The 144,179-nt window shown below is 38.0% G+C and overlaps 1 protein-coding gene across 9 annotated transcripts; it reads right to left on the bottom strand.

Annotated features, from left to right (window-relative positions):
• Positions 1-64,193: 64,193 nt before the first annotated feature.
• On the bottom strand, positions 64,194-138,848 carry SIM1 (SIM bHLH transcription factor 1). 9 transcript variants are annotated; one of them, XM_079148648.1, is made up of 12 exons: positions 138,787-138,848; positions 136,959-137,561; positions 127,408-127,490; positions 123,916-124,005; positions 123,229-123,337; positions 123,003-123,088; positions 122,108-122,307; positions 121,789-121,895; positions 120,757-120,904; positions 97,140-97,308; positions 72,434-72,833; positions 64,194-70,149 (listed from the first exon to the last, which is right to left on the bottom strand). In XM_079148648.1, the coding sequence occupies exons 2-12, from the start codon at positions 137,131-137,133 to the stop codon at positions 69,419-69,421; spliced, it is 2,298 nt and encodes a 765-aa protein (XP_079004774.1). In that variant the 5' UTR covers positions 137,134-137,561; positions 138,787-138,848; the 3' UTR covers positions 64,194-69,418. The 9 variants fall into 9 exon arrangements, with proteins under 9 accessions (XP_079004774.1, XP_079004773.1, XP_079004771.1 ...); XM_079148647.1 differs by lacking the exon at positions 138,787-138,848 and adding an exon at positions 138,208-138,603; XM_079148645.1 differs by lacking the exon at positions 138,787-138,848 and adding an exon at positions 138,270-138,603.
• Positions 138,849-144,179: the final 5,331 nt, after the last annotated feature.

The following is a 144,179-nucleotide window of genomic DNA, read 5'->3' as shown; positions in this document are numbered from 1 at the left end:
AGAAAGGAGAGGGGAAAGTAGTTAATATTTCAGTAAGAATGTATCTTTTGTAAATGTATGATTATACAAATGGTACGCCTCTACTTCATGTACAACCAGAGAAACAAGTTGTACCCCATTTGTTTACAATAAAAAATAAATAAATAAATAAAAATAAAAACAACAACAAAAAAGAATATCTTTTAGAGCAACCTTGTGCAGATATGGGAAAGCACTAACAACTCATATTTAAATTGGGCATATTTAGGGTTCTAAAAGGTGTGTGTTATGTTAATTTACACGGTTACTATATATTTGAAATACATTATAATTAAAAGTAAAAAATAGATTACATAAAGTCAGAATCTCAACCCTAAATATCCCTTATGGTAGCACGTGTTCCTAATGACCACAGTCCTGCCCCTCTAAATATTAGCATCCTCCATCACTCTTCCTGGAGAAAATTAACCAAGAACTTCCTCAATGTCCTGCCCCCACTTACATACCTACAAACTTATGGGTACCTTCATGCCTTTGTGTTTGCATCTTCCTGGCTTAGTAGAAAGGTGCTCTTTTTCAGTTTCATATAATTTTGTCCTTCTCAACTAGTGGGTTATTTCCTTCCATTACTATTCCATCTCAACTTTATCCTCATTAGCTTCATGTAAGTCCTTCATTCAATGCTGTATAAATACTGAATCACCCACTCCCCAGATAAATATTGAACCCCAAACATGCCCCAGCCCTCTGTTAGGCATTAACTCTTACTCTCTGATGACACTTCTCTTTTAGTCTTTAAAACAATGCCTAAGTCTTTTTTTTTTCTCTCTCCTTCTTTTAGCTAAGCCCAAAATACGTGTGAATTCACTATTTTCCCTAATATCCTCTGTAACCTATTGTCCTTTGACTTTTAAAATCTCTCTTGTCAAAGTTTTATGTGGATTTCCCATTTAATGAAATGGACAATTTTATATTGCCTCTTTTATCTTGACTTTTCTGGAATAGCTAACACTACAAACTTCTTGAGACTTCTGCCTCATGTGAGTGATGTTTTGACTTCCTGGATTTCCTCCTAGAACAGCCACTCCTTTCTCATACAAAAATACAGCATTTACTTCCTCAAGTACTGTTGCACATTTCACATTTTCTTTGAGAGACTCATTCACTCCAATAACTTCTAGGAATCTTTATATCATGATGATATTTAATCTCTGGATCCAATATCTTGTTCCTGAATTCTTTCCTCCTTATACTTCATACAGCTATTGAACATTTCCACTTAGGTAGCTGCCTCAAACCAACACATCCAGGACAGGATATTAACTCTGGTAACAACTATAATAACAGAGAAATTACCAAAGAAACAAAAAAAAGCAAAATAAAACCTACTATAAAATATCTAAGGCAGTAAGGATTTAAGGTGACACGTTCTTGAAGAGAAGGAAAGCACAATGGAGACAGTCAGCTGGTCGGCTTAATAAAGACTCTCAAATTTGGACTTCTCAGTGGTGATCGGTCTGTTCTTAAGTTGCGCCCCATAACATGGTCATACACAGCAGTCAACAATTGTAATTCAGTGCTACAAAGACAGACAGCCAGGGTTTGCAGAATCAAGATCCCACAGCAAGAGAACCACAGAGAACCATGAATAATGGTCAACTAAAATTTGAAATGTGTAAGGTGAGTCTAAGAAATGAAATGGAAAGCATCTAATAGGAGGCCAAAAAGCTAGGCAGATATTTATAACATGCTCATATTGTTGAGGGGACAAAAGTTGGAGTTCAGGAATGGTAAAAGAAAAATGGTCCTGGTGTTTTCAGAAACCTCTGAAAAAGCTCAATTATAAAAGTAAAGACAAACTGGAATAGTTCAACCTCAAGGCAATCCTCCCTTACTCTGTCATCCTGTCAGGGGAAATTTAAATCCTCTGTGAAGGAAGGTAATATCATCCAAATCCTCTAGTTTGTCATACATAATGTACATTAGTCAATAAAAAATTCCAAGTATGAGATGAGATTTTAGTGGTGCTTTTGTTTTTGTTTTTGGTACAAGGCATTGAACCCACCAGGGCTTTAACACTGAGCTACATCCCCAGCCCTTTTTTATTTGAGACAAGTTCTCACAAAGTTGCTGTTTTAGTCAGTTTCTTTTGCTGCCGTGACTAAAAGACCTGAACAGAACAATCAGGGAGGAGGAAAAGTTTATTTGAGGGCTCATGGTTTCCAAGTCTCGAGCCATAGACAGCTGGCTCCATTCCTTGAGGCTCAAGGTGAGGCTGAACATCATGAAGCAAGAGTGTGATGGAGAGAAGTGGCTCCCATGATGATCAGAAAGCAGAGACAGACTCCATTCACCAAATACAAACATATACTCCAAATCCACGCCCCCAATGCTGTACTTCCTCCAGTCATACCCCACCGGCCTTCAGTTGCCAATTAATTCCATCAGGTAATTAATCCAATGATTGGTTTAATGCTCTCATAATCCAATCATTTATCTTCCAAACCTTCTTGAATTATCTCAAATATGAACTTTTGGGGAACACCTCACATCCAAATCATAATATTCCACCCCTGGCCCCCAAAAGCTCATGACCATCTCACAATGCAAAATACATTTAGTCCATCTCCAAGAGTCCCCAGTCTCAAGAGTTCAAGTCCAAAGACTTCTCTGAGACTCAGGGCAAACTTACATCATGAGTTCCTATAAAAATCAAAAGCAATTTACCAGTATTCAATATATAAAAAATACAGAATAAACATTTCCATTCACAAATATAGGGGCTTAGAAAAAAAGGGATGGGACCAAAGCAAGACTGAAATCCAGCTGGGCAAACAAGTCTTGAAGCTCCCTGTCTGGCATCTGGGGCACATGGCATGGTAATATTTTGCCCAAAGGGCTGTGTGGCTCTGCCCCTGTGGTCTTGTTGGTTGCAGCCCAAGTGGCCTTTCTGTTGGATTGTCTCTGCTCAATTCCTGCAACTTCCCTAGGAAGATGTCCCACATTATTGGCATTTCTTAACCTCAGGGTTCTCCATTGCAGCTTTGGCTTCCTCCTCAAATCTCTATACCTTACCTTCTCAGTGGGTGCTCACAGGAATCAGACACTACTACACTTTTCCTGGCCTCCCTGGCCTTCCTTTGAAATCTTGGTGAAAATCCCCATGACCCCCTAACTCCATCTTCCTGCATTGCTGCAAAACCAGTACCATGTGGTTGATGCCAAGGTCTGCTGCCATCTGCAGCAGTAACCAAGCCTCCAGGGACCCTGGTTGCAACAACCCCTGAGTTTCTGGGTGGCTAAGCACATTGCAAAAAGCTTCCTAGGCCCCCTTGTGCAAGAATGGGGCCCCATTGGTCTCTTCTCATGAGAATTTTTACTTTTACTTCTTTGAGTCTGAGATGGGTGTGGTCTTGCCAGCTCCTGAGATGCCCTCAAGCCATCTTTCTTATTGTCTCTTGACAAGGTGTTTAACAATTCTTCTTTAGGGCCAGTAATGTCTTTTTTAACAACTATAACTTCCGTAGCCCCAATTTCATTCCCTCCTTTCAAATCCAAGTTTTTCAAATCTTTCTTCTCTGCTTTCTGCTCCTGATTATCACGATAAATTAGTCTAAAAGTTGCCATCAATATCCATGCCACCATCTGAATGCTATGCTGTCTGGAAATTTTTTCTGCCAGATTAATAACTCCATCAGGTTTAAAATGAGCCTTACAGAAATTCTTGGGACACAAGTAAAATGAAGACAACTTCCCAGCCTGAACATAACAAGAATGGCCTCTAATCCAAGTTTCAATAGTGTCCTCCTTTTCCTCTGGAGCCCCATTTTCACTGTTCATAGTCCTATTGGCATTCTGACCTTCTGAGCTCCCACCAGCATCACCCATTAATGTCCACTTACAGCAACCTAAAGCACTTCCAGCTTGCACTGCTACATGTCTCGTAATTTCTCCAACTAATCCTGAAAAGCTCCTAAAGCTTCTGAACCACATGGTCAGGTTAGTCACAGCAATGACCCCACCTTCGGTACCAATTTCTGTTTTTAGTCAGCTTTTTCACTGCTGTAACTAAATGACCCAACAACAGAAATGTAGAGAAGAAAATGTTTATTTGAAGCCTCACAGTTTCAGAGGTCCCCTGGCAGGCTCCATTCCTCATGGCTTGAGGTGAGGTTGACCATCTTGAGGAAGAGTATAGTGGAGGGAGGCAGCTCACATGATGATCAGAAATTAGAGAAAGACTCCACTGGCCAGATACAAAATATGTACCCCAAAGCCCACCTCCTCCAACCACACACTACCCACCTCCAGTTACCACTCAGTTAATTCCATCAGGGAATTAATTCACTGATTGGGTTTAGGCTCTCACAACCCAATTATATCTCCTCTGAACCTTCTTGCATAGTCTCAGACATGAGCTATGAGGGGACACCTCACATCCAAACCATAACATTTGCCAAGTTGGCCTCAAACTCAGGATCCTCCTGCCTCAGCCATGCACAGCTCTGGGATACAGGCCTTTGCTACTACACACAGCTCCAAGTATGAGGTTAAAGAGACACCAATAACTGAACCAAGAGAAAAAACAAGCAATAAAAGTACATGGAGAGGCAACACAGATATTAGAATTATACCATACATAAAAATAATTATGATTAATATTTCTAAGAAAAAATATGAACAGCTGGAATGCTCCACCAGAGTAGCAAATTTGTAATACAATAAAAGGGAATTAGTAAGAGCTGAAAAAGACAATATGAAAAGAATTCAGTGATGGTTTCTATAGAATAATAGACATGTTATGAGCAAGGAGCAATATACTGGTCAATTAAATAAATAAATCTGGGTACTCGGGGAAAAATGGATAAAAATGCACAAAAAAGTGAGAGGCACATGTGACATAAATACATCCATATAACTGGAGCTCCAAAAGGGAGATTGAAATAATAGGGAAAAGCCAATATTGTACTTGTTATAGTTTAGAAATGAGATGTTCCCCAAAAATTCATGTGTGAAGCAGCGCAAGAATTTTCAGAGGTGAAATATTTAGATTATGAGAGCTGTAACCTAATCAGTGGATTAATCCATTGACGTGGATTAGTGGGTGGTTACTGTAGGCAGGTGGGATGTGGTTGGAGGAGGTGGGTCACTGGCAACATGACTTTGAGGTTTATATTTTGTCCCCATTGAGCAGAGTTTCTCTCTCTCTCTCTCTCTCTCTCTCTCTCTCTCTCTCTGTCTCTTTCTCTCTGTCTCTCTCTCTCCCCCCCCCCTCTCTTTCTCTCTCTTGCTCTGTCTCCTCTCTCTCTCTCCTGTTGCTATGTCGAGTATTTTTTTTTTCCTCTGCCATGCCCTTCTGCCAGGATGTTCTGCCTCACCAAACCAACAGAGTCCGCCATTTATGGACTAAAACCTCAGAAACCATGAGCCAAAGTAAATTTTTCCTCCTCTACATCATTCCAGTCAGGTCTCTTGGTCACTGTGATGAAAAAACTGACTAAAACAGAAATATAACTGGATAAGAATTTATTCACAGATTTAAGAAGCTCCATGAACCCACATAGGATAAATATGAATAGTTACCTTTGGGAGATATTTAAGTAATTATTAAGGTTTGGATGTGAAATGTTCCCCCAAAATTCATGTGTTGATGATTTGGTCCCTGGTGCAGCAGTGTCCAAAGTTGGGGATTTTAAGAAATGATTGAATTGTGAATGCTCCAAACACATCAGTGGAATAGTCCATGTGATGGGTTAATAATTTGAAGAGACAGTGGAAAGTGGTGGAAACTGTAGTAGGAGGGGCTTAGTTGAAGGAAACAGTTTTCCTCTGCCCTTCCAACGTGATATTCTGCCTCCTCCCAGGCACAAAGCAATGTTGTCCATGACCTTGAACTGAAACCTCTGAAACAGTGAGTGAAAAATAAATTTCAAGTTATTTTTCTCAGCTATTTGTCACAATGTAGAAAAGCTAACAGTAATCTTTAGTCATCTCCCAAGTACCTTTAAAACCTATGTTCTCTTCTGTTGCCATTTCCTTTGCTTTAATTCAAGTTCCAATTATATCTTACCAGGATTACTACAATCCTGTGTAACCATCTTCTGACTCCAATCTTGGCCCACTGCATTAAATCTTTTACTACATGACTGGAGCAATCCCTCTAAATCGCAAAGCTAATTATGTCTCTCCTCTGCTTAAAATCTTAAAAGTTTAGATCCTTGGACAAAATGTTTGGTCCTTAGGATGGCATACAAGGCAGTTCATTTCACAGACCCTCTTTCTCCAGCTTCACCTCCTGTGCTCCAAAATCCCATGCTCCAGTCATGTGGTTTCCCACTCACACCCTGCTCTGTTTCTGCACCCTGTCGTTTCTTGGTCACATCAGGTTCTATGTCTCTGTACCCTCACATGTGCCATCCTCTTCCTGCAAAGCCCTCCACCCAACCCTTTCTCTGCCTAGATAACTTTACATACATCCTTTAAATTTTATGTAGGTCAAGAACTACCTTCTCCAGGAAGCCCTCCTTGCCTGCTCCCTCCTGCCATTCTCCCTCAAACTAAGGGAGGTAAGTGATCTTCTTTGAGCTTAGATTTGTCTCTGGTCTGGTCCTGCATATAAATATGTATGCCAATAGATCACACAAAAACAGCAAAAAATAGGCTTTTGGTAAATAAATGAATGAACAATTCATCTATGCATTCATGCCCCAATTATTTACCTGTGGTTTCTTTCTCGACTCTAAAGATACCACACAACTTATTTTTCCTGCAAATTTAAAACATACATGTAATTAAGAGAAAAATATTAAACAACTAAAACAATTTTTCAGAATTTTACAATTTTTCTCAAAAAATTCTGACATCATATGAACCAAATATAAAATGGAAATTGGATATGGAATAGATTCAAATTTCATGTCTATGGAGGTTAAGGCAGGACTCTGTAGGCACATGCCTGAATTCCAAGCAGCACTGTTCACTAACTGTGAAACAGTGAAAGTTACTTAACCTCTCTGTGTCTCAGTTTCTTCATCTGTACAGTTAAGTGTCTCAGTCTCATACGGTTGCTGTAGGGATTAAATGGATGATATATGTTACACACCATAGTGCCTAGAAAACTTTAAATGCATGCTCATTATCTAGTGGTAGCAACAATAGTTATCTGGGAAAGGTCTGTTTATAATATGGAAATATTCTCCATAAATTGTTTGACATAGTAAAATTTGTGGCTATAAAGCAAGGAAAAAGGAATTCCTCTATTGACACCTAACTCCCTGAAAAATCTCAATCTTTCAGTTCTTTTAAAGCATAACTCAGAAAGATATTCATGTGGAGAGCATTACATCGCTGTTACAGTAATTACGTAAAGCAAGCTAAGCTACAGAGTTCTCAAAAACTCTGATTTTTTTCGCTTTTTAAACTTTTTTCTTTTTAAGATATACATGGCAGTACAGTGCATGTGATATATATACATGGAGTAAAACTTATTCTAATTAGGATCTCATTCTTGCGATTGTACATGACACTAACTTTAGTTTCACAAAGGTAAGTTAAATTGTGGGTCTTTGTACCAAGTTTTCAAACACTTAAGTCAGTAAGTTGCTTCCTTAATAGTTTAGTATTAAATTCTTAGAAAAGAGAATTATTTTTTATTTAAAATTAAGACAATCTGAGGCGATCCAAGATGGCAGACTAGAGGGTGACTGCATTTCTAGTCGCTCCAGAACCCAGGATTCAAGAAGGGGAGGCATTGAGAGACTTGGACTAAAATAGATCCACGGTGTGAGTCTCTCCCACCCGGTGAAGCTCAGCCCAGGCGGCAGGCCCGGATCCGGGCGGCTTATGAGAGTAGGGCAGGGCAGCTAGAGTCTTCTCCAGGCAGTCCTGCGTACTCCGGCAGTGGGCTCTTCCCACAGGGCCAGATTCTCCAGCTTCTTGGAGCAGGCCCCCCAGTGAGAGCCTTTCTGCACAGAACCAGCTCCAAGTCCCTGAGCCAGTGTGCGTGAGCTCCGGCCTGCAGGTTGCGTCAGGGACCAGGACAGGGCAGCCAGGGACTTCCCCAAGCAGCTCAGCCCCCTCCGGTGGGAAACGCCTTTCCAGGCTAGCTTCTCGGAGCAGACCGCCCAGTGAGAGCCTTTCTACACAGAGCCAGCCACAAGTCCCCAAGCCAGCGGAGACCTCCAACCCGCAAGCAGCCTCTGGAACCAGGGCAGGACAGGGCAGCCAGAGACCTCTCCAGGTGGACCTGCACACCCCCACCCCCCGGCCACAGGCTTTTTCCACGGGGTGATCAAAGATGGCAGACTAGAGGGTGACTGCATCTCCAGTCACTCCAGAACACAGGATTCAAGAAGGGGAGGCATTGAGAGACTCAGACTAAAATAGAGCCACAGGGTGAGTCTCCCCCACCCCCACCCGGTGAAGCTCGGCCAGGGCAGCAGGTCCAGATTCGGGCGGCTTATTAGAGTAGGGCAGGGCAGCTAGAGTCTTCTCCAGGCAGCCACACGCACTCCAGTGGTGGGCTCCTACCACACGGCCAGCTTCTCAGAGCAGGACTCCCAGTGAGAGCTTTTCCACACAGAGCCAACTCCAAGCCCTGGAACAAGTAGCGGGCTAGGGGCAGCTTTCTTTGAAAGCATTATCAAGTTACTCCAAGACTTCAGGATACTGAAGGCTGGGAGGGGATACACTGGAAATCTATAGGGACACTATAAGCCAATAGAGGAAATCTGCAATATCACAGAGTCCCACTGACATCTGACCAATATGAGAAAACAAGGGAAGAAAATGTCCCAAACAAACCTAGATACTATATCAATAAAACCCAATTACAGCACAGCAGAAGAAATGTCAGAAAGGGAGTTCAGAATGTACATAATTAAAACAATCAGGGAAGCAAACGAGGAGATGAAAGAGCAAATGCAGGCATTAAATGATCGCACCAATCAACAGTTAAAAGAGCAAACACGGGAAGCAAGAGATCATTTCAATAAAGAGTTAGAGATACTGAAAAAAAATCCTTGAAATGAAGGAAACATTAAACCAAGTTAAAAACTCCATAGAAAGCATAACCAATAGGATAGAAAACCTGGAAGACAGAACCTCAGATATTAAAGACAAAATATTTAATCTTGAAAACCAAGTTGACCAAACAGAGAAGATGGTAAGAAATCATGAACAGAATATACAAGAATTATAGGATATCATGAAAAGGCCAAATTTAAGAATTATTGGGATTGAGGAAGGCTTAGAGAAACAAACCAAAGGAATGAACAATCTATTCAATGAAATACAATCAGAAAATTTCCCAAATCTTAAGAATGAAATGGAAAACCAAGTACAAGAGGCTTATAGGACTCCAAATACACAAAATTACAACAGACCCACACCAAGGCACATTATAATGAAAATACCTAATGTACAAAATAAAGACAGAATTTTAAAGGCCACGAGAGAAAAGAATCAAATTACATTCAGGGGAAAACCAATAAGGATATCAGCAGATTTTTCAATCCAGACCCTAAAAGCTAGAAGGGCCTGGAACAACATTTACCAAGCCCTGAAAGAAAATGGATGCCAACCAAGAATCTTAGACCCAGCAAAACTTACTTTCAGATTTGACGATGAAATAAGATCCTTCCGTGATAAACAAAAGCTAAAGGAATTTACAAAAAGAAAGCCAGCATTGCAGAACATTCTCAGCAAAATATTCCATGAGGAAGAGATGAAAAACAATGATGCAAATCAGCAACAGGAGGAACTAGCCTAAAGGAATAGCCAAATAAAGGAGAAACCAAATCATGTCAAAAAACAAAAATGAGTCAAATGACTGGGAATACAAATCATATCACAATAATAACCCTGAATGTTAATGGCCTGAACCCATCAATCAAAAGACATAGACTGGCAGATTGCATTAAAAAGAAAAATCCAACAATATGCTGCCTGCAAGAGACTCATCTCATAGAAAGAGATACCCATAGACTAAAGGTGAAAGGATGGGAAAAAACATACCATGCACACGGACACAGCAAAAAAGCTGGAGTATCCATCCTCATTTCAGATAATGTGGACGTCAAGCCAAAACTAGTCAGAAGGGATAAAGAAGAACATTGCATACTGCTTAAGGGAAGCATAAATCAGCAGGACATAACAATCATAAATATCTATGCCCCGAACATTGGCTCATTCATGTACGTCAAACAAATCCTTCTCAATTCCAGAAATCAAATAGATCACAACACAATAATACTAGGCGATTTTAACACCTCTCTCACTGCTGGATAGATCATCCAAAAAAAAAATTGAATAAAGAAACCATAGATCTCAATAACACAATCAACAATATAGACTTAACCGACTTATATAGAATATACCATCCAACAAAGAACGAATACACTTTCTTCTCAGCAGCACATGGATCCTTCTCTAAAATAGACCATGTTTTATGCCACAAAGCTACTGTTAGCAAATACAAGAAGAAAGAGATACTACCTTGTACTCTATCAGATCATAATGGATTGAAATTAGAAATAAATGACAGAATAAAAAACAGAAACTTCTCCATACTTGGAGATTAAATAATACACTATTATATGATGAATGGATAACAAAAGACATCAGGAGGAAAATTTAAAAACTCTTAAAGTAAATGAGAACAAAGACACATCATATCAAATTCTCTGGGACACTATGAAAGCAGTACTTAGAAGAAGATTTATTTCATGGGGCGAATTCAACAAAAGAAGTAGAAATCAACAAATAAACGACTTAGCACTATAGCTCAAAGCCCTAGAAAAAGAAGAGCAGACCAACACCAAAAGTAATAGAAGACAGGAAATAGTTAAAATCAGAGCCGAAAACAATGAAATTGAAACAAAAGAAACAATTAGAAAAATTAACAAAATAAATAGTTGGTTCTTTGAAAAAATGAACAAAATTGATAAACCCTTAGCCATACTAACAAAGAGAAAGAGAGAGAAAACTCAAATTATTAAAATTCGGAATGAACAAGGAAATATCACAACAGACACGAGTGAAATACAAAACATAATTAGAAGCTATTTTGAAAATCTATACTCCAACAAAACAGAAAACCTCGAAGACATCAACAAGTTTCTAGAGACATATGAATTACCTAAACTGAACGAGGAGGACATACACAACTTAAATAAATCATTTTCAAGCAATGAAATAGAAGAGGTCATCAAAAGCCTACCAACAAAGAAAAGTCTGGGACCAGATGGGTTCTCAGCAGAATTCTATAAAACCTTTAAAGAACAGCTCATTCCAATATTCCTCAAAGTATTCCATGAAATAGAAGAGGAGGGAACCCTCCCAAACTCATTCTATGAAGCCAATATCACCCTGATACCTAAACCAGACAGAGACACATCGAGGAACGGAAATTTCAGACCAATATCCTTAATGAACATCGATGCAAAAATTCTCAACAAAATTTTAGCAAATCGCATACAAAAATATATTAAAAAGATAGTGCACCACGATCAAGTGGGTTTTATCCCAAGAATGCAAGGTTGGTTCAACATCCGGAAATCAATAAATGTCATTCACCATATCAACAGACTAAAAGTTAAGAATCACATGATTATTTCAATAGATGCAGAAAAAGCATTCAATAAAATATAGCATCCCTTCATGCTCAAAACACTAGAAAAAATTGGGGTAGTGGGAATATTCCTTTACATTGTAAAGGCCATCTATGCTAAGCCCATGGCCAATATCATTCTACATGGTGAAAAACTGAAAGCATTCCACCTAAAAACTGGAACAAGGCAGGGATGCCCTCTTTCACCACTTCTATTCAACATCGTTCTTGAGACTCTAGCCAGAGCAATTAGACAAACCAAAGAAATTAAAGGGATACGAACAGGAAAAGAAGAACTCAAACTATCCCTGTTCACTGATGACATGATTATATATTTAGAGGAACCGGGAAATTCCACCAGAAAACTCTTAGAACTCATAAGTGAATTCAGTAAAGTAGCAGGTTACAAGATCAATGCTCATAAATCCAATGCATTTTTATACATAAGTGATGAATCCTCAGAGAAATTATGAAAACTACCCCATTCTCGATAGCATCGAAAAAAATAAAATACTTGGGAATCAATCTCACAAAAGAGGTGAAAGACCTCTACAATGAAAACTACAGAACACTAAAGAAAGAAATTAAAGAACACCTTAGAAGATGGAAAGATCTCCCATGTTCATGGATAGCAGAATTAATATTGTCAAAATGGTCATACTACCAAAAGTGCTATACAGATTCAATGCAATTCCAATTAAAATCCCAATGATGTACCTTACAGAAATAGAGCAAGCAACTATGAAATCCATCTGGAAGAATAAGAAACCCAGAATAGCTAAAGCAATCCTCAGTAGAAAGAGCGAAGCAGGGAGTATCGCAATACCAGATCTTCAACTCTATTACAAAGCAATAGCAACAAAACGGCATGGTATTGGTACCAAAATAGACAGGTAGATCAATGGTACTGAATAGAGGACATGGACACAAACCCAAATAAATACAATTTTCTCATACTAGACAAAGGGGCCAAAAACTTACAATGGAGAAAAGATAGCCTCTTCAACAAATGGTGCTGGGAAAACTGGAAATCCATATGCAACAGAATGAAATTAAACCCCTATCTCTCACCCTGCACAAAACTCAACTCAAAATGGATCAAGGACCTCAGAATCAGACCAGAAACCCTGCACCTCATAGAAGAAAAAGTAGGTCCAAATCTTCAACTTGTTGGCTTAGGATCAGACTTCCTTAACAGGATTCCCATAGCCCAAGAGATAAAAGCAAGAATCAACAACTGGGATAGATTCAAACTAAAAAGCTTTCTCTCAGCAAAGGAAACTATCAGTAATTTGAAGAGAGAGCCTACAGAGTGGGAGAATATCTTTGCCACTCATACTTCAGATAGAGCACTAATTTCCAGAATCTATAAAGAACTCAAAAACCTCTACACCAAGAATACAAATAATCCAATCGACAAATGGGCTAAGGAAATGAACAGACACTTCACAGAAGAAGATGTACAAGCAATCAATAAACATATGAAAAAATGTTCAACATCTCTAGTAATAAGAGAAATGCAAATTAAAACCACCCTAAGATTCCATCTCACCCCAATTAGAATGGCGATTATCAAGAACACAAGCAACAATAGGTGTTGGCGAGGATGTGGGGAAAAAGGTACACTCATACATTGCTGGTGGGGTTGCAAATTAATGCAGCCACTCTGGAAAGCAGTATGGAGATTCCTCAGAAAGCTTGGAATGGAACCACCATTTGACCCAGCTATCCCACTCCTTGGCCTATACCCAAAGGACTTAAAATCAGCATACTACAGAGATACAGCCACATCAATGTTCAAAGCTGCTCAATTCACCATAGCCAGATTGTGGAACCAACCTAGATGCCCTTCAGTTGATGAATGGATAAAGAAACTGTGGCATATATATACAATGGAATATTACTCCGCCATGAAGAATGATAAAATTATGGCATTTGCAGGCAAATGGATGAAATTGGAGGATATCATGCTAAATGAGATAAGCCAATCTTAAAAACCTAAAGGATGAATGATCTCGCTGATAAGCGGATGAGGACATAAAATGGGGGGTAGGAGGTGTTAGTGTTAGGATTAGGGATAAGGAGGGTGGTAAGAATGGAGGAAGGAAGGACTGTATAGAGGGAAAAGAGGGTTGGGAGGGGTTGGGGGGAGGGAAAAAATAACAGAATGAATCAAACAACATTGCCCTATGTAAATTTATGATTTTTAATTTAAAAAAAGAAAATAGAAACTTTAATAAAAAAAAAGAAAGACAATCTGAAAATGTTGCCCAAGAGTTTGACTCTTTGTGAGTCCAATCGTGATTTTACTTTAAAAATTAATTTTCAGGGTGCTTGATGAAAATGATCTGGAAATTAAATGAAAAACTTTCTCTCCCCAATAGTTTTCAAAGATGAAATACTTTTATTGTCATTTCCAATAATCAAAAAACTATACTTTCTAAGATTAGGAATAAATAATAGTAAAAATCTTGGTGCTGTAGTAACATCTTTGTTCTCATTTTGCACTAAGAATTGAACCCAGGGGTGCTCTATTACTGACTGTATCCCCAGCCTTTTATATTTTTTATTTTGAGACAGGGTTAGACTTTTGATCCGCCTGCTTTGATCTCATATGTGTGACTGGGATGTACAGTTGCACTTCAGTGTCTGACTATAGTGACTTTCTTATGGCAAATGGCCTCAATTTTCATTTAGGAGAAAAGATTTTAGAATCTCTGTCATGATATTTCTCTTTGATATATAAAAGCCACTGTGACATATGGTTCTGAGGGAAGCAGAAAGACTATAGCTTTCAACAAAAATGCACAGCAAAATGACTGAAAATTTGATCTGCTTATTATTTTCCAAGGGGTGCTTTATGAAGACAATATCAAAAAAATGAATACAAGATATATATAAATCTTGGACATTCTCATGATATTCATAAACTGAAAACAAATTTGTCATAGTCTGAGTAACAGTTTTACTGTACTTTCATTATCTAAAGGATCTAAAATTTTTCTGGTAATTATTTTTTGCATTTTGATTGAGACAGAAATTAGCTGAAATAATGGTTATCTTATTTTTAATTATTTTCAGTATAGGTATAATATAAAAGCATATCCTTTTTTCTGTTTTAATATTATTTAATGTAATGCCAGAAAAATCCCTTAAAAATTGAAATATTCAATTTGCCTAAAGTTTAGCTAAAATTTTTCTAACAATTGCTTCAAATGCTTTTTGTGACTAAACTGTTGTAACATCTTTTTGATACAAGTGAGAATTACATAATTCTGTCCCCTATTGCTAGCAGCAGACTATATCTTAGAAGTAAATTAATATTTATATAGCTCACATGTATATAGCTCTAATTGATGGATTAAAAGTTGTCATTTTTGGTACAAAAACTCTTATTTCAGTGTATGGAAAAATTAAATGGTATTCTTTCCAAATACTGAAGGTAAAATTATGAAATGGAGAAAGCAAAAAATAATAGACATAATTTAATTATGTCCAAATGAACATTTACAACTGTAAGAACTTTGATGTCCACAGAAGACCTATCATATTTCATACAAAGTCAGATCAGAATAAGTAGAATATATTAAAAATTCCAAATGAAACCATGTTAGTAAATAAAATCCTGCCTACTCAAAGAATAGTGATTGTAGGCAATTTCCACAGGCTTACATATGACAACTCACTTCCACCTGGCAGTGAGTTCCCAAACCAGATTGGCAACTGTGCCAATTATAACTGAAAGGTCTCAATACCATTTTTTCCTATACGAAGTCAACAGAAAAGTCACAAACTCCAAGTCAAACAAAACTGAACATCAAAGTATCCAGATATGAAACTTTATGGCTTAACAAGTGGCACAAAGTCAAACAACAAAAAATAATTTAAAAGACATTTTTAATCACATATAAAGTGCTCTTTAGCCTGCCCTAAGAGCGAAGTAACAAGGCTGTTTAGTTGCAAGCCTCTTTTTATGTGCTTAAATTCCTTTCATTCTAAACAGTTTATTATCTAAAAACAAAAGAAAAACTTTAAACACAGGAAAATATAAAGAACATGAAAATAGCATATAATTCCACCCAGCAGATTTATTTTAATCATCAACTTGATAAAGCAAAAATAGAACATGAATAGAAAATTCCAGCTGTTCGGGACATAAAATAAAAAAGTAAAACTTTCTCTCTTCCTCTCACCACCATCCACCCCAGTCTATACCAAAAATTGTTTAATGTTTTTTAATATTTTCATTTTAAAATACATGTTTAGATTTTATCTACATTTACATACATTTACCTATTCTTGTACAGACATTTTTATAATGTTCTTCCATTTTAAAACACATATGCAAATATTACCCACTTCTAATTGCTAGAATTCTGTTGTAGAAAACTATAAACATTATCTTTATGATTGTTTCATTACATTTTGTAAAATAACTTTTGTTTTGAAATAAATACATCAACTGTGTATTGTTTTATGTTGACTCAAGTCCCTGTAACTAATTCTAATGACTCATAATATGCAATAATCTAAACCTCCACAAAAAGCAAGGGGAAAGTGTTCATGTAATTCTAATAAAACTTCAAATAATATTTTTTAAAAATCTTTAAAGTGAAACAACTCAGAAAGAAAAAAATCTAAGCTAATTGTAGAATTTAAAATTTGTTTTGCAGACTAGGATAAATAATAAAACAAAATTTATTTTATAAACTACTACTTAAAGCAATCTAAAAAAACCTATCTTCATTCATCACTCTTAAGATTGAATATAAAAAGATACAGATTAGGCAAATGATATAATTTTTTTAAAAAATTGGTAGTCCTACATTAACATCTATTTTATATCATAACTATACAAGAAACTCTTTTTTTAAGTTCCATTTAAAAAAGTCTTTTTCTTGGTACCGGGAATTGAACCCAGGGGCACTTAACCACTGGGCCACATGCCCATCCCTTTTCTGTATTTTACTTAGAGACAGAGTGAGGCTGACTTTGAACTCCCAATCCTCCTGCCTCAGTCCTCAGAGTTGCTGGGATTATAGGCATTCACCACAACGACTGTCTAAAAGATTTTTCTGAAAGCCACTGAAATTAGAAATATGTCTTAATGCATTTTGAAATCTCAAATTAAATTTTTAACATCTGCTCACTTTATCTGAACATATTTTGAGTCTTTTAATGAAAATAATTCATTTTTCTATTCTTTAAGTCTTCAAAAAGATTTTAGTTCTGTTCATTGATGTGAATAAGAATCTCCTCCTTTATTTCAAAATATTCTAACCCAAAATAGGATTTTTATCAAAAACTAAAGTTTTAGTTAGAGGTAAAAATCATATTGCCATTTTAATTCTACAACACAATTCATGTCCTATGAGGAAAAAATATTCTCCAAGCCAATCTGCAACTTTTTTATTAATTCAGAGTTATTGATCAAGGCATCTCATAACCCTGTCACAAATTCTATCAATACCAGTAACACGACTCACAATAGAGTAAAAATCAAACTTCTAAATGGCACTCATGTTAAGAAACACTCCATGGGGGAAGTTAATTCAAATTGATCATCCAACGAATGAGGCAGCCTTCTGTCAGAGAATAGAAGAAATACCTGAAATTAAAATTTTTAAAAAATCATTGAAAATAGAAGCACTAAGTGCAGAGCAGTTGTGGGGAGCAGATCATGTACATTTGACCTCCATAGTGCAGAAGGATTTTGAAATTTCTTTCATGATTAGTGACGATTTGCACTATAATCAAAATATTTGAATACAAGTGCATTTGAAAGTGAAAACGCTTGTAAATGTGCTCCTCTTTCCTCTTTGGTAGCCATATCCAGCAGATCTGCTTTCTAGAACAAAGACGCTATGAGGGTCAAATTATCCCACCAACTCAACCCTTCCAAGACTCATTGACAATTATGAATTCTGACAACCTCTTATAATTAACATCATTGTTTGTAGTCAATGAAATTGATTGTATCACCAGCTTCAAAGCTCTACAAAAATAAGACCACAGGGTAGGGGGGCATTTAGAGGTGATTTCTCTTTTGCAACTTACAGAAGCAATAAAGAAATTTAGCAGAAGAAAGGAGATATTTAACAGTAAGTCAGGGGGCTTCTGTTTGAGGACAAATTGGATCTCTCTATGTTTTCAACAAATCCCACACTAGTTCTGGCTAATTACATGATAAAATATCTCCATTTTTGACCAGATCTCATGCAGATTCACCAGTGCACGTTAGCTAGTTGCATTCCTGAGCAACCTAGAGCTATTTACTCAGAATTTGCAATGAACTATGTTGTTATCAAATCCATGGTTTCTCTTGAGTAGAATTATGAATCGAGAGAAAATCTCTAACATCACAAACCAGCATTAACTAAATCTGAATATCTCTGTTAATTATAACAACACACAGGAACCCAGAAAAAAAGAGAATATTTTTTCCACTTGTACATTTACTTCCCCTCTCACCTCTATTTCCTCTTTAGGGAAATAAAAATCCTTCTCTTAGGTTTTAGAGTTGTTCTCTACATTCAGCCCTTAGCTTAATTCCTTCGCCTTTTCTCTTTTTTTTTTTTTTTTTTGTTCTGAGTGAAAAATTCCTCTGGAAAACGACATTTTCTGCCTGAATTGATAGCCCAAGCTTTTAATTCTAACATTTCAATACAGGGACTAAGGGAGATTATATATGTGTCTTGTGTTTCATGGACTTAGGGTTGTGATAATTTAGGTCTAGATTGCTGATAATATTGGGGCATTATACAATATATAGTCTGACAGTGGCCATAAAATGGACATTTGTTACTGCACTGTGCTTCGTGCTGCTTAATGGTGTCCACAAATATTTGCAAAACATAAAAAATACTGATATTTTAATGACGCAGTAGGATTACATCAAATAAAAAGCACTTTAGCTATAGCTGTATGACAACAGAATTTACTGCACAACAATGGCAACAGAATTTAAATGAAAAGTTCCGTGGAAAAGAATAGCCTGTTTTTTCGAAGCATATACGTGTGTGTGTGTTTTATTGCTGTGTTAAATTGATTCTGTGCAGTAAATGGCATCATTGCCTTTACATAGCATTTTGATAATTTCCAGATGGCTCATTATTTTATTTTACATTGGAAATTATTAACATAGAATCATTTTCCAAAGTTTCAAAATGTGGCATAGTTGCAAATCTCAATCAAGGTAAACATTATGACTGTGTGATGACCCTTTTTCATATAACATTTACAGACATATACTCTGTTAACTATATAAAATCACTGTGTGTCTCAAAATCACATTCCTGTTGGTGATGAGCCTCCTGAAGATAGCCACTGGTAAGCACATTATTTTATACACCACCACCTGTCCACTAATATCTCTTCCACCAAAGCTAAAACTTCAAACAAAATTTTCTTTTGTTCGTTATTCTCTTCCCCTTTAGAACTCTTGGCCTGAAAGGAATGTTGCCAAGGTGTCTGATTTCCCAGAATTCCACAGCCACATGCTATCATTTGATATTGAATCACAGTGTTTCTTCTGCCCACCCTGCTTGTGGTGATCCCCTTTCATTTCAGTGCACAGCCTGCATTGCCTTCCATTCTCCACACATCCTCCCCAAAGATCTTATGTTGCAGACTGCTTTGCCACAGGGCATGAAACCTGGCTGAGATCCAGAAGGACATTGTGAGTGATCCTGCTTTGCGTTTCATGCTAAGCAGGGCCGGTGAACCATGTTTAGGGAATGGCTCATCTAGTGAAAGCTGGACACACCATCACGCCTGAGAGTCTCCCATTTGGTGTGAAGTTGGATGCCATGTTGGTTTCTCAGTCTTCTGTTTCACAAAGCACTTGCTGCCAGTGATATCGATGTGATCATCTTTGCTAATAAAACTGAATTAATCCAGATAGTAATATTCATAGTTTCTAATATGCTTAACAATATCATTTGTACCATATTCACATTTTAAGTCATGAAAAATCATATCCTTCTGACAAACCTAAAGCATTCATTTAATTAGTATTTATTGAACCCCTTCTGCAACCTGTGAGAAGCATGAGGGTCAGAGAGTAAGAAACCCTATAAAACTTAATACTTTTCATTGCATTGCATCTATATTTTCTTCTTCAATGAGTCATTCTTGCTTTGGCATTATAGATCTGATTGAAGAACAGTTTTTAATTATGTCATCAGTGGAAACATTACAGTTTTAGATATGTACCAATATTATAGTATAACCTTAGGTTGGCAGAAAATACATCTAATTAAGCCATTTATTTTCTTGTTTACAGTGTAGTTTATTATAGTTAACTATAATATTGCAAAATATCCAAACAAAAAGAATCATACAGAAAAAAATGTTAATTCCTAGTTCACTGCCTCCCTTACCACCCACAAAACACATACAAATATTCATACACATATTTGCATGCCCACACATGCTTACTTACCTGCCTCCTACCAGCAATCTCAGTGGATAGTTTGTAGTGCATGTGATGCATTTATGTACATATATGTACGTATCACACTTATACTTCATGCCTTTTTTGTATAAATGGAAATTCTATTTTCACTTAAAAATATGCCTTAGAGATCTTGCCAAGCCAATATATATTAAGTTTTTCTCTTTCTTTTCAACAGCTGAATAGTATTCTTTACTATGATAGATCATATTGGATGTAACCCAGGTCCCTATTGATGTACCATGGCACCATTTTTCAGCTTGAAGGAATAGCACTTTATTGCCATTTTTTCTATTTTAAGGAATTTCTGCAGAAAAGCTAACACCATACATATGATCTCCATTTTCAATATGCTAGTCCTTTTCATTTGTAGTGTTTGAAATGTCTCAAAGCTCAATAAGAGAATTCTGGGTCTAATTCCCTCTGGAGTCTTCTCTGAAGTATTCATCACTTGTAACCATAAGTTTTAAGTTATGTATTTGGTAAGATCATAATTATTTCATATTTCACATATTTTTAAAACAATTAATCAGTTTATAGTATTATGAGCCCAGCACTGAAAAAAATATCTACTTGAGAAAAAAATGATAAAGTGACCTTGTAAGTCTTCATTTAGATGACTAAGAGAAGGACATGTCTCAAAAAACTGAGAATAATTGTGCAATGCATTATTCATTTGATTGAATTTTGAAAATCTGGTCCCAATAGGAACACGGGATGGATCAAGATTAAATCTGTGTGCTTTGATTATAGCTCTCAGAGACAACAAGATATATAACTTGTCCCCTCAAATTCTTTTTAGTAAAGCTATAAACAAATAAACAATGAAAAACTATACATCAGTGGGTAGTATTAATGGTATGCTTCCAAATAATTCACAGCAGCAATTTCATCTACACTGGAGGTTACTGATTGAACTTTGTCCCTTACCAGATACCATAAATTGCTCAAAATCAGTATATTTTGAAATCTTTCTTAGGTTGTGAGCTTTCTGATATTCCATTTGGTCAAAATATGTCTGCACACATGTAAGTGCAGGTGCTTTTTCAGAGAATGGGCTCACTGTTGCTTGTGTGAACATTTCTAAATTGAATTTCTCATATTTGTAATCTTGTGTTTCTCTTTGAAAGATTGCTAATTGAAACTATGTCCCCACATGTGTCTATACATTTTACCACATTTTGCATAAAGCAATAAGGTTAATTTCCATGGTATAGGAGATTGTCTTTGTGGATTTAAGACTGAGGAATAAGTCCCTGACCATCTATGAAGCACATTGGAGACCAAGGGTTTTGGGCATGATTATTGCTGGCTCAGGAATATTGGCTTTTTTTCTTAACCCCTGCTCAAGTTAGCCAATAGACTGACTTTGGACATAATCCAAATGTTATCCCAGCACAGCAAACCCTTTACAGAAATTGAAGGGAAGATCATTGTCCAAAAACTGTAAATATTCAATTCCATCCCCTTTGTTCCTGGGTTTAGGAGGTAAAAGACTGAGTCAATCTGAGAAGTGGCATTTTACATTTATTAACACAACCTCTATCAGCACAGTGAGAAAAGTAATCATTCAGCCTCAGTGTACTTTCTCAGGAATGTTTGCCTGCTTTTATAGACTAAATGCAGGCACTTTGCCTGGCTCTGGCTTTCTCGTGTAGCTCACAAGGCAGATTGCCGCCTGCCTTGTTGGCCCCATCTGAAAATGTCTGTGGATCTTTTCATTTCAAAAAAATCAAAATATCCATACTTTGTGATATTATCTTAAATGGTGAAGCCTAATGTCTTTTTATTTCCTCTTGAAAGAATGATTTCTCTTTGGCATCTTTGATTTCCCCTTATTTTTGTTATAATAACAGAAATTAAGTCTTAAGGTCTAGTTTTAACCTAAAAACTAAGTATAAAGATTATATCAAAATTAAATAACAAACCACATTGAAATACCAGTTCACACCCACTAGAATAGTTAAATTAAAAGACTGACAATACCAAGTGTTGACAAAGATGGAGAACAACTGGAACTCTTGCCCATGGCTGGTGGGAATGTAAATTGGTTCAGCCATTTTGGAAAACAGTTTGGCAATTTTCTACAAAGTTAAACATATGCTTTTAATATGATTCATCAATCCTCCTTTTGGGAATTTACCCAAGAGAACTGAAAATATACATCCACACAAAGATTATGTGAAAATATTTAGACCAGCTTTAGTAACAAACCCCCAAAACTAGAATCATCGTCCATGTTCAACATCAGAGGAACAATGAACAAACAAATTGTGGCATATATAGTCAATGGAATCCTTCTCAATAATATAAAGACAAAAACTACTGATACAACAACACAGGTAAATCTCAAAAGTATTATGCTAAACAAAAAGGTACAGACTACATGATTATATTTATATGAAATTCTAGCAAACTTAGCAAAACTGACATATGGAAAGCAGATTAGTGGTTCAATGGGTCCAGGTAGAGAGTGAATTGATGCTAAAGGATGGAAAAAATTGGGGGGAGCACCAAACACCTTTTATAGTTTGATCATGATGTGGTTACATGGATGTGTATGATTGTCAAGCATTATCAAATTTGTGAATTTTTAGATGTACTATACCTCCATGAAACTAATTTTAAGAAAACTAATTGGCACATATTTACAAAGAGAATTCCTAACACTGGAAAGGCGACCCTGAAATGAAAATACAAACAGCAATTCACCCTGCTGAAGAAATTATACATTGATAAAATTCAGGGAAAACAATCAGTTTCAAAGAAGTTTAAACTTTTGATTCAGTGTTCCTATTAATGGAAACATCCTAAGTACATTATGGGATCATTATAAAAAGTCATATGTAGAAAAATAAATGTTATTTACAGTAGTGGAAGAAAATATTTTGAAAGGAATTATCTTAATGCTTAACTATGAAAATTTTAATACATCAATTCACTAGAAATATTATTTAATGATTAAAAACCACTGTGAAGACTATGTAGCCAAAAATGCTCATTATGTAATGTTTAAGAATACAAAAATGAATCTATACACTATATACCTGAAAGATTTTGTTCATTGTGACCAGAATGGAAAGGGAAATGTGGAAAAAATGTCAGCAATTATCATGGGAACCTGTTTACTTACTTTTGATAATGTATTCATATTGTCTTAGAACAAATAACAAAGACATTCTAGATGACCCAGGAGTGCCTTCTTTGTATCCTAAAATCATGATAAGCTACTCTGGACACCGTGATGCTTCATACAGCCAGAATAGGGACTGATCAACAAGTGGACTTCAGGGTGCACTCTGTATATTCCGTGTGTGAGAGCATAAGTCATGCTTCTCTTCACCAGTCTGAAGGCTCAAGTTCATACCTGTTAACTTTCTCCTGCTTGCTGTTTCTTCTACTCTCTCCTTTAATCCTTTATGTCTTCATGCTGTTAGTCTTCTTTCGCTGGATAACAAATTTCAACAAATAAATCAGCATTAAAAAGGAAATCATTACCTATTTCTTGTCAGCTCCTGTGAGCCAGGAGTCAGGGAGTGGCTTAGATGGTTCTCTGCTCAGTCACATGAGGCAGCAGTCTAGGTGCACATGAGCCTGTGCTCCTTTTTGGAGCAGGGGATCCTCCTTTGAGTGTGTGCGGCTGTTGGTAGAGCTCGTGTCCTCACAGGTCTGCGACCCCTGCTTTCCTGCTAGCTTTATCCAGGCCACAGCCACTCCTAGAAGCTACCTTAGTTCCCACCTCTGTGTCTTTGTCACAGCCTTAAGATCAACAGGAGCACCTACCTCTACAGGAAGGGTCCAGTTCCTCTTTTAAAGCGTTCATCTCGATAAATTAGGTCCACAAAAGATAACCTACCTTTGTATTAGCTCAGTCAACTGATGGGATCCTTACATCTGAAAAATTCCTTTACCTTTGCCACTCAGTAACAGTCCTAAGAGTGACATCCCATCATACTCATAGGTTCTGTCTGCCCTCAAGGAGGGGAATACACAGGGCATGTGCACCACAGGGTGGGGAGCTTGGGTGCAATATTGGAAATAATTGATATTTATTATATTTACTTATTTATATATTACATTTACACATGACTTTTATTTGATACAGAAAAGAGAGAATTTCTATGGAGATTAAGCTAACTCCCTTATGTATTCATTACAAGTCCTGGAAGTTTGGCCTGAAACATACAAGAAGGCAAACCAATAAAGAGCAGGAAATGTTGTCCTTGCAGGAGTGGCTTACCTGCAGGCAGATGAGCCACTCACCTTCAGATGTAAACATAACCAGCCTCTAGAGAACTCAGAATCCCCTCTGTTCAAGTGATGTACTCCTAGGTTAAGATACCAATGATTAATACTAGCAGGAATCTCTCCTGCCCCTAGTCCGTGCCAGTGACAGACTGTGCTGGTAGATTCTTTCATTCTTTGTCCGGATGTGAGCTCAAATCAGCACAGCCCTTTGGAGATCTGCAACAATCAGTAAGAGTTGACACACAAAGTTAAACTTACCATTTCAGATTGAAGTAATAATTTTCAAAAAGTGTCAATTAAAAATCAAAGCACAAATTTGAATACCAGATATGGCAAAGCACTTAACAGAGCTTACACTTTAGTTGAGGAAAAATTTAAAATATCCATAATCTTTGTGGCTTACTTTTATCCAAAGTAACATTTATGGAGTCTCATGAGGAAACAACTATATTCCTTACAGTTTAGGTCACTAAGTTAATTTGACAGAAGAAAAGAGATGGGAGAAGTAGCATTGTTTCTTAGCTGTGAAGAGCATGTTTGAGATGTACTATAGGAAGACAGCTTTCCTATTTCTTATCCTTTACCTCTGGAGGGCACTTTAGAATTTCCAAAGTCAATTCATAGGTATAATCTCACTTAATTCTGGAAATAATGCTGCAATATAGGCACTATTATAATCTTCCCTTCAAGTTGGCAAGGTTGATGTAGGTCAATCAAGGTCACATAGATGGCCACATCACTTGCCCAACATGAGAGTGTTCTCAGCAGAGAAAGCTAGATTCAGTTCCTTCTAATTAAAACCACATATACTGTCTGCCAAAGAAAGCACAATAAAGTGCTTTAACAGAATTATTCTGGCTGTAAGTAACGGCCAACTAAAACTGGCTTTGAATAACAAAGTACCTCACATAACAAGAAGCCCAGGTTGTTGTATCAGTTATGTGATCAAGGACTCGGGTTCTTTCTATCCACTTGTTCTTCTATCCTGAACAATGGTTTCCTCCTAAAATTAGTTTCCCCTTGTGGTCAAAAGATGGCTGCCAATTAGAGGGCTATGCTTTCCCATTCTTGAGAAACAGAAGAAAAACTTCCTTATGTGTGTAATAGACTTTTCCTTCGGTCCTATTGGGCTTCTAGGGTCATGTGTCTACCTCTGATTCAGTAACAGTCACCATGAATGTTTCATACTGATGAATGCCTTAGTAATCAGGCTGTACCCACTAGACTCACTGGAATGGGTAGATGAGGTCAGCTTCCTGGGAGAACAGCTTTGAGAAGGGGAGGAAGAAAATCTGAGCAAAATATTTCTGGGAAAATAGATGTCAGCCTGGCAATCAAAGCTGTCAGCTTCACATGTAGCCTCTAAACACACCCAAACCTAGTCCCTTTCCCCCAGGCTTGTAGCTGTCCTTACATAGGCCCAGCTGGATCTTGGGCCTACCAATCTTGAGCATGGTGAACCATGCAACAGTAGAGTAGCAGCACCCGGAAGATTCAATGAAAGGCCCAGATACTTTGACTGTTCTGCTTAAAGTTTCAACAGCAACTCCTAGTAGAATCTGAGACCCCGTCTGTCACAGGGCCTTCCCATGGGATAGCCCTATGTACTACTTTCCTATAGCTGCTGTAACAAATTACTACAAATGAGTGGCTCAAAACTACACAAATTTGTTAACTTATATTTCTGGAGGTCAGAAGTCTAAACGAGTCCTCAAGGCTGTGGCAGGAGAGGATCTACTCCCCTGCCTTACCTGAAGGCTCTATCAGTCCCTGACTTATGCTTTCTTCCTTCTTCAAAGCATGTCACTCCAACTTCTTGTTCAGCTTTCATGTTCCCTTCTGTGTCTTTGACTCTCCTGACTCCTTGTGAAGGCCCTTATAAATATACTGGGCCACTCAGAGAATCCATAATAATCTTCCCATCTCAAAATCCTTGACATAAGACAGGAGGAAAAAAATCCCTTCACCATTGAGGTTTCAGAAACTGAGACATAGGCATCTTTGGGGAGGGGATATTCAGCCTACCCCACAATTCATTCTGCCAGAACCAGAGTCTATTCTGGGCCTAATACAAGGAATTCAGAAAAATATTCTCTGTGTCTAAAAGGACTGTTTCTCACCTCACTCCTTAGTTCTCCCATCACAAGTCCACATTTGAGACTAAACCACAGACTGAATTGTAAAATGAATCTTGTAGAAATGAGTGCAAGACCACCCTATATTACCCAGGACCAGGCTATTCTCCTCAGTAGACTACAAGTCCAGGATGAAGAAGTGACACTACACCACTGGTATACTTCATCACCACCACGGGGGTGGTGGGGTAGAGAAACCATAGAGCTGGGCCAGACAAGAGGTAGAGATATACACAGGAAAATTCACTGCCAGTGCTACCCTAGGTTTTACCTTCTGGAAGCATGTACAATCTGTGGAAAACAACCCATCAGACACATTTCACTCTGTGGCTCAAAGCCTAGTGTTAGTCTTTTCCCAAAACTTCGGAATTCACATGCCACACATGTTTTTGTTTTTCTTAATAGCATGAAACTCACTTTTTAAAAGTCAAATAAACTTGTTTTAAAGAAAGCTATACATTACACATTTTCAAAGAAAATATTTATGTATTTTTAAAAATCTTCATAACATTGCGAAAAGGAAAAATCAGTGCCATCAACAGAAAGTAACCATAAAATAAATATAATATTTAAATGTATTACTCATTAAATCATTAAATTCTAACTAGATGCCATGACCCATTAAGGTTCAGAGTGTAAGGTTTGATCTTCCTTTTTAATAAGTATTATTAGCAAAGTTAGAGGTACAGTAAAGACATTTCAGCACCAGATGGAAACTTTCCTTTTAGTATAACCAGAAAAATTGAAAAGGGAAAATTTTTCTCACAATGTGATTCTGTTTTATTTAATACCATCTTAAAGCACAACTAAACATCATCGTTGATACCACCAGTGTTAAGACTTCCACACTTTGGGAAACACCAGTTTTAGATATAAAACTGCCAAACCAATCTGTCTCTGAAAGAACACAGCAGGGGATGGGTCCTACTATGCTTGGATTTTATGTACCATATCATATTCATTCCACATAAACTACATAGCAGCACTAAGAAAGCAACTTGCCTTGGGTTACATAGCTACAAAGCAGCCCGACGGGGATTTAACTCTAGTCACTCTGACTCCAAAGTGTGGGCTTATTTCATGTCTGGATCATTGGAGAAGATCCAGATAATGAAAGAGCTGCTTCAGGCTTCGGACTAGAGTGGGTGTGTACACACACACACATGCATGCACACACACACTCAGGCTGTGAGACCTCAGGAACATATAAATCCTAATCTACACTTTCTTGCCTTAGAACAGTGATGTTTGACCTTAGCTACCCACTGGAAACACCTTGGAAGTATTAGGAACTCCCAAGGTGTGGCTACGCATCCCCTACGTGCTGTTAACAACTCCAATGTGCAGCTGAGGTTGAGAGCCACTGCCTCAGACTGTAGACTCATTGAGAGCCAGTGAGAAGGAAATGAGTTCTGTAGTCAGACAAACTAGTTCAAGTCCTGGCTGCCATATCTAAAAGAGAAATTATCTAAAGTCAGTGATTCTTATAGTACGGTGGGGTCCAGGATTGCCTTGAAACGTGTTAGAAATGCACATTCTCAGGCTCCTTCCCAGACCTGCAGAATCAAACTTCTGGGATCAGGACCCAGCAATCTGAGCTTCAGTAAGTCCTCCAGATGACTCCAATGAACTGAAATTTGAGAACACCTGTCTAACCCAGGTTTTCTTTCTGAACCTCAATGTCCTCACTTACAAAATTAAGGTCACACTCATTTCTGCTGCCTTGCTATATAGTTCTGCAAGATGATGTGAAAGAGTCAATTATAGAATATAGCAGATGCTTGATAAGTGCTTTTTGACCCAGAGAAGGATAGTTTTGAAGATATAATCCAAATAATGTAAGTGGTCCTGGAGCCCATCCTCTGGTGTATGCATTTAAATACAATTTCCATTTAATATCTTCAAAAAGTAGATTGGGCGAGGACAATATTGCACAATAAAACATCTTAAAAATCCTCCCTCTTCATCTTTTTCAGCCTCCATACAGAAAGCCTAGGGCCCATTCTCAAACCCTTTAACGTACCCCCTCTGCCATCCACATACCAACCCTGTATCCCTCCCTTTCTCATTTTCACTTCTTGGCATCTTGACTATGTGTTTTATCTTTTATAGAGTTCTGACTCTTTGCAGTGGAAATATATAGTCCTTTTCTACACCTGCTTGGACAGAGGATTTAGATTTAAATAAACCATTACATTATTTATCCTCAGCTATTAAGATGAGCAATGTGTTGATATATTTGACTGTCTTGAGATGATGGAGCTATTCATACTATCCAGATACTTACAGAATGTAAGCTTTCCAAAACTTAAGCACAAGTTTCTAAAAACATGAACACAGTCTTTCCAAAGATCAATTTTTCCTTTTTTATAATTTTTCCTTAATCAAGCTCTGAATATATATCTATTAACAATTCTTTAATATTGTACTAGTGTATTGCACTAGTTCACACTTTCCAAACCATTTTTACAAGAATAATTGCTTTGAGTTTTACCCTGGCAGGAAGAACAGTATCACCTGATGATACCTCATGAGCTGATTAAGATCCTGTAAGATACAGTGTGAAAGAATTATTGGTCAAGCAGGAAAACAGAACAGATAGAAAAGTACAGGGTAAGGACAGAGTTACAAGAACATGCAAAGGATGCAGCTGCCATCTTATCCTGGAAAATGTTCCATTCCTCCCTAAGGTCCAGTTCTTCAATCCTTTGGCAGCTTCCCAGGTTCCTTATGTTCCCATGGACCCTTAGAAAAACCCTACTATTGAGGTTCAGAACATATATTTGTTCTTTTTGCAACTTTAAAGATCCAACACACTAATTTTATGAAGTTAAATGTATTAATATTTCTCTGGATTCACCAGCAAAATCCAATCTTTATCCTCTTCTAATTGAGAGACAGTAAAAACAGATGAAATACTTCAGTATTGGGAGGAAATGACTTTATTTTCCAGAATAGAATTCTGTTGTCAATTACTGAAGAAGAGGAAAATCTTGAAACTAAAAAGGGAAAAGTACTTTAAATCGCCCCCTCTTCTTTGCCCTAATTAAATAAAATATGTGTCAGGAACAGAACCTTACAGTATTTGCATAAATGACCCACACACACAGTCTGTGCAATTTAACAGATTATTCAGTTACACATAGGTCACTTCAGACTGTCATTTGAAATGCATCATATTTTATTTACTAGTTATAATTATACCATAATGCTAACAAACACACTGGCCCAGAGGGTGCCTGTGGCATGCAAGAATTCTAGGGCCAGATACCAGGGTCAAAAAGATCCAGAAAGCAAGGCTTGATCTCCAGTGTCTTCCTGGGTGACTGTTTCTTTTCCAACACTAATGAAGTCATGTTAGAATGAGACAGTCAATTCCATTCTGTGAAATCACATTTCATATTAAGACTACCCTCATTTATTTTTGTCTCCTGAAGAGGAATAAATAAAATAAATTTAAAAATGAATAAGCAATAGATTTCTTCTTGTAAGCACAAATGTATACAGTCTACATATAAGTTTTTCTTCTGTTCCAGTGGATTGCATGTGTATTTGGAATGTTTGAAAATGAATCAGGAAGCAATGATGTTTTCTTTCTTGCCTTACAGAAAGAAAACCAGTCCTTATTGGTGCCAGTTTCCAATGGATAATTAATCTATACATGTTGTTGTCATTTAGTACATGGTCCAGCTCTGGAAGAACAAAGTTACTCTCTCTCTCTCTCTCTCTCTCTCTCTCTCTCTCTCTCTCTCTCTCTCTCTCTCTCTCTCTCTCTCCCCACTGCTCACAAACACACTCACACACACACACACAGTTACAAACATACTTTTTCTCTCTTCTGCCTGTTTCGTTCTCTTTCTCTCACCTGCAATGTAGTGAGCTCCTAAATGTCATCAATAGCAAACACAGTCTCTGTTTAAAAGATGATAATTCCATTATACCAAGATAGGAAATTCTTTCTTTCCCTCAACAACTGCATAAAAGTGGTGGGGATATTTGAAACAAGTGGCCCGGTATTTATTTCCAAATACCAATAGTATTACAGTCGCAACTAGATAAATACCACATGACCTCAGTGATAACAAACATTCTGCCATGGCCATAGATAGATCTGAGTTTACAAAGATTAAGGCAGACAACACTTAGAAACTTGGGCAAGCAAAGAAACTTGAGATGAGACTTCTGACCAACAGCGTCAAAAACAATGGGAAACCAAAAAGAAATGCAAACAAGTTTATTAGAAAGCTTTGTGAAAATAACTTGCAAAAATATATGTGTCAGTATTAAAGTATCTGGTGTGGATTTTGCCTCGGAAAATGCAAAATTTTGAAACTGGACCATTGAGACCAGACCTTTAAAAACTATGAAATTGTCAGCAATATTTGTGCTGGCAAAATTTCAGAGACATTGCCCCAAAACTTTAAAAGTTAAAAATACTCTCCTAAGGTAAAATGATTTCATTAATGTTAAAAATGCACCTTGAAGTTCCTTTATGATGCCATTCAGGGGGGCATGGTCCAACTGGTACTTTTTCTCTGCCCACACGCAAAGAGGCACAGCTATGTCTCCATGAATTTTCACTACTCTTACAGAAAGCTGAGACCTACCAGCACTGTCAGACCAGCTCAAGATAGATTAATTTTTGAATATGTGTGACCAGGAAATCTAAAATACTACTTTAACTCAAAATCTTGCCACATTTTGATTCACATTCAAGATTTACACAAAGTAAGATTTTCATTCTTCCAGCAAATGTTTTCTAAATCACCACCCTATGCCAGACTCAGTGCTGTGTACTGGAAGCTCAAAGATGTATAGGAGGCATTCAGTATTTGTTGTTATTCATTTGAATAACTAGGATGAAATGGGAGTAGGAGATGTACAGTTGTATTGTTGTCAAATATAATAATGACTCCCACTGGACTAATGAAATTAACTGTTAAAATTAACTGTTGCTGGGCATATAGCTCAGTGGCACAGCACTTGCCTAGTACGTGTGAAATCCTGGGCTCAATCCCTAGAACCTCAAAAAAGAAAAAGAAAACAGTGATCTAAAAATTAACTCTTGCAAAATTGAATAAAATTAAACAGATATTGGCACATAACTTGATTTTTGTGTGTATATAAATGTTTCTAACATATTCAAAAATTTTTATTCTCAACTAATTTATTCCTCCACAATTGTGTCCACAAATATTTTGCTGATGTAAGTTTCTGCAAGAATATTACCAATACATAAATAATTACATTTTTTGTTACCAGGGGAAGTAGTTTGGATATAACGTTAGGATTTACCTGTCTTCAGAGCCCAAAGAAAGAAGATTTCTACTGCCTTCACGGTTTGAAAGAAAGTGAAATAAGTTTTTTGTTCTCCAAAGCATTCTTTTTGTTTACAACACTATGCAATTTAAATTCACTTCCCAGAATATAAAATCAGATTATTTAAGAGGAGGGGAACATAGAAGAAAAAAAGACTGAAGGAAGCCATGTGTCATTAATTCAGTTATAAATTATTAGCTGAAAGCAGCTTCTCAGCATTTGTATTTGATGAACAAAAATTGATTGCTTCAAGGGCATTTCAATCCTTTTGATGTTCCCATCTTTTAGCCCACCACAAATCTGAATCCTTAACAGAATGATTATAGCATTATAGTAATCCTGAGAGCCAATACTAAAGGATTTGCAAGAGCAATGGAGATCAATAGTTTGAAAAAAGAATGTCTTTTTGAATTGACAGCGCTGTCTCGCCTGATCGTGAACCTGAACAAAATAAGTGGAGTCTAAGTACACAAGCCATCTCGAAGGCCGAGCGAAGCCGCTGCAATGAGCCGGTTCTCGGAAGGTTTGAATAGGCCTGAGCGCTGAATATTTCTAAAGGATTAAACCCAAACTAATGGCAACCCAAAGATATTTTGCAAACAATCAGTCTTCCCCCAAATAGTTAAGATAATACATTACCGGTCTTGGTTTGGTATTCAAAAGACCGGGTTCAGCTACAGGTTCAACATTTGCTTTTGCATAGTTTGAGATTATGGGAAATTGGATTAGAGGTAACATTGTCTTAATGGCCATCTACTTTGGGCCACTTTAAATCTGAGAATCCCTGCAGTATTCCAGTATGGACTGGAAAGAAACATGTCCTTCACATAGAACACATTAGAAAACCCATCAAGCCGGAATTGTGTAAAGACACAATTGCCCACAACTATGGGATTTCCAAGTTGTAACATTATTTGATACCTCAAAAGACAGAAAAAGACAGCTGACTGTTAAAGGCGCCTGGAACAATTCAAGGATTAGCATAAAATTATACATAAAGGAGGGTTAGAACAGCAGCGGCACTTGCTCGCCACAGTAGGGGCATTGTGAGCCTATGCGAATGGACTCCGTGAAAGTGCGCAGGCATCTTAACACTGTCTGAGGACCTGCATGCTTTAACATTGATGTATATATTTTCCAGTTCTTTGTTTCCTCAACAAGAGGCCAGCTTAGTCCACTGGAGAAAGGAGTCAGGAGGCTTCAGATGGCACACATCTGGAGAACATCCCATGGAAAATTGTGAATGGCTAAGTAATCTCTTTCAGTACCAAGACAAGGAGTGGTAATTTATGGTTTAACAGACTACAAAACCTGCCATTAATTCTAACTTATAAACTTTAAACCAAATGATTTGAAAGACTAAAATATGCAACAGCAATTAACAGAAGGAAAACAACCTTTCCAAAGGACGCATGTTTCACACTGTCTTTCAAAGATGAAGAAACTTTTCCCTTACAGAGTTTGTGTTTTCAGCCACTATATGGGGAAACCTGTGGCCATTCCATTGCAGAAATGGTGCCGATCTTTGCATTTCAGGCATCTAAAGGAGTTGCTCAAATTTAAAGCATGTTAAAGTCACAATCTCTGAGAGTTGTGCTGGAGCAGAGTTAAGCATTTTATTTGGAAGCTATGCATGATAACATGTGATCCTTGAAGTTAACCGTTTTTTCAAGCTGTTTAAAATGTTTTGTAGCTGTTCTTGTCTAAATGAATCAAAAAAAGGATAAGCAGGAACTAGCATAAATAATAGCTGCCTTAAAACAGGGCAGCAAAATTGATAGCTCTACAAATGGCAGCCACCTGTATGAGGAAAACTCAAAGAAAGAGAATAAGGATTTGAAGAGAAAGAATAATTGGAGATGTGACAGCAAAGAATAGAAATCACTCCCCAGAAGGTGTTTAAAAAGCTCTTCTCTCTCCTACTTAATCACTGTTCCGTTAAGCTCATAAATTAAAATGCAACTTGTATGTTACAGGCATTATGAGTAGGAATACTCATGTAATCTAAGGCATCCTAAGCTTGTTTTTATACTGCCAGACTCAATTCCATTAAAGATATAAGAACAACAAAATCTATCACGTGTTCTGTATCATGTTCTCTTACAATTTTAATTGTAGTATTGGTGATGTTATTTAAAACCCTCTTATTATTGCATAAATAAAATTTTGACTTATTATTATTTTCTTCAGCAAAGGCATAAAGGATATTGTACTATATGTGCAAGAAATATATTTTATAAAAAATAAAGTACTTAATGGTGGTTTATATCCCAGGATTTAAATGATGCCACTCGATGGAACCAACTCAATAATAACTTTGTTACATTCAAATAAATGTTTTAAAGGAGTCTATTGTTGGAAAAACCAATACAGTTTCATAACTAAAATTACTTAAAGAATGAACTCTTTGATAAGTTAGTAATTCAATTTAACCAATACGATTAACTCAATCTGCCCCATAAGATTAATGTCATCCAAAAATGAATAAGCACTTCAAAAAGCTTGCAATTATAGATTTGCAATCATAGTCTATGTGCCCTGAAATGTACCTATGGTATAACGCAAAAATATTGTTGGTCTAATCCCCAGGTCCTGGCACAGAGCTCCTTAAAGTTTTGGAATTTCCCCAGTGATAGTCATGGCCTTTATTATTTCTAAGGGTCCCCTTTCTATTACACCTAAGTTCATGCTAATGTGATGGCTTAGGTTGTGACCCTAGATGGTATCTGGATGGGTCTGGTCACCAGAAAGACCAAGCGATTAAAGACTAGAATTTTCAGTTCCACCATTGAACTCCAGGAATGTGGAAGGAGATGCTGAAGATTCACTCCATAAAATGAATAATAAACAAGATTTGATGAGCTTCTGATTGGCAAACGCACAGAGGTACCAGGAGAGTGTGAGCTCTGCACACACCCTCTGCCCCATTCCTTGACCAGTACGGCTCTTCCATTTGGCTGTTTTTGACTTGTGTCCTTTCTAATAAACCAGTAAATGTAAATAAAGTGATTTCTTGGATTCTTCGAGCTGTTCTAGTAGATTGTGGAATTTGAGGAGGGGATTGTAGGAACTCTCACTTTGGAACCAGTTACTCAGAAGTTCAGATGGCTACCTAAGACACATGAGTGAGAGCAGTTATAGACTGAGCTAAGGTAAAACTCGTGGAATCTGTCACCACCTCCTAGTACTAGTGTCATAATTAAACTGGATTGCAGGATGGTCAACTGGTTTCCATGGACAATTGGAGAATTTCCCAGTGTGGGAAAAAAACAGATTTAGTATCATAAGTATTGTGAGTAGAGAGAGAGTTTTCTTTTAGTGTCATTAGTACTATTATTTCATATAGCCAATGTCACCTAAAAGCTGATCTGATTAAAAATATAAACAGACAAGTCTACCTACTTCAAAGGTCTTTTGGTGTTATTTATAAATCAGAGTTATATACAAGCAATAAGACAACAGGGAAAACCGAGTGATACCAGACAACACCCACCTTCCCCAAGTGCTTCCATTAAGACATACACCCAGAACATATTCCATGAAATGATAGCCCCCAAAGATGTCCTCTACAGAGAAGAGTTCCCACAGTCAATTATGTTAGGAATTTTTAGAACTATATACCAATTAAAGAGAAAATCACTTCTAAAAAATTCCTTCAATAAAGGAAAGAGCTTAATTTTGCTTAAATTAAGCATTCCAAAGCTTATTTGAGCACGGAACCCCTTTATGAATTTGTTAATTTGTTACACCATTAATATTCCTGAAAACTAGAGTTCTAAGGAACATACTTTGGGAAATTCTGCTGTGGATCACCCTTAGGGAACATATTCTAGATTAAACAAAAGTAGGAACTGCTCAACTCTGAAGTACAATTTCAAATGATAGCACATTACACTCTACAGTTTCTTTCTTAAACATGAACTATTTCAAATATTCTTCACATAATTTGAATACCTTACAAAACCTGCACTTGAAATAAATAAATTTAATTATCATTTCTTAAACCTGCAGTACAATTTTAAAATTAGACAAATTCCAAATTTTATATAACTAGACGAAATGTTCTGTATTCTAAGTTCTAAAATAAATAAATAAATAAACAATTTGAAACACACAAAAATCATGTTCTGTAGCACAGAAATCAAACAATGAAAGAATGACAGAAGGCCACAGGTGATTGGTGGGGTCTGTGGGTGAATGATAATGGGCTTATTAACTTGATTTAATATAGTCACTGATAAGAAACAGGAGTCTGCCAGACTCAGTGCTGCACATCTGTAATCCCAGTAACTCAGGAGGCCGAGGCAGGAGGACCACAAGTATGAGGCCAGCCTGGGCAATTAGCAAGCCCCTGTCTCAAAATTTTTAAAAATGAAAAGGGCTGGGGATATACATCAGTGGTACAGTGCTTCTGGGTTCAATACCTAGGAAATAAAAAAGGAAGGAAGGAGGGAGGGAGGGAAGGAAGGAAGGAAGGAAGGAAGGAAGGAAGGAGGGAGGGAGGGAGGGAGGGAGGAGGGAGGGAGGGAGGGAGGGAGGGAGGGAGGGAGGAAGGAAGGAAGGAAGGAAGGAAGGAAGGAAGGAAGGAAGGAAGAAAGAAAGAAAGAAAGAAAGAAAAAGAAAGAAAGAAAGAAAGAAAGAAAGAAAGAAGGAAGAGAGGGAGGGAGGGAGAGGAAGGAAGGGAGGGAGAGGAAGGAAGGAAGGAAGGAAGGAAGGAAGGAAGGAAGGAAGGAAGGAAGGAAGGAAGGAAGGAAGGAAGGAAGGAAGGAGAAAAGAATTAGGAGTCTAGGTATTTGATAGCTACTGGCTACCTTAAGTAAAAATAAATAATTAATTATATGAATGAAGAATGCTCAGGAAACTGAAGGAAAAGAATGAGATGGAACTGCCAAGCAATCAAGAACCTGGAAGTCAGCTCTCTTCAAACTTCTCCAGATTTCATCTTGACTTCTCTCTGCTGTCTACTCCATTCTTTTCTCCCTCTGCATACAAGTTTTCTCTATTCCTCTGCATGCACAACTCAATAGTACAGTGTCAGGCTCCCAGGTTTACATGGTACATGTTACATTTCCAGTCATATGTTATATTTCCAGTCACATACAATAACTACAGGTCTAAGTTTCAAAGTCAAATTGTTGGGAGAACAAATATGATTAGTCCATCTTAGGTCAGGTGTCTAAAAACCTCAGCTAACGAGACAAGAAGAAATACATAAAGATAACCTCCAAGAGACCACCCTGTGGAATTGAGAGTCAGTTTCCCAAGAGCCAGAAATAGCCCATTGATTAAAGAAACTTCAAAAATGCCCACTGTACATGTCATAGCTGTGGTTTAGCAATTCAACTCTTCAGAAAACAAAACAGCCTTTACAGTCATAGATGTAGAAACACTGGCAAATACCATTACTACTAGTAGAAAAACCTGAAGAGCAAATTAAGCGTAATAGCAGAACTGCAGTGATTTGTAGGAAATTACATTTTCACTTCAGATGAGACACAATCGGGAAGTTTTTCCCTTCATGTCTAACTATACAAACTAATTTTTAAGTGGAAAAATGTTTTCAAGATTGTATTTTAGATACATTCCCATTTAACAACAACTGCTAAGATTTGTTAAGACACTGTTCTAAACTTTTACTTGTAGTAACAATCCAACAACCCTGTGATAAGGTATTACTTTAATTCCCATGTTATAAATGATGCAACTGAGATTTAGAGAAGTCAAATAAATTTTCAAACATCACACAGCCAGAAAATGGCAGAGTCAGGTTTTCAATCAGAGGAATCACACTGGAATCAGTAATCCAAGCTAGTATCCTGAAGAGAGGTAAACTAAGTCTGCATAGAGCTCAAAGCCAAATATGACAAAGCATCTCCTCAACAAAGGTAGGTATCACCTATCTTCCTACATAGAGTAAATATATTCACATTTTAAACCTAAATTGGTGCACCAACAACAGCTACAAAACACAAAATTCACCAGCAACTCAAGACGAAAAATTATTTCCTCTAAAGATTGTCAAGCACGCACACTTAACACCACATGTAGAGAAACACTCAATCCATGGGTCCTGGGAATTAATTTTTTTTTCCCTTGGTTCAGAAAGAATTAAGGAAAAATTAAAAGAATCTTTGTTAGGGTAAAAAAGCTTTCCAACCAGGTTTTGTTCACTGAAGTTAAAGGATAGTTAATTTTAAAATATGTGCACTTAAGAACAGTGTTTGATCTGCCAACAAGTGAACCAAGAATTTTCAGTAAAATGGAAAAAGTTTTAAAGTCTGGAAGTGATATAAAATTGTCATGAAAAATAAAATGTTTCAGTTGTGTGATAGCAGCTTGGTGCCAGGTCTCATAGACACTGTAGGATCCAGAGATTTTCCAAACCAAGGGCATATGGTTAGAGAATTATTATGTACACCACTCAGGTCTGATACTGTACCAACCCTTTGGCATTCAGCCATTAGTAGATTCTTGAATATCAGTTTTCCTCTAGGTTTAGTTGGAAGGCAGTGAAGTTCCTATGATCCCAAAGTAGTACCAGTGAACTCAGTGTCATTCAAGGTGTCTGTTGCTACCTCTAGAAATACTTTCAGGTGATTTGGGTGGCCTCAGGATGCTCTTGAATTCGCTTACCCTGTCAATCAAAGCAATGATTTTTCAAAGAGCTGAGTTTTCTCCTAGCTGTATGGCCTTGGGTATGGAACTGCAAGGGAACAAAAAATTCCAACAGCTGGGATGGGAAAACAAGTTTAGAGATTAGAAGAAACTAGAGCCGGAAACAAATTTAAGGAAAATTCCACACAGCTGAACAGAAGCATTTGAAGGGAACAGAAACTTGAAGATGATTATCATAGGACTTCCTAAGGAAAGAACCTGACTGAAACTTGAGGGAGAAGAATGTGTAGTGGGAAATCCTAGAATACACTATGTACTCTCTGGTCCTTAGCAAAGGACCTTCAACATTGTCCCCAGATTCCTCAACTAGGTACTCCGAAAACTCCACTTGAAGAAGAAAAGGAGTATGAGCTAGAGAAATACAGTTTGTTGACTGTAAACTATCCACAGTCTTATAAGAAATAAAATTAATAAGCACAATTAGTCCTAGTTAATGAAACACACTGCTTATCTTACCAGCTATATTGGGTTACCATTTTTCAAAATTATGAATGAAAAAGAAAAGTTACACTCAAGGCACTAAGTGGAGTGCACTTTTCTTTCCCTTAATGGTGTTGAAGGCCCCTGAGGATCTCATTCTCTTGCAGGCACAACATCATTTAGTACCATTTATCATTTGACTGAAGATGTGTGAAATTGCTAGTTAACACAATTCCCTTTGAAGGTCTGTCAGACTAAAACCCAGCTTCCGCTGTTTGCAATATGTAGTCTATATATAAATTAATGTATTATAACTGACATCAAAACCACAGCTAATACTGACATTACCATATTATTAGGTAAAGGTCCATAATGTGTTCAGGAACTCCATGGTGCAGCCTTGCACAGATAACATCCACATTAACTAGCTCCATATTTCTTTCCCTGTAGTTCCCTTCATCTTTTCCAAAAGGTTCCTGAGCAACCCTTTGAAGACTTTTGCATCTTACTCCTTTTCATCTTGGTCTGCTTTCTTATGTTCCCATGGTTGTGGTGTATATTCTTTAGATTAAAGAATGAAAATCCATATAGAAGGAGTCAAGCAATAGAATTTGATAACGAATTACTACTGGAAAGACTGGGCATGGGGAGAGAGAGGAAAGAATTTAATGCTTTACAGAAAAATCGGCCTTCTCCATAAGCAGAAAGCATAACCTATTAGCATTCCAAACAGGCTGTGCAAAGCTTTCAAACAGTGAAGCTGGGCTGGTCTTTCCCCTCCTCTCTGTACACACATCCCAGGGGTGCCTCCATCCTGGAGTCTCCACACATGCGGCTGGCATAGCATCTGGGATTTTATCACCATTGTAGAGAATGGATCTGGACGGACCCACTGCTGGTTACTCCAAATTTTTCTCATGATTGAATGGCTCGATATGCATTAACTTGCATAGTATTCTTTGTAGTTGATTTTTGCAGATATTTGCTCTTTCAACACATTTGTATTACAAAGAAGAACATATGGCCCCCCAAAAACTATTTCTATATGTATAGATTCCAGAATTTTCATATCTTTTTTGTTTCTAATTTAGTCTTTTTAAGAAACGTTTTTTCCCTACACTTTAAAGTCAGTTTTCCTATGAAGACCACATATAGTCATACTTAAAATTCCTTAAGGTCAATGGTGTTTTAGTGTGTATATTTTACTTAGAAGATAAATAATGATCTTCAGGAGGCTTAACAAGCAAGAAACACAAAAAATGAATTCCTGTGGAATAAAAATGTAGAGGGCTACATTATTGTCTGTAGGATGGCTGCCCCATGTCTGGCATTTCTGTTAGCTCCCACCCACCCAAATTCACACAGGCCACTTCTATCACCATGACTAGGATCTTGGCATTCCAAAGACCATTCTCCTTGGACAGAAATCTGAATGATATGGACTAATAGGAAAAAAAGCAGTCCTGACAAACTGAAAACAAAAATATAAGTAGACCTGAAGTACCATCTCAGGTGATGTGTCCGGGCCCACATACATAGACCTGATGAACGTCTATTTACACTGTTTTGAGTGCTGAGATCATTGCCCAATGATCTAAAGGCTATTTTCAGCCATGGAAGTTATTCTTCCTTTAGCTATTTATCACAAGGTTTTTTAAACGATGAAATAACTAATATTTTATTGAAAATATCCTTAGGTCAGGTGAGTCATACACGTTTTCTTGTTGAATATTCATGGCAGTCCTGTGAGATACACTTTGAGCATCCCTAATCTGAAATGCCCCCAAATCTGAAACTTTTGGAGCATATGACATGACATCCATACATTGCAAGAGTTTTGAAATGATGTTTAGGCCAAAAACATTGTTCAAACTCACTTCATTCCATGAGTTGTTTGTATAATGTAAAAATAATCAACATGCTGTATTTCCTAAACAACTATCAGAGAAAAATGATTAAGTGCATGAGCTCCAACATCATTCTGCTCCACTTTCAATCCTGGTTCTCTCACTTATTAACTGGTGACTTTTTTGCATCTAATTAATTCTCACTAGATGTTAGCTAACCTTACTGAGTTATTTCTTTATTAGCAAATAAGCACTTATACTACTTCAGTCAGGGCAAATGATGTTAGATAGCATAATAAACAACTCCAAAATGTCAGTAAACCCCCCAAAATTGTTTCTCACTCATGTTTCAGGACTGGAGTGCCAGGGAGGTTCTACTCAACAGTATGGGATACAGACTCCACTTTTCTAATAGCTTCTCCATACTTTATGACTTTGAGTTCCATCACTGAATCCTCTTTATCTAGCCTGCAGGAATAGGACTCAGGAAAGCATAGGAGAATCAGGGACCTATCTGAATTAAAAACCTAGCAATGGCCTACTCCACTTCCACCACATTTTGTTGGCTAGGATTTAATTATATGGATCCAGGTAGATGGAGAGGCTAGAAAATGTCCATTTGCTACATGCCATAAAGGAGAAGAGAACATGTATTCTGGAGAGCACTACAAGTTCTGCAGAAAGAAGACACTCATTCTTACTAGTCACCTCGATACAAAGGGCATCAGTGGGAGTGTTACTTGGGATTTAAAGAAAATAAGAGAAAGCAATGTCATTATAGTCCATCAAAGCAATGGTATGTATGTGATCTAACATTTGTGAGCATTAAATCAGAGAGTGTATGGGAAGCACTTGGCAAGCAGTAGGTATTCCATAATTATCAATCGTTTCATTAATTATTACATATGAATTTAAAATTATTAGACACATCATGTACCAAATAACTTTTTTTATTATAATATATCCTTTTCACAATCCTTCAAAACTTGTGTATAAACCCAGTGTGATGGTGCACACCTATAATCCCAGTGACTCAGGAGGCTGAGACAAGCAGATCTCAAGTTTGAGGCCAGCCTCAGCAACTTAGATAGGCCCTAAGCAACTTATGAGCCCATGTCTCAAAATAAAATGGGCTGGGGATGTAGTTCAGTGGTACATTGCCCCTGAAGTAAATCTCCAGTACCCAAATACAAACAAACTTGTGTATGTATTTTAGTCTCCTTTTCCTTGACTAAAAACAGATTATTCTTAGCAACAAGAAAATCAAACCAAAGCCCCAAAACAGGACCATGTTCTATATTTTCTAATAATCTTGCTATTTATCTCTTCTAGATCTCATCTTAGCTTATCTTAGTCATCTTTCCGAGACTCCTGAGAATGAAAAAAAGTAGTAGTGTGAGGGTGTTTTACATGACCAGATAACACTGTGTTGCCAATCAAGACATCCTCTTCTTCACAATTTCTCCATAGAAGTTTTTCATTGCTGTCACTGAAAAAGTGCTGCTAGGATTTCACACATTTTGCAGATGATCCTGAGAACAAATTAAATTGGGAGTATCATTCTAAAGAGTAATAAACTTTACACCAAATCACTGTCATAAAAGGCAGACCTGTTATAATAGAAGGAAAATATGTCTATGATTCAAATCTAAAGGCAAATTTTTGTCTGTTAAGTTATTGAAGTATACTAGCAAATTATTTCTTTCATGGTTCTATCCTGTAAAAGTTAACTCAGAAATTGTGTTTCATCTGTCTAAGCTTTGGTTAGTAATGTTTGGAAAACATTGCCTCCAACAAAAGAGTACAAATTGATTTTTGTAAGAATTTTTTTCTTTTCTTTTTCCATCTAGCAAATGTTAATCACTTTTCAGCAGGAATAGTAAACTACCTATAGAATGTTGATGAAAATGGAACCACAAAATAAAACTGGATCATGCTTCTTATACTTTATAAGAAAATATCAGCTAATACATTCTGAGTCATTTTATGTGCCAGAGGTAGGGATAAAGTGCATACTTCTAAATTCTTTGAAGTGGATTTTATTATTTCCCCTTTTTACAGAGAAGGAAATGGAGATCCAGGAAAGTTAAATAAGTTTGCTTAAGGCCAAAGTGCTAATTTGGGACAAGCTAGAAATTGAATATTGGGAACCTGGCTCCATAGTTCTAGTTCTTAAATACTCCCCGTCCTTTAACTAGGGGGGTGACAAACTACCAATATAAAAATGCATTAAATATGTCTTATGCTACTTATGTGTAAAAAATTACCCATGGGTATTACAAGCCAATAGTTGGACCTCTAGGCTTTTACATACACCATCCTAAAGCTGTTAACTCTCATTAGGTGGCTCAATATATGGTTACTAAAACATGAGTCAAATAATATAACATAAAAAACATTGCAGATGACCTTTCCCCCACAGTCCCTATAGGGTATCCACAGCCTTGCCTTTCAAAGAAGTTTTCCATAAAGGAATACCAAGGCATGATTACAGGACCCTAACAGCATGACATCTGAGAACAGGCAGATTTTGAGGCCTCATACCTATTGTGTCTATTTACTTTAACATGGTAATAAAAGTACCTACCCTTGTCAAGTTTTCTAAGCCAACATTTCTCAAACCCTTTAAGTAGAAGTGAAAAAGATATTCAAATTCTGATTCAGTGCATTGCAAACATGGTGGTGTTTTTCAATAGGCAGAATTAAAGATGCCTCCTAACATCAAGATCCTTATCCATGGATTATCCAAACACTAAATTACATACTGTTGTTTTTGTAGATGTAATTAAATTCCAAAGTCAATTGACCTTAAGAGAGAAAGATTTTGGTGGGCCTGATACAATCAGATGAGCCCTAAAAGCAGACTGGTAGCAGAAAAGGAAGTCAAATATTTGAAGCACAAGGACACTGTTAACTGGTTTGAAGATTGAAAGAGTTGAATGCCAAGGAATGAAGATTGACTTTAGGAGTAGAGGAGTTCCTGTGATAGCCAGCACTAAGAAATACAAATCAATTTTAAAACTGCTTGGAACTGAATTTGAGCAACAACCTGAATGAGTTTAGAAGCAGATTCCCTAGACCTTTCAGAAAAGAACCCACTCTGGCTAATACCTTGTTTATAGTCTTGTGAGGCCTGGAGCAGATAATCCAGTTGTGCCTGCCCAGATTTCTAACCCTCAGACCTGTGAGATAATAAACAGATGTTGCAATGTTTGTGATAATGTGCTTCAGAGCAATAGAAACAAATTTTACTACCACCCTCTCCCCACAAATATCTTAATCTCAGTAACCCTTAATTTCTTCACAATTTCAACAACTACCGAGAAGAAAAATCTCTTTGAGGCTTTTGTTGCATTAAAGAGGCTGCTATTGCTGGGCACCATGGCCTATAATTCCAGCAGCTCAAGAGACCGAAGCAAGAGGATGACAAGTTCAAATCTAGTCTCAGCAACTTAGCAAGGCCCTAAGCAACTTAGCAAGACCCTGTCTCAAAGTAAAAAATAAAAAGGGGTGAGGATGTGGCTCAGTGATTGCGCCAGGGTTCAATCCCTGATACAAAAAAAAAAAAAAAAAACAAAGAGGTTGCTATAGACTGAAGGTTTCTGCCCCCAACCCCACACCAAATTCATTTATTAAAACCTAAACTGAATATGAGGGTACATGGAAGTCGTTTTTTGAGAGGTGATTACATCATGAAGGTGGGGCACTCAAGAATGGGATTAGTGACTTATAAAAGAGAACTCAGAGAGCTCCTTGTCCATTCTGCAGTTGAAGTTGCAGTGATAAAATGGAAATCCATAAACCATGAAGCTTCACCCAACATGCAATCTGCCAGCACCTCGATCTTGGACTTCCCAGCCTCCAGAACTGTGGGAAATAAATCTGTTGTTTACAAGCCACCCAAACTGTAGTACTCACTAATAAACCAGATAGATTAGAGCAGAGGCCTTCACTGAGCAACTCACATCCCTCAGTGACGATTTTTTTTTCAAGTTAAAAAGGCAAACTAAACACTCTGAGCTTCAGTCAATATAGAAAAGAAACTCATCAGAGCATGCTAAGGATTTACAGGCCCCTGCTATATGTCACAGGGCTTTGTGTTGAGTGTCACACTTCTCAATTTTGGACTAGAAAAAGAAAGTCTTGCTCTTTCTTTATTAATCACACAAGCAGAAATTGGTTTGATTCAGTAGAATCTTCATCCTTTCCTACTATTTTTTCCAGGTTACAGGTTACATGTACATCTCACCTGGCCCTTCAAAAGAGTTATTTATAGCATTAATTGACTCTCAGCTAGAGTTGCCTCTTTATCACAAGAAAATGGTTACAAAGAACAAATATCAGATAGGTAGATACATAGACAGATAAATAGATAGACAGACAGACATAGATTACAGAAAGAAATATTCTGAAAACTTTTAAATGAATGTCTCTAAATTTTATAGATGATTGGATTGTGAAATTTTCAGTTTCTCCTTTATTTCTATACTTCTACAATGAACATGCATTTTTAATCAGAAAAAACAATTGAACTAGAAGATTCATGTTCAAGTCCTGAATTTGTCACTTAGATGTGGAGACTTTGGAAAAGCACTCGCTTCTCTCTTATTTTCTCATTTATAAAATAAAGATGGTGACATCTGTCTAGTCTCCCTCACAGAGATTCTTGAGAGAGTCAAAGAGATTTGCATAAAAAGGGTTGGTAAAATATACATTATTATGTACATGTTACATGATACTTATTTCGTTTCTATTATTGTTCACACTCTTTCCAAAAAGGCCCTATGGGTGGTGATTTCCCTCATCTCAGTCATTAACGCCATAAAATATTTTTCCACCATTCAGAAACCTCAAAAACTCACTTTTTTCTTTCCTGTGTGGATTGTACTTTATGAAAAATCCTGAATTCAAATACTAAATATATGCCTTTGCTGTCCGATGAGTTAGATGAGATTAGAGCTAAATATTTTTCTATTGTTACAAAAGTAACCCAAAGCCTAGCACAGATTCTGTGAGGAAGCCTAATCTCTTAGGCCCCGGCCTTTCAGAGCAATACAAATTCGCACTTAGAATCTGCCCTTCCCAAGCAAATTTATACAAATATTTGCCTTTCTAAAAATCACACATGTTTTCACTTACTGTTTTGCTCTCATATGCGCCTACCTATAGAACACATAAGGTTTTCCAATGGAAGGAAAATATGAACTAGTTCTAAGGGACAAATGCCCAATGAGGCTATGGGTAACTACTCTAGCAGACTGACCAGAGTGAACTGCTAATCAGAGTTTCAGGCTCCACAAACAGGGTGAAGAGCCTCTGACCAGAGCTTTGAATGAAATGTCCTTGCATTGGCCCCATGCTTACCTTCATCAATATCCTCAGAGTGTTAATTCTAAAATTATCCTCTACAGCTTCTCTCTCTCTCTCTGTATCTCTCTCTCTCACAATCTCACTCTCTCTACCCCTTCTTTCTGTTCTCTCATGCATGTGCACACACACACACATACACACACACATACACACACCAAGTCAGTGTGTATAATCTGCATTATGAATTTCTGAACAAACTACAATGTTTGTTCCAGTGCATGTTAAAAACAGGAGCTCTCCCATTGAAATTAATTTTTCTCTGGCAGAATGTATGACCAACATTATTCAATATCATCAACAAACTCTGCTAGGGACCTTACATACCAGAGGTACAGGGGGAAATTTAGTGTGCTAGTTTTGCACAGATTAGAATGTGGTTCTAGAAGACCCAGGCATTGGTTTCTGTAAAATTTTGGTTCAGACATCAGTTTTGGAGTGAGAGTTCATATTTAAATCTCAACGTTATCACTAAATAGCATTAGAACTTGAAAATATTTAATCTCTTAAATTCTCTGTTTGGTCTGCACAATGGAAATAAAAATGGGACTTAATTCACAGGACTATAGTGAGAATCAAAGAAGATACTACATAAAAAGTCCTAAGCAGAGTTTGCCATGTAGCAAGCATTTATAAATGTTACCCATTATTACCGTAACAAGTAGAGTATTAGACCAAAAACCCCAAGTTTCTTCCTTCATTAAAATTCTATGGTGAATAGCAGTTTGACATGCCAATATTATTTCTCCCCAAAATCTCTAATTTATTTCAAATATTTTAAGCCAGAATATGTGATGTGAGTTCCCTCTTCCACTCTTCTGAGGACATGCAAGTCCTTCTGAATGAAACAGTTTGCTGCCCTTGCTGAGACACTAAGCAAGACAAAAGAGCTTGTCCCTGATTTCAGATCATGTAAGAGCTAAAAAAAAAAAGGTGTGATGAGACTAAGGACAGTGTTCGCTAATTCTCTCCTGGTGCCTCTCCTTCCTCTCCTCACAGAAAACCCCTCCTTCTGAAAGTGACCATGGACTCCAGGTGTTAGACCTTAAACTATAGAACAAGTTAGTGAATGTAAAGAGAAGCTGAGAGGTGACTGGGCTACAGGATGCCAGTGTCACAGGCACTTCAAAAGTTTGTGCCCACATGCATCTTGAAAACAATACCTCCACTTCCAAATGCCTGGTCCTGATGCAGCTTGTGGGAGCTGGCTTTGATTTGAAGGAGTGTGGCCAATGAGGAGGAGATGGCTGTCCCTCCCGCTCCAGCCCCAAGTGTAAGTGAGGCTCAAGCTTACAGGCAAGCCACAGAGAGGATGCACTTTCTTGCAGTATGGGATAAATGGATAACGGATGGATTGCAAAGGAGGATATTCAAATGGTCTTGGTTCTTTTTACTTTTCTCAGTTGGTGTTTGCCATGCAAAGGGTGAGAAGCTTGTGCTTTCTCTCTGTCTCTATCTCTCTCTCTCTCTTTCTTTCTCTCTCTCTCTCTCTCTCTCCCTCCCTTTTTTTTTTTTTTTTTTTTTTTTTTTTGTACCCTGAAGGATATTAACGTTTTATGGAGAGGAGATGGATTGGTCTTTTTGAAGTGCTTGCTTTGCTATTATTGCTCAAAGAAAGAAATCAGTTCCGCATTAAGCTGAGGCTCTCATGGTAGCCTGGGAGGCAAGAGGGACATCGTGTTTCCACTTTCTGAACTCAACACACACAGCTACAAGAAAAGTCATGGGATTCCTCAGCTCTGCTTAGAGCCACTTGCAAATTAGTGGCTATAATTGGATCAACACTACCCAGCTGTTGTTTGTTGTTAAATGGGCGCAGCAAAGAGAGGCCTCTTTGTCCTCAGTGGGACTATCAGAGAGTGGAGAAAATGCCTCAATCAGACTTCAGGTTAGACAAATGAGGAGGTGATCTCTCTTTCTCTCTCAGACCTCAGAAAGTCTGCAACTTTGACTCAAAATTCTCAATTATTTAATGAGAAAATAGTGAAGACCACTTCAAAAATGAATCCTGCTACTCAGTGAAGGAATAAAGTGGCATCTCCCATTGGTCTTCTTCAACATTGTGCCGGAAAACTAAGCACTTTAGCTTACTGCAGTGAGTGGTCAGTAACAGGAAAAGTGGATGTCATCTTGCCCACTCCTGTTCTCTCCCAGAAAGCTCTCTGCCATCCACCCCACATCCCCAGTGCTGATATTATATCTGGGTCAGTTTAGTGGCTAACATGTGTTCCCAGGCTCACAGCTGCTGTCTAGGTCTTCTCAGCTCATTCAAGAAGTGGAGACCCACTATTGTGATATATGCCCACAACTTTATCTCTCACCATTAAGATGTGTCATCTTTATTATAAAATGAAAAGTCTGACTGGAACCCAGGAAACCTAGGGTAAGTAGTTTAAAAATCTCCAAGCCTCAGTTTTCTTATCTGTCCAATGAGGATAAATAAGATCTGAGAAGAAAGCAAACAGGATAACATGTGATACCTTTCCTGACGCATTGCAGGCCCTCCTCCTCTTGTCCATGGCCCCGGTGATTAACCATGCACTGAGCATAATGGGGTCATCATCCAGCCTAGGAAAAATTTTCCAACCAGAAGTCTTAAAGGTATTAAAGATGCTCCACCAAAATTCAGATATTTATATGAACAATTAAGCTCAATTACTCAACTGCATTTCTTAAAAGTTATGATTTCTGCAAGAGTGGAAGAAATAACATGGAGCACAAAAATGGGCTACAGACATCACTATCTCAAACTTCACTCTCTCTAAAGGGTTTTATGCATTGATGACATCTTAACTAAAGAACACTATGTCCTTTAAAGCACTCCTGTATTGAGAAGGGGAGGAAGTAATGATGTGATTCCCTGCCATTCCCCCATTTTTCTTTCTGGATGACTCCCTATCTTGTATTTGTAGGAGGCTACCTCTGGGACTCCAAGCCAAATCATAACATTGAGTTAGAAAACAGTAAATTTCTGTTTCCTCTCTGGGCATCAGAACAGCATATTTTATGGAGAACTACAGATGCTAAATTATTTGAATCCTTCTTCAGATGTTCCTAATTTACATTGTCTGTGGCAAATAAAAAGATAAGTACAATCCATATTGCAAATGCATCATGCCATGATAAATCTGTAGCCTTCTTTCTCTGAGTCTTCTCCACCTCATGGAATTTATATTGCAGTCATAATAATGTCAGCCCTACACTATGAATATCTTCCTGCTAATTATGCCTGGTTTTTAAAACAGTGCCCATTTATGAAGACAGTATTATGGTATTCTTGATTATACCCTAAATAATTCTGTAAACATAAAACATGCTGAATAATATTGGAATTCCACTAAAGAACTGCAATAAAAATAGAACCATCACATACATTCCAATGTTTTTTTTTTCTTTTTACAAAGAATGCTTTTGATGAGATGCAACGCCCTTTAAAACCCCTGAACTAAAAACATCCATAAAGATGAATTCTGACTTCAGAGAAAAACTAGAAACAAATATAAAATTCAGATCAAAGAATAATGTCAAAATAATCATAATAATCATAATACTAATTATGATAAATAATATATATTAAATGATAAGCTAATTTTGTCCTAGGTACTGTGCTTCTGTGCTTTGAAGACATTACTTTCATAATCCTATATTAACTCTTTAAAATGGGGACTCTCTGGATTAGGCAGAGGAAATTTAAGGGAGAAGGAGGGCATGGGGGCAGGAAGGATGGTGGGAATGCATCGGACATTACCCTATGTGCATATATGGCCACACGACCTGTGTGATTCCATATTGTGTACAACCAGAAGAATGAGAAGTTATACTCCATTTATAGGTGCTGTGTCAAAATACATTCTACTGTCATGTTTAAGTAGAACAACAACAACAAAGGTAAGAATTCTTCTTTTCCCCATATTTTAGTTGAAGATGCTGACCATGCATAAGTATTCTGCTTAAGGTCACATTGCTTGTGTGACAGAGTGATATTAGAAGACATTGGCCTTGGAGTTATATTCAAGCTGTATGATTTAATGAGTTCTCACATTCCCAAAACCCCAAAAGCAAAAATGGCAGAAAATTCCCCCACTTGAGCTTCCACTCTATTCCATCAACTTCTCTTTTTCATGCAAGTGTATAAGCTAGAAATACCTAGTGGGCTTTATGAGATCTTGGTGGGTCTCATAAGCAGATTCTACCCTCGCTACCATAGTCTCATACTATAAATGTCCAAGAATCATGACCAATTCAAGGTCAGTACGTTGGTACAGACATAATTGGATGACCTGCAAGACTCCCTTGATGATTGCTTTCCTCTAACATTCCTGACCACCCAGCCCTGCCTTACCTCATACCCTGTCACTGTGTTCACAGCTTCTCCTCCTTGAAGAATTTCTTAGAATGGCAGCAACAACAACAAACGTCCACTCTTTTAATCACTGTCTTACATGACTATGGCAACTGATGAGCAGCTTAGCTTTCCAACTTGCTCTTCTGATGTTTTAAAACCTTAATTCATCCTTGGGTGGAGATTCTATAGTCAACCACACTCCCTTTCCCAACACCTGGCAAACAATGATACGTTTTCCACTTATGGTTTTGTCATTTCTAGAATTTTGCATAAGTGAAATCATACACTATGCAGTCTTTTGGCTCAGGGTTCTTTCATTTTACAAAATGCATTTAGATTCGTCCAAGGTGTTATGTGAATCAATAGCTTGTTTCTCCTCATTGCTGAATAGAATTCATTGATTGTATGGATATACTACCATTTATCCACTCAACCAATGAAGCACAACTTTGATTTTTGTTTTGGTAGATTATAAACAAATTGATAAAAGCTTGTTAAATAAGTAAATAAAACCTTAATTCAGTTTCCAAACCTTGTAATCCACACCCAGTTTGGCCAACTGTAAGCTCAGAAGAACACATCAAACCCTGCACCATGTGACAGAGACTAGGAATAGGGGACATGATTGCTATTTCTCTGTGGGTATGGTCACCTGTACCTGTGACCTGCACAGGAATCTGGGATAGTCCCATGAGTTGATGGGAAAGTAAAGTGTTGGCCTCAGAGCACTTGGAATAAGTAATTAAATTTTATTAAAATGAACAACCCTAAACACAGAGAATGAAATTAATAATTAAGATATTCCACATATGCTAAGGATGTTGAAAAGTAATTTACTCATATGACATAACAAAAAAATACAGATCAAATTTCCTTATAATTTAAATCTCAAAATCTAGTGCTGTAAAAAATTAAAAGGCTAATAGCTTATTAAAAACTACATTTCTCCCAACAAAATAGTCTCAAATTTTACCCAGTATAATTAGGTGATCTGGCAATTTCTATATAAATCAACCTGAAATTACATGAATAGTCTCTGTGTTACCCAACACCCCAGGACATTATTGCAAACAAAATCTCACACTTAACAAAAAGAAAATGACTCCATGTGCTTGGAGGAATTAGAAACATTAGCAGAGCTCTTTGCAAATGAATTTTTCTCAGATCAATTATAACTTATCAAATAGGATTTGATCTGAAATTAATATTACAAGGTTTGGGGTATGCTAATTTTTCTTAATATTTTTAAGGTTTATATTCTTCATACCCTTCACAGAATTTTTTTCCAGGGGAGAAATGAAAAAGAAAATCCAGTTCAATTCATTTCCTCCAATATAGCACATGTGGACTGACTCATTTAAACCACAGACTATGTCCCCTCTAGTCTCCTCCTCCCCTGAGTCGGAATCCTGGGAGACTCTCTCAATGTATGCTCAGCCACCAGCTATCGCAAGTCACTTAAGTAAACACGGAGGCACCTTGGTGAAAGCAATTGCATGGTCTGAATACCATCAACTGACACTTCTATTCAGTGACCCTCTCAGGTCTCAGAAATGGTCTTTTCAAATTCCGGGTCTTGAGGTATTGATTTCAATCAGCAGCTTTTCCTAAGAGCATCATTTCAAAAATAGCCCTGTCACAATTTCTACTATCTCATCTTGTTTCATCTGGGCTTTGTATTCCTATTTGAAACCATTCAGCGAGATGACACCACAGGGTTTTACTGAGGCATTGATTCAGCTCCATACATAGGTAATAGAATTTATTCTCCTATCTATGAGAAAACATTAATATTAAAGTTTGGTGGAGGGAGGTTTGAGGTTTTAAGTCTAAACCATTCAATTATTTTTTCTCTTCTTATAAAAGTAAAACGTCTAAGTTATATCACTCATTAAATTCTCAATCTTACTGTTGAACTGGTAATAACAAATAAGTATCAATTCTACCTTTTCAGGACATATAATGATGACCTTTTTAAATAAAAATAAAAATTAGTATATGTTTCTGTCCATGTGTGCACACATGTGGTTAGAGTAGAAAACATAAAACAATGACCTATAATTTTAATAGGAATATTTTCCTGACTGACCCTGGCATGTAAACGTTAAGTTTCCTGAAGTTGTAATTATAAACTGCCCAACAAAAGTTTATTTGATAACAGTGATCCAAAGAAGGGAGACTGTGGAGGTTTACAGTCAACCACATCTGTTTAAAACAATTCTTGGGTTGCTCTAAAAACTGTACCCTGACAGAAAATTCAGGTTATTTTTCTGTTTCAAAGGGAAAAAGAAAGGAGCTAACCTCAAATACTTCCTATGTTCTAAACACTGTAATAGATGCTTTTTATGGTCCTGTATTTCATCTTACAGGGACCCTTAAAGGAAGTGATGCCACATCTGACAAATGAAGAAACTGAAATATTTAGTGACTAATCTACATTTTCAGTAACAGTCAGAATTGTGCTTGAATCCAGGCCTTTAAAGCACAAACACGGGCACAGAGTTGGCACCTACTGTGCACTGGCATCATGTGTGGGATGGGGCATGTTCAGCTGAAGAGTGTGTGGTTCCTGCCCTCAAAGGGCTCCTACTCAAACAGGAACAAAAACAAGAAAATGAATTAAACTGAAAAAAATGAAGAAAATATTGAAGATAAGCATTAGATGAGAGAATACAGAAGTACACAAAATAGTTATTAAATTCTAATTAATTCTAAGTAAATTAGATTACTGAATACAGACATATATATAAATATTAACCAAGGACATATAATGATGATCGACCTTTTTAAAGAAAAAAGATTAGCATATGTTTCTGTCCATGTGTGCACACAAGGAGGTTTTGATCAGGAAGCAAGAATATTTCAATATTAAGAAAAAACTGAGCCAGGTGTGGTGACACATGCCTGTAATTCCAGTGGCTCAGGAGGCTAAGGCAGGAGAATCTTGAGTTCAAAGTTAGCCTCAGCAACAGCAAGGCAATAAGCAATTCAGTGAGACCCTATCTCTAAATAAAATACAAGAAAAGGACTGGGGATATGGATCAGTGGTTGAGTGCCCCTGAGTTCAATTCCCAGTACCAAAAAGGAAAAAAAAAAAAAAGAAAGAAAGAAAGAAAGAAAGAAAAAAGAACTCTATCAAATTGAAAAATTAGCAAAGAAACTTTATCATTTGGAATGCCAAGAAGACATTTAATAAAATTACATGTCCAATGATTTTTTAAAATTTGCTAATTGAAAAAAATTTTTAAAGAAATAAGTTTAAATATTGTAAAATAATTATTTTTGTTGACTTAGAAAATCCAAAGGAATGAACTAAAATTAGAAATGACAAGATTTTAATAAAAGATGACTGGCTGTAATCCCAGCAGCTCTGGTGGCTGAGGCAGGAGGATAGAGATTTCAAAGCCAGCCTCAGCAACAGCTAGGCACTAAGTAATTCAGTGAGACTCTGACTCTAAATAAAATACAAAATAGGGCTGGGGATGTTGCTCAGTGGTTAAGCACCCCTGAGTTCAATTCCTGGTACCAAAAAAAAAGATTGCAAAACTCAAGCACTTTCCTATACATATCGTTAATTCCAGAATAGAAAAAAAGTTAGGGAAAAAGAACAATGGGTTAAAAATTCACATAATTATTAAATACTTAAGAATAAAGTTAGGAAATACACAAGGTTTATATGAACCAACCTATGAAACTATTTTTTAAGAATGAGATACAGGCTTATATGCAATTTGTAGGAGTGTCTACTTTTTAAATGTTTTTGGAGGGAAATTTGGTAATACTTACCAACATTAAATATTCTCTTGGACCCAGTGATTTTATTTCAAAGAATCTATTCTACTAAAATTCAGTCACAGATGCAAGAGGGTCTGTTCGCAAAGGTGCTTATTGTACATATGTATATAATGAATAATATCTAGAAATTGGAAAGAAGTAGAAGTCTATCAAAAATAGTAATAGATAAGTAAATTATGGCACAACCATACTATGAAACACTGTAAAGGGAATGAAGGAGAGACATGTGAACTGACATAAAAGCATACCCATGATATATTGTTGAATGAAAAAAGACAAACGTTGCAAAGTTGTATATATTCTCTTTATTTTAGCATTCATTTGTGTATTCTATCAGTTTTAAGTTAGCCTCCTGTTTTTATAATTTTTTAAAAAATCCTTCAACTCACAGTACAGATATACATAATACATAGTACATAATACATAGGTATTATGATAGAAATATGAACCAGGTACTGTGAGAACCCAGAAAGGAAGTGCAAAACTTTCCCAGAGGGGATCAGAGTGAACATCAGGCATCATGTGAGAACTTTGCCTTGAAGAGCAAAGAGGAATTCTCCCCATAAAGAATGACTATGGAGAAGGTCAAGGGTCATGTGTTTTCGCCCTATGTGGAAACTAGAGAGAAAAAAGGAAAAGAAAGGGTGGGTGCAGGATCTCATGAAAATCAAAGGAAGATCAGTAGAGGAAAGCAGTTGGAGGAGGGGAAGAAGCAGGGGAACTGCTGGGGAGTGATATTAGCCAAAAGGTATTGTTATATTGTGGGCACGTACAAATATGTAAAACAAATCCCCCCAATATGTATAACTACAATGCATCAATACACTAATATGGGGGATAAAAGAATAACTATGGAACATTCAGAACAGAGGACAAGGTCAAGCCCAAGACAGTGAAAGGCCATGACCCAGGAAGAGAGAAAACCACAGTACAGCAGAAACCTCAGGTGTCCAGGCAGACAGATGGAGGTAAGGTCAGGGAGCTAGTCTGGAGCTGAGCAGTGAAGCTCCTCATGTGATAAGCTAAGGGATTTCAATTTTATCCAGCTGCAGTTGGAACATGTAAGGGTGTTTTTGTGTTTGTTTTTGTTTTTGTTTTCAGTGCTGAGGCAGAAAGACTTTTTAAGCAGACAAATGATATAAATTCCTCAGGAAAAAGAAACTGTCAACACTGTGGGAAATGTATAGAACAGGGGAAAGGAAATTTGAGGGGAAAAATTGAAGAAGAAAGTAAAGAAGTTGAATTTGTGGTATAGTAGAAATGTATTTTAAATGTATCTACTGATCATGTAACACAGCTTGGTAATAGGAACTGTGCACTAGAAATGCTGAGATTTAAGGGGAAATTAGATTAAAGGTGGGTTTCAGAGGGGAAGAAAGGTAGAACACAAAGATGTTCATATTGATCATAAGCCAGGCACTGTATCAACACATCACTCTTATCTCCTTTACTAAACAAATAGTTGGCAAAATCATGAACATGGATGGTACTGAGTTACTATCATTCATGTCTTAAAATCAAAATGTTAAAAAGAACTTGCAACTTTCCTTCCTCACCTCTCCCTGCACCCCACCAAAAACATGAGGCTATACTAATGCATATAGGATCCACAGTATTATTTGCATAGCAAAAGTTACAAGAAATTCTACAATGTTGACCATAAACCAAGAGGAAATAACCTGAAATACATCACCATTTGTAAAGGAGAATTTAATCACTCATCCAACACAAATTTATCATATTCCCAACATGTGCCAGGCACTGTTCTTGGAGCTGGGGTTGCGGATGAGATGAGGGAGGGAATAGTCCCTACAATGAGGACCTTGGCTGCTAATGAAAGAGCCCAAACACCCTAAAGATCATGAAGGAGCAGCTGCCATGTTGGCAAGAATATCTGGAGTTCAGAAAAAAGTGAGTCCAATGGCAGAGAGTAGGGATCAGTGAAGAAGTCACAAGAGAAGGGCTTCAAACCAGGTGCAGCATTTAGGAGAGTGAACAAAGAGTCAAGGGCATCCAGATTCTCCCACACCACCTCCCCAACCCCGAACCTCTTGAGGCAGAGGCGCACCTGTGCTTTTTTTTCCCACAGTGTCAGTGGTTAGCTGAATATTGGTACCTGGAAACTCTTGATAAGTGTTTAATTGCTGACTGAATGAGTTGAGGGGGAAGTGGAAAACTTCATGACCATGTACTTAGAAACCCAGAACACTAAAATTAATATTCACTAAGCACTTGCTGTTTGCTGAAGCGCCACAGGTGCTTGCTGGAGGATCACAACATCATCTGAGTCCTCAGCATCTCCATTTCACACACAGAAAAACCAAACCAGAATTCCCAAGGTCATATCACTAGCAAGTAGCAGAACTGGATTCAAATCTAGGACTAACAGCATCTAAGCACATACACAAAGTGCCTCCCCAAGACAATGATGCAATAAGGCAGCAATGAATGCATTTCAGTGGGAAATAACTTACAGAATAGTGGTAGAAGCCAGATGGAAGAACCACTTGAATATCAAGGGAGTCAAGATGCTATTTCAAAAATAATAAGGAGTTGCCAATTGCTTGTGCTAAAGAGGATAACACCAATTGCTTGTGCAAAAGAAGACACCATAAAAGGAATATTGTAGCTTAGAAGATTGGCAACATGTATAAAAGAGGAAGTAGAAAGTGAACTGTCGCATAACAAAAACACAAAATCTTGTAATAACAGGCAGAGAGAAAGAATGGCAGTTTGTGGCCTACTTGGATTTTTGTATCTACTTTTTTGTTTTGCTGTGTTTTGTTTTGTTTTGGTTCTGTTTAGTTATACATGACAATAGGATTTATTTTAACATAATTATAAAAGCATGGAATATAATTTGCTCTAGTTCAGTCCGCAGTATTCCCCTTTTCCTCCTCTCCTCCCTCTTTCTGTTCCCTCCCTGCTACTCTACTGATCCTTCTATTATTTACTTAAAGTGTTTTTTTTTTTTTTATTAGTGTCTTGTGGTTGTAAACAATGATAAGAGTCACTGTGCTATATTCACGTATGTATATAGGAATATTGTCAGATTCATTCCATTCTTTCCCTATCCCATTGCACCTCCCTTCCCTTATTCCTCTTTCTCTACTCCACTGATATTCTCTTTTTTTTTTTATCTTCCCCCCACCCTTATTTTAGATTAGCTTTTGCATATCAGAGAAAACATTCAATCTCTGGCTTTGGGGGACTGGTTTATTTCACTTAGCATGATAGTATCCAGATCCATCCATTTACCAGCAAATGTCATAAAGTCATTCTTCTTTATGGCTGAGTAATAGTCCATTTTCTTTATGCATTCATCGGTTGAAGGGCAGCTAGGTTGGCTCCATAGCTTGACTATTGTGAACTGTGCTGCTAAAACATTGATGTTATTTGAGAGACTGACACACATCCAGAAGTAGAAACAAAGGAACCAGTGAAGAGAGAAAAGAAAGGACAATTAATGATGTCAGTGAGTCAGTGTCACAGGAAGAGAAATTACTCTTAAAACGTAAAGTCACCCTCCAAGAGATAAGCAGGTAGAAAAGACAGGAAAAGAATAAAGGTATATTTTTAAATGTTAGGAAGAGATAACAAATCATTTCAGGAAAGTAAGGACTATAAAACACACAGCTCTCAACTAAAAGTAGGATGCCGGTTGCTCTCAGGATTCAAAGCAGCTGCTGAGATGATTTGCATCAAGAGTAGCTCAGCAGTGAGTCCCAGTGGTTCAGCTTCTCTGGGACAGTGTGTGCATGTGCGAAATTCAGTGTCAACAGAACACTGTGTACTTAAGAATCTGTGAAGGACCTAAAAGGAGTCAAAAATGAAAGGACGTGTGAAAAGAGCTACAGAAGAACTAAAGATTGGGAATGGCCAAGACAGGCACAAAGACTAATCCTAGACTAATAAGACTAATAAGGAGAAAGTTTCATGCCTGATCTCAATTCTTTTAAAACTTGCCACATATTGAATGACAAGTGGTTAATTTTGGTAGCTATGAGAGTTGCCATCATGTTAATCTTATATTCCTTGTCTTTTAGGGATAATCCCTGAAGTAAAATAACATGATGTCTGCAGGTTGGGGGATCCAAGGGAAAAAAGTAAAATTTGGGGGCAATGGAACATGACATAAAATCCCTACAGGAGGAACCTGGCCATAAAGCAACCAAAAGAAGGTATGAAAGAATGGCAGAATTATTAAGCCATCTTATTATCTTTTGGAGATGGAGTGGTATAGAAGTGGCCATAAAAGGAAAACAGATTTCAAAACCTAGACATTGTGTCTTACATGAAAAGATACCTTTTAAAAAAAAATAAGCACTGAAAAAAAAAACACTACATATTTTCATTTTGTGTAGAAAAACTGTCAAGGTCAGTTATATAGCAGATGCAGACATTTAAATAAGGAACAGGTGTGACTGATAGATGCATATAAATAGTGTAAAACCCTGCTAGCTTAAATCTCTTTTCCTCCCCAACCCGAACAAATTTTTCTTAGCAATCAGAAATCTTAAACAGAATTGTGAATGTACATTAAAAATGTGCCTCTAATCTTTTAAATTAAAAAGATAGGTCTACCATGGCACCCTAGACAAGCATTGTCTGGCATGACTAATGGGGCGCGTAACTAACACAGGGCTGAAATTGGAAACGTATAACTATACTAAATATGATGTTCTATTAATACATGGGTGACTTCTTCTCACATCAGATCCCAATTACACATTCCCATATGAACCCTGGGAAACCTTATGCATAAAAGACTCTTTCGGGTTTTGTGTATGTATACACACACACACACACACACACACACACACACACAAAAAAAAACTATCAGAAAATCCTCACCAGAAATTGAGGGTAATTTCCTTATGACTTTAAAGATACTAGAAGATTCCTTTTCAGGTTTACTTAGATGGCACTCAAGTAAGATTCCCATATGGAATTATTCCTCACAAAGGAGCATAACCTTGGGGAAACTGAAGAAAGCAGAGATTATTTACAAGCTCCCAAAGCAGAGACTGTTTTACATTTCTTCCCCTCCCCCAATCTAATTTCATTGGTAAATACAACACATTAAATTAAAAAGCATAATTATGAAAAGACCAAGAAGTACAATAGAGGGTCAACCTACCGGACATTAAGGCAGAGGCCAGCAGCCATGAATAGGTGCACAGGCCTGGAAGGCTGCCCTGGTTCTTGGCATCCATAAGTTGCCATGATCCGCAAGGCAGCCAGAGACAGAGTGATCCCAGAAGTCGCACGCCATAGTTTAAGAACAGCTCATAGGAATCATCTGTGTTCTGAAGGTCAGCCTTTCACTCAGATAAGTTGCAGGCAGTTTCCATTAAAATAAAGAAAGTACATAATGTGGTAGTTGGAACAGCCTCCTAAAATCTGTCTGCAGAATACCCTCAAAACCAAGCCCTTAGTGTAGTTGCTGCTTGTACATCTTGGTTCTTGGTTGAGTGAGTTTTGGTTGGCTTTTATTCAAAGAGGAAGGAAAGATTTCCATAAAACGAAATGGAATTATTTAATGTCTATCCTAAAAATGTAATACTACTGTATTACTCATAACCTGAAAATGTATAGGGTTTCAATTACTATTCAAGCCCTTTACATTTTGTTAATTGAAAATACCTCAAAAAAAAAAGTCAAATATTTTGTCTTGTTATCATGCTTGTATAAAAGAAACATCAGAATACTCAATCAGCAGAAAGGCAAAATGTGGGTTGGGGGCAGCAGGCTTGACCTGTTTCTCTTGAGGATGGCCATCAGCATAAGCATGGAGAAATAGTAACCACAGCCCTAAGACATGGGCTAACGGAACCCCCAATTGGATTGAGTGATCTGTTTTATGCAAACATCATTTGGACAATGTTTTCTTTCTTCTTCCTCCTCCTCATTACTATTATCATTCCTATGATTATTAAGATTATTATTATTACATAAAGAAACCAGAATAGCATAGGTAAAGTTTTAGAGTAAACCTGTATTAAGGTTTAGATGTGAGCTGTCCCCCAAAAGCTCATGTGTGAGAAAATGCAAGAAAGCTTAGAGATGAAATGATTGCATTATGAGAGTCTTAACCTATTTCAGTGCATGGATTCCCTGATAAAGAATAACTAAGTGGTAAATACTACAAGCCTTTAGGAGGAGGCAGGAGGAGGGGGTCATTAGGGGCATGCTTTGGGGTATATATTTTGTTCTTGTTGAGTGGAGCGCTAGCTGCCTCACACTCTATCTCTCTCTCTCCTTCTTGTGGCCACTTTTCTCCACCACATTCTTCTCTTCTACCATGATGTTCTTCCTCTCCTCAAGCCCCAAGCAATGGAGTCAGCAATCTATGGACTAAGATCACTGAAACCATGAGCCCTCAAATACACTTTTCCCTCTCTAATTGTTCTTGACAGGCCTTTAGGTAACAGCCACAAAAAAAATGCCGACTAATACAAACCTGTCTGAGTTCAAATTTCACTTCTACCACTTATCAGGTCTGTAACTAAGTTACTTAACCACTCTGATCCTCAGTTTCTTCAGTAATAAGATGGAAATATTGGAATCTCCCTCTTTGGGGGAAGGTGTTTCCCTACTGGGACTTCTATGATGATATTGGTTCAGTGCTTGATCCATGAGGGTTCAATAAATACTTATCATTTTTATAATTATCTAAGGAATTTACATTTTCAAAGCACATAAGAAAAATCAAAGGTCTACTACGTGTGCATTTTTATAATATCCTGCAATAAGAAAAATTGTGGGTTCTTATCCTATTTGGACATATAATAAATATTTGCTATGGTTTGGATCTTGAATGTTCCCTAAAGACCCATGTCTTAAAGCTTAACCCCCAGCTCAATGCTATCGGCAAGCAGCAGAATCTTTAAGAGATGGGGCCTCATGGGAAGTCTTCCAGTCATTGGAGGGATGCCGTGAAAGGAATAGTGGAATTCTATCCCCTTCCACTTCTCTTTTTCACTTCCTGGTCATGAGGTGAGCAGCTTTGCTCCACTTTACACTCCTCATCATGATGCACTGCCTCACCACAAGCCCAAAGCAATGGGACAAACCAATCATGGACTAAAACCTGCAAAATGGAGTCAATATAAACTTTTTCTCTTTGTAAGTTGAATATCTTGGGTATATTTTATAGTGATGAAGACTGACTAATAAAGCTCCCAGAACTCATAAATGAATTCAGCAAAGTAGCAGGAGATAAAATTAACACCCATAAATCAGTTGTGTTCCTATACACCAATCATGAAGCAGCTGAAAGGAAAATCAGGAAAACTATCTCATTCACAATAGCCTCAAAAAAAAAAAAAAAAAATACTTGGGATCCAATCTAACAAAAGAGGTGAAACAGCTCTACAATGAAAACTACAAAACACTAAATAAAGAAATTGAAGAAGACCTTAGAAGATGGAAATACCTCCCATGTTCTTGGACAGGCAGAATTAATACTGTCAAAATGACCATACTACCAAGCATGCTATACAGACTTAATGTGATTTCTACTGAAATTCCAATGACTTTCTTCATAGAAATAGAAAAGGCAGTACTGAAATTCATTTGAAAAAACTAAAATACCCAGAATAGTCAAAGCAATACTTAGCAAGAAAAGTTATGCAGGAAGCATCACAATACAAGACCTAAAATTATAATACACAGCTATAGTAACAAAAACAGGACAGTAGTGACACAAAAACAGACATGAAGACCAATGGAACAGATTAGAAGACAAAGTCAAACCTACATAAACACAGTTATCTCATACGAGACAAAGGAACCAAAAACATACATTGGAGAAAAGATAGCCTCTTCAACAAATGGTAACGAGAAAACTAGAAATCCATATGTAGTAAAATGAAATTGAACCTCTATCTCTTGCCCTGCACAAAACTCAGCTCAAAGTGGATCAAGAACCTAGGTATTAGACCAAAGACCCTATTCCTACTAGAAGAAAAAGTAGGCCCAACTCTCCACCATGTCAGCTTAGGAACTGACTTTCTCAATAAGACTCCTAAAGCACAAGAAATAAAATCAAGAATCAGTGAATGAGATGGTATCAAACTAAAAAGCTTCATCACAGAAAAAAAAAACAATCAAGAATGTAAATAGAGAGCCTACTACAGAATGGGAGAAAATCTTTACCAGCAGCACCTCAGACAGAGCATTAATCTCCACAATATACAAAGAACTAAAAAAATAAATAACACTCCCCAAAAACAAATAACCCAATCAATAAATGGGCTATGGAACTGAACAGGCTCTTCACAGAAGAAATACAAATGGTCAAAAAATATATGAAAAAATGTTCAGCATCTTTAGCAATTAGAGAAATGAAATCAAAACTACACTGAGATTCCATCTCATCCCAGTCAGAATGGCAATTATCAAGTATACAAGCAACAATAAATATTGGTGACGATGTAGGGAAAGAGTTCACTCATACATTGCTGGGGACTGCAAATTGGTACAACCCCCCAGGAAAACAGTATGAAGATTTCTCAGAAAACATGGAATGAAACCACCATTTGACCCAGTCATCCCACTCGTCAGTTTATACCCTAAGGATTTAAAATCAGCATACCACAGTGACACAGCTGCATCAATGTTCATAGCAGCTCAATTCACAATAGCCAAGCTATGAAACCAACCTAGGTGCCCTACAACAGATGAATGAATAGAGAAAATGTGGTATATATACACAATGGAATACTACCCAGTCATAAGGAAGAATGAAATTAAGGCATTTGCTCATAAATGGATGGAATGGAGAATATCATGCTAAGTGAAATAAGCCAATCCCCAAAAACCAAAGGCAGAATGTTCTCTCTGATATGTGGATGCTAACCCAAAACAAAGGAGGGGAAGATTCCAAGTTCATTGGACTAGTGAAAGGGGAATGAAGGGAAGGGAGGGAGGATGGTAACAGGAAAGATGGTAAAATGAATCGGACATATTTTTCCTATTCTCATATATAAACACATGACCAATGTAATCCACATCATGTACAAACACAATAATGGATCCCAATTTAAACAAGTTATACTTATTCTATGTATGTATAATATTTCAAAGTATACTGCACTGTCATGTAAAAAAATAATAAAAATACAAAAAATATTTAAAAATTCTAACACAATATTCAATAAATGTTGTGGATTAAATTGGAAGTGCAGTTATTTTCAAAAATAAAATAGATGAAAACAATTATATTTTCAGAAACAAAAGCAAACAAGTATTTTAAAGAAATATATTGCAAAACATCTGATAAATGCTGTAATAGTAATGACAGTGTTTCTGATATTTTGTTCAGATTTGTAAAAAGCTTTATGAAATATAAATAACATTTATATTGAATTAAAGAGATATTTATAAGTGTGTTCAATCAGTCAATGGAAATATCTAGGACACTTCAAGGTAAATCACAAATTCCTGGAACAAATAAATGAAATACCTAAGGGGTACTTATGAAAATGCTTGGAAGAGAACTTCTTAGAAATATATTTTTGTTTGACTTTAATTCCTAATTTTGAATTTTAAACATACTTTTAACTTCAGATCAAAAATTATTCTGGAAATATTTTTAATATGCTTTTGAATGAAAGCAAACTAAATCATCTCAATACTATAGGTTTTCTTTTCCCATAGGCATTAAAAATATAACATGTACCTTCAAACTTTTTACTTTATTTAGCAAAGTGGAGAAAGAACACCTGCTGAAAATGTCCTGATGAAACATTGAAAAACCATCCTCCAGTATCTAATAAGAATCAGATCTATTACTTAATAGTTAGTGGAAACATGCATGAGCTTCTATTCTTCAGTTCTTCATGTGTGCACAATGTGTACATGTGTGTATTTATGAGGGTAGAGTACCCATTCCAACAGAATCTAGAGCTGAAGTTGTCCTTGTTTCTTTACAGTCTTCTTGTTTACAAATGACACTCATAGAGATTTTTCTTTCAATGAATAATTCAGACTCAAATTGTATATTGGTAACTATATTTTAAAACAAAAAATTCCTCACATAATAAATACATTTTATGCACAATTAACTTCAAATTTACTTCAGAAAGCTATTTACAATATAAATAATTATAAATGGGAACACTTTGCAAGATATCATTGACATAGCTAATATTTTCTACTTTACATTCCAAAGTAAAAGTTCAAATTACAGCTTTATACTACAATATCACTAAAAACTATACATTGCAAGATGGTATTTGGAATAGTGGCAGTTAGCATCTTCTCACAAATATAATCCTTTCTGTAGCATGTCAGTCAAAAAACAAACAAAATATTTAATCTTTTTTGAAGTGCCTACTCATAGGTTTCATTTTTTGAAACATTTCCCTTTGGGAAAAATAACAAAAAAGTTACAGTACTTCTAAATTTTTTTCCATGCCAATTTCATTTTTTTCAAAATGTAAACACATCAGGATTAATGGGTATAAATTTAACTGTGATTAAACATGTCCCAAATCAGCAAATTGGGATAAACTCCTCCCATCTAGGTTTATGAAAGCCAAGTCTCTCATGCAGCAAAATCAAAATAGCAATAAATAAAACTACAAAAGTTTGGTTTAAAATTATCAATCAGGATTTCTTGTGTGATCCATCATATATATGTATGTATACATACATATATATACACACACACATACACACACATGATTGGATATGGCACATTTTTTAATACCGAAGGTGATAAAAAATCGTACTTTTCTCTCTGTGGTATGTATCATTTCTGCATATAGTCTTAAGCAATAGAACTCTGTGTTGTGTTGTGTGTGTGTGTGTGTGTGTGTGTGTGTGTGCTTTCTGCGTGAAGTCTTAGAGATAGAACTCTGAACAAACACGTATTTGGAAATGAGAACAATCGCACCTTTTGAGATTAAGCACTACCCGTACAACCTTTGTGCACAAAAACTGAGCACCACACAAAACTTTTCCCCCAAATATTTTCTATGTACGATACCTTTTGCCTGTGTCCATCGCTGTTCTATCCTCATTTAAAATTTGGAATGATGTTTTATCCATAATATGTTTCACAGTAAGAACTACCCAATAGATTTTGCTTAAACTTAAACCCCTATTCACAAAACCTTGACATTTACATAAAAGTTGAATCCACTTATTTGGAGAACTGCAGGATTTACATTCTTTATTAAGTAAAATTAAATGTATGTCTACATCTATGGTTTGAGTGAACTAGGGAGCCAAATCTGGGTATTTGAACTTTTTAAATCAGAAGGACTGTATTAAAGTGTAAGTTATTTCCCTAGACAAGGTTAGTGATCCCAAAATGGTCAGATACTCAGTTTTCCAAATATCGGCATTCACTCTGTCACTTCCCATTACTACTAGTGCTAATACATTGCACTGAATATCTTAGTAATGTCATGTTCTTCAAAGCGAAAGAGAGGAGAGAGCCTTCAAATATCAAATCTGTATTCAGAGTGTCTCTATTTAGCTGTACCATCTTCTAGCAAACTTATTGGTCTAGATCTTGGGAGCAGAAGTCTTTCATTGTATTTTAAAATATCTATGCATATTTTCCAATAATCTTGCATTAGAATCAATCCTCACCTTCCATTAAAAAAAAAAGAAAGAAAGAAAGAAAAATGGAGTATGTCATCCTTTTCTACAAGATCCCATTAAAACTTATTTTAAGTGGGATTCTCTGCCCAAAGGCAGCATGTGGCAGCAGGGTGTAGAGAGAATTAAGAACAGTACCCAGTGGAAATATTTTAGCTCTGTGAAATACAATCAGGAAATAGTAAGTGGTTTTTCTGTATAAATGCTGAAGGCAAATCATTTATTGCATCCTGTCTCATTTTGAATATCACATCAGCACTATTACATCATCTTGTATCAGGCAATTAGAAAAGCTAGCACATTAGATTCAACACATTATATCAAAAAAAAAAAAAAAAAAAAAAAAACTTGTGGAGCTGAAGCACACCTAATGTCTGACCTGTAGTGTCTGTGACCTTAATCTTATGCATCCCAAAATAACACATCATATATTCTCAACAATAATTTTAACAGAATTCCCCCAAGAAATATTGGGGAAATAATTATTTATCTCTTTGGTTACCCAGATTTTTTAATTGCTCAAAAACAGGTAAATTGGGCAGTAAAGGTATTCTTGCTGTCACTATAAAGCATGAGCTTTGCATCATCTAATGAATTATTACATACTGTAGCAGTATTATAGTACATGTTTATGAATTTCCCCAAAATGATGTTAAAAAGCATCCTTCTCTATATATTTCAATCAAATTTCATGGTTTTCAGCATTGTAGCAAAGTTATAGAAATCAAGGATTAAAATTAAAGCCAATTTAATTTCAATTTGAACTGATTAAGTTATTGGAAACATTTATTTTACATCCTATGTTTTTAAAAGATGCAGATGATATCTTCCTTATATGGAAATATGTTCCTGCACACATTTATAATGTAGATAAATACATTTTTACATATGCATATGAATAGTAAAAAGTTGCCTTGTCATAAAATGTCAACTTACTTTGGGTCATTTTATACTATCATACCATATTGCAACAGAAGAAAGTCATGTAATACTATGAGCCTGTAAGTTGTTATATGTAATGTAAAACAATTGCTACTATAAAATTTTCCTTTAGGAAATTAAATAGATGGTTATGTATTTAAATCTGGGCCAATCTACCCAAAATTTTAACCAAAATGTAATTTAGTTAATTTTGCTTCCTTTTAAAATATTGGTCATATCATTTTAAGGAGCATGATTTCTCATGATTACCCCCCATCTTCTCAGTTCATAATTTATTCCTTCCACTAATCAATTATCCTCCATATAAAAATTCCACTGAAATCCCTATAATGACAGTCTTTGCATTAGTATCTCAGTTCGTTTTCCTTGGTTCTTAAGTAGCCATTTCTCTGACAATATCTGTCCTTGACTCATTTGGAAGAATATATATCCATCAGTAGAACCCATCTGTATAGATTTCCTTTCCAAAATCTGCCACATTTTCCCAATATTTGTTTCTTTGAAACATATATCCTACAGAATTCTGCAAAACCTTTAGCATTCCTAAATCCTTTTTTCACATACAAATTGATCCTAATCCATTTTAAATATTCCAGGGGCTTCTCGAAAATAACTTTCTCAGAATTACTGAATGCTTTTTCTTATATAGTTTTAAATTTAACTTTTATTGTACTTTGAACATTTTTAAAGTGTATATGATAAACACCACTTTTCTCACTTACTTACACCTTTTTTTTTTTCATTTACATTGGCCGATGTCGCTGTCATATCCAAGAAATAGTTACTTCATGTAGCCTCTTCTCTCATGTACAAACAACTCAGTATTTGTCTCTCAAATTATCATTCAGATTGTCACCAACCAATGGACTGCCAAAAAACTATTAAATGATGAAAATATAGTTTTAATCCCTGAGCGTCCAATGCCATGTTCTGTTTTCAAACTTATAAGTTCCTTCAGTACATTCCCCTCCTCGGATTTGGCAGGAGTTAAACACATGAGACTTCTATGAAATATTACCTATGAAACTTCTCTAATCACTTCTGTCACTTTGCTTTGAATACTAAAGAACAGTGCATTTTTTAAAAATCTTGCTATATTTCTTCCCCCTCATAAATTTCTACCATCTACATTTTGGCTGAATCTAAAAAAAAAAAAAAGTTGACTGTAACTACCTGCCCCAGAGACCCCATATACCTGCTTAAGTCACAGAGCTTTTAGGCCTCTGCACATGTGCAGAAAAACCAAAATGATCAGTCCTGACAACTCACAACAGAGAGTTAACTACTTCAGAAGTTCTGTTCTGCTGTCTCAATGAACCACAGAATCATGGAACATTGAAGTTGCCTTACAGACCAGGAAACGGGGGCTCAGGCATGGTGAGGAATGCATTTATAGTCACAAAATTAAGTTACAGGCAGGGTCAGAACCCAAAGCCAGATCTCTGCATCTAGTCCATTGGTCTTTCTACTAGACCACACAGAGGTGAGGGCAAGTTTATTGTTTTTGTTGTTTACAAATAATAAGGAAAACGAGTACTTGTGTCTATTCCTTCAGACGGAGTACTCCTCTGGCCCTGTTAACCACTTGTCTATCTGCCTAAGCTTTTATCTTAGATTCTCTCCTGAGGCTTTCCATATGCTGACACATTGGCACATCTGTGCTTTGAAATGCTTTCAAACACTTAGACTGCTGTCATGTAGCACTTCACTGGTTTTCCTCAGTTATTTTTGCACTTATCAGCCTTTTTTCTTGGTGAATTGGTTTGAATTTTTTATTTGGTTGGTTTTATAAGGAAGCCCCAAATATGTGGTTTTACTATTCTGAGCCTTAATTTTTTTTTTTTTTTGAGATATAATTTCATTCTGCTCTGCCTCTGGCCTTTCCATCTCTAAACTACTTCCTATTGAGCACACCACATTTTTGATGTGCCTCCCAACATCTCAATGCCATTACTTAGAAAAACCTGCACTGCTATGTCAGTACACTTCTGGTCCTTGTCTAACTCAAAAGCAAGGTGGAAAATCACCACTTCCTGATCGCTTCTGATGGATACTAGGTGAACACTCGTTCCTGCACCACAGCCAGAACCATTTCTCTAATTTATGCCTGAACCAAATGAGCTGACTGGTTTGAAACCACAAAGAAATCAGTTTACAAGATGTAGCTCTTTCTTTCTAGTTATTTTGGGACTGGAAATTTCTTTCAGAAGCTTGATGTGGTAGAGTTAAGGAAATGTACCCATTTTGGTATATTTATGGGGTATATTCTCCATTTCTACATGTAAAGTAGACACAGCAGTTTGTAAAGGATGGTCTGTGGCTATGAGTTTCACTGGATCATCACAATAGAGTGTTGTCAATTCATCAGCCCTTTGATGTGGTCTGTACTACTTGATTTACATGCATATTTTTCAATTCAAAAATGTATATATTCTGGTTCCCATATAATTAGAGGGGCAATTTTTATATTGACTTCAGCTCCATTATCCATGTATAATCCTGAATGCTAATGTTATGTTTTCTTCGATTTTGCAGAAACACATGTCAAATACCCAGTAACTTAAATTATCCTCTAACAATCTGTGGCATAGTAAATGCTGGTAATGGGGCATTAAACTATAAATATGTTTCAGAGACCCTTGAAGAAAAAAATATTTTAGAAAAACATCAGCTTCCATTGGTTATTATAACAGATGTTCCCTTGTGTCCTTGTGCTGGGTCGGGCTGCATCCTTAGATGGGAAGTTACATCAAAGTGTGAGCCATTACAGCCCAAGGAATAGTTTCTAATGGTTTCACTGTCATATAAGTGCTCCAGGGCATATCCAGTTAATGTGTAAGCATGCTTATCAAAATACTGCCGGTGAGAGCCAAAGCAGTTTGGAGAGACAGCAGGATGGTCCCCCGCTGTCTGATGAGGAGACATATCTGAATGTAGATAGTCTTTAGCTAGGATCAAACTGGATTTTGAAATGCGATCAGAATTGGGGCTACTTATCCGAGACAGTGCAGTGGGACTGTTGTCATAGTCATTTTCATGGGGGCTCAGCATCTTTCCTTCTCTCTGTTGGAGGTGGTCACATGGCGAAGTGTTGGAAAGAGCAGAGCCATGGCAGACTTCACCTGTCGGTGGAGGCTGTTGGTAGTTCGCAAAACAGAGGGAGTGTTTTTTCCCAGCTCCGTTAATGGAAGCCAATTGGTCAGGGGGTGCTTTCCGTAGCTGCAATCTGTTCTCTTCTTCTTTAATCATTTGCTGGGTGGCTCTTATCAGAGTTTCAATTTTGCTAGGTTCATGGGGGCTGCTTTGATACTGCTCAGTGCGATATCGATCACCTGATTCACTGGCTGACCCAGGGTCTGGAGAGCTGACCACACTCTCTTCATCCCAATGACCTCGCCCTAAAAATCAAGAAAAGTAAAACAGTAAGTAGTCTCAAACTTCACAATTTTGTTTTAAATTAAGTGTATTTTTTTTCCTCTTAAAAATAACCTTGTATCATTTATTTTTAATATATGTAACAATATTTGAAACAGACACAGGTCTATATGCCAAAGTGTCACTTACTGTACTAGAATTCATATGTATATGGATTCATATAAAATCAGAAAATTTTAAGTTCAGGTGAAGCTTATAACAAATTTCTTAAAAGGCAAACCTTGTTCATGGGTTGTGAAGGTCTATTAGTGAAATAGTAAGGTGTTTTTACATTCATTTACACGTTATTGAAACTTCTCAATTGCAAATAATAAAAAGAAAGAACATAAAATTTGGTTTATGCTGATTTGTAGAGCAATGTTATGTTATATTGATGCTGAACTGAGTTTGAGGAGGAGAGTAACATAATCTGAACTATTCTCTATTCTAAACTAATCACTGAAAATAATAATATTTAATTAATTTAATTAATAAATTAAAATTAATATTGCTTAATGTATCTGCAATAGGGTTACAATAAAGATCTAATGTTAGAGGTTAGACAATCAAAGGTTAAAATGTAGCAATTTTAATAAAAGCCTATTTTGAACCCAGGACAGAGATCTAAGATGGAGGAATAGTGCTTCCAAAATAAATGCCATTAACAAAATTATTCTCAAAACTTTATGAAGACAATATAAAAAAGCAAGAAGAAAATCAGGTAGGAATGTCTGAGAGCTATAAACTGTTAAACACAGCAGAAAAGCCCTGGATTACACTATTCACTGCTTTCCTTCCCTCTTTTCTCCTTATTTTATTTCTAATATTTCCTTCCAGACCATGTAGGTTAAGCCAGGATTTTCATTTCACTGCTTTCTTTAGCAAGCAATTGCTTTTTGCCCTGGGTTTCCATTACTAGACTGCCAAAATGTTCCTTACTTCAGTACAAGTTGTTTACTCAAAGTAAAAGCAGAAAAATAAAAAAAAATAAATAAGAATGGAAACAAATTAAAATAACTCTGAAGGCCATCAGTGCCTTCGTAGTATCTGATAGACTTTATGGATGGAGACAACATTGTCTAGCACATTTCTCATCCTACAGACAGGAAGAGTCATATCAGAGCCTTCAGATCAATCCTAATATCACTGACTTAATTAAATAGGGGTTTTTCGGGTGTGTTTTGCTTTGTTTGTACTGGGGATTGAACCCAGGGGCACTTTACCACTGAGCCACCTAAGCCACAAACTTTTCATTTTTTATTTTGAGACAGGGTTTCCCTAAGTTGTTTAGGGTCTCACTAAGTTGATGAGGCTGGCCTCAAACTTGTGATTCTCTTGTGTCAGCCTCCTGAGCATCTGGGATTACAGGTATATTCCACTGTTCCTGTCCAAATTAATGAAATACTGAGGGTTTCAAAGAGCTTCCTGGATCCAACCTTGGAATGGATAGAGTGAGCTCTGCTTTACTTTGAAAGTAACACAGAAAAGCATTACCAAATTTATGATTACACAAATGGTATGCCTTTACGCCATGTACAAACAGAGAAACAACATGTATTCCATTTGTTTACAATAAAAAAAAGGAAAAAAAAAAAAAGAAAAGCATTACCAACAATCAAAGCTTTAACTGAAATGCCCATTTCCCATTTCTATGTGTTCACGAAGTTATGTAATAATCCAAAGGTGAAAATCTCAGTGGTTTCTATCTAGTTCTCCATCCTTAGTCAAAAGGGGCATTGTGGTTGTCATAGTGATGGAGGAAGGTTGGGCTGTTCCTGGTTCTTAATGTCCAAAGAGGCGGAATAGCTATGAGGTGAATGATAGTTCATAAAACAAAAATTGGCCTCTCCAGCATATCAATAGTGCCCTCATTGAGAAACACTGCTCAACTGAATGAGCCTACAGACTCTTGAAGTCCACCTTTGAAACATGGGAATATAGAAGAAAACAATACTTGAGAAATTTAACTGTATACATACAATAAATTCAATATGCTTAATAACTCCCTTAAACTTGATCTCTATACTTTATGATTTTAAAAAATGGAGATCATTTTTTCCCACCTGTCATAAATATATTCTTCGAACGTTACCAAAATCAATTCACTTAACTGAGTGGGCTTGGGTTTAAACCTCACTGATGTAAGTTTCTGACTTGTAAATCACAAGAGAAAACATGGGGGTCGGTGACTCCAGTGTCACACCTAGCATCTATAAACCTGCCCTGCAGCCTCAGGCAGGGCTGGGAAGTCCTTCCCATTGCTCTTACCGTGGATCCTGTGGATGGAAGCGATGTGCGGCATGCTGTTCTCATAGGCTTCTCTGCTCTCGGGGGAGGCCTTGGTCAGGGGCAGGGCTGCGCGAGAGCCCCACCAGGGCTCCCTCCCGGCCTGCGGCGTTCCCAGGAAGTACCTGCCTGCCTCACACCGGCCTCCCTCGCAGGCCTGGGTGTGGAAATGCCTCTCCTCCACCAGCCTGGAGTGGTCGAGAGAGAAGCCATAGCAGAGAGCGCTGCGATCTGAGAACTGCCGGTAGGCGCAGGACGCGTCGTGCTGCGAGCCCGGCCTGTCGGGGTCCAGGAGCTGCGGGGAGGCCGTGTCGGTCAGGGGACTGCCGCCCCACTGGCTGTCGTGGTCGGATTCCGATCTTTCCGTGTGAAATCCCGAATACTGAAACCAAGGAGGGGAGAAGAGTCATTTCAAAAATAAAGTCGTTTAAACAAACCAAAAAAAAAAAAAAAAAGAAGCCATTATTTCTGCAAGCACCCCTAAGGTCTTATTGGCGTGAGTCAGCCTCAGAAGACTCACTAGCACCGCTGCTGGGCACCACTAATTTGGAATCGCTTGATTAGTTAAATAATGCCTCCATAGAAAATCCTTTTGGCTGATGAAAGGACAACAAACACTGAAGTCCTAGGCACCGCACCAGGTGCTTCGTGTGAATAATCTCAGGTAGTCTGGTAACACTTTAATGGTGATATTAGCACCCCACTGTGTGGATAGAGGAGCTAAGACTCAAAGCGGGAAGACGATTTGCCTGAAGCCACCAGGTTAGCAGGTAACGGAATCAAAATTCAAACCCAAGTTCTTCATCACTATCCAAATGGAACTGCCACCAAAAAGAAAAAAGGAAAAAAAATGCCAAGAAACCTCTATATATTTTGTTACTCTTCACTTTCCTACATTTCTTCTTAATTAGGAAAAGAAAACAAAAACTAAAGTTCAAGGCACCAATGTGCTTTGAATCTTAGTCTTCATACTAGACTGTTAACTGAATACTTTGCTGGGTACATGGTAGAATAGTTAATGCTTACCTAATTCAGTTGCAATATAACTTTTGAAAAGTCTTGTCCCATATAAGCTGGGTTTATTCACTAGGGTATGTTTCTTTCTCAAGTGGAATTTCAGTACCTAAGGATCATCAGAATAAGAAAACAAGCCACAGGTCCTATTGTCCTGGTTGAAAATACGTGGCTTACCTACTACTAAATTATCTAGAGGTGTTTAAAGAAAAGGTAAAATGCTCTCCGGATCTCCCTAGGAAGTATGCTCAGTTTGAAGACCTTCATGAGCCACTAAAATTGGTAATATAATAATTTCTCCCAATGTTTGGTTTCCTAATGCCAAACACGATTCTAGGCACTACTTAGAGCTCTCCAGCTGTGACAGTAATAGATGCCATTTATTGAGAGCTTACTGTGTGCCTGTTAATATGCTAATCAAATATGCATCACACCATTTAATCCTCATAACCACTCTAATAGAGCTATTAATTAGCTCTATTTAGTAGATGAGGAAACCACATTGCTGAGAGTTTTAATAAGATGCCACAGCCACCCCCTGTCTAGCTGGTCTCAAAGCCTGTACTCCAAACTGCAATTTTACACTCGAGATAAAGCACTGTTGTTGTAGAAAGGGAGGAGAGGAAAACAGGATCCAGTATTAAAGAGACACACAGTTATGGGGCAGGAAGCTTTATAGTCCCTGGAACCAAAATATAAGACCACTGTATATTTTCTTTCTTAACCCATAAGAAAGAGGTATGTGGTGTTGCTCAGGGAGAGGGAAAAGCCCTAAGCTGCACCATTCTGTCCTCATTACATGCTAGTTGAGTAAGTTTCACTATGCTGAGGCCTTCACAGGACAAGGCAAACTCTTCACTTCCTACTAGGCCCATTCTGAGCAAGAAAAAGAACCCTGACTCTTCCCACCACAATGCAAACAGGCAACTCAGCTGAGATACACCAGTTCTTCTTAGAATACTCCAAAGCATACTAATAAATATAGCATGCTCAGGATAGACTGCTATACAAATTCCAGGTTCGTTATTTCCTCACTACCATTTTTAACTGTTATCTTAATTAATTCCTAAATGAATACATGAACTATCAGTATATTCCATTAAGAAAATAAATAGGAAATCCAACTTTTCTCCTGCAGGAGGGTAAAATGGAAAACATCGAAGCTTCTTGAGATTTGGTTCCCTGTATCACACCTTCCACAAGCTACCAGTTTTTCTCCCATTGAACACTCTTTCGACAAGATGCCACCTTCACTTTCACAGAAGCAAGAGATGGCACCTCTGGTCTCACTGAGTGCAGATCCAAGTGCTATACATACATCCTTTGGTAACTCCACTCATCTGCTTAGAGAAATTCAGAGAAACTCAAACCATCAGAGCTATTCCAAGCTAGGAGTTGTCCAGACTCTGCTTGTTTTTATAAAAGTATAAACCAGGCCTATTTCTGAAGCACTCTAGTCAAGACTTTTGAGCCCTTTTGAGAGGGGAAAGAGCTTTCCCTGAGTGTATATGGGAAAGTGCTATTGGCGCAGCAGAGAAGAACATTCTGTCCTTCACTCACAAAGAAAATTCAACACAAGGTAACCTTGGCATACATGAGGTACACATTTCAAGAGTACCCAGAGGAGAATTTGAAGGATAAGTCTCTTGTCAATAACCCAGTAACTACAGGAAATACACTGCCCTGAGACTGTCAAGCAGGCAGAAGTTGGGTGGTTCAGTTAGACCAAGACCTCACACTGCTTTGGAGTTACAGAGGAAAAGACTAGCAGTCAATTCTTTCTTTCTTTCTTTTTTTTTTTTTTAAGGAAAATTGTGGACTTGTACCAGCACACACCATCAAAATTCCGATCCACGTTTATTCCTTTAAAATGAACTGCACTAGGTGTAAATTTGTTGAGAACTCTTTAACCCCATTATTTGGTCTGAAATATTTCAGGTGTTCATTAAATGTTGGAGAAAAGAGAGGAAGATAGCTAATGTATACAGTGAGTACAGAGTAAAGAATGAATGCTGCATAGAAAGGCTCCCAGTCTGCCTTAGGTCTACTCATGCCATTTACTACATTCAAGCTTGTAGGCAAGTGATTTAGTTCCTTTACCAGAAAAAAGATTGTGATGATACTAACCCACAAAGGACTGAATCAGAATTAGGGTCATGTAATGGAAGAGGTGTTAGGGACAGGTAGCCATGAGAATTTGTTTCAGGTTTGCCCCTAGCATAACTTCCAGAGTGGCCTTGGGAAAATTACTTCATCCTTCTTAACCTTATTTGTAAAATGATATATTAGGTTAGATTAGACATTCTCTAACTTTTCTTTTAGCTCTAATGTTTTATATGATTCAGCAATTATTTTATAGCCTTTCCAGTGTTGAATCATGATTTCTATGTCTGTCCCTTTATTTCACTTATTTAAGAGATCATTGTTGAGAACTATAACTTAAGGCAGAGAATTTTTATAGTCATGGTTGTAAGAAAGCTATGATGTAAGTGAAAATTTTATTATATTGCCAATTTACCCCCAAGTATCCCATTATGACACAATTTATTAGGAATTACATGATGCCTTTGGTCAATAAAGGATTATTTTCAAGAGTATGAAGGACACTTTGTAGTTCTGAGTATAAAGGATGATAAAAGCCACTTGAATCTGAATTTGTTCATACATACTCCTTTCAAGATTTTTTTTTTTGGGGGGGTACTGGCAATTGAACCCAGGGATGCTTAACCAGTAAGCCATGCTACCAGTCCTTTTTATTTTTTACCTTGAGACGAGGTCTCACTGAGTTGCTGAGGCTGGCTTTGAATTTGCCGTCCTCCTGCCTCAGCCTCCTGAGCATGTGGTAGTACAGGTATGCACCACCATGCTGGCATCCTTTCAAGATCTTTAGGAAGCACAGATAAAGCCACACATGACCCAAACCATTAGCATGACTAGGAGTCAAAAAATAAAACTAACTTCAAATTTCTAACAAATAAAAATTAAAAGTTCAAAATTAATTACTATGAACCTTTGGATGTAGATAAAGGGAGGCTTAAGAGACTCAATTAAAAAAAAAAAAGAGCTTAGGACATAGACAAAGTTAGACAAATCACTCTCAGAAAGAAAAAGTATGATATCAAATGCCAGAATATGAATATGTCAGTATTTGGTGTTCACAGCACTGGTCACAGGGAAGGGTCTCAAAAGTGTGAAAAATTCAAAGTGGCAGTCATTAAAAAATGTCATCTCCATATGAGACTATAAATTGAGAATGGGTTTTGCTCCTCAGAGACAGCAGTGAAAGGAAAGAAGGAAGGGGGAGAGGCGAGAATTTAGTAGACATGAAAAAAAAAAATAAAGCACAGGACAGGCTAAACCTATCCTCTCATGTTCCCCATCCCACCACACTTTATCCAGTCAAAAAAATCATATTTCACAAACTGACAGGAAAGGGTGTTCTTGAAATAGTATCACAGTCCATGAAATGCTAAGGAGTAGGGGAAACATTAAACTTCATATAAAACCCCTGTGGGAGACAGTAGAATTAATCAGACATAACTTTTCTATGTTCATATATGAGTATATGAACAGTGTTAAATCCACACCATGTACACACAAGAATGGGAAGTTATCCTCCATGTATGTATGATATGTGAAAATAACACTCTACTGTCATGTATTTCTAAAAAGAACAAATAAAAAACTTTTTAAACTAAATATTAAAAATACAGAAAACTAAAATAAAAAGGTAAAAAATAAAACCCCTGTAGAAGGAAATGGAAATACAAACACTTCAGCTAATAAAAGTTCTCATAAAATAGCTAACTGTGAAAAGGAAAACTGTAAGACAACACTTGACACTGAATTAAGTGCCCTTGACAAGCATTTGAAGATACACATGGGCACATAAACTCATACATACATACATGGATTCGCACGGCTGGAATATGGAATCAGAAATTTTAAAACTAGGCCGTGAACCCCCAAAAAATCACCGCAGGGCTGGGGGTGCATCTCAGTGGTAGAGCACTTGCCCTGGTTTGATTCTTCACACTGCAAAAAAATACAAAACCCTACCACCACAAAATAAGAAAAAAGTGCAAAGAAAACTGACCAAACTCAAAGAAAGAAAATAAGTAAAGAGAAAATTGCAAGTCTTGAAAAAGAGAACAGATTTAAATGAAAGTTTAATCAAGAAATTTGAAGGAGACTGGAAAATATTTAAGGGAACAAAAATTATAAAAATTAAAGGGATGAGAAAGTGGGTAAGAGGAGATTTTAAGAAGGTTTGATCTATGCACAACATTTATATAGAAGGCAAAGGAATTAGAATTGTTAATACTATTTATAAAAGAAGAATGAAGTAAGAGAATCTGTCCATTGAATTTCAAAACTCACTATGTAGCTACTATAATGAAGGCCATGTGGTATTCATGGACAGACACATGGGCAGCTCAATAGAACAGGACACAGAAGCCAGAATAGAGACCCACACAAATATTCCCAAATGACTTTTGACAATTCAGTGAAGAAAAGTTAGACTTTTCACCATTAGAGGTTATTTTTAAATAACTCAAAAGGATCACAGACCTAAATGTAAAACCTAAAATATAAACATTTTTAGAAAATAACATAAGAAATCTTCAAGGTCTAAGGCTATGTAAATAGTTGTGAGACTTGACAACAAAAGCACAATCTATAATATGAAAAAATAGACAAATTGAACTCAATTGAAATTAAAAATTTTTGCTTTGCAAAATACCTGTTCAGAGGATGAAAAAGTAAGCTACAGACAGGGAGAAAACATTTACAAATCACATATTCAACAAAGAACTAAATATCTAGAATATATAAAGAACTCCCCAAACTCAAAATTTTTTAAAAAGGTAAAAGATATGAAGCAGCATTTACCAGACAGGATATACAGATGGTAAATAATCACATGAAAAGATGTTCAAGAACCTTAGTGCCTAGGGAGATGCAAATTAAAACCACAATAAAATATCAAAACACACCTACTTGACTAGCTAAAATATAAAGTAGTGACAATACCACATGCTGGCAAAGATGCAGGGAAACTAGATAACTCATACAATGCTGTTAGGAATGTTTAAATGGCTTGACCACTCTGGAAAATAGTTGTTCAACCCCTCTTAATAACCTAAATGTGCAATTACCATATGCAACCCTGGGCATTTATCCCAAAGAAATGAAAACTGTATTCATACCAAAGTCTCATATGAATACCTATAGTAACTCCCCACCCCTGTCACTTACAGGTCTTCTTTAATTGTTTTTTTCTTAATTATTTCTAAATTATTTTACCATTTTACCCATTTTTTTAGTGTACAGTTGAGTGGCATTAAGTACATTCACAATGCTGTGCAACCATTACCACCAAACATCTCCAGAACTCTCATTTTGCAAAACTGAACTCCATGCCCATTGAACAATAACTCCTAATTCCCCTCTCACTCTAATCCCTGTCAAGCACATCCTACTTCCTATTTCTGTAAATTTGACTATTCTAGGTATCTCGTGTAGGTGAAGACACACACTACTTGTCTTTTTGTAACTGACTTATTTCTAAGGCTGGATAATATTATTTACATATGTTATATTTTGTTTATCCACTCATTTATTAATGGTTTTTTGGGTTGTTTCAACATTTTGGCTATGATGCCTTGATAAACATATGTGCTGTAATATATCTTGAGACCCTGGCTTCAACCCTTTTGGGGTTATTTTTAATCTGCACACTCACTGACACATTATTTTCTGTGATATGTGTTTATAGTAGCCATCTTAATGGGTATAGTGGGTATTTCACTGTGGTTTTTAATTGAATTTTCATAATGATTAGTGATCTTAAGCATCTTTTCATGTATTTATTAGCCATTTGTATATCTTATTCGAAGAAATGTTTATTCAAGTGCTTTGCCCATTTCCATGGTTGTCTGGTTTTTGTTATTGAATTGTTACATCAGCTTTTTCCCCCCTGAAGGTGTTGGTACTAAACAAATGCTCCTCCACTGCGCTACAGCCCTAGCCCAGATTTATTTTTAATAGACAAAAACTAGAAATAACCCAGATATCCTCCAAAAGGTGAATGGTTAAACAGAATGCATTATAACCACACCATGGAACATTACTGAACAATAAAAAGGAATCAAGTACTGATTCATGTAACAAGCTGAATGAATTCTGCTGAGTGAAAAAAAAGGCCAATCTCTAAAGATTGTATGATTCCATTTACATAACTTTTTGATGATAAATTTAAGATATGAGGAACAGATTAAGTGCTTGCTAGAGGTTAGGGATAAAGGTAGGGATGAGAGAGAAGTAGAAATGTTAGTTGGCTTTGCATCAATGTGACCAAAATACCTGACAAGAAAACTTAGAGGAGGAAGTTTAGTTCGGGATCACAGTTATAGAGGTTCAGCCCATGGTCAGCTGACTCCATTGCTTTGAGTCTGAGGTGAGACACACATTCTGTGTAAGGTATTGCAGAGGAAAGTTGCTCAGTTTATGGCAACCAAGGAACAGAAAGAGAGCAAGTAGCCAGAGACAAGACATAGTCCAAGGCACACCCCCCAGTGACCAACTTCCTCCAGCCATACCCCATCTACCTACCTACAGTTACCACCCAGTAGTCCATTCAAATTATTAATCCAGCATATGGAAAAATCCATCAATGAGGCCATAGCTCTCATAATCCAATTTCTTCACCTTTAAACACTACTACCTTGTCTAACACATGAGCTCCTTAGGGAAAATTTTTAGATTCAAACCATCACAGGAAAAATGCAAGATCCTTCTGGTGATTAAATTGTTTTGTACCTTGGCAGTAACAATGCAATGTCATGGTTTTGATATTATAATAAAGCTTTGCTAGATATTCTCATTGGTGGAAACCAGGTAAAGAGTCTACCAAATTTCTCTCTTAAAATTGTATGTAAATTTGCAACTTTTATCAAATTGCATGCCACAATTGTGTTAATTTATTTAAAAATTAAAAGTTCAATTAAAAATAGAAAATAACAAATCTAAAAAATGCATTAGATGTAGCATAAGACACACAGTAAGTATGATATAAAATGGTATGACAGAGTCAAGCCAAATTTTATCAACCACATCAGTAAATGACAATAGGCTGAAATCCCTAATTAAACAAATATTTTCAAACTGACTCATAGGAAAAAACCTAACTTTATCTTGATAAGAGGACATGCTTAACACAGTGTTTCAAAGGCCTAAAAGTAATGGAAGAGGCAAATATAAATAAGGCAAACATAAACAATAAGAAAACAGGAGTCGGGATACTAAAATCAAAGTCAAATTCAAGTTGAAAAAGCATTAAATGCAGCAAAACCAAAGTTTTTTTTTTTTTTACATTGCTAAAAGCCACAATTCACTAAGAAAGTTTGACTGTTGTAACTATCACTGCATCAAATAACACAGCAATGCCATCTATACAAAACAGAAACCATAGGAAATTGAAGGAAAAACGGAGAGAGACAATCACATTAGACTCACACACCACTCTCAGTATAATCCAGATAAAATGAGTTTAAGTTTATAAGAAATTATAGAAGATTTTTAAAAGATTAGTAAAATTTTATGGCTCTGTGTAAAACTTTACATACTGATAACAAAGAAGAAAACTTAATGACATATATACATCAAAACTGACCAAATGTTAGGTCACAAAGAAAACCTTAGTGAATTTCATGAAATAGAAATATCATAAGCAACACTCTCTGATTCCAATGAATTAAGAATTGAAATTAAAAGCAAAATTTTAAAAGTCTTTCCACCTGAAAATTTAAAAAGTAACTACTAAGTAATTCTGGAAGAAAAAGAGGTGAACACAAACACAAATTATATAAATTAAATTACAGAATTTCTGGAGAAAGGATAGTGAAAACATGGTATTCAGACTGAGGACATACATAGTTTTAAACATCTAAATCAATTAAACTGAAAGAATAAAAGTAAATTCAATTCTCAACTCAAAAAACTTGAAATAACAGTGAAAAATGTTCAAAGAAACTCACAGGAAATATAAAATTAGCCTTAAAACATATTAAAAGATATTTAATTTCCTAATAAGATAAATGTGAATTAAAACAACACTGAGATACAATTTCTCATCCATCAGATTAGTAAAAATTCAAAAGCTCAACAATATATTATTTGGTATTCCCATATGTTATTAGTGGAATTTGACAATACCTAACAAAAGCAGCCTTTACCATTTGGCCAAGAAGTGTCCCACTTCTAAGAAGTTATCCTAAAAATACATCTCCAATATTAGAAAATAATTATACATAAGATTACTCATTATATATGTGTAATTGCAAAATATTAGAAATCACTCAAATGTTCAAATTAGTTCAATAAAATTAGTAACAATATACATACAAACAGGTTAGTAGGCAGTTGTACTTTTTAAAATAGGAAAGCATACACATGAGAGAAAATTAAGTGTGTGTATGTGTATTAAATATGCTGCATTTCATATAAGAAAAAATAAGAGAAGTAAAATATACACATATCTTCTAGCTTTTGCAAAAGAACCACAGGAAGGACAAGCCAAATAACAAGCAAATTGGTTACCTAAGGGAGACAGGGGGAGAAAGAGACTGAAAGGATAGAGGTGGGAAATATAAATATATTTCTTATCCTTATCTGCTGAAAGGGCCTAGAAGAATGGCATGCCAATAGTATAAGCATAATTAATATGTGACTCAGGTTATAGATGCCATTCTCCACTAAAAGGAACCAAGATTCCTTGGAGAAATAGCTAATTCCAGGATAAGGGCAGGAAAAGTACAATGTGAACCTGCAATGCAACATCTTTGGGGGCCAAAAAGTAGGAAAGTGCTCCAAAAAATGAAATGATGGGGATGTGTCAAAGACAGGGGAGCCAGGTTCAGTGGCATAAGCCTGTAATCCCAGCAGTTAAGGAGGCTGAGGCAGGAAGATCAAGTGTTCAAAGCCAGCCTCAGCAAAAGCAAGGTGCTAAGCAACTCAGTGAGATCCTGTCTCTAAATAAAATGCAAAATAGAGTTGGGGATGTGGCTCAGTGGTCAAGAGCCCCTGAGTTCAATTCCCAGTACTTTCCACAAAAAAAAAAGGGGGGGGGAGCCAGTTTGAAGGAATTCCCTCAGTTCAAACATGAAAAACTTAAGTAACAGTAAATAAGGACAGTAATGAATGAATTTTAATCTGATAAATAAATATAGGAATCCAGGAGTTCATAGTAATAAATAGGAGGAGAAAGAGGAATTTGCCTTACAGAAGAGTGCCAACTGATAAGTGAAGAGGGAGTAGTTGAGTTTGAAAATAAATTTTTTGTATTCATTCCAACAAAGTTTTTTTCGAGCACAATAATCATAGATGATAATTCTAAGGGGGAAATTCTAATGAATAATAGGCTATTTTTGTGGTTTTAAAAAGTCTCCCCCACAGATTGTTTTTTAATTAAAATTAAAAGAATAGCAATTATACCATAGAGAACCCTGATGACACCTTGAGCAGGTAATCAAAATTAACCTCTCCATCCAACTCAGAACAGATGGACACCATGCCCATCTGGATGTCTGAAGATATAATCCTACCTATGAAGTATTCCAGCAGAAAAGGTACACTCAGAATTTAACTAAGAGGAGGAAGCACACAAACTCACGTCCAAAAAAAAATCTGTAAAGTAACTGGGCTCTATTCTTCAAAAATGCCAAGGACATGTGAAAGAAATAGCAAAGATAAAGAATGGTTCAGAGACATGACAATTAAATGCAGTGCAAACTCCAGGACTGAATTTTTTCTAGAAGATAAACAACAAATGCTATAAGGGATATTACTAGGGAATCTTACATCTGGACTCTAAGATTAGATTAAAATATTTTATTAAGATTAAATTTCCTGCTGGGTGCGGTGGTGCACACCTGTAATCCCAGCAGCTCAGGAGGCTGACGCAGGAGAATTTCAAGTTCAAAGCCAGCCTCAGCAAAAGAAAGGCACTAAGCAACTCAGTGAGACCCTGTCTCTAAATAAAATACAAAATAGGACTGGGGATGTGACTCAGTGGTCAAGTGCCCCTGAGTTCAATCCCCAGTACCCCAAAATGAAAGAAAGATTAAATTTCCTGATTTTGATAATTGCTATGGTTATGTAAGAGAATGTTCTTGTCCTCAGAAAATACACAATGAAGTATCAAGGTTTAGGTAAAGAGTCATCATATATGTAACCTACTCTCAAATAGTTCACAAATAACAAGGGCAAAAGGGAAAAGAGAAAGGGAACCATAAACAAATATGGTAAAATGTTAAGCACTAGTGAATTTACCTAGGGGATACAGTCTTGCAACTTCTCTGCAAATATGCAATCACTTCAAAATAAATATTTAAAAACTTTTTAAATCCTGTAGAGTAAATATGTCTTATTTTTTATTTGAAACAAAGTTCTTTGTATAATTGACACTTTTCTGAAGAAACAGAAACTTTTTAAATGAAGCTATCACTTAATTATTCAAATATCTTTGTTCTTGTTACTGAATATTCATATTTTGCACATAAAAATGTAATCAAAAATTACCAAAGGGGTTCAAGTAGAAACAAACATTGAACTCAGATGGGAGGACCCCGATCTGATGTCATTCGATGTGACCTGTACAAAAGATCACTTTCCCTGGGCTTGGTTTTCCCATTTGCAGAAAAGAGACAGACTATTTTAGAGGATTGAAAGGAGAATCAAACAATGTATCACAGCACTCTTGATAATACAAGCATGTTACAGATGCACTTACCATGTAAACGTCCTTAATCACTTTCACTTAGGTAAATAGGAATGGTTACCATAAAACCATACTGCAAAAATTATTTTCCCCTAGACTGTATTATCTAGAGGCCACATTTTCATTCTATCTTATAGAAATGTGAGAGAATATATTTTAAAGAATTCCCAATTGCTAAAAGAAATCAGACCACTAAACACAAAGGCCTTTTCTTAAAAAAAAAAAAAAAAATGTGATTTTCCTTGCCAGATGTACCTTTATACCAATGTTTCTTACCACTCACACTTCAATTAAAAGTCTAAAGACGTGTTGTCAGGGTAGAGAGGAGGGAAATCTTGGTGGATTAGGTCTCATGAAAGCCTGTGGACAGTTCTAGCATTCTTAGTATCTATACTGTTTTAGAGAACAATAAAATGCTTTATGAGCTTCAGAGTATTGCTCTCCTTTCTTTAAAAAAGTAACAAGGCTTTCTCCTGAATTTAAACCTGAGAAAATAAATAATTAACTTCCCTATTTTAATTAGTCTATGTGCACCAAAGAAGTTTTACTGAAGCCAGGTGCCTATAATCTCAGCTATTCAGGAGGCTGAGGCAGAAGGATTGAAAGTTCGGCCAACCTCCGCAACTTACTGAGAACCTGCTTCAAAATAAGAAATAAAAGGGCTGGGGATATAGCTCAGTGGTAGAGCACCCATGAGTTAATTCCCAAGTACCATAAATAATAATAATACTAATTTTGGGTTGATTTTACTTAAACCAATATTTTTCTTTCTTAGAAAATTTATCATCCTGAATACTCGGCACTATAATTAACCCCATTTTTTTATTTACAAATTCAATTTTCAAAACAAGCATTTATGTTTACAAGTTTAAAAATGAGTCAGATGAGCAATGCCTCTGTTTTCATAAATCATGAAACCAAATGCAGCCTACCAGCTTCCTTTGGGGGATTTAGCTCATGAAAGAATCATTCCTTCTAGGAAAGTCTGATAGCTCCTACAGCATCATTTGGGGCTTAGCATGCATCCAATAGAAACTACTTACAATGATTCATGCTAATACTTATTGAGCACCTACTATTTTCAAGGCAGTGTGCCAGGAAATATGAGAAATACAGCGCAGCTTTCAAAGTATTCACATTAGAAAGGGTATAGATCATGCACAGAATTTAACACAAGCTACAAAATGGCAAGATAGAGATAAAAACAATATAATTTATATTGTGGGATAGAGAGAAAAACAATATAATTTATGAGTTCACTGAAAGGAAACATACTTCTTTCTTCAATATCTTAAATTGTTTGGGAAGCAGATATGAACTATGATTAAGAGACAACTTACTTTATGATTTGCATATGCTAATACCTACAGCAAATTAGTTATCCTTACAAAATACTTGCTGTTCATTACTCACTATGCTAAGATTCCATGGGTACTGTTTTATTAAATGTTAACATCTTTAAAATATTATTAATGCCTTTACAGTCAAAGTAAGTGTGGCTAAAAGCAAAGAACATTTGCTCAAAGTCACACAATTAGGAAGTTTGAGAGGAGAGATGCAAATCCAGAACCCTTGCTCTTCCACTAACACTTAGTTAGATATTCTTAGACAACAAAGACAACAGAGTTCAACTTCTAAGCAGCAAGGACCCATGCTTTTACAAAGGGAACTTTGTCTAACCTCCACCCCTCAGTAAGCTATCTCCCCACACCCATGGGTGATGCCCCCTAATCACCAATGCAGTCTTCTAACACTATTACACCCATAGACATTCTTCTTTTGATAACAGTCCTAAGAGTCATTCCTGCTTCAACAGCATGTTCCAGACAGGTGCTCTGCATTTGTCTGAATGTGGCAGCAACAACCCAGTTCAGGAAAAAATGCCAGATGTTCCAACAATAGATGTTACCGTTATCTATTTTTATTCTGGCAGCTCATTGAGGTTTTTATCATTTCTAGTTGTAAAATATATAAAGAGACCCTCTTATGGTAAAGTCCTGTTTTCCATGAAAAACTTTCACTCTATCAGGCCTGAGCAGCTTTCCTCTTGATTTGTGTCTGAACCATGAGAAAAAACATCACAGATGCAGTCTGCATTGCACTAAGAACATATGCATGCTTTTAAATCACTTTTATCTTACTTTTTACTAATGTAACCCTGAAACATAAAATATGTTCTTTTTTTTTCAATCACTGTTATGGGAAGAACAGATGGTGAAAGAGTTAGATTAAAGTAATACAGCATGTCCATTAAAATAACCCCCACTTCTGGGGATGCTTCCCTCAAACAGGAGTCATGTTTACTATAAGGAATGACTTTGGCTTACACACATTGGAAATTGCCAGGGGGTTTCTCAAGAATAAACATAAGGGTAAGAGAAAAACTAATGTCAAAATCAAATGCTTTTTAAAGTGACAATAATGCAAGTTATTTTGCTAATCTGAGAGGCTGACTAAAACCATGTGCCTATGATAATGTAACTGAACAATATGGGAATAACAAAGTTCATTTTAAACTTCAAAAAATTTAGGACCTAAAAAACATAATTAACTGAAGCTGCAAAGAGAATATCAAGCAGAGATTATTTTTTATTCCTTACTCCTACTAATAATATGTAGAAAATGTTCATCCATCGTTATTGTCTTAATAAAAATCAAGAATAATTCTGTATGTGATACATATTAGAAACGGCTAAGTCTAATATGCTTTCCACACAAGAACCATAAATATTTAACACTGAAAAAGAACCCTTCTGAGATATTTTATGAAATTGAGCTTAATTACATATAATTCCAAAAGATTAAAAAAAAAACTTGAAGAAAAATTAGAGGATATGTTTTTTTTAAAAAAAACAATATCAATCTTGGTCACTTTCCAGAGTTGAGGATTATTCACAAGAGAAACAGAGTTGAAATATAACCATTTGTACTATAAATAATTGGCAAATACTGAATCAAAATTCATGTTTGAAATTTTTAAATTTTAGTCATTTCTTCCTTCTTTTTAGAGAGTAGTATAAATTGTTAGCGTCCTAGAATGAAGATTAAAGAACGTGATCACAAAATCTCACTCATTATTTTTATGATTTCATCCCTTTATAGTATAATCTATTATTTATTGTGAAATTGTTTTAAACTTTAGTCCATATTTTAGTTTTTTTAGCTCAAAAAAATATTGTGGCAAGAAATCTTTCATACCTGTAAATTCCCTGATATAGTTCACAAAGTAGAAACATGGGGAGTTTTTTAATATGCCTCAAATGTGGTTTGAAATGTCATAGGCCTTCTCTTAATCCACCCCCCACAGCTACAAAAATGTTCCTGGGATTCAGTTCACTCATTTTTCTCACAGAAAAGTAACCATAGTCGACATCTCATTAGCTGTCAGAGTGATGTGCAGCTGGAAGGGAATCAGCACACCAGACCAGGGGCCAGGTTTCCTCCAGTGTAATTCTATAAGGAATCTTCGATAGGGTTCCATATGGAGAGAGCTGTTCCCAAACCATGAAATCCATAATCTATCCCTTTCGTAAATCCAAAGGTGAACTCCTAAAGACTTGTAATCATTTTCATTGCATTGAAGATTTTAAACAGGTAATAACAAACATGGAACAAACATTTAATTAAATCCTTTATGCCATAGCATCTACCCCTGTAAGTGACGAAGAATATCTCAACTTGCATGGATAATACAGAAATAGCTCTAGCTCACTGAGTACTCTGGCTTTCCAAGACCAGTAGCACTAATTTTAATGGTAATCCTCTTCCATGATGGTCTTCAGGCATGAGTCAGAACCACTTCGATCCTTTCACTGATGTTTTGACTCACTCTCTGATTTTCCACATCTAAGTGGCAGATTAGATAGGCTTGAATTAGATGGGTGCAGGAGGTGCCACCTGCTCCAACTCCTTACTGCAGCTTTGTTTGGTCTTTACTGCTTTATTCTGGGTCTGGACAAAGGATAGGCCATCCAAGCTGCTCTTGCAGTGTCTTAGAACTGATACTACACGTTACTGGCCTTCTGCATTCAGAAAGAGGAGGTCTATCAGATTTATAATTTTGTGAAAACAAATTGAAATTTGAAGGCTCTGCACCACATTAATCCACTTCAAACTGGTAATTTTAAATGGAAGAATAGATCTACCTTTTTGTCTAAGTTAAGCACAGTGAAAATGAGGGAAACTAAAACCATATAAACTATGCATTAAACAATATACATCAGAACCTTTTCCCCCAGCTTTATTGAGGCACAATTAAAAAAAACTGTTATATATTTAGGATGCATAACATGATGATTTGGTATAAATATACAACATAATATTATTACCACAATTAACTAATTAACACAGCCATCACTTTACACAGTTTATGTGTGTGTGATGTGAAAATTTAAGATTACTTTCAACTTTAGATTAGGTAGAGGTGAGTGAAGGGAGGGGAGGGGTCATGGGGGTAGGAAGAATATTAGAATGAATCAGACATTATTACCCTATGTACGTACATAACTATAGGGCCAGTGGGATTACCATCATGTACAACCAGAAAATGAGAAGTTATATTCCATTATATTTGATGTATCAAAGTGGATTCAACTGTCATGTATAACTAATTAAAAATAAATTTTAAAAATTTTTTAAAAGATTACTTTCAGCAAATTTCAAGTGTTCTACCCAGTATTTTTAACATCTAGTTTACATTAGATTTCCAGGACTTAACCCATGCTATAACTGAAATTTTATACCCTTTGACCAGTATCTCCCACTTCTCCCAGCCTCCAGCCATTCTACTGTGTTTTGATGAATTTGACATTTTTTTAGATTTCACATATAAGTGGAATCATACAGCATTTGTCATTGTCTGGCATACCTCACTTAGCATAATGAACCCCAAGTTCATTCATCCATTTTGTCACAAATAGCAAGATTTCTTTTTATGGCTAAATGATATTCCATTGTATACCATATTTTCTTCATTGGTTCATCCTTTGATGGACACTTAGGTTGTTTCCATGTACTTCACTATTGTAAATAATGCTGCAGTGAATATGGGAGCACAGACATCTCTTTGAAATACTGATTTCATTTTCTTCATAGAAACCAAGAAATGGGGTTGTTGGATCATATGGTAGTTCCATTTTTAATTTTTTGAAAAGTCCCCATACTATTTTCTTAATGACTGGGTGTACCACTTTAGATTCCACTAACAGTATACAAGGATTCCTTTTTTTCCATATCTTCACCAACATTCATTATATCTTATCTTTTTTATAATAGTCATCCTAACAGATGTAAATTTTTATTTGCATTTCTCTGATGATTAGTGATGTTGTCCACCTTTTCATGTACCTACTGGTCATTTGTAATATCTGAAAAAAAAATTCTATTTGCCCATTTTTAATTGGATTTTTTTCAATTGAGTTGTATGAATTCCTTATTTTTTAAGTATTAACCCCTTGTCAGCTATATGGTTTGCAAATATTTTCTCCCATTCCAAAGACCACCTTCTCACAATATTGATTCTTTCCTTGGCTATGTAGAAGCATTATAGGTTGATAGAGTCCTACTCTTTTATTTGTGCTTTGTTGCCTGTGCTTTTGACATCATATCCAAAAAAACCATGGTCAATACTAAGGTCAAGGAATCTTCCTCTGTTTTCTTCTAGGAAGTTTATGGTTTTTAGGTCTTATATTTAAGTCTATTTAAGTCCAATTCTAATTACTTTGTGTGTGTGTTATAATGTATGGGTCCAATTTCATTCATTTGCATATGGATGTCTAGTTTCCCAAACAACATTTATTGAAGAGACTATTCTTTCTGCATTGTGTATTATTAGAACTCTTGTCAAATATTAGTTGACCATAATACATGTATTATGTATTATGTACACTGCTGTTTTTATGCTAAAACCATAATGTTTTGATTGCTATAGCTTTAATTATATAGTTTAAAATCAAGAAGTGTGATGTCTCCCACTCTGTTTTTCTTTTTCAAGGCTTCTTTGGCTATGTGAGGTCTTTTGTGGTTCTATACAAATTTGAGGATTTTGTTTGTTTTCCATTTCTGTCTTGTCCTGTTCCTGATTTAAAGGAAAAGCCTTCAGGTTTGCACATTAAATATGGTATTAGCTGCAGGTTTGTTATTGATGGTCTTCCTTATATTAAGGTACATTCCTTCTATAACCACTGTTGAGAGTTTTTATTATGAAAGGATGTCATCAAGTGCTTTTTCTGCATCCATTGAGATGATCATATAATTTTTTGTTATTTATACTTTTGATGTGGCATATTATCTTGTTGATTTGTATATGTTGAGTCATTCGGGCATCCCAGGGATAACTCACTTGATCATGGTGTATGATTCTTTGACTGTGTTGTTTAATTTAGTGTGCTAGTATATTGTTGAGAATTTTTGCATCTATGCTCTTCAAGGATGACATGCAATCTCCTTTTCTTTCAGTGCTCTTGCCTGGCTGTGGTATCAAGGTGTTGACCTTAGTTAATGATTTTGGAAATGTTTTGGCAAAGTTTGGAAAAGATTGATGTTAATTATTCCTTAAGTATTGGGTGGAATAAGCCAGTAAGCTTTGTTGGGGGGTTTTGATTGTTGCTTCAATCTCCTTACTCATTATTGTTCTGTTAAGCTTTTCTATTTGTTAATGATTCAGTCTTGGTCAATAGCATGTTCTAGAAATTTATCCATTTCTTCTACATTATCCAATTTTAATGCATAATTGTTCATAGTAGTCTCATGTGATCCTTTGTATTTCTGTGATATCAGATGTAAATTCTCCCTTTCATTTATAATTTTATTTGTATCATCTCTCTTTTCTTCTTGGAGAAGGGTCTGTCAATTTTGCTCATTTTTTATACCTTTTTAAAAAAATTATTTATTTTTATGTGATGCTGAGAATCAAACCCAGTGCCTCACATGTGCTAAGTCAGCGCTGTACCACTGAGCTACAACCTCAGCCCAATTTTGTTGATCTTTAAAAAACAAACAAACAAAAAAGCACTCAGTTTTGTTGCTCTTTGCTACTGTTTTCTATTCTCTATTTCATTTGCTTCTGTTATAATCTTTATTATCTCCTTTCTTCTGCTGACTTGGTGCTTAATTGGTTCTTCATCTTAAAATTGCTTTGGGTGTAAAGTTAGATTATTTGAGATCATTCTTTTTGTTTTGTTTCTGCTTTTGTTTTTTGTGGTGCTGGGAATCAAACAAATGGAAAGCACTTTGCTATTAAACCACACTTACACCCCTTATTCTTCTTTCTTAAAATGTTTATATCTAGAAACTTTGCTCTTGGAATTGTTTTTGCTGCATCTTATACATTTGGGCATATTAGGTTTCCATTTTCATTTGTCTCAAAGACTTTTTTTCACTTTTGATTTTTTACTTTGACCCATTGGTTGGTTGTTCAGGAGTATATTGTTTAATTTCCACATATTGGTGAATTTTTCAATTTTCCTCCTGTTACTGATTTTTAGTTTCATACCACTGTGGTCATAAAATATACTTGATATGATTCCAGCCTTCTTGAATTTATTAAGGGAAGGATGGGCAGAAGCCAGCACTCCTGGATATGGCTGTTTGCCCCTCCTCCAACCACTTACCAAGGGAATGAGATGGTAGAAGCTGTGACCAATCACACTGATAATTTCTCCTTAAAAGGTTGATTTTGCCTCCCGAGCTACACTGTAGATATGTTTCTTAAGGACTGATCTTTAGCACTTTATTGAACATCATCAGTATTTAAGCACAAGAGTTAGTAAAAACCAAAGCACAAACCGGAAACACAGAGGTCTCACCTCACTCAGCACAGTGATTTCTAAAATAATACTCAGAGGTTCATATAATCGGATAAGCTAAAAAGACCCAAGGTGTCTGCTCTAATAATCTCCTGATACTGGAGACAAATTCCAAATTAATACATTGCTGGGAAATATAAACAAGCTACATGCTATAAGATTTCCTGAGTAGACGATTTCTTTTTTTTTTCCAAAATGAAAATGAGTAAAATTTTTTGTTATAAATGGTCAAGGATTACATGTTTTCATGTTTACATAAAATATGACATGAAAGGATAACTGTACTGGTGGTGATAAAAAAAACACGTATGAAGAGACAACTATGCTTGAGAATTATTGATCCTTTCTTTTCTCCGCAACTTAAAAAGTCAAATTCTGAATGCAGTAGTCACCAGCATATTTCTGAGGCCAGAAAGAGTTTCTATCTTTGCCTAAAACAGTCAGATTGCTGGCAATAAAAATTAAGAGGGTTCTGTGGGATTCTTTAAGATAACAGATGTGGAATAAAACATGCAAGTCTTTCAGTGTATCTGTAGCAAGTGATTAAATGCTTTCAGATTTCAGGAACATTCAGAGTCTTACACATGCTCTGCTGTTAAGGAATGATACAGTATTGGTTACTACTGATTAGGGAAAAGGTAAGAGGAGGGCAGAATGATTCAGTACAATGGGATGACATGCACTGTCTGCATTAAATACAATCATAAACATGCCAATGTATTTAAAAGGAAACTTTGGAATTAGGAGGCAATTTATTCATGACTGACATGACTAAGCTATAGCAAGATAATTTCCAACTGGTTTTAGAGTAGCTATGACTACTTGCATGAAAATAGGTGACAAATATTACAGCAACATTATATACAACTGTCATAATTGGAAAATTGCCATTGTGCAATAGTAGCTGTACGCAAAATCTTTGGAAATTAACTATATGTTTTTTTTTGTGGGGGTGGGTACTGAGGATAGAACCCAGAACACTTTATCACCGAGCTACATTCCTAGTTCCCCAGTCCTTTTTTTTTTTTTTTTTTTTTTTCTTTTTTTTATCAGGGCCTCACTTAATTGCTGAAGCTGGCCTTAAACTTATGACCTCTTGCCTCAGCCTCCTGAGTTGCTAGAATTATAGGCAACCACCATACCCAGCTAATTATAATATTTCTTATAATAATTTGTCCAAAACCCTTCAAAACAATTCTATTTTGACCTCTCCTATCCCAAGTAATACATAAAGGTTCAAAGGTAATTGAGTCATTCATTAAATGGTCATAATATAATCAAGTCTAAAATCATTCCCAAAAGTATCTCATATCAGAGAGGGACCTAAAGGTTCATCTACTACTCTAGACAAACTAGGTGATGGTACTGAATTATAGTTTGTGCATGTCTCCAATGTTCATATAAGGGTCACTAAATAATTCCAAAAAGCAGTGTTGCTGTTTGCCATTTATCAAACATCTGTTAGAAATTTCTAGATATGCCTAATATACAATAGAACAAAGAGTCTAATAAAAAAATATGGATAGAATCATTAAATTACCATTTACTTAACTAACAAGAGGCATAAGATGTAAAGTTACCCTATGAGCTCCATTTTACTTTGAAAACTTCTTTTTGAAAATTTGGTGAGAATTTGCATGTTAAAAATATGTAAATATGAAACTATCAGAAAAGACTGCTTTGGAAAAATGGACAGAAATATTTAAAACTAAATGCAATAAAATATTCATCATACAGTCACTTAGAATGTATTGTACATGCTTGTCTATAATTGCTGAAAATAATCTATAAAAGTATGATTTTAAAGTAAATCTATAATGACCAAAATACATGTATAACAAGAAGTGTATCCATTCTTCCTCTACAATACCTTTTACTTCAGTAGAAAACTTTAGTTTAGATCTTCATAGGGTCACATCAGAACTATAAAAATTAGTACCCTAGATAGTTTTCCTTGTTTTAATCATACTAATCTTCTCCACATCTGTTCAAAAACTTATTAGTAGTTCTCCAGAAGACAAACTCTAAACTAGCCTAGTACTTTATGGCTTGGCACCACTCAGTGATTCCAAACATACTCTTCCCAGTCCCCACTCCACCCCCAGGCTCAATCACACTAACAATGTGTTCCTACGTTGCCGCATTATCTTAGTCTTCCTGAGGTCCCTCTCCTTTCCCATAGTCCCATATGTCTGAATCCTACCCTCAAAGCCAGGTCACCCACATGCCTTCCTTTTCCAGGCCAGAGTCCATGTCACTGACACCATTCACAAGTGTTCTGTGCTACTTTACTACATTTACCACTTTGACCACTCTGCAAAACTCAAAGACATTTCTTATACCACTTTTTTATATTCTTGCACTTTTTACTCAAACCATACCACTGGGTTCTTGACCATGACCACTGTAACATCTATGGATGAATTCCAGTTCTTTTCTTTCTGCAGCAACAGTGTTGAGTTTGCTGTGGTTGCCATACTTTTCCAATGCACCCCAGAGGACTTTCTCACACTGTGACAATGCCTGTTCACTTGCCTGTCTCTATCAATAGCTCCTCAAAAGCAAAAAAATGTACATTCTGTTTGTGATCTGTATGTGTTAGCAGCCCACATAATAGGAACTCAGTCAATGATTGATCTAACGCCCTGATTATCAAAAGGTAAACAATTAGAAAACAACTTTTACCAGGCCATATTAAGTTAACTCAATTATGAGTATGCTATTTAGAATGGAAATGTCAGAAAAGAAAAATCTATTTTGGAAAAATGGACAAAATCTAGAAGAACAAATAATATGGCCAAAATTCTTAAGACCACATTTATATAAGTATTAACATTAAAATTAATACACAAATGTGTTAGTCAGCTTTTTGTCACTGTGACCAAAACATTTGACATGAACAACTTAAAGGAAGCAAATTTTATTTTGGCTCACAGTTTCAGAGATCTCAGTCTGTGGTCTACTAAACACATTGCTTTGGGCCTAAGGTGAAGAAGAAAATCACAGCAAAAGAGCATAGCAAAGAAAAGCTCATGGTATCCAGGAAGCAGACAGAGAAGAAGGGAGCAAGCACAAGATATAGTTCTAAGGGTACACCCCCAAGGACCTACTCCCTTCAACTAGATTCCACCTTCTAGTTTCTACCACCTCCCAATATTCTGTTTAAATACTGAATTCATCAATGGATTAGTCCACTGATGAGGTCAAAGCCATTATGATCCAATTACTTCCCAAAACCCCACCTCAAACATTGCTCGTTGGGGACCAAACCATCAACTCATGTGCCCTTGGGGTACATTCCAGATCCAAACCATAAAAAATGTCAAGAGAAATTCTATATGCATACATGTATGCACATATATAGGATTTTTATACATCACAGAACACTGTAGAAGACAGAACAATTTTGGAAAGGGAAATAAGGGATGAAGAAGAATTTATACACTTTCCCCTCATCTATGTTGTAACTTTCAAATTAACTCCTTCCTGTCCACACACATGCAAAGAGTAGTCTAGAGACAGTTAAAACACTTATTTAAAATGAGCAGTCCGCTGTTCAGTAAAAATCAAATAACAGTTATCTTGGGGGTTAAGAGCTGAGCATAAAAGAAAACAGACCTCACAATGAAGTTTTGGAGGTTCAACAGAAAGATTTTGTTTTTGTGGCTTGATTTCTGTATAAAAAAGGCAAACTCCTTCTTAATATTTTCTAATTTAAGTTCTTTTCTCATCTATGTGTCCAACCATCCTATATAGTTAAGGATAGAACCACCCAAAGGTACAATCTATCCTTCCAAGAAGTAAATAGGGACAGTACAACTCTCTTTTTAAGGTGCAAGATAGAAGAGCTTCTTATTAGATGGTCTACAGAAAGCAACAGCTGCCCTTCTGCACCTCTGACCACACTTTATACTTCAAAGTGCCCAGCCCTTCTAACAAAAGTTGTACTAAAAAACTCTAGGTCCTGCACATCTACTCCCCTCCCTATCATCTGAATAAAGACATCTAATCTTCTGTGGAAGATTTCAAGTCATGTGATGTGAGTATCTTTAGAGGCAGAGACTACTACCCAGCCACTAAGATAATCTAGCAAACAGTAACTTTTTAGTGACCATTGGGTCAATGATGACATTTCCTCAAATAATATACACCTGTCAATAATAGAACATGACTCTGACAAAGAAAGAACCATTTATGTATCTGCTTGATTTCCATTTTTGCTTTAAAAAATTAAAAACAACTGATAAAGATCACCTTAATATTAAAATGACTCAGAAACCACTTTGGTTTTCTAAAAGCCCAGAAAAACCAGAAAACTTCAGGAAGTTGGACATGGCACTCTCAAAGGAAGGGATAGAGATAGGTGGCCACAGGACATTGGGAGTGGGGAATCCCCAGTCCTGTCCTACTCCCTCCAGATCAGGAAAGCTACACATACACCTTGACACAGTTAGTTTCTATATCTCAGCAACTGATCAGAAAAATGTTTTTTCCTTCCAGGAACCAATACTCTTATTTGTACCCTGCAGTGCTTCTAGCAGATCTCCTTCAGGTCTCATCATCTCACCACCTTGCTTTTCCTGCCGTTAGTGCCATTTGGAAGGTCCTTTCTGTTTCATTTGTCCTGATAACCAATCTGTTCAAGGTGAAACTCATCCTTCATCCTTTGCCTCCAACTCTTAATTTTCTTCCTTTTTATTTCTTATCCTAAGAGTAAATTTTTTGTATATCGATTATTTATTTTTTTCCCTATTTTGTTATGCTGGCTACATCTTTCAGATTAAGCAGAGCAGGAGAAATTTTAGGATCCATATTCTTGAAATTACAACAAACTTATGGTTCTGATCACTAGACTCTCATGACCTCCATATAAATGCAGCAAACCATAAAATCATTTCAAATTTTTATTAGCATCATTAGTTTAAAGGAAGAAGAGGAAGTTGAAGATAGTTTTAGAAAACGTTCTAGATTTATAGACATTTTAAATTTATTAAAACCAGATGATTAATTCCAAACAGTTTTAATACTTCAACTTCAAGATCAAACCAGGTTACAAGAAAATAAATTTGGAAAACAGCAATGCACTTACCTGAGGATATGGGGAAGTCCTGGATTTTGACTTTGAGCTGGAGAGCCTTGACTTGGCCCCCTTTCTGTTGTCAGTCAAGGTGGGGGTGGAGCTGCTGGCATAAGAGAAAGCTGGTTTGGAGGCTGAGATCTGATCCAGGGAGAGTTGGAGCCCTTTGTACTCAGTGTCTCTGCAGAGTGGGAGGACAAAGCCCTTAATCAGTCACCACAGGATAAAGATTCATGCATACTCTCATCAGGAATGACAGTGATGCATAAGTGAAAAAGAAGCAAGCAAAAGTTAGCCATATAACCATTTTCTGCAAACACCTCCAGTATTCTAGAAGGCCTAACATTTAATTAATGTATGTGAATGTGACTGCCACAGATACCATAGCCAAATTGTATATGCTTATAAAAAAGTCTTAATTTTTTTCATTATTTTTTTAGTTAAGTAGAAAATAAAGCCACAATTCAATTCTCTGATCTTTTCTACCTTCTTGGTGAGATATGAATCACAAAACATGCTCTGAAAATTTCCTAAGTGGATTAAACTCAGAGATAACCAGTCAACTGATGCTACCTGCTTATTGGCAAGAATGTCTTCTATCAGCTATTCCAAGATCAATCATTTTGTTAAACATCACAAACATTCTTATGGCTGGCTAACTAGTGTAACCAGACTTATAAGTAGTTAAAGATTCTTTCAACAGGCTAATTCAATTTCCTCTGGGTACATTTTACCAATAGTTCTTTCCATTTCTTCCTTCGTTAAATAAATATTTATTGAGCTTCTAATATATTCCAGACTTTGTGCTTTGTGGAGATGTGAGAATAAATAAGATATCTATAATCCCTGCCATTTACATAGATAATAATCTTTTTGGTAGGAGAAAGAGTAAACAAATAACCATGCATAATTGCAACTGTGGTTTGAAAGGATGTAATTTTGTTAGCAGGTTAATTACAAAGGTATTGCTTGGTATATAGGGGCCAAAGATGGCAGCCTTGGCCCTGTCCACAGGTCTGACCTCAGCCCTTCTAGGCAATAAGGGATCACATCTGAAACCTCAAGTTTTCTCAAGAGTATATCTACTTTTCACACAGACCCCCAATAAAATGTTCCAAAGAACCCTCTTTATGAAGAAAATTTATGGGAAAATTTTCTTTCAGGTTCCAGAACTAGCTGGGCTATTTCTGGGTAGTTAATTTATTTTTATCTCACAAACACTGTGAATCATCTAATTCATTATGTTTCCCTCTTTGCACTAGAAGTCAAAGGCCCCAAGCCTCAAGTCTACTTTGTAGTCACCACTAGTAAGTTCTCATGGCAGGCATTCTGTGCAACAAATTCCTTTGTTTTTCTAATCTTACTTTTCCTTTCCTCTGATCCTATAATTAGTTCACCTTTTCAAAACTTTTACATGCACTTCTAATACTGTGGATTAAAATGAGTATATAAAACAAAAAATTACTGTAATGATATGTATGAAAGTGACTGGCACATTTCATGAATCAGCAAATAGTCATTTATCTTCTTCTTCCCTTTCAGTTCTTCAAGAGCAGTATTAGACAAAAGGAAAAATATAATTCTGTTCTCTAAAATTGCTAAAAGAGTAATTTTAAGTATTCTTACCAAAGGAAAAAAAATCAGAAACATATGAGGTAATGCATATGCTAAATAGCTTGATTTCAGCCATTGCACAATACATATGTCAGAGCATCATGCTTACACCATAAATATAAGCAACTTTTACTTATCAATTTAAAACAGATAAAAATATAATTCAGGCAAGTTATCCCTCAAGGAATAAGAACAGAAACCAAATGGTTCCAATAATATCATTGCCACAAACTACAGTGCAGTGACATATATCAGCAAATTATAATAGCTTTGGATCTAATTCATTTAACATGCTTATCTGCAGATTCATTTGGGAGAAAGTCAAATTATCCCTTCTTTAAAACCACATGATTGTGCATACAAAAGACCTGAAGATTCCACCAAAATACTGAGAGAATGGATAAGTAAATTCAGTGAAAGCTGTAGCATACAAAATAGAATCAATAAGTGAATTCAGTAAAGTTGCAGGATACAAAATCAACATACAAATATTAGTAGCATTTTATACACAAATAATAAACTGTTGAAGAAGAAATAGAAAAGCAATCCCATTCACAATAGCTACAAAAATTTTAAAAATAGAAATAAATTTAACCAAGGAAGTGAATGGCCTCTGCAATGAAAATTACAAAACACTGATGAAAAAAATTGAAGAAGATGAAAAAAATTGAAAAGATCTCCTATGTTCATAGGTTGAAAGAATTAATATTGTTTTAATGATCATCCTACCTGAAATGACTTACAGATTCAATGCAATCTCTGTTAAAATACCAATGGCATTCTTGACAGAAATAGAAAACACAATCCTAAAATTCTTTTACAACCACAAAAAAACCCAAAGAGCCAAATCAATCTTGACCAAAACAAACCAAGCTGGAAACATCACAATACCTGATCTCAAGCTATACTGTAAGGCCATAGAAATTAAGACAGCATGGGTATTGTCATAAAATAAAAAAATAAAAAAAAACCACAGAGACCAGTGGAAGAGAATAAAGAGCCTAGAAGTAAACCCATAAATATAAAACTAACTATAGATTTTTTTTCCAACAAAAGTGCTAAAAAAATAAATAAATAAAAAATAAAAAAAAGGCTGAAAACAGTAGCCCACCCCTATAATCCTAGCTATTCCAGAGACCAAGGCAAAAGGATAACAAGTTCAAGGATAGCCTGGGCAATTCAGCAAGACCCTGTTTCAAAATAAAATTAAAAGGGCTGGGACATGGCCCAGGGGTAGAGCATGGCCTAGCATGCCTGAGGTCTTGAGTTCAATCCTCAGTGCTCCAAAGACAACAAACAACAAAATGCTGAGCACATGCATTGGAGAAAGGACTGGCTCTTCAGTGAATGATGCAGGGAAAACTGGATACCCAGGAGCAGAAAACTGAAACTCAGCCCCTACCTCTCACCATATAAAAAATCAACTCAAAATGGATCAAAGACCTAAATGGAAGGCCTAAAACTATGGAACTACTAGAAGAAAACAGAAGAAACACATCAAGACACATCAGTATAGGCGATGATTTTTTGGATAAGACCCCAAAAGCACAGGTAACAAAAGCAAAAATAGATGAACACGATTATATAAAGCTAAAAAGCCTCTGCACAGCAAAGAAAACTATCAGTAGAGTGTTGAAGGAGATAGAGGGAGGTTGGCTGACAGGTACCAAAATACGTGTAGTAGGAGGACAAAGTTCCAGGGTTCTACAGCACAGCAGGGTGACAATAGTTTACAACTGCCTACTTTGAAGAACTGGAAAAGAGGAGTTCAAAGGCTCCAAACAGCAGGAAATAAGGAGATGAAAATGGTAATTACTATGATTTGATCATTATACATTGTATATGTGTGTTGAAATATCACACTGTACCCCATAAATGTGTGCAATTATTATGTTAAGGAAAAAAGAAAAAAATCTAAAGTCTTTCTAAAATTCTTGCATAGCTTCCAATGACAGAAATATTATAAATTATATCAGCCTAAATAATATTTTAGTCAATGAACAACTTAAAATTCTATATATTCAATTGAAAACTCTGTCAAATATAAAAAGTTATACAAATGCTCTCAATAATTAATGTATATATCACAAATATTAAAATATCAATGAATATTTAGCAGATCATGAGTCAGATAGATCAGGGTTAAAACCAATTTCTGTCTTTTATTGTTTAACAGATTTATCTAGATTTCAATTGCCACTTTTAACTCATAGGGATGCCATGAGATTTAGATGACAAAATTTATGAAAAATTCACAGTTCACTGCCTAGAACATAGTAAATGCTCAATAAAGAGCACTATTTCTTAACTTCCAAGTTCTGTGGTACTTTTTAGCGCAAAAGTGTCCTGATTTCCCCAGGAAAATAATTTTACTTTAGTAGCAACTGTAATACATTTCATTATAAACACCTTTTTATGCTGTTTCTTTTTTTTTTTTTTTAACCCCAAACTCATTTGAATGTGCTCTGTTAACTGTTAACCTCTAAACTCCACTACATTCTGGTCAAAGTTCTTATTAAGGTAAGTTCTTTATTGCTAAGTCTGCAAATGGAGACCTTCAAGCAGCTCAGTCACTCTGAGTGGAATTTAGTCTTCCTGTTTCTCTGTTCAAACTCCAATGACTCAAAAGATGTGTTAGGATGAAAAGCACAATAAAAAATACCCACTTAAAGACATTTCAAGTATGGTTGATGTGCTGCCAAGAGCAGCTCTGAATGGCAGATTCGCTAAGAACAAAGCATTTGTTTTACTTTTAGAATTCTATTAAATTGAGCATTTCATTTGTATAGCTTAAAGGGCTAGATTCTGATGGGAATCACATTACAAGCTGCACTTCCCTCCTCCAAACTCAGACACAAAGAAGAGTCTGGCCCTGCTTCTCTCCCTTTCTTTTGGTGAAGCACATTCTGGTATCACATGTGTCCTTTGAGCTAGTTGTATGCTTAGTAACATCATTTATTTAATGTTTCCCCCATGAAGTGGGACAAAATAAAATACTCAGCTGCAGAGAACTGGGACTCTAAAATGCATACACTGAGGATCTTGATTTAACTGATTTAAGTAAGCACAGCAATGTTCTACCTCTGAAGCTTTCTTGAAAATAGCCACATGAACCCAGTTTGGAACTCCCTAAGTAACTTGACAAGGGCAGCTTATGCTTTTCTCCAGACATAACTGGCCTTTTGAAAGAGAAACTATGGCTTATGCCATTGGGTCTCTTCAAAAGACTGTTGAGAACAATTTACATTTGCTTTTCTCTCCTTTTAATGGATTGTGCAGGAGCTACAGACACCCTCAGGTATCTCAGCTCTAAAAGAAATGTGAAATGGGTAATTTGCAAACACTAGGACTTGCAGCATGTCAATCTCACCCATATTTGCACAGACCAAAGTAATCCTCTTATTCCATTGTAGACAGTCAGAAATCATTCAATTTGCAGAATTAACCATCTGAGTCTACTTTAAACTTTATAATAGTCATGTACATATTTGGAATAACTCAAATTTCAATAGAAAAAATGGGGCCATTTTTGCATCACTGGCCTTCCTCAGCCTTCCTTTAAACAATATGCCACACTGCTCATGAGGTCAATGCCAACTTATCATATGAAAAGCTCAGTGTGATACCTTTGCAAAGTTAATAAAAAATGTTTTCACCACCAGAAATTACTATCAGCTTTGGAGAAATTCATTAGTATCATTTCTATCATTTCAACTGGGAGATGGGGCCTCTGTGATGCCAACATTCACACTAATTTATAGTCGTGAAGTGAGTTGTAATGCATGTACAGATAAACAACAGTATTTTTATCAGTTCATGTTATTTTAAATTTCTTTGCAAGAATTTCTCTCTTCAACCTCACACTCCATTCTACTTTCATTCAAGACAACTGAATTTTTGCTTGTCATGTCAATTTTGGATCTGCCAGTCATTCTGGAGTTTCTTTGTTGATATTACGGTTTTGTGGCAATTCTTAAAAAATGTTGCCAGATTTCTCAATTGAGCTATTTTTTAAAAGCAGCCGAAGGTGATCAAACTACCCAAGCAAAACGTGGAAACTAAGACATACAACTGATTTGGCTCCAAATGCACTGATTGAAATAAGCAGAGGATTGTATTAAACCGTGATCGGATTAAGTGGGGATGACTGTGCCTTACGCTAAACTTTTTAATCGGATTCTAGAGTCACCATTACATGAAGTGCATGACCTTCTTTATATTCTGGCAGAGCTACTGCCTAGCCACTGGACAAACCTCAGCAGCAGAGAGACCTACTTTATGTTTCATTTTTAGGTTCCTATGGAGCCCAGCAGAAAGAGATGATAAGGAGGGTTCCATACTGTGAGAAGCTCACAGACTAAGACAATATACTGAGAAATTAGGATAAGGTGCACTTGGAAATGTAATAGTCTCATACTCATAAGTGGATTTGAGTTTGCTCCTTACAGTTGGTCCCCCCAAAATCTTTGGTTTTACATAAACAATGCCTATGCTTAAACCCGTCTTTCCCCTTTTTGAAGTTTCCTCCAGCACACTCTAGAGTGGATGGCACCAAAAGGTAAGTAATGGCTTAGGCACAAGGTTTACTACCACACTGTGATTTTGAGAAGGAAAAACATGAGTGCAATCAATAGGCAAACAATAACAATAAAAATTAAAGGAAAATCAGTAACATGTTGAGAAGATGTGGCCAAGCCTTTCATGCTCATAACAGGGATCATGTTATTCCTTCCTATCAGTTCATGAAGCAAGCGGGGATGCAGCTAAATCCAGATCTGCCACCACTCTGCCCCTGAGTTTGTGTCCCTAACCTTCCAGGTCACAGGGATTACTTCCTGCTCCTTCCTCTGAGTTCCTCTACTGACTATCTCTACTGCTTATTTGATTGAACATTCCATCTTATACTGTGTATACTGTGGCCAAAGTTGTATCTCAACAATCACCTCCTGAATTTCTTCTTGTATAACAGCCTTTATTTACTATCCAACACAATATCTCACATAGAACAGATGCTCATTTTGCAAGTGATTAACAAAATAATTCTAAATTCAATAAATTTTGACTCATCTCAAATCCAAATGAATAAAAACTCCAAAAAGTCAAACCTTTCTGTGCAAATGAGACATATCTACTAAATAAGCAAATTTATGTGTTTTTTTAATTCACAGATTATAATTAATAGTCATCCTGATATTCTATGAGAACCTAAATCAAAGAAGACACTCATATCCTACTATTTTAGTGTTATGCACATTAATAAAATGCACATTAATAAAATTTTGGCAAATTGCAATTCAGACACAGCATATGTGATAGACAAAATAGAATACTAAATTAATTTCATCCTCAAACATTTGGAACTATTACAATTATACTGAAGGAGTTATCAGAAATAGTGTTGTTGTTTGTTTGTTTGTTTTTTGGTACTGGGTATTTAACCCAGGAGTGCTCTACCACTGAACCACTTCCCCTGCCCTTTTAATTTTTGTTTTTTAATTTTGAAACAGAGTTTCACTAAATTGCTTAGGGCCTTGCTAAGTTGCTGAGGCTGGCTTTGAATTTGAGATTCTCCTGCCTCAGACCCCCAGTGGCTGATATTACAGGTGTGCACTGCTGTGCCCAGCTAGGAATAGTGCTTTAAACCCCAGAGAAATAACTCCTACAAATCAATTACAAATACACTATCTCCACAATACAAAAAAGAATGTGACCAATGTGCAAATTGCTAAGAAATGTTTTTTGAAAGTTTAGCCTGATAGTAACAACCTATATAAATTAAAGCAGCTAATAGATGATATTTTTGCTTTCAAACTGGCAAAGTTTTTTAGTGACAATAAATATCAATAAGAATAAGTTGAAATAAATGAGCATTTGTATATGCTACTGGTAAGAGAGTTGAATGGTAGTGTTAAGCAAGCGGCTTAAGAATATGCATACTTTAAATCCAGGAATATCAATTCCAGAAGGATTAAAACATTCCTAGAAAATAGGAAAAACTCTAAAGAAAATAATCAAAGATAAGTATCAAAAATACACATACCACAATGCTTATCAGATAATTTCTTATTTCTAATTGAATATATTGAAATAAGAACTGAAAATAAAGGAATTACTAAGTTACAGTATATTCACAAGAGAAAATGTTATGTAGTCATTAAATATTTCAATTTCAATAATACAAAAAATAATATAATGAAGTGAAAATTTTTTCTCTTTACATTAGCATGTATTATATATGGACAGTAAGAGGCAATGAACTAAAATGTTAAGTGCATATATCTATAAAATAGATGAAAGATGTCTTTCATCTTTTTATGTCTCTTATCTAAATTTTTATAATAGGCATATATGTATAATCAGAAGGAATATTTCTTTAGAAAAACACTAAGGCAAATTTCAGGTATCCCCACCTCATATTGAAATGGTTCTCCAACTTCTTTTCTTTTTATTCCTAGGGTTTCATCTTTGCACATATTAAATACAAAAGAGAAAACACTACGAAATCTTCTTTCCCACAGGCTAGCCTTCTCGGGCATAACAGTTATAATTTAAATATCCAAATGTTCCAGTGCTTTCTCAGTGTCTGTATGTTTCCCTTACCTTCTGATCTATTTTCCATCTTTAAAATCTTACAGAATTATCTGTCTCTGAAGACTTTCATATGAACTGTATGACTTTATGTCTCCTTCTTTGGAGAAAAGAACTTAAATTATTACTACAACTGGAAAAAAAAAAACTCTTTTCATGTGGTTTCCTAAAACATTTTAGGTTCATGTGAATTTAAAATGGCATATTTATCATTGTTCACATGAAATCCCAATTTGGGAGACTTTGCTTTAAGGAACTTAATTTTTATGATTAGAAAAACATTCTTCAGCTACTAAAGTTTTAAACATATTGTAAATCTTTTCAGGTCTAAGTTCCAAATTAAGTTGCTCTAATCGTTTTTCTGTTTCTTATTTTGGGGGGAGGTAAGGAGGATTTGGGTCTTTAAAAGTCAGATCAAAATAAATTAAGCATGAAATGTGCTAATTTAGCTCCCTTCTCTACAGGGAAGAAATAACAAACAATACTAATATCAATCAAAAGAAAAAGTAATACTAATACCAATCAGTTTTATCTTACTCTTTTAAAATTCTCAAACAAAAAGTAAATAAAATACACACATTATTCTGCCCTTTCTTCTGTCTCCTTCCACTTCTTCCCACCTACTCCACCCTCTGTGTCCATTCCCCGTGCCCCACACTTCACTCTCACTTATTAATCTAAGGTTTTTCAAGCATATGTTCCTTTTAGTCCTTAGGATAGAAAAGCAATGGGAATCTCATCACCAGACTCAACCTCACAGGAACAGCTTTCTCACCTACTACTCCTGATCCTCAGCAAAGCTAATTTCTAAACACTAGAAATATCCTCTGCTCTGCCAGGAACTCCACACAAACTCCAGGAACAGAAAAACATACCTATAATCAACATGAAATAATCTTCCCATCACACTGGGAAATTTGTACCCCATACTCAAGGCCACAATGTCCCTGAATTCCCCACAGGGCCTAATGTAGGAAGACTCCACAAAGTCAACCCTCATGACACTGTTGGAAGCTTTGCCCTGCTCTGCATAATACCAAGGCACTGGAATTTCTATGAATTTCAGAAAAATGAAATCGCAGACTTTGAACTCCCCAGGAAAAGACACAGCAAAAATAATGGCATGATGCAATGTTTTCAAGTGCATAAAACTTCATTTGTTTAGTTTAAATATTTTAAAATATGTCCTATAACATTTATTCTTGATTAAGCCTCTTCTAGATAGTTATTCATTAATGGTTTCTTTACAGTTGCTGTGCAAACAGTTCATTCATACCTACGACATATCAAATCTCAGAGACGTGTTCTTTAATTGGATTCATTTATTTCTAATCTCCTTAAGCCCTTACTACTGTTAATGCCTGACTAAATATATACTAAACTCTATTATTTAAATGTCTAAAATAAATTTGAGATATATTTTATAAATAAAATTCACAATTCAACAAATGCTCTAGTAGTAGTAGTAGTAGTAGTAGTAGTAGTAGTAGTAGTAACCTCAGTCATTATTTAAAACTACCTGGTAGATAAGTTGTATTTAAATGAAATAAGTTCTGAATGGTGGCTAGAGATTTTGGATTGTCCACTAAAATGCCAAAATTGTCATTGCGTCTATAGTTGGGATCAGAGAGCTTTTATAATACTACACAGAAGAGTTATCAGTAGAACCCATATCAAAGACAGGATAGACAGCTGCCTGTTGTTATGGTCTGTAGGGCTTGAGAAGCTTCCCTAGTCACCATGAAGATGTCTCAACAGTGTCCTATTGGCTGAGGCTTAAAAATGTATTCATTTCTTTGGCTTTAGAAAGTTGGTCCAGAAAAAAACAGTAGTGTATCCTCATCTGTTATTTTTTTCTTGATTCAGTTTATAAGCTCCTTTTAAAGCAGTGGTTCCCAAACTTCAGCATGCATCAGAAGCCCTGGAACAGTTTGTTAAAACACAACTTGCTGCCTCTGCCTCTCAGAGTATCCCTTTGGCGGGTCTAGGGTTCCCAGTAGTGCTGAGGCTGCCAGTCAGGAGGCCATAGTTTGAGAATTAGAACAGATGTTATCTGGGATGAGAAAAACCAATGGTCTCAGGTGAGAGGGACCACAGAGAAGATGGGAAACCACTGAAAAGGGAGGGAACATTCCAAAGACAAAATCCAAGCTTCATACTTTCTTCAGAACTTAACCTGACTGCAGAGACTTCACTGAAAATCTCCCCACCTCCCTGGCCCCACAACTGCCCGGAATGTTTGCTCCCTCTTAACCTCCTATTCCTGCAGACCCCAGATGCTGGAAGTCTGCAGGACATGGTCTTCAGGCTGCTTCTCTTCTCTCACTCCATTAGCTTTACATTCCATTCACTGCTGACCCCCAATCACTACCCCATATCTTCCCGCTCCACAGACACCCAAGTGCAGCCCACTATGTAACATTTGCCAACTAATGAATGACAGGCATCTCAAGCTAGATACAATCACACAATCCTGATTGCAGCTCTTGCTTTCAAAACTGCTTTTCCCACCATTCTCACAGGTCATTCAGGCTAAATTCTGGGGGCTATTCTTGACTTCTCTCATTATCTCACACCCCATATCCAATCCCTACCCTGAATCTGACCCTCCCACTATCTCCCTTGCAAACCATCATCTTCTCTCACCTAGTCTATTATAACTATTCTCCCTACCTCCACTCTGTCTTCCACAAAGCCTAATGATCCACACTGGCCAGAAGAATATTTCATATCACACATTAGATCATGCCATGCCTTTTTTCAAAAACTGTCCATTGGCTTCCCAAATCCTTCCAGACACAACATAATCTGACTGTGACTATTCTCCCATTATCTCCTTCCACTCTTCCCCTCCCTTTTTCTGTGGCAGCCACAGTGACCTTCTCCATTTCTCAACATGCCCAGCTGGCATCCACCTCAGGACCTTTGCATGTGCTTTAGGAATGTTCTCTCTGTTGGTGTGACCATGGCTGGCTCCCATCTTTCATTCATGAGTCTCTAGTGAGGCCTTCCCAGACTATATCCATCTCTTTGACCTATTTAATTTTTTTCTATCACTTCCTAATATTTTAAGACATTTTGTTTGTAAATACTATTTCATCCAAATAAAATGGATGCTCTGTGAGGCTAGGGACTTTTGTCTCCCTCGGTTACACTGCAGCCCCAAAGTCCACCACACAGTAGGCACTGGGGAAATAATTGCTGAATGAATGCACAAATCATCTCCACCTTGCCATAGATAGGACTACACTCTAAAACATTTCTTACCATTCCCTTAATTATAGTAACAGAAATTAAGCTGATTCTAATGATAGAAATGTGTTTATAATGAAAGTCCTACTGAGTGGATGGAGAAGACAGAAAAGAAATTATATTGTGAAATATGTAATGTCTCTAAATATTTCCCCTTGGTTTTCAATTAGCCTTTGCAATGAAGTACTACCCCGCACTTTGCTATTATCTTTAACTGTTCTAACTGGAGGAATGGCATTGACACCTGCCCCAGCCCTCCCTTTTGTGGGCCCCATTCTTCCAACATTCCTCAGCTGTAACCCTGGGGGGGATCCACTTCCCAATAACAGTACAACAAATGCTTCACTTTACCAGGATGGTAGCATGCTTTGACAGTGAGTGTTAAGTGCTGTGACTTCCAATCTAGTAGTCTCATAATGACTAGTAAAAATAAAATGAAGAACTTTGTGTTGAATTTTGTTAGATCTGAAAAAGAGAAGCTCTTTTCCAGCCACCTATTTGAACAGCAATATCAATTATTGCAAGTGTTGAAAGAAGTGAATCTCATGGGTTCTGATGTTCAGCCACCAGAACGTATTATAGTTATCACAACCTCTGAGAATAAAATGAATGACTGAAGAGCTGCAGAAAGGCACTAAGAAGGCTCCAAACCCAGGCGTCTACTTTTGCGATGGTTACAGTAGAAGACAGATGAGAACCAGTACATTCAAAGGTCACGTTACCAGAGAAAGTTGCTATTCTTAGCAAGATGCAAAAAGTGTCAAGGGACTTGGGTTTAAAAGTACAAACACAGAGAGAATCCCACCTTAATGGGTACCATTATGACATCCAGTTCAATATAATGAGGCTATTTCCAAGATCTGGCCAGCAGCCCATATTAGCACGGCTTTACTGATGTGGATACAACAAATTTTGTTTGAACAAGAAATCCCTGGGAAAAAAAAGATCCTTTCACAGGTTCTATTCATTTAGCAATCAATCAAAGGGGAAATATCCTTCTGGTAAAGACAGGAGCTCCCATTCAAATCCTAGTAAAATATTAGATGTTCTAAATAATGTTCTATGGGACATACTTATTGATTGCTATTTTATGAAAACATCATTACTATTGATGCTAAAATTGGTAAAGGGGAAATGGAATCGGGCCGAGGGGTGAGAATATTATTGCATGCAGTTGAATAGGTCCCAAGTACACCCAAACAGTGATGAAAATGAGTCACTTTGTGGAAACTCCATAGTAAACAAAGGAAGGAACTCTCCACGGACTTTTGCAACACATCTGCAAGACATTAGAAATTACTTCATAAATATTAAGTGGAATCATATGAAATTGCCAATATCGAACTGTTTTAATGCACAGAAATGGCAATTTCACATAGTTCAACCTGACACAACATCACCATTGTAAAGAAGACATGTCAAAAAGGATGTTGGTGGGCACTGGAATCCAGACCACCCACTAGCTATTTTATATCAGCTAAGTCCCTTGACCTCACTGACTGAGTCTCTTGCATAAAGTAGCAGGACCTCAGATGTGCATCCTTACTTCCCAAGCTTCCTAAGCATGATAATAAATAGAGCAACTTGCCACTCCTCCTTCAACTTAGAGCTGATGATCACCTTCCATTGCTTCTCCCAGGCAGAGCAGCAATGCCTGGGAATTACTCCTTATAAAGAAAAAATAAACAAATAAAAATATTACAAAAAAACTAAAACAATTAGCAACATTTCTTTTGTAAAAAAAAAATGTAATGCATCTGCAAAGACTATTTTGAATCTTGAGTAACTAAAATTCACTGAGAGTCATAATCCTACTCAGTCCCCCAAATAATGAAACTTCCCATTCAAAGCAAAACAAAAATCAGCCCAACATCACTCTAAGAGAACAAAATCAACTCAGTTAAAACTACTCTGTCTTCCTGAGGTAATGAGATAGTCAGAGACTGCCCTGGTCAACATCCTTGTGAGAGTTAAAGTTGTTTTCCTTAGCTTGCAGCCAAATACTCTGCTCCAATTATTCCAATTATGAACTCTCTTACTACACACACACACACACACACACACACACACACACACACACACACCTCCCTATGGCCCAACTCCTCTCACAGTCTCCACTCCCCCTCCCTTGCGTGCACCTCTCCTCAGCAGTCTGATAGCTCATATACCTGTGAACTCCACACCTGTGAACTCATTCCCCCAGGGTGACCTGTGTTGTGCCAAGGAACTCTGGGCTCTCCTTTCTAATTGAGGATGGCAGCATTTCCCTCAATGAAAGTATCTAAGTCATCTGCAAGCCTATGGGAAATCAAGTAGGATATCATTTGTACGTTTGCTTATTTCTTTTTCCTGCAGATACTGTCATTCATTTGGATGTCCCTCAAACTTGTCACAGCAGCTATCACATATATGAGCACAATAAACATTTATGAATGCTTAAATATACACTCATCCTAAACAAGTGAAAGAGGATCTATCAGTATCTTTCAGACACATCAGAATGACTGCTGATTCTGTATTCTCGGATAAGTACCTCTCTTCCTAATGCTCATGCTTTCCCTTCTTTGCCCCAATAATAACACATATTTATTGTGTGCTTACTAGCAAGATAAAAATCATTTAATTTCACTAAAATAATCACACTGACCAATGTTACTTTGTGGGGAGCACAAGAACCTCACACATTATCTCATTTAATGTTCACAATGACTGTATGAGGTAGACTCTATTCTATCTGCATTTACAGATTTAAAAAAGAATAGGGAAATTAAGCAATTTACCCCCAGGCATAGAGCTAGTGAGGGGCAGCACTGGGAATAGTCAGTAGAGTCTAATATGCTGTTACATGATGAAAATATGCAGTGATATCTTCTTTCACAACACATTTTTAAAATATCTCTAATGCATCTCCATGGTTTTTAGGATTGGAAACATCCAACTAAGAAGCCTAGTGGGTAGCTGGTCATCATGGCACACACCCCATAATCCCAGCTAGTCAGAAGCCTGAGACAGGAAGACTGCAAGTTCAAGACCAGCCAGGAACTCAAGTTTTGAGACTCTGTCTTAAAACACTTTTTAAAAAGAGGTGGGGATATAGCTCAGTGGTAGGGTGCTTGCTTAGCATGTGGGAGGCCTGGGTTCAATCCCTAGCACCACCACCACCCCCCAAAAAAAGAAAGAAAAAGAATCCTAGAAGTTAGACTGCATCATATTCTAACAGCATCAGAATTGTAATGTCAAAGGAGTCCCTTTGGCCCTGCAAATCTTAAGTCATGTAAAGATTTTGCACTTCCCTGTCCTCCAATCTGCTGTTTGATGACCTACTATGTATCTTATCTTTTCTTTCTGAAGATAATTTTTAAAATACAAGCATCATATGTGTAGAAGTACTACACATTCATTTCTATATGATTAATATTCAATTTAGAATACTGGTATCCCTAAAATCTTTAAGAACTGTGTTCTATGTATAGGTACTAAAAATAATATTTTATTACTAGAATCAGGTCAACAAGATACACCAGTAATAGTTGGGGAAAGGCAAAGGTTTGGGGGAAAGTAGTTTCTAGTTTTGATGAAACATGCTCAATTCCAGCAAAACGGTTCAGAGTAAAGAAGGAAATGGAGGAAAGAAACCCTCACTTAAATAAGAGCAGCCAGACAATCACTGTTTGCATGTAATTTTCAGAGTGATGCTGTGTAACAAGGAGTGCCTACTGGGAAAAGAAGATGTGACACAGGTCACTGGCTTATGTCAAAAGATTCTGCCTCTCCCTCCAATGCTAAAATCCATCCCTTTCCTGACAGCTCCACCCTTACTCTCAACTCTTTTGAATTCTGTGCCCTTAGCAAATAGTGTAAACATACCATATCATTTCAAATTAGTTCATCTGACTTCTTAGATATTTCAGCGAGGCTCTTCTATTTTGCCAACTAAACTGTAAACTGCTCTTAAGATGTCCAGATTTCTGCTACACATACCGATGCAATTAATCATTGCAATCTGCCACATTCTGTCAAACAGTGGTAATACAGTCATGTGCAGGCAATGCAGAACAATGAGGAACACACAAAAGGCTTCACCAAACACCATAGAAAAAGCCAGTGTTTCATGTTTTATGCACTTTACATTATAGTTACTAACATTGCCAAGGCTGACAAAACACTGATTCCAACCAAATTAGAGATTTGGTAAAAGATATTTCTTAGAAACTTCTTTTTTCCCTACGAAAGTATTCTGTGTAAAGCAGTTTCAACATCCCTGGCACAAAGAAGCCTTTTGGTAAATTCTGGTTTACCTCCCTCAAAGCAGAAATCTCTGCTCCCTTTAGAGCACATGATGACAACAGCAAAACACAGGGTGAGCCCGGCCAGCTGCAGAAGTCACCACACACAGAGCACGATGCTCTGAGGGCTGTGTGTTAAGGGACTGGGGAAGAGAGAAAATAAAGACCTAAAATTGTGGACTTGAGGATTTCAAATTCATATTAAAGAGGAAACTACTGTTTTATTTTTTCAACATATTTTGATTGACATCACAAAATTGGAAAAAGCTAATGGCAGTCCTTCAAGCCAGATACTTTTCTAGCTCTCTCCTCGATTATCTCATGTAGTCCCTGGTAAATCCCTAAAAGGTGGGTACAGAAAGAAAAACGAGGTTTAAAGGGGTAGTGTGACCTACTCAGGATCTCACAGCTATTATGAAACAGTTTTGATTCTCACCCAGACCCCCCGCCCCCCGACACCAAGACTCATGGCTACCCTGCGCTGGTTGCTGAAAATGATACAGGGTCTTCACAAAAAAACACAATCACAATCTCAGTGTAATAGCACTTCCTGGAGGAAAAATCATAAATGGAAAACAGATTGAATAGCTGAGCTAAACCCCAACCATGAATCCCCTGCAAACAGAAAGCTGCCTTGCATCCTTCTGAGCTCCGCCATCACCATGGAGAACTGCTCTCCACAGCCTGAGGTAGGAGAAAGGGAGTGAGATGGGGTAGTCACTCCTTCAGGCAAGGCAGAATGTGGAATTTCTCCATTGATAAGGATTCAGGTATTCCAGGTTTTGTCTAAACTCCAATCAATCTTTTTTCCATAATACTTATGCATAGATAGCAGCACTTTAACCCAATGTATTTCTATCATCTGATCATCTGGAAAGACACCAGTCCAAACCAATGAGAACAGAGAGGTAAACATCAAATAAGGGGAAAGCAATAGCAGCCTTTTACTAAAATTATAAAGACATACACATCATCCCCCATCACACATGCACACACCTTGCACCAAACATAACATTGTTTCTCAAATGAGTAGACTAAGTAGGAAAAAAGACTTTTTCTGGGGTTCAAGTAAAGCCTTGTTTGAAATTCTTCCCCATCTCACAGTACCATACATGAGTCCCTGCCTTCAAATAAGGCAATGATTCATGTTTTCCCATGATGTGACTCAAAGAACTGAACCCTTTCCTCCCAATGAATAGACTAAAAGAAAATCAGAAGAGCGTGGGCAGGCAGGTTATTGAGCACATCAAGCAGCCAACAACCAGGAACTAAAGGGATGGTTCTGTGAGTCAGCAGCCTTTAGATCAACAACAAAGGAAAAAATAGAGGCCAGAATGGCCTGGGGAAGAGGAAGCAGCCAGGAAGCAACAATACCAAGGGGCACAAGGATGGCACAGCAGCCCAGAGAATGCTGGCGAGTTCCCCATCCCAGCTCTTGAGTAGAACCCCCAGAGGAAAACGCCTGCTATCATCAAATCTTCCCCATTATCCCAAAGGCAGAAAAGAGGCAATAAACAATCTAGGAAATACCCGACTGCCACAACAGGTAATTTATGTCAAATCTGATAAAAAGGATGACTTGTTTTACCAACCGTGTGTGTGTGTGAGTGTGTGTGTGTGTGTGTGTGTGTGTGTGTATTTGGCTTCTGGGGATTTAACCAAGGAGGTCATTACCACTGAGATACATCTCTAGTTTTTTTTTATTTTATTTTTTATTTTGAGACAGGATCTTGCTAAGTTGCTAAGAGTCTAACAAATTTCTGAGGCTGTCCTCCAACATGCAATCCTCCTGCCTCAGCCTTCTGAGTCACTGAAATTATAGACTTATACCACCACACACAGCTGAAAATTTATATATTCTTAATTGAATGTAAGTGATAAGACATCGCTGCTAAATCTTAGCCAATGAAATGTTCATATCTGTATACAATAAGCAGCAACACCAAGTCAGCATTTTAATCTTCACCATGAATTCAGATCAAAGCTCATCTTGAAGCTGGATAGGCTGAACACTTCAGGCCTTACTCATTTAAATCCATTCCTCTCTCCCTGACTTTTTCCTCCCTCAAGCCACATCCCCTCACCCTCATACACAGAGAAGGATAGGATGCCACAGTTGACACAACAGCCTTAATTCTGGCTTTAGGAGGATGAGGGGTTTGAAGGCAGATGAGTTAATGGGTATAAAGCTACAATTGGGTAGAAGAAATGAGTTCAATGTTCTATTACACAGTAGGGTAGAATAATGCAACATATTTCAAAACAGGATTTCAAGTGGTCTTATTACAAAGAAATAGTGAACATTTAAGGTAAAGTATATGCTAATTACCCCATTCAATCATTATATAACATATACCCATAAATATGTGCAATTATATGCTGAATAAAAAATAAAAAAGTGTTCTGGCTTCATCACTTACTCAGAATCTCTGAGCCTCAGTTTCCTCACCTAGAAAATAAGAAGTATGATCTCTCTAACTCAAACACCATACAGAGTGGTCAAGAAACAAACTAGGTAACTAAGGCAACAGTACTCTGAAAGAAATACACAGTATGCAATTATTTTTTAAAAATACAAAGTTTGTAAGCTTATAAAAGATGAATTAAAAACTAAATATACATCATTTTGTTAAGAAATTATAAAGACTATATGAAAGAAAATATTAAATTGAGTAGTAATACTGTGGATGTCAAAAGGGACTAAATCTCCCAGCTCTTCCTTTTAATAAAATGTTTTGGTAGTTAAAAAATTACTATTAATATGAATGTGTCTTCAATTTGTTTCTATAATCATTAAGGTACATAAAATACCATCTGAAAAGGACAACTGGGAATTTGCTATTCAATGTTATCATAATAAAGATTAAACATAATTATGAATCAAATCTAATTTATTGGTATACATTAGTGTATGATATTTTTGCAGTTCTGGAAGTTAATGTTATTTTGAATGACCACAAAGATTAAAGCTGTACAATAAGTGCTCCACAGATTTGAGGCATGAAAGTAAATTATTTTATATTTGCTATAACTTGATAAGTCAAAATGGGCTTCATTTGATATCATTTATAATATAAAAGAGTAATTTTGGTAACCAGCAAAATAAAATTTCTTTTGATAACTATATATAATTATTGGTGAAGTCTTAAGAAGCATTTCCAAAACTTTTTTACTAATGACAATATCATTGGCCTCTAAATAAATTCTAACAAATTTGACTTTGAATACCCCAATGAATTCAGCACCATTTACATACTTGAAAGAACAAACCCAGTTGAGCATATTTTATGTTTGCTTCTTTAAAGGGTTTAATTATAAAGTTTTATAACCACAGAATATGTCAACATTCAAAAATCCTTTCTAATTGTGAAAAACACATGGTTTTCATTATGGTTAACTGTGAGAACATGTAATAGTATTCAAACAAGAATAAAAAGTATGGGGCCATTATCATGTGGGCCCTCTCTCTCTTTGATATGAAGGAAGGATGTTTCCTTTAGCATTTACCCTAACTGTTCTATAAATGTAAAGGAGGTATTCAAGAGATAGTAAGCATGGTACACAACACTAATAAGTATTTTCTCTATCTGTTCTGCTTTCAGTAACACAGTAATAGAAATTTTAACATGGAAAACTATTTTTCCTGCTACATGCTCTGTAAATCACTCCAAATGTAAAATGCCATGTGAGATTTTCCACTAAAGCAGTGTTTCATCTAATTTTGAGTAAATAAGCAGAAAAGCTCTCCTTAGCAACAAATAGTAGTTGAAAATATTAAATCTGTCTGATTCCTTAATTACCAAATTACTCACTAAATCTGTTCTCTTTTACTTTCCAAGTACAATATCAAAATTGCACTTGCTTAAAATTCTCATCAGAATTCTAGTTTTTAATATATTAATATTAGGACTACATCCTATATTAGTATTTAGTACTACATCCTACAGATGTCCCCTCACAAAATATCATATATCAATCAGCCTAATTGAGGTCATACACCAATGAGTACTTGATGAATATTAGTGGCAGATTGTTTTTAATGGCATCAGTAAACTAGCTCTCATCTGTATTTTTTGCAAGCTTCTACACATGGTAATTTTGAACACTATAAATATGTCATCATAAATGATACAGTGGCTAGGCAGGAGAATGCTATGGTAAGGATAAAGTACCATGATGTCTGTGGCTTACTTTGGAATTATTTAGCAGGGAAAAATAAACATAAAAATAGATATACATATAGATAGAGACAAAACAAATACAGCCAAATGTTAACATTTGTTGAAACTAGATGATATGTACATGGATATTCATTGTACTATACTTTTGACTTTTATATTTAAAGATTTATAAGTTTCAAGAAATTTTAAAGTAGAAGTTGCGGTTTATCCTGAAAAAATGTAAAAACATTTCTTATTTTTTAAATATATGAAATCTGAGCCAGGCATGGTAGTACACACCTGTAATCCCATTCACTTGGGAGGCTGAGGCAGGAGGATCTCAATTTTGAAGCCAATCTCAAAGTGAGACCCTGTTTCAAAATAAAAAGAACTAGGGATGTAACTCAGTTGCAAAGCACCCTGAGTACAAAGCCCAGTGCCAAAAATAAATTATATATATTTATATAATATATGTATATTTAATATTCATGTACCAAATCCAAAAGCATAAAGAGAACCAATACTCTTTATTTCCCTAGAAATTACTTTTCATAGTTTATTAAATGCTCCACATTTCAATTTTCTTTACATTAAATACTAATGTTTTCCATCTGAACTGATTATGAATAATTACTTCACAGATTAAACTCAAGAAAATATGGATTCAAGAAAATCCACTCAGGTCTTTACATGGTATACTTTCCTTTCACTTTCCAAGCTCTCTAGACTTTCCCCAACATTGACTGCTAATCAGTCTCTATTCACCTATCCTCCTAAAAATAAGAGCAGGCCCAGTCACATTTAACACTTCAAGACTTGTGGGCACTCCTAATTTATAAGATTTTTTTTATGTGGAATATAAAGCTACCAGAATATGTGTGTCTTATTGAAAATCATGAACTGGTCAGGTTTTTGCTTAGATTGCAGGGGGTGCTGTGGGGAGGATTAAAGAGGAGCTATAAAGTTTCACTGAATAGAGACCAGAGAAACTAAGAGAATTGATTAAAACTAATCATAGTTACTTCTTTCTCCTCTCCAGATTCCTAAAATACATCATGGTCTTATTAAAAAAAAGGGGGGGGGGTTTAAAAATATCTCAACAATCGTAATTTTCCTATATGCACTATTGCAGTTGCTTATTTAAAAACATGGCTACTGAATATTTCTAATCATTACTGCTTTTGTTAAATAATAATGACTGATTTTCCTAAGAATATTTTAGCTTCAACAATAAATTTATCAACAGGAAATTAGAAAAAAAGAGTTTCTTATGAATGTAGTTTCCACTAAAAAATCACACCTTCATTTAACTGATGCTTATTTAAAAATCCTTTCTACCATTATGGTGTGAAAAATTCCTTCAAAATGTGTGCTATTAAAATGTTTAAATTTGGAAAACATCTTGCAAGTCAAATTATTTAGGTGCTTGCAGTTTTAAGTATATCATTTGAGGTGGTGGAAAGAATTTACTTATGGTTCTCTAGCTTCATAGAGCAGTATCCCTAAACACAAATGTATGTGGTAGTTCACTGGTACCATAGAGAATCAATAGCCATCTATTTAATTTGCTAAGACAATGTAAATGAGTAACTTCCAACCAGATGTGTGATGTACACATCCAACAAAGTGCAACCTGTTCATTATGAAAATCCTGTCAACACACAGAGCCACTTGATGACATTTCATCTAAAGCAGTTTCTGCATTTGCAGCCATAAAAATTGTTCTAAGAATTTTTATACAAGGAATTGGGGCTGAGACTCATAAAGAGTAATCAATTTCAGCTTATCATCTTGTGGGCTTGTGTATACATGCTTCTGTGTGTTTATTTCTATTTTCTTTCATAGGTACAGAATGTTCAAAAAATAAATATGTGCCATACTATTTATCCTTCTATAAATCATTTATTTGTCCTCATTACATATTTTTTAAACTGATTTAAAGTTGATTGTCTAATTCTGCAGCTCTAAAGAAATGTGTAAAGAATGACACAATCAACAGAAGAAAAAAGAACACTTACCCACTGGAAAAACAAAACAGAATATTTCAAAATGACTCCAAACATAAATTAAGTTTACCCATTGGGAGGTCTAACTTGCATTCAGATCATTTATAGGGGTCTGTGTGACTATATACCCTGCTGTTTGATAAAGAATGATTACTAACCACAGGCACCCACCAGAGAACAGAGTGTATGTATAATGCTTGTGATGTCTCAGACATACAAAGCACCTTCTTAAAGAATGTCCCTTTCCTTTCCATGGTAAGCAGACATAATTTTTCACCCTCTAATACTTCTGTTGCCCATAGTGGCTTATTTTATGAGTTATGCATTGCCATTTTCTCTTATGTTTATTTTAATAATATGAAAAATTGCATTCATAAAATAAATGGTTTTGTTTCATGATGCCCAAAATAGTGGTACATTTTCTGCTCTGTATTAAAATACAGTCTTCTTGCTATTATAAACATCTAATAATATTTATTTTAACACTGTTTACTAAAATGAAAGAAATTAAAAGATTCTTCTTAATAACAAGCTATTATTCTTGAATACTGAATCCTCACCTAAACCAAATTCATTTTCTAAGTCTATTGAATTAACTTTTCTTATTAAACAGGGCACAGAGTAAATAGTCTTAATGCAAGCATAATATTTCCAACTACTACATTTTTAATTTGGTAATCTAAAACAATGTGGAATGAATCCAATCCTCATTGATTGGATTCCTTAACCCACTACCTAATGACAAAACAGCATTTTTACTATCTGGTGTCAGCACTCCCAAGTGAAGAACTTCTAAGTCCCCTAAGAATAACAAGAATTTCAACATCTACCAAAAACAAAACAAAACGAACAACAACAACAAAAACCAAAACCGGCAACTGCGTACACAAGAGCTCTTTATAAAGGCTTCAACCCTAAGCAATTCTACTTTCACAAACATTATACAAAACAACGATGCTTTCCTCGGGAGGCGCACACGCGGCCACGTGATTAGGCTGAAGGGCCACACCAGCAACCAGAAAGGATTATGGTTTCTAGAAAGAATAGGTTCAAAAGAGGCTGCTGCAGACGCCCAGTGGGTCGCAGAAGCCCAGTGGGTCGCACCCGCAGGTGGTACCCGGAGCTCAGCTCCTCACCCAGTGAAGTGATCGCGCACCAGGAGGGGCGCTGGACAAGACCTGCAGCGTTAGCTTGGGTCCTTTGGCTTCCTGGAAGTTAAAGTCAGATCCTCTTGGTCACTTAAAACCCCTTTGTGTTTCAGGGAAAGAAACACTCTCTCAGTACTCTTAACTTTGATTGGGGACTCTGGTTAAAATTAAGAACTTCAAACCCTAGATCTGAAAAAGTGAAACAGATGTCCTGTTTGTTAACTATAAATGGCTCCAAACGTCGGGTCCTGTCCTCTTTCTCTCTTTTTTCTTTCCGCTGCATTAAGTTTTATTTAATGCAGAGTTCTTTTTAAAAGGTTAAAAGAAAGAAAATAAAGCAAATATGGAGTGTGATGAAGAACTCCTAAATTTTTTTCTAGAAAAGAAGGAAGAAAACCTATTCAGGAAGATGAAAGTCTCGACCTGCCTCTTTCCAGCGTATCTCGCACTTAGGGTTCAAACCAGCATCCCCATATGATCCCAGTTTCTCCTAACCCGGTCATGCCCACTACACGCTTCCTCTCAGAGAACGGAGTCGCCCGGAGTGTGCGAAGGGATCCCAGGCCTGCACTCACGTGAGGACGTAGTTAACGCTGACAATGCAGTGTGGCCTGGATGAGCGGCTGTTGTGCACGATCGTCGCGTAACTCTGCACCCATACCCAGCCGCCGTGCTTCGCCAGGAACCTGTAGTACTTTGTGGTCACCTGCCCCTTCACCAGCACTGATGGAGAGACAGAGGCAAATGGTGGTGAATCAGCTTGACCCAGACTTGTCCCAAATGCCGGGTGGTGGGAGTGCGGACCCCCTGTGGGCCCTAATTACTGAGCCTGGCAGGAGGGAGAGACAACAGGCAAATTCCCAATCGAATTGAAGGTCCAGTTAAATCGAATCAAGACCCCGGGTACTCTTTATAGGCACGCTAATGAAATGGCCCCTCTCTGGGCAGATGGCTACACCTTTAGCAGCCGGGGGAACACATAAAATCGGGAGTTTCCCGGATTCACCTAACTGTGAAAGGATGAGTCCGGGCAGCTGAACTGAGTTCAGGTTCCTAGTCGGGGGAGATTAAGCTCAAACAAAGTTATATGAAAAGTGAGGAGTAAGCTGGGAATGTATCTCAGTGATAGAGCGCTTGCATAGCGTGCTAGAGACCCTGGTTCAACCCTCAACACCACACACACACACAAAAAAAATTATTGTAAACAAATGGAATACATGTTGTTTCTCTGTACATGGCGTTAAGGCATACCACAAATTTTTTTAAAAGGAGAGTCGATGTACGTTGGGAAAGTTGAACAGTCTCGGTTTTTCTTCGCAACTCCAGTGATACTTGCAGGTGGTGAAGCACAGCAATAGAAGAATAAAACCCCTTCCGGGGATATTTCACTAGAAACGCCGCTTCCACCAGTGTTGGAGACAGGTGTACCATAGAGAAACAAGATGGGGCCCAGTGTGCCAACTGGCCTTCTGGTGGGGAGAGGGGGGGGCTTATGAACCACCACTGCCATTACCCGGCTGTGGGTTTGCCTGGGCTTAGATTCCCACTCCCCACCACCCTGGGGAACCGCCACAGTCGTTTGGGTGCAGAGCAGGGTGGTTCCTTACGCAGGTGGTGCGCGCAGCGCAGGTGGAAGGTGTCGCAGCCATGCACGTGGTGGTATAAGGTCTTCTCAATCAGGTCCTGAGGTTCGTACCCCGTAAGCTCCGCCACCCTGCGGAGAGGAATTCCGGCGGATCAGTGCCCGGGTGCCCTCAATCCCAGACCGACCGCAGTCTCAGACCTGTGTGCCCGCCCTCACTTCGCAGAACCTGGCCAGTTGTCTCATCTGCAAAATGGGCTCATTAATATCAAGGGAAATCTATCTCTCGCTATGCAGGGTTGCCATTACGCTAGAAGCAGCCCTTTTTGGCCCTGCCCACTCACCTAGAGTCCAGAAAGATGAGCTTCATGTCCAGGCTGGCTCGAAACATGAACATGTTACTGTGCAGCTTGATCTCTGTGACAGCGCTAGGAGGCAGCGAGTGACCCACGGCCACAAGGCCCACATTCTGGTAACAGCCGTCAAAGGGGGACATGTCCAAGCTGTACTGGCGGATCTTCAGGTAGCCACTGCAGTGAATGACCTGTGGCAGAGTGGAAGGGGGCAAGACTCAGTCACCCTCAGGAAGAGCTCCAGAAAGATGAGGAGGGGTTTAAAACATGTTGAGACTACTCAGCCAGAAACATTGTGTGGGCCACGGCCCTTCTAATAAGGGGTCAAAAGTTATAGATGTTCTAAGGGGTCTCAAGAGAGTGATTGCAGGTCACACTGAACTCACCTGGGAGACTGTAAATATGCAGATGACTAGACCTCCACCAACCTTAACCCGTCTGAATCAGGTTCCCTGGAACCTGCTTTCTGAGGACGTCCAGTAAGTTGCATATGACGTGAGAACCACAGAATCGAGCTAACTCTCTGGTACTTAACCTCTTTGGAGATCAAAACCTGACGCTATGACTAAACTCCTACGAATCCACCAGGGTTACACGCCACTTCAGAGGCTTTCGGGATTCCTAAAACCCATCTCTGAGGGGCCTCGCGGACGCGCAGTACTAAACCAGTCAGTCTTAGTCTTTAAGCTTAGTCCCAGTAATTCATAAAGTTTAGTGACCTTAATGGAGCGTCTGGACCCGCTGCTCATTGAAACGTACTGCGGGTTCACGCAGGGGCGGTCCCGGATGTGGGAAAGATCCTCAGATGCTGCAGATCCCTTGGGTCCCGACCCAACTGAAGACACCCAACCGTTGCTGGGGTCAATCTTCCAGCTCAGCCACTTACCTTGTAGCCGCCGCAGGTGAGGCCAGCGTTCCGCTTGGCCAAGACGCACTTCATCCTTAGGAAGAAGGAGCGCTCGATCTCATACTCTGAGAGAGAGATAAAGGAGCAGAGGAAAGATCAGGACATGAGACGTGCAGCTCCCGACAGTCCCAGCCACGACTAATTGGGGAGAAACCACAAACTGACCGCCATGGGCTTAAACATTGCAGGCACGTGTCTGCCTTACCCTGTACGAAGTGAGAGTGGTAGGGTTGGTGGGCGGTGAGAACTGCGGTCATCTCGTCGTGGTCTGCGGGGTGGATGTATTCGTAAATACTGTTTCCGGTCAGCTCTACCTGTAAAGAGGAAGGTATTACTGCTTCTGCAGTAGTGTAAGGCCCCATGAAGAAGCTGAAAACGTGGGGCTGGGACGGGGGTGGGGCGGTCTATTGGACCATCAGAACAGGAGCCAGGAACTGGCCCCTAGTTCTGATTTCATTTCTGCCCCTTGCTACCTGTTTGCCCCCTATGTAAACCTCAGCTTTCTTATTTGTGAAATAATAACAATATTATAGTAGAAGTACTAGTAGTAGTAGTAGTAGTAGTAGTAGTAGTAGTAGTAGTGGCAGCTCCCTGGCAATATTCTGGTAAAGACATCACAAGATAAGCATGTAATCTCCTCCAACAGTAACTGGCTTATTGTAAAGGCTGGGGGTGGGGGGAAACTGGCAATTGCTTGGGCTTTGGGTGGAAGCAAATGGATAAGAGAAGTCTAGGAATGAGGAGATCCAGACCTGTTTAAAGAATTCCCCTGTTAGCTGAGAGGTCTCCATCCCCAGAAATGCAGATATAAAAGGATTGGGGAAGCCCACCCTTCCTGCTTCCAACTCTGGCTATAAACACTGCAGGCTGGAAGTGTAGACCACTCACCTACCTGAGAAAGACCCAGGTGAACTGAGGCTGTCTCTGAGATGTACATGATCTTCCCATCTGGGGCCACCACAAAGATGAAGCCATCCAGGGTCTGGGGAGGCAGAAATAGAGTAAATGGAGAGGCCTCTGGGCCATCTGTTGAAGTGCAGGGTGGAAGGCAAAAGTTAGAAACATTCAGACATAAATGCAGAGAGATGGAGAAGAGAGAGACTGTCAGGAAATAGGACATAGAACCAGTTATAAGAACCCCCTCTTTTGTTTGTTCATTTCAATTTTGTAAGCATCTGGGGCATGTAGCACACTAGGAGAGATCAAGAGGAAGTTGTGGACAAAGCTAAAGCCCCATAGGCTCAGAATTTACCAAATGGACAAAGAAGACATGTCTGTAATAGACATACACAAAAATTCTGGGGGTAAATCACAGAAGTAGGTTTGGTTCTTGGGGTGATGATCACTGAAAGAACCAGAGGTTTTCTGTGTCAGTCTTGAAGGGCTTCATAGTGGCAATTGTTCTATCATGAAAAGAGTAATAGCAGGGTTTGGAAAAGATCCAGTGCCTACTGCACTGGTCAACATGGAAAAACTGACAGTCCAAAGTTTATAGAGAAAACAAAGCTGGCCAATAGCACTGGAAAGAATATAATAGGAAAAGGGGATTTAGGAGATGAGAGGTTTCATGAGTAGCAAGTCCATAGGGTACTGCTCAAGTACATTTGTGTATGTTTACATCGATGCATCACACTGACAGGTTCTCCATGGAGGAAAGTCTTAGACTATTCCTGTACCTTTATCTCTGCCAGTGACTCCTTAGTGTAGTCAGTGAAGACCTAGGAAGATTTAGACCCTGCTTTCCTACTCTCAAGGAACTGGAAATCCTTCAGGGGCAACTGGCCTGGAAATACTTATAATGAACACACAGCTAAATGGACAGTGCTAAATAGGCAGAAGACCCAGAAGCTGAGCAACCAGAGGAGGGAAGTTAAAGATGCCTTAAAGGAGTTGATGTTTGAGCAGAACTTTGGAGGGAAAGGTTGGACTAGAGGAGGGAGGAAGAACATCCTAGGCAGAGGGAATGATGTGGCAAAGGCAGGGAGTTTGGGGAAGGATAGATCAGATGTATTCTGAAGTGATGTGTTTGGTGTACCACAGATGGAGCTGAGGAAGTACATCCACAATGGATTTTTGAAATTTGGAATGTCAGTTTGAGGAATCTGATGTTACTCCTATAGGCATCAGGGTCCTAACAGAGGTTTCTAAGCAGGAAAATAGTATACTTAGATTTATTATTTTAATCTTGGCAGAGTGTAGACAGTGACCTTCAGAAGGAAGGAAGGAATGGGGGTGAAGAAATCAGAACAGATAGCTGCAGCAGAGATGGTCAAGTCTGAAACTAAATGATCACAAAGAGATGAAGAAAGGTGAGAATCTAATTTAAAGATGATGCTGGCTGTGGACTTCATGCTAATTGATGGCAGAAAGAGAAGTTAAGGTTGACTTTCAGGCTTCAGTGAGGACATTAAGCAGATGGTCACCATTAACCAAGACTGAAACTTGGAGTAACAGTGAATTTTGTACAAGTGGAAGTCTGGATAAGAGCAATATGTATTCTTGTCTTGGAGATGCTTCAGGTACATGACAATTTCCACTTAAATGTGGCCAGCTGGCAGTAGGAAATAAAGGTCTGGAGTTCAGGAGGGGTCTAGACTGAAGAAAATAGGGCCATGTGTAGAGAAGAGTTGAGGCGGTGGTGCTTAAAATCATCCAGGAGGCTTTGGAGAAGTGAGAGAAGAAACAGTTAGAACCTTCTGGAAACTACATCATTTGTGAAACAGCCAGTGGTGGGAAAATCAAAGAAGAGCAGTCAGAGAGGGAGAAAAATCTGGAAAATCAAGAAATTCTTACGTGAAGAAAGAGAAGAATGTGAAGTCATCAGTGTCACCTCCTTCAAGGTCTTGGCCCAAATGTCACCTTCTCAGTGAGGCCTCCCCAATCATCTCCATTTTAAGCTGCAACACTAAAACAGAGCCCTTCTCCTCACTTCTCTCCACAGCACCTGTCCCCTCGTACACCATACAGTACACCTGTGTGAATTTCTAAGGCTCCTCTCTTTAAGATCATAAAGTCCGCGAAGACAGGGCTTTCTGACCTACACACAATTGACCCTCCTATATTTGTGAGATGAACAAGTTGAGGTAGAATAAGAGATGAGCATCTAATTCTTGATATCGACATGTAGTAGGGCCTGTGTAGAGTCCAATGGGTAGAAGAGATGAGAGACTGAAGGGATATTGAAGCAAATGAGGAAGGTAGTGAGCCACTGAAATAAGAAATGTAAGTCAGTCCTACCAGAAGTTTGGGGTAAAAAAGGAGGAGAGAATGGGCAAGAGGTAGAAGGGATGAAGGATTGTCTGGGGGCTTTGTTTTCTTATTTATATTGCTGGAAGAGATTATTTGGGAATATGGAAAGATTGAGGGATAACTGAGAGACATCTGATGCAAGGCGTTGCACTCAAGGAAATTACAGCCCCTTTCTAGATAAATTCAAAAGTATGAAAGTCAGACCAGTGAAGGAATGCTCATACCCTTTCTTTGATCTGGGAAACTAAAACCTTGAGGACAAGGAGTTTGGGGACTAGTAGAACATGAAGGCTGTGGGATCCTGCCTGGAGATTGCTGCTCATGCCTGCTCATGCCAGGAGGAAGAACTGCCTGCTTCCCCTATAGTTCTTAGATTTTAAGATACCACTCCCTGTGGACTTGAATAATAATAAAGAGGGTGTGGGGCGGAGGACAAGTGTCAAACCTAAAAATGCCATTGGGAGTTTTATTATTTAAAATATTTGTTCTGTGACTTAAGCCAGCAACAGGCAATTTAAAACAGTGTGCACTGCAAACAACAAGGTAATGGGCACCTCACATTGGTTAAACTCATTACCTGGGGGTGTGTATGTGTGTAACCGAGGGTTTGTAGAGAGCCTGGACTGGCCTGGGGAGAGGGGGAGCCTGGGAACTACAAGGAAGAGATGAAATGAGTTGCAGACACAGCTGGAATCGGAATGTGTGGGCTTAAAGCACTGATGGACATTTCTACCAGATTCCTGTTATTTCCTTTGGAAATTCTTCATTTCAGACGATTCTGTGGCTCTGTCTTGGCAGCTTGGCCCTGGGCTTCCAGTACCAGCAGTGGAAAGATGACAAAGGACGCCCCCTCCCTTGGTCCCAGCGCCCTGATGGAACCTTATTGGGCTATTTTCCAAACCCCAAGTCTTGGTTGCCACTTTTCTTCCCTCTCAGCCTGTCGAGGTGCCATCCGCCCATCCTCAACCAGTTAAGAGCTGAAGTTCTAACTTTGGAGGAGATTTTAGGCTGAGAATGCCACGTGCAGGTTGGGATTTTTTTTTTTTTTTCCATTTTTTTTTTTAAGAAAGCAAAAGCCCATCCAGGTAGCCTGGACCTCGGAGGATTTGAACCGCTGAGAGATATGTGTCTGTACCTGAAGTAGATGAGAGCCCAGTTCACGGCCAACGTTATCCAAAGGACTGGTCCGACTTGAGTGGCCCCACGCCTCGCCAAGTCCTGTGGAGACATAAAAACAACCTTGAGTGACAGAGTCCCAACCGGACTGGCAGTTTAGGACTAGTCCGAATTTTGTGGTTTGTGACACATCAGCTCAAGAGGAAGAACCACCGATATTATCTCCCAGTCACCCCCACCCTGTCCCGACCAGGCAATCTGCACAGTTGGGAGGGGGTTATGGCTGCTATAAATTTTGGCTCCTCCCTGGGTTCTGAGCAGAAATCAAACTCACTCTGAGGGAACCGGGTTTCTCAGCTAGGACAGGCTCTCCCGGAGTGCTCTCCTGGCAGGACCTCAAGAGGCCTCTGACACCACACTTAGAGAAGCCCCTGCCACCACACTCTAGTGATAACTTTTGCATAGATTCACTAGTTTGTTTAAGGAGATGAGGGACACTTCATTTCTCGTCCAAAGTCTTCAACATTGTCCTTTCAAGAGCCGGAGGATGTCCCCCCACGCAGAGAACCTCTGCGCCTAAAGTGGCCTGAAACGACTGGCCAGGTCCATCTGGTCCCTGACGTCCTTTCTGATTGGCTGTGGGACTTTCTAGACATTCTCCTCCCCTCGCTCTGACTTTAATCCCCTTCGGAAAAATCCGTTTGCTTGCGGTTGACTTCCACTCTGACGCTTACCAGCATCCCTGCGCCTATCCTTCTTCGTCTTCCATTTGCCTTGTAGCCCCAACTTTACACACCCTAGTCCTCTCCGGCTCCGCCTTCAAAAGCGGGAGGCGGGGCGGCTTTCCTGAAGTCAGTTAATTTGAGGTGCTAACAATTTCTTAGCAATATTTTTGTTTCATTCTGTACATAGAAAATAATTCCGTACCATCTCCTATTAACAAAGACAGTCCACTCGTCTCCTCGATGTTACCACGTTAAGATCTTTTGAGGCTTTGCCACAATTTTTCTGGTGAAGACTAAAACAGCAAACATTCAAGACTCTCACGGCTGATTTCTTAAAAATTAATACTCTACAATATTACCTGTGTACAGAAAGAAATATAAAGGCAGAAGAAACTTGGGCAGAGCTGTGTTAAATTTATTATAGATAATATCTCTAAGTGCTCTTGTGGAATTTTATCAACTAGATAGTGAAGTACTTTCATTCGTATGCCATCGTACAAGGTTTAACATGACCTTTGTTTTTCTTAGTTTGATATTAGGGACAAATACACCGTAAAGCACACGATGACAAAAACACTCTAAATGTGGCGCTGGGAAGGATCTTTTACAATAAAACATGGAGTTAGATTTTTTAAAGGTGTTGGCCAGGAGCTGCTTCCTAAGCAAGCGATCAAAATCCTGGCAACGAGTAACACTGAACGCCCCTTAAGCTCAAATAGGGTCTTTCTGGGTGTTTGCACATCTAAATAAATCTAACGATTTCCCCACCGCTCTGCAAACACTGATGCTCCCCGCCTGCGACTGGACTCCTCTCTCTCCCTCGTGCAGGTTGACCCCTCCTGACTCTTTAGCCCGCCCCAACTTCCCTCCCCAGAGTGACTCCACTGCCCTGGTTTCTTTTCTTCTTCTGGACCATTCCAGGAGGTCCCCATCACAGTCACCTGTAAACACCCCTTCGCTCCTCATGATTCAACCAACCTATTCTCCTTGATATCTGGCACGACATATTCTTCTTTTCTTTTAAATCCCTGTTCAGATATTCTCAGAAGAAGATATGGGACGGGTTGGCTGCGGAGGCCAACAGGAAAAAGGGAAAGGACCCTGCAGAGAGTGCCCAGAGGGCAGGTGTCGCCGCCCGTGAGCGCCCTTGGACTTGCGAAGTCCTGAAACCCCTGACGCGAACGGAGGGCGGTCACTCCGGCACTTAGGGAGTGGGCTGAGGCTCCCTTATTTGAGGAGACCCGGCTCTCAAGCCCCCGGAAAAGTGCGAAACCTGTGCTCGGGACCAACAAACGTCTTCAATCTAAAATTTTGTTGGTCTCCAGGAGCACCCACCCTACCCGAAGGATTTGAAAATCCCCCGGGCTGGGCTGGGTTGGGGGGGATTTAGAACTCGCGGAGGCAGCCTCGGCTGTTTTCTGTATCGGGTTATGGCCTTATTATTATGCGCCTACGAGGGAAAATAAGACTTCCCAAAGGTTAATAAACAGCCCATCCGGGTGCAGGTTAACAGAGGCCTCCCTCGCCCTCCCTTACCCACTCCCCCCCCACCCCCCCACCCCACCCCCCTTTTTAAGGAACCTTTTGCTTTCACGGAGCACTGCCTTCTCTTTTTGTTTCCCGTCGAAAATCTCCGTCACACAGTTGAGTCTGGGTTAATGTTTTATAAGGAACTGGCTACCCTGGTCTACCTGTCGGTCTTCCCTGATGTAATACCAGGACTGAGCTCGCCCTTGGGGTGCAGAGGACACCTCCCCAATCCCGCAGTAGGGGTCCTCCTCCCCAAAAGTCTCCAAGTGGGCCGGAGAACCCTCTCCCCGGACCCCCTCGCCTCTTGCCTTCGGTGACGCGTTCGGCACCCAATTTCAGTTGGCGAGGGGGTAAGCTGAGATTTCGTTTCTGCACTTGACCTACCGCAGAAAATTCGCAAATCCTTTGATTGTCTGTTTAAAATGAGGAGGAAACCAGCTCCCTTTGCGGCGGGATTACAGTGGGAACAAGATCTAAAGATTCTCTTGTAATTCGGTGAGGCCGAGGGAACAGGGTTTTGCAAAGGAGAAAAGGAGCTCTGTGAGGGAGGCGATAACTAAATCGGGTTTTAGACAAAAGGATTTTCCCCAGCTAAAGTGGCCGAAGACAAAGAAAAACATAATCTATTTTGGAAGATTTCCAAGATATGCCACATTAACCTTAGCAGATAAATTTTTCTTCTCCCAGGCCCCCCTCTTCCCTTAAAGTCTGGTTTATCATATTTACATAAGTAGCATTAGAAGGGATGTATCTATTATGGATCTAAAGGGCTAGCTCACATTTCATGTGAAAACCCAGGCAAGTTTCACTGTTGCTTTACCCTTGGTGCTTGGTTGAGCCATTTCCATTTAAATACCCCCTGACCCAAGGATTACCTCAATGGACTGACTGCATGGGTTTTGTAATTTCCTGAAAATGAGATTTCGATTTATAAAACAAGAAACCAATTAGTAACCAAATGAGGCGAAGTAGATCCACTAAAATTGACCTAATCCCACAGGCACCATTTAGGCCCGTTCTTGGCGAATGAATGATGAGTCTCAGTCTAGCGTGAGCCCAAAGCATCATCCAGCTGTGTTATTGCAAGCAGCAAAAATAAATTGATCGAGATTTTCCTTCCGAATGAATTTCATACCCTTGACAAAATACAGATTACGGACCGGGCATCATCGCCTCCTTCACTCCAACAGGAAGAGGTGGAAGAAAAGAGCTTGTTCTACTGTTCTATCTTTTAATCTATAAACACTAGACCTCCACAGACAGGCTTCCTCCTTGTAGTTGTTCCCAGGAAACACCATCTACTCCATGGATCACAATATGCCTTTTAGGCATTGAGGGGATGGATGCATGTACTAGAGATGTTGTGTGCAGGATTTGACCAAAACCTAGAGACTGGGGCAGGAAAAGCCCTGAAAAGCCCAACTCCTAATTTTTAGTCTAAAGTAGTTTGTCCCAGTTACCTGGGTCACTCGCCACAGAGGGTGTGGGGGAGAAGGCTGGCCCAGGGAGGTAATCCCAAATCCCAAGTATCCTACAGAGCCTATGCGTCATTACTGAATGCAAATTCCTAATATTCGTTCGGTTGAGGCACCAAGCGGCTTTGGTGTTGGGACTCCCAGGGACTCTGAGGCTGGGCTCTCTGGAGAAGAAAGAGATGGAGAATGGATATTCCCAACCGAGACGGAGCTCCTGGAGTAGACCTTGGGCAGAAGGTCGCTTTGGGAATTCAGGTGCGCCCTCTCCTTCCTCTAGCGCTGGGGCCGTCTCAAGCTACCCAGCCAGTATGGCAGTGCTCCCTAGGGCGTTGATGACCGTGCCCTGCCAGGCCTTGTCCTGCACCACTTCCCGGGACTTCACAATGTTCGTCTACCCTCTGTCTGCAATGTGTGTGCCCTGCTTTCCTCTGCCTGCTGCTCAAAAGCTAGAGACGCTCTGCGGCTGCGCCTGGGAAGCCACTAATGTTACTGTAAATGTGGGATGAAGCCGGATGGTCACAGCGCTGACCCTTTCTGCGCCCTTGTCATGCTCCATTCTGCCTCCGAGTTTAGGCTTCTCTTTCGGTACTCAGCCTGCCAGCCACGCATCCGAGCCGGCTGCTAATGAACGAAAAACTTAAAAAACCGAAGGGAGTGCAGGGTTCGACCGGATTCAGACTAAAACTGGGGACAAATGCACTGGGGAGTGTCCTGCATGGCGACTGAAAAGTGTCAAGCAAAGCGACCCAAGTCTTCGGACCTTTGAGCGCGGCTGGGACTTGGCGATGCCACTTCCCTAGAGGCCCGCGCCTGCAGGGCAGAACCGCGAAGGACAAACGAATTCACTTCGGTTCTACCTGAAATCCTCTACAATCGCTGGAGTTCTCCATCCCGGCAACAGACAGATTGGCCATGTTCTTTAATTCAGATCTAGATAACCTCCAGTTCTTGGGGCTGTGCCTGGATAGCAAGAAGGGGTGGTGGGCACACATGAGCACGCCGTGGGGTCTCTGCTCCAGATACCGGGAGAGACATCTCAGGCTCTCGGTAGACCCGACCCGGCATAGGGAATGGGGGAGACTGTGTGGAGTCCCAGCGCTGGGTCACCGCAGAGAGGGTGAACTCACTATGCCAGTTTAACTGTCCTTGGACTTATAGGCCTTGGTACAGGCGAGATGAACTTGAGACCCTAATATGGTAGTTGTCACTAGCCCTAGCCTGAGCCACAAGGGCACAGAAGTGGCCCACTATTTGGGATACCTGAGGACGAAAGTTTGCTTCACTGTGGATACTGTTTTGGCATTCTCAGAAGAGCAGAACCATTCCTAAATAATTGGGGTTCCCCTTTATCTCACAAAATTTAGATCTTCATGGATCAAAAACTGGCAATGGATAACCCACTAAAATCATTAAATATTATAAGTGTCCGAACCTCATTTTCTTGAGAGATTCCTGGACCCATAGAGAAATGTGGCAAGAATCTGTAGCTTTGTATTCTGCGTCACCATTTGTCAGGAAAAGTTCCAGGCTGCCGAGATTCCCCAGAACTGAAAAATGACTTTTGTAGAAATCAGGGTTTTCCTCTGTAAGTTTAGCCTGGTTTTAGCTTCAGGTGGGTGATTGTACCTTGTTTGAAATCATCACCATAGCTTTTGATATCTGTTTTGATGCATGTTTAAATGTTATTTTTGGTAGTGATCTCTCTCATTAAGGAAAACTGATTCCCCTTCCCATTGATTAGACCTACAATTTCTAGCACATAAATCTGCCTTGCAAATGCCCTGCACAAAATTTAGTTCTTCACTACACATTTTAAGTCAACATCAAAACTGGAGTTAAACAGAGAAAACCAGCGTGGAGCATAAACTGTGCTTAAAGGCTTTTAAATGAGAAAAACTTCTGTAAGAAAATAAACATGGAAACTTAATGCTCAATCATTTCCCTGAGCAGCAAGAAAAACAGTCTTAAATCACCGATGCACGTGGGAAATGGGGGCCTCTTTCTCTTTTTGAGTTCTCTGCTTCAAAAAAAAAAAAAAAATACAACACAATTAGGGATTTTGATCTAGAGGTGAATATTACAGAAAGGATCTGTGGAGGTTTGATTATTCACCATCTCTTTCCTGAACATTACTAACTTCAATTATTTTTATTTCCTAAAGAGGTCTTGACAACAAAATGGCAGGGTGATGTTACCAAGTTTAAATAGCTATAGGCTTGAAAACATGTCTGATCCCTTTAAAGTTCACTCCACATGCCACTATGCTCCAGTCAAAATTGCATTAAAGGTGGATAACTATTATGTATTTCTTTCTAGTTGAATTTGTTCTATTTTGCACACAAATAAGGTCGTGACGTCTCTTTTTTTATCCTGCCTTTCCAGCTTTGATAACATCTAAGATTTATATATTTCTACATGTCTCAATCTATCCTTTGCTAGATTATTTAGAAAAGATTGTTATCAGTCAGAATATGCTTTTACTGATTTCACAATAATGTTACCTGAATTTCTTTTTTATTTTTACTATTAAATCTCAAATTCAATGGGAATCTAATGGCTATTCTTAATTCTTTGGTATATCCATATCCCATTTCTCTCTTCTCTCTCATTTCCCCCTTCATAGTTCATTATTCTCTACTCAAGTAAAATAAGTTTAAAAGCTGAAACATGCCACCAGACAAAAGCTACTGGGCTTTTGAGTGAAAAACCATATTCAGCAGGTGACAGGGCAAAGGAAAATGACCTATATTTTAATTATTTTTCTCCTTTAAAAAATACATATGGAAGAATTTTGTTTGTTCATTTAATTTATAGCCTTTTGCATTGTATTATAGATGAATTGTGATATGAACAAAAAAATTTTATAATATTGTTATGCCTATAGCTATGTCACCAGATTTATAATTATTTGAGAGTATCTTGCAAAAAATCCATGTGTAATAGAATATTTACCACGATAAACGAGGTATCCCTAAAACAAAATTTATCGAGGGCCTACTATGTGCTGAATGACTTCAAAACTGATGTAAGGATGAATTTCATCTTCAATTCCATTTAGTCTCACTAAAGAAGACTACAACCAGCTGGGCCTAGAGATGCAAGCTAGTGATCCCAGGGACTGACAGGCTGAGGCATGAGGATCACAAGTTCCAGGCGAGGGCCTGGGGATGTAGCTCAGTGGTAAAACTACCACTGTGTTCAGTCACCAGTACAAAAAAGAAAAAGAAAAAAAGACTACAACCATATACGGATGTAAAGGACCTCATTTCTTCCACTACCTTGGACCTCAGCCTTGAACACCCAACTGCCTTAAGGCAAGGGAGAATCCAAATTGGCACCCCCTGCAGGTTGTGCCAAATTCTAAGGCTTTTCACTATTTCACTCCTTTGAAAGCTGATTTTTTTGTTTGTTTGTTTTTTGTTGTTGTTGTTATTTATTGTTTTTCTTTTCTAATATTTTGAAGGGCCATGATTGGGTTTTTGAAGCTCATACACTCTCAGAATTAAAACCTCATCACCAGGAACCAGCTGTTCCTATGACCCTGTCTTAACTCATCGGGTGGAGGCTGTGGGTGAGTTATGAGCTCAACAGTAGCTGGAGAAATAAATGATGTGCCCAGAGTTCACACATCGTCCATCCCCTCCTCCCCATAAACTCACACTCACCCATAGAAGAGAGAGGTGGGAGGGGCCCAGGGCCCAGGCTCGGGAGGAAGTGAGTGGGGGGCGGGTTGACTGCAGAAAGCACAATTGCCCTTTAAAGTAGCCAGAGGGGACTGGCCTTGCCACCAAGGGTATTCTAGCGGGAATCTTCACCGGTGCTCTCTTAAAAAAAATAACGAGAAGTTGCCTATGAGAATTTACTTTTTGTCCCTATTATTTACTTACAACGTGATTTATAATTTGTAGGAATTAATTAAACAAGAAAGCTTGCTCTCTTAAAAACCAAAAACGAACAGTCACCAGAAAAACAGCCCCGTTCCCCTTCTGGCTGTACTTGCCCCTGCCTAGGGTCTGTATCAAGCAGGCTAGCGTCCCTGGCCCTGGCGAGCCCCTGGGCTCTCGGGTCCCGCGTGATGCCTGCCCGGGAACGCCGACCCGCTATTCTTCTCCTCCTGCCATTACTCGCAGCCCCACAAGCAGCACCATATGCTGCTTCTGATCAAACAGCGAGCGACATTGGCATCGATAATTGACGAGACCGGCTAGAAATCACGCAGAAAGGGAACCCACTGAGACCGCAGGGGCTGACAAATCACTGCTAATAATCCTGTTAGGAACAGCGCGGCTAGAGGAGTTCGCAATAGCTTTATTTTTATAAAGTAGGCGCTGACAATATAAAAGACAACAAGATCTCTTTTTTAAACAGAAGATAGTGTGGTATAATGGTAATTTTCCCATCAGCAATTCTCAGCACAGTTTGCATGGGAAATGTGGTTTTTAGTATAAAGGTCCTCCCTCTTTTTTTTTTTTTTTTTTTCTTTCTAAAAAACTTTACAGTAACTTACTTAAAGCTTTGATTCCCCTCCTCCTGTGGTTTCCAGGGTCAAATGAGGAGAACTGTTCAAGGAACCACTTTAAAAGGAATGGATCATGCAGTTAGAGGGTAGAACTGAACTATAATTTGGAAGTTTTCCTGTAGTGTCCCTGACTAATTTGGAGCATGTTTTGCAAGCTTTTACATCAAGATCAAGTAAAGTGAAACTCCAAACCCAGTAATGACTATTTCCTTCCTCACCACCATTTCTTTAAAACATCAAACTCCAAACATCCAAAATCAACAACAGCATAAACTTTTACAGGTCAAATAAGAAGTTTTTTGGTTGTAAATTAACAGGTTTTTTTTTTTTTCTGTTAGATTTTTGTTTGTCTAGTAATCTCTCCTTTACATTTTCAGATCTTCCTCTTCTAGTAAATCTTATCTAAAATATTTTGTAAAATCTGTTTTAATTTGATTGAGCAAATGGGTAGATAGAAGAGAAGCGTCCTTTCCCTAGTGAGTATAAACAGTTTTTTACATGACAGTGTTCTATGAAGGCTGCTCTGCCTCACACAGTGAATGCTGATAAACTAAATACAAGTTTTAAATTATGTCAACAGCTCAGCTATTTTAATTTCTCAGACTTATAAGACAATTTTCCCAGGATCCATTTACCAACCTGCCACCCAGAAGATATTTTCTAAGTGGACTAGCCATCTTAGTTCAATCTGATGTATTTTGGGACTAGACAGTATCTTACAGATAATATCAAGGCCAGAGTTGCAAATCATCAAGTCCCAGAATTAGTTTCATAATTTGAGAATATCTTGAAAACTCAGAATAAATTTACTGTAACAGTCAAGAGACTGCATAAATTCAGGATTTGTTCATGAATATACCCACTCCTCATTTGTAGAACTATAGACATACAGAGGAATTATTATCTAACTTAGCTCCACGTAAGGGGGTCTATCCATATCTAGAAATATGAAGAATCCAACAGTGCTCCTGCTTTCTATGGATACGATTCAAACAAGTGGAATAAAAAAGAAAGTCATGTTTGGATTAGTAGTACTTTCAATTGAGCTCAGTATCTGAAGTGTTGACAAAAGCACTGTTGGGCTGCTTCCCAACCAAACACATCTGATGGACTGAAGAGAAAGTATTAATGGGGAAGTAGAGGAAACCCAGGAAGCCTGAGTTTAGGGAAGACCTCAATCAAGTAGTCAGGCTAAACTTCCGTTTGCATAGAATATGTATGCAGTAAATATGGGTGTACCTCCCTCACTGGGGTAGGCTCATTGTCTGGCAAAATTTCCTATCCCCTTTGCTTTGAAATTCCATCCAGCAAAGACACTTACCTTCTGGGAACACCACTCTCATTTTGAGATAGCTGGTTGTGAGTCTGATTATGGATGCTTTGTCCAGCTGTGAGGTGATAGCCGAGGGCAAAGGCAGTAATTTCGCCAGTTCATAAAACTCACTGTTTTCCTTCTCCCTCCTAGTCCGGGCAGCATTTTTGGACTTCTCTTTCATTGTGTCTCGTTCCCCCTTTCTTCTGACAGTGTGAGCTCCACAGATTCATCCAAAACCAAAAATTAATTTTCAATTAGGGATCATACTTGGCAAAAATATAAAGCATACTTTAAATGAAGAGATTGAAGTCTACACCAGGAATTGTATTGATGGTAGTAAAAGGACAGCGCAGAAAACAGAAAATATTTTCTTTGGAAGGTGTACGATAGGAAAGTTGCTGATCCACGGCAATTTGGGCAATCCTGAGGTCTCAAATGCTGTCGGGACACCTGAGGAACCAGCCTTGTCTTCTATTCAGCGGTGCAAACCCCGTTCCTTGGAAAATCGGCATAATAATCCCCGACGTTTGCTCTTCAGTCCTATCGCATTTGAGGCGACTCTGAGCTCCTTTAGGCAGAACACGAATGCCAGGTAACTCTTTCAGACCACTGCGAAGACAATAGCATCAGAGCATAAAAAATCTGTGGCTGCACCATCACTCACACCCTTACCCCGATTCCGAAAAATGGCCAGGAAAGGCCTTGCCGCGCCTCAGGTTTCCTAGCCAGAGTCAGTAAATTTTGTTTGTTTTTTAAGATACAAAGAAATAAGCCGCGAGACTGAGCACCCCGAAAATAACGCTAGCATTCCCTCACCCATGTCAGCTACGTTCTCCAGCCCACTGGGAATTTGCCCCCAAAACAAAATACATATTTTTTGAGGACCCTCAGGAGATCTTCAGCCGTGGGTCCCTGCACTGGCGCCCAGGCCAGGCACACGTCCCAAGAAGGCAGATTTCCGCAAAACAGAATTCCTCCACAGCTCTTTCAGGCCCCCGGCCTTGGCAAATCTGGAGCTTGGTTACCTCTCTAACATGGGTCTCAGGTCTGAGGGATTTCTCAAAAAGTGGCACTTAATCATCAAGCCCCTCGGGGCTCCTGAAGGGAAGAGACCCAGGGCTCTCCCTGCCCAGCAGGGGCGGTAACACGCGGGGTACTGCAGCGCCAGGTTAACAGGTGGCACACTCACGGACAGCCCCTCGCAGGCACCGTGTGGGGTGGGATGGGGGTACTGGGAGAGGTGTCCCAGCCTCACCTCCCCAGCCGCAGAGCTGCGGACGCCGCTGGGCTGGCGTGGGTGTCTTCTGCTTCACCTACCTTCAGTCCTCGAGGGCTGCAAAGGGTACGGAGACGCCCACCTCTTAATTGTACTCATGCCTACGGTCCAACTAAGCAACTCTGCCCACCTCTCCGCTTCCCACTAGCAGAGAGGTGCAGAGCACTCCCTGGCTCCTTTCTCTTGATCATGAATTGGGGGAGGGGTACGTGACAGAAGGAGGAGGATGCAGGCTTTGGGACGGAAGAGGTGGTTTAAGAGTCCTCCTCCTCGGTAGTTGCTACGAAGCCAGTATTATTCCTAATTGGAAGCCGAAAGCGCCCCCACAGTAACTTCTTTACAGCTTACGGGGCTTAGCTTCAACTTCACTCCCGGGCTCCCTTTCTCCCACCCTCTCTCAATGCCACTCACAAGTCTCTCCGCCTCCTATTGGCCCGATGCGCCCCACGGCGCGGCGTTCATTGGCCAATCGAGCCGAGTGACGAGGGTACGCCCCGCACCGCCCCCACGCGCCCCAGTTCTGGGCTAGCAGTCCTCCACCCGCGTGGCCCGGCGAACCTAAGGAGACCCCGGCGCAGGGTCGGAGTTGCCAAGCTGCCACAGTAGTTCCGGACCTCTGGGGCCTGCTGTGTGTTGAGCACGACCGTGCTATCCTGGCTCCCTGGGGTCGGGTGTCTGAGCGCTCAGTCCGGCACCCGCGTGATGGTGCTGGGAGCGCTCGGAGGCGACGTGCTGCGATCCCTAGGCAGCAGAGTTCGGGCGGGCAGAATGGGGCTGCCGGCAGGCAAGACGAGAGTAGCTCAGACTGAGCAGTTTGCCCAAAGGCCGACCCGACCTTGGGCCAGAGGCCGATATTTGGCATTATTTTCTCTCACGTTTCTCTGAAACCAGAGTGACACCGCATTCATCGCCAGAAGAAATAAGCCTGTCTTTACTCCCAAAGAAGAGCGTCTTTTTTAAAATCGCGGATCTGTGGCTCATGTGCACACTGTGGAAAGCGCTGTTGGGGAAATTTTTTGTATGGCAAGTAGCGAGTGGACACTTGGAGAAAAGAGGTTATATTTCAAGGCAAAATAGTGCTAGAAGTGATTGATAGATATCTCACAATAATCCGTTATCTTAAATATCAGCCGACTCTTTGTTGGGTTTTATTTCAAGAAACAAAAGCCCAACGTGCATATTCTTTACAGAAAGGATAAGATCTGCAAGATTGAATTTATAAAAAGTCCACAGTTCCCCACTAGAAGCTTTCAACACGAACGCTCCCAAGTATTGTTGCTAACAAATTATGATTTGGATTGCCCTTTCTGTCATCTGAGAAAAGACAACAGATAGCAACAAGAAAAAAGTTAAGTTGCCTAAGACAATATCTCTGCTCACAAATCACTCCCCACTGATGTGATTTCTGGCTTGGTTTTGGTGCTGCTGGTGACCCCCTTTTCATATATGTGTTTAGAGGCAGTTGTTTTCTCTGCCATAAAAGTTAGAACCTCAGTAACAGTGAATTTATCCTCTCGTTTAAGGTGCTAATTGCTACTGAAAAAATAGAGGATGTGTCACATTCTGCTGATATTCAGGACAACTTTAAATGAGTGTATGTTTTAAAATACAGATATCTGCCATCTCCTTGCTGCCCAATGGCATAAGCTCTAAGTCAATGGTAGCTTTCTGGGGTTATTTACACATCTGGGCAACACCTGGCAAGAGGTGAAAGTTTTGGATAGAAAGAGAAAGGGGAAAGGAACTAAACAGATTTTGTAGGTGTTTCAAAACTAATTGGCTCTAATCTAGAAGGAGGAGTCATTTCCTCAGTGACTGTCCGCGACTTAGAGACCGGCTCTGGACCGCACAGACCACCGAATGATACACTGTTAGCAAGATATGGTTAGGAAGATAGAGATGAGTTGTGGTCGCTTATACAGAAAGACCAGATAAGGTCAAGATAGCTACTACGGCAGTGGGGGCTGAGGCGGGGGGGGGGGGGGGGGCGGGGCGGCGGGGATGTGGAGGGCGTGAAAGAACCTTTCCTAGCTCTCCTCTTTCTGCCAGTGTGGACAGATATCAGGATAAGATGGAGCCACCAGGTTAAGCAATGACACCTTCAGGGTTAAGAAGCAGTTTTCTATTGTGTACTAGATAGCCTTTCAGTCAAGTCTGCGGCTGCTCCACACCCTGTTTGCTCTACCGCAAACAGCATGCAGGCGTGGAAGTGCCTTTCTGGAGTCTGCAACCTGTACAATACAGGGACCCTCTAGGAGATTCTGGTGGTACCCACATTTCCATGCAGGGCGTGTTTTAAACGAAAGAAATGCAGTATTTTGTCCTCGGAAGCAAAAGAGGCAAAATGAGTGTGGAAGTCATCACACCAAAGGCTGATGTCGTGGGGGGCCACTCCAAGGTCCCAAGGAATCTCCTTTCTCGATGAACCCAGAAACTGTCGTTTAATAAACAAAGTGAATAAATACACAATCCTGAAGTGACAGCCCCTCATTAAGTCCTCAGCATATAACTGTCTGAGCCGCGTTTACTGAGAGAGTGAATTAGCACGGCGACGTAACACCTGTTTTTCTAATCTTTGAACTCAGGTTGGAGCTAGAACTCAGGTCTTCCGCTCCCCCGCCCGGCACAGGGACCTGACTTCGCACCCGCGGGGCGACCCCGCCCACCAGGCCCGCACGCTCGCCCTACCAGCCTGGGGCGTGAACCGTGAACCCGAACCTCGGGTGCCGCCCACGTGTTCTACGAGTTTGCGTTTGCCTCTAGCATGGGAAATTTTAAATAAGTTTCTTGAGGCTGAGAGGCTAATCCTACCAACCTCTTTGCTAATACAAGAGGAAAGCAAAGAGATGGGCACAGCGAGCCACCAACACCAAACACGGATCCATACAGAGTCTAGGCCTTCGCCTCCTTTGTATTAAAACTTAGCTCTGTGGCCCAGGGGTATGGTCTACATCGCCCCAGAGCGAGATCACACTGCGCGAGGAAACGTACTGATCTATAAACAAACATCTCCCCGCATCGAGAAGGGCAAACAGACGAAAGGTATGACATTGACATTGTTTCTTGAGAGTCCCTTCCACCCCTGGGGCGACCTGGAATGCTGCCTTCATGGAACCTGCCAGCAGCTGTGGCCCAGACACCTGTCCTTGCATAAGCCCAGGGCTCTGGTGGGGTGAGCGCTGCGAGCTCGCTGTGGCGGATACGGGAACATGCCTGTGCTTGCGAAGTCCTGCGCGCTCCCAGAAGGAAAGGGGACTTCTGAGGGCTGTCTGACCTATCCTACGTCAGGCCAAGTCTAAACTACAGTAGCTACCTAGGGGTTATAAAAGAACAAGTCAACACCAAGGGGAATCCCGATACAAACCGCCAAACATTTTCAGCTCTTCGGCGTGGACCTGGGCGCATTGCGGTTCCAATCCTGCTCCAGTGCAGAACCTCGATCCTGTCTTCCTGTAACTCCTCTCTGTTCCCAGCTATTTGAACATTTTATCAGAATTAGAGTGATTTCTGACTCTTCTCTTTTAAAGACTGTCAGAAAGTCTCACGTACTTTTACATCTTTTCACACCACGTGTGCACAGATGTACGAAGAACACAGACATGGATTTTACTCAATGACCAAGGTCAGAAGAAGGCTATATTTATAATCAAGATGCAAAATCTGAAGAAGGCCACTTAAGTATCTTGGTATGTTATATCCAGGTGTTCACTCTTTACCAAGGAAAAAGGAAATTTTAACTAGGAAACGTTAAGGTCTTAAGAAAGACTCAGTTTTCTTCCACGTATACAAGTTTCTTTGCGGAGCTGGGGATGAAACTCAACAAGTTAATGTTAATCCTGTCCTTAACCCATTTTATTACCATATTTAGATGTTGACAATCTCTGTGAAGTTGTGGTGTTGAAGCAGAAACCAGGACCCTTTGCAACTTTATCCCCTGGGACGAGCCTACCAGAAAAGAAAGGATAAGAAGGAAACAAAATAAAGGGGGGGTGGGTCATTCTTAATACTTTAAAATTATAGTAAATATTACTTCTCTGATCAGGATGTTTTGAAAAGTATATTTTATGCCAAAGAAAGAAAGAAACCACACACACACAAAGAAAATGCACTAACTTGAAAGATGAGAGTGGTGAATACAAGAAAGGATTTTGCTTAGTTTCTCTAAATATTCTCGATAATGTTGTTCATCCATAATTTGAAAACAAATTCTAAAACATAACCTTCAATTGGTTACTGAAAAATTAGTGCTTAAAACATTTATTAGAAGTAGCAGTAGTTGCAAAGAAAAGTCTGATTCTGTGTATTTTGAAGAGGGAGCCAGTGGGATGCCTTCTGTCCCCAGAGAAGGCAATTTTCACATTTTTTTCTTTCTTTCCGGAAATCAGCTAAGAATGATGTGTGCATGTAAGTCAGCAACGGTGGACACATGAACACAACAGAGATGTTCAGAACCTGTATATGAACATTGACTAACAACTTCAGGTTGAAAGATACTTTGATTCCTAGATTGTTTGAGATTTCAGATCTTGGTAAAACTGCCTAGCTGGGGACCCTAGTAACAGCCAGGAGGGATTGGGGAAGGTCATTGGCCTGGGAAAGGTTAAGGGCCCGGAGAATGGGCTGGATCCAGAAGACAGGTGCCTAAGTACCAGGTCTCTAACACAAAATCCTCACAACCTTTCGACTTTGAGAACTTTTGGACTAGGTTTCTAGAGGATTTTCCCCTTTTCTGAGTCCCCTTCTCTGGCCCCTGGTGCCAGTGCACCCCCAAATTATGTGCCAACGCCTAGACCGGTACTCTTGAGGCAGAGTGAGTAAGGGATTCTGGTGAGGTGAATCCTTTTAATCCATAAACAGATTATCCACTTCTAGACCTACTGATCCTCAGGGTCACCTAGGACAGAGGTAGGGGAGGAAGGTGACTTTTATATATGGACTGTCGGGCCCATCTGATTTAGGAATCAGAAATCCCTGTTGGACTCCAAAATTGGCATTCTGTAAGGTAAGAGGCAAGGGAATCTGACCACCAGGCAGCCATAAATGCGGTGGGAACGGGAGTAAGGATCCGTTCAGCGAAAGGTGTGGATACATCTCTAGCTGCTCCGTGAGGGGACGAGGACCTGTCTTGAGGCAGGGCATCAATTGCAGCAGCTTAACGGGACCACCGCTCCGTGGGACTGAGGCCTTTGAGTCTCCCGGTGGAGCCTTAAGTAGCTGCTGCTATCGCTTTTGCAGTGTTGTCCCAGGACCCTGCGCCAGAGATCAAGTGCCTTGGGTCTTGGTAGCACATCCCTGGGTTCACCTTCAACTCTGAGCCAAGGATATGGTTATCTGCCTTTGAAATACTGGGTCTTAGCTGAGTATATTGGAAACTTGAGCCTGCAAAGGTATCTCCTGTAGTGTTGGTTAAAATACAGATTTCTGGGTCCCACTTCAGAGTTCAAGATCAGTATAACTAGAGGGGAGCCAGTGATTGACTTCTCAGGTGTTGCGGCTGCTGCTGTGAGTAAGGGCAACACTTAGAGAACCACTGCTTTTTCTCAGTCTATTTTATTTTGGGTTTTTATTTGTTCTTTTTAGCTATACATGACAGTATAGTGTATTATGACATATTATATATACCCGGAGTATAAATTATTCTAATTAGGATCCCATAATTGTGGTTGCACATGATCTCAATCTATTTTTGAAAAGACTGTATGAGGGAAAAGATATTGTAGTATCTTGGGCATATGACATGAAATGATATGGCTCACAGGTTGAAGCCCAGGAATGAAGATCTCCTCTAGAGAAGTGATGGGATCTCAAGGTAGCTCATTCCTGCTTCCTTAGGAAAGAGCACGGCCTCAAGATAAGGGAGAGGAGGCCATGACTCCAGCCAGATCACATTTCTGTGGGAAGTTTGGCCTCAGAGAAACAGAGAAGTGCTTGCCACCATTAGAATGTTCCAG

The sequence above is a fragment of the Sciurus vulgaris genome (genome assembly GCF_902686455.1).
Source record: "Sciurus vulgaris genome assembly, chromosome: 7".
NCBI lineage: Eukaryota > Metazoa > Chordata > Mammalia > Rodentia > Sciuridae > Sciurus > Sciurus vulgaris.
Note: the sequence above shows the minus strand (reverse complement) of the source record. Positions and strands in the feature narration are given on the sequence as shown.

What these genes read in the sequence shown, in the direction of transcription:
- SIM1 (XM_079148648.1), bottom strand. Translation starts at nt 137,133, where the DNA reads ATGAAAGAGAAGTCCAAAAATGCTGCCCGGACTAGGAGGGAGAAGGAA. An exon ending in GAGAGTGGTGTTCCCAGAAG is followed by an intron (nt 127,491 to 136,958) that starts GTAAGTGTCTTT and finishes ATGTCTCCACAG; the next exon opens with GACTTGGCGAGGCGTGGGGC. An exon ending in TGGGCTCTCATCTACTTCAG is followed by an intron (nt 124,006 to 127,407) that starts GTACAGACACAT and finishes CTGCCTCCCCAG; the next exon opens with ACCCTGGATGGCTTCATCTT.